The sequence below is a fragment of the Centropristis striata genome, chromosome 21 (genome assembly GCF_030273125.1).
Source record: "Centropristis striata isolate RG_2023a ecotype Rhode Island chromosome 21, C.striata_1.0, whole genome shotgun sequence".
NCBI lineage: Eukaryota > Metazoa > Chordata > Actinopteri > Perciformes > Serranidae > Centropristis > Centropristis striata.
Genome location: NC_081537.1, coordinates 6551655 through 6695833, shown reverse-complemented (window position 1 = coordinate 6695833; position 144179 = coordinate 6551655). Strand labels below are relative to the sequence as shown.

The window sequence follows — 144179 nt, the reverse complement described above, 5'->3', positions numbered from 1 at the left end:
ACGACTGATAAATAAAAAAAAACAAAAACATTCTCTTCAGACTGGACACTTCAAGGGTAATATCGAGACACTTGGCATCTACCACATTTGTCCAAAACCTTGACTTTTGTCCTGTATTAAATGACAAAATCATTTTTGCTTTTCACATACTATCAATGAAACAATCATTGAATCATTTAACAGCCTGGAATCTGGTGTTGCATTATACAATCTATTGCTTAAAACCAGAACCGTATAACAAAACCAATAACTGTAAAGTGAGATGCATTGCACTCTTGACATACATAGGACAACTTTGAACTGTGACATGTGTACAGACAGGAATGCACCATATAGAAAAAAGTGTCATTTAGCTTGTAGGATGTCAAGAGGCCATCTATGGACCACATTCCTCTCAGTAAATCTTGTCTACAGTGTCTACGCTTTGCAGTGCAACAGACTTGTTTGTGAGATATTCAATTAACCCATTTAAGCCATTTCTACCATTCAAACCGGGGGCGCTCTTGGATTATTCTACCATTAAAGCCGGGAAAAAGGGATACGTCATTTTGTAGTTTTTTCCACCTGTTTTCGGTCTCTTGGCCAATGAAATGCATCAGAATATATGTGTGAAAGCCGCAATGCAACATGGGACTTTTTTGAATTTCATTTCTAGGCTGAAAAATCTATTATTTAGTAGGAAGCGTTGACACTTCTGTTGAATTTCCTGAAAAACTTCAGGTTTTAGGGGGTTATTTTAAAATCGCCCAGAGGTTTTACAGGCATTTTTTCCAGGCGTTTTAGGCCTAAATGGGTTAATACCATTCTCCACATAAATGTGGAACCAGCAAGCACAGGATGATGAAGAAAAATGTCAAAGTACTGTAATTACAGCAACGTTCTTCAGACCGCAAACACCGAGACATACAACTGGTAACCTTTTTACTTCAAACGTATCCACTTGTATCTGCTATCCCCCTAAAGAGAACATCATTTATGTTGATATAAGTATTTATTTTAAAAATGAAAAAAGAAAATAGAAGCAGTGCTCCTGGAAAAAAGTCTCTGCATGATGTTGGAGTAAGGAGAGACGGTGAGAGAGAAGTGTGAGAGACGCATCACATCTTCCTCCTCCAATCCAGTACGTTGGAGTGAGCCGAATGTCATGCTGCAGCTTTTGCTTCTCAGTTTTTCTCCACGTCTCTCCTTGCGATCGACCCCCGCTGTATCGCTGGCAGCAGGTCTCAGGTTCATGTTGGTCCTTCCTGTGTCTCATATCTTGCCGGGTGCAGGAGGCATCATGCCCGGCATCCCGCCAGACATTCCAGTGTTGGGTCCCAACAGGATCTAAAAGGGAAAGAGTCATTAATCGATGTTTACATCACATATCGTCACCCCGTTAAAATAATCGCCTAACTCGTTTTTTCCAAGTTTTGCAGGAAACACAAAAAACTTCACCAAAAGTGTAACATATGACATTTATTGATCATTACACTCAAAAAGGATGTAACAAAGGATGGCTATTGGCATAGTAATAACACTGTGTGTACATTATGTAACTTAAGAGAAATGAATGACTTCGGCAATTTTTTGAACACTTTATTTTGAAGGTTTCTACACTGAAAAAAAAAATGTTTTGGCCCTGTAATTATTATTTCAATCATCTATATAAATTCTACAACAAAATACGAATTCAGTGCTTTTACTTTAAAATAGTGGTTTTACATGTAGTGCATTACTTAGTGATAGTTTGTTATTATGTGTCCTCAGTTTTGTATGTAAATTGAATCATTCGTTCCAAGCTATTGGCATAGTAATAACACTGTGTGTAAATTATGTAACTTAAGAGAAATAAATGACTTAGGCAATTTTTTCAACATGCCTTTGTGACTTAAGCAAAATATGGTAACGCTTTATTTTGAAGGTGTCTACATAAGAGTCACACAAGCCTGTCAGAAACATGACATGACAAGTATCATGAGCACTAATGTTACTTCAAAGTGTCATTAATGTTCATGACACATCCCATGTCATGTTTATGACACGCTCATGTCATTCTTATGTAGACACCTTCAAAATAAAGTGTTGCCATATCTTGCTTAAGTCACAAAGGCATGTTCAAAAAATTGCCTAAGTCACATTTTATTTTGACTTAGGCATAATAAATCCGCTTGAGTAAAATGTGACAGAAGCAAAAACCGCCCAGAAATGGCTACTAGTGCAACCCAGAACCTCTCAGCTGTCAGTAACAGTACATGCACACTAACACTCACTTGTCTCTGCTGTTGTAGCTGCTGCTGCTCCAACTGTAGTCTTTCTGTCTCAAACACAACAGGCAGCACAAGGATCATGAAGGAGGTAGTACCAACCCAGAGTGCTGCACGGGAAAAACTGAAAAAAGTGGAAAAACCTGATTAGCGTCAGCTTTTTAAAACATGCCAGTTCAACATATGCACCAATGACTTATATTCAAAATAGCTTCCATTGACTTAAAATGTGTAATCATTCGGAAAAGAAGATGTGAGTTTAGCTCAAGAAAACAAAGCTGGGATCAGACCATCGAATTAACAGTTAATCTCTTGATCGACTGGGCCAACATGGCGCACTGTATACATTCCTGCAATGTTACGGTGAGACACGTGACATACCTGTAGAACTTCTTTGCCAGTGAGACGGAGCAGTATGCAGACACCTCAGCAGCTGTGCGAACTGTGTCAGGGAACATCTCCGTCAGGCCCCACAACCTCTCCATCAGTGTCTCATCCAGCTGGAGGAGACAAACACAAACACAAGACTTAACCCTTTGGGGCAAAAACACTCTTTTTTTTAAACAATAAAGCAGCATCTTATAATAATGGGATGGAAAGCAAAATAAATAAATCCACATTCATTTACATTTAGTCATTTAGCAGACGCTTTTATCCAAAGCGACTTACAGGAAGAAAAAAGCAAACAATCAAGGTCTAGTGCAATAAGAGCCATTAGTGCATCAATAAGTGCTAGTGAGGATTCTTTAAGGAGTAGAATTATTGTGTGGTGCTAGGAGAGAAGATGCTCTCTGAAGAGCTGGGTCTTCAGGAGGTTTTTAAAAGTAGGTAGGAACTGGTAGTGTGTTCAACCAACGGGGAACAAGCACATGCAAAAAGTTTGGATTGCCTTGGGCAAACAGGTGGCAGAGCCAGGCGCCGTTCATTGGAAGAGCACAACGGTCGTGAGGTAGTGTTTGTCTGAATCAGGGCGTTCAGGTAGCTGGGTGCAGTACCAGAGACAACTTTGTAGGCCAGCATTAGAGATTTGAATTTGATGCGGGCTGCAACAGGTAGCCAGTGGCGCTGGATGAGCAGCGGTGTGACATGTGACCTTTTTGGCTGGTTGTAGACCAGGAGCACTGCCGTGTTCTGGATTATCTGAAGCGGTTTCATTGTGCAGGCTGGCAGGCCTGTCAGGAGGCGTTACAGTAGTCAAGTTTTGAGATGACGACAGCTTGTGTCAAGAGTTGAGTGGCATGTTGAGTTAGATAAGGTCTGATTTTTCTGATGTTGTAAAGTGCAAACAGCATGACCGGGCAACAGAGGTGACATGACTGGAAAAGGTGAGTTGGTCATCAATCATCACCCCTAAGTGTCTCACCACCCTAGTGGGGGCAAGACACAGGGAGTCAGTTTAATGTTAATATCTTTGTGTGTTGTAGGTTTAGTAGAGAGGACCAGCAGTTCAGTTTTTGAAAGGTTCAGCTGGAGGTGATGTGCCTTCATCCATGAGTTGATGTGTGAGAAGCAGTCATTTATTAACTTGGTAAATAGTCTGTCCATCCTGATGTTTGCACAGTGATACATTATTTAACCAATGTCACAACATTCAAGATAGCATGATAGTTAAATGGACTGATTGTCAGACGAAACTACTGAACAGTTTTGTGTTTTTGCGACAGAACACAGACTCTAACAGGACTTGTCACAGCCAGACCACAGCTAGCTAGCTAGCTAACATTGGTACAGCCATGCTAGCTAGCCATGCTTAGCAAAGAAATGCCGAGCTGAAAAACGAACCAGTGCGACTCTATGTGTATTTTTTTGTTCTGATTTACATTTACGAAGCACCCCCTTAATGACGAGCCACTTACATCTTCATCTTCATCGTCGTCAATCTCGTCCTCGGGGGGCCGGGTAGACACCGGGCCCGCTGCGGGGGAAAGCTCCTCGATTCCGGCCATGTCTCCTGCTGTCGCCCGCTCCGTGTCTGGTGGCTTGGATCGGCTGTGTGCACGGCGAACAAGTCGCTAAGAAACTCGGTGCAACCGACAGTGTGTTTAGTGTGTGAAGTTAATTTATTATAAAGCTAATGCTAGGAGGCGTGCATCTGTTCAACGACAGTCTGAGGTCACGGTGGGAAACGTGAAGCTCGTCAGGGACGGAAGTGACGACAGCAGGTCAGGGGTCAGTTTGGAGTTCATCCATTAATAAACTGCGCCCCCTGGTGGAGCGGAAGTCTAGTAGCAGCCTGATGACAAAAAATATATTAACTCTATGGAGTCTGGGGCTATTTTGTTGGTTTTTGACTCTTTTTCATTCTGCCTGTATATGCAACTTAAATAATGATCACCATGCCATGCTGCTATCATCTTTATCAGCACAACCTCACCTGATTATTATTGTGTCATTTTGACTTACTGGTTTAACATTTTGAAACACAAAAAAACACACACACATACAAAATACAAAACACACACACATACAAAATACAAAACACACACACACAAAATACAAAAAAACACACATAAAAACAACAAAAACACAAATAAACACACAAAAAGCACAATTTTGTTTTAAAAAAACCCCACAAGAAACACACATAAAACCCACAAACAATTACAAAAAACACAGGAAAAACACAAAAAAATAACAAAAACATACACAAAAAAAATACTAAAAACCCACAAAAAATACCCCAAAATCACACAAAACCACACAAATAAAAAAAAGTAAATGCAAAAGATTGCATTAAAAATGTTGAAACAGACACTGCAAAATTTGAAAAATCGAAGTAAAAGTAAAATCACTACTTTTGCTTTTGCTGAAAAAGATTTGACACACTAAATGAGAAATGGAAACTTCTGGAAAAGCCAAAACTTTAGAGTTCAGCTGACAGCAGGGCTCCATGCTGCTTCGTTTTTACGTCGTGACGTCATGAAGAAGTCATGGACTCCAGAAAACCCACAAACCACACAAACATGCACACACATACTTTACAGTAAAAGTGCTGAAAAGAACATTTATTGCAGAATACATTTTACTGCTACACCAACGACACCACGTAGATAGAGATTGCCCTATTAAAGTTATCTACTTTAATTAGAAGTTATATTTACAGCAATATATTTGCTTTTCCTGGAACCTTATGTAACTGTTTTGTTTAACATTGGCATTAGGAGTTAAAGTTTCACTTTAAATAGTACTAGGGCTGCAACTAACAATAATCTTCATTATCGATTAATCTGACAATTATTTAAACGATTAATCGATTAGTTGTTTGGTCAATAAAATGTTGAAAAATATCAATCAGTGTTTCCCAAACCACAAGATGACGTCCTGAAATCTCTTGTTTGTCCACAAACCAAAGAGATATTCAGTTTATTGTCATAAAGGAACAAAGAAACCAGAAATATTCACATTGAAGAAGCTGAAATTAGAGAATTTGGACTTATTGTCTTTAAAAAACTGCTCAAACCAATTATTAGATTATCAACATAGTTGACGATTAATTTAATAATACCATACATATTTTTAAAAAATTACATTATATGGTTTGAGATTGGCTGACATTTGAGTTTACATTGACCCATAAAGAAAAATGTGAATATTTTGGTAGTGTTTAATAGCTCCACTAAATGGCAAAACAGTGGAAAATGTTGTCATGCTAAGCATAAATTAAACAATATTACAAGACAGCCAATGTGATTCCCCCTTCTCTATGTTGTTGTGCTCCAATACTGCTTTAATAATGTATATGTGTTTCAACACTACCTTAATGTTGTTACAATTCTCTTTTTTTATTTATTTACCTATTGTTAATAAGTGTTATAACTATTTATCAGTGCTTTAACAATGTTAATTCAGCGTCCAAATAATAAACAATTGTTTTACCAATGCTTAATGTGTAATATTAGAAGTCACAGTTTTCAGAGTATACAGTTCCATATGTAATTTAAATAGGACATTCATCTGTTCGTTTGTTTATAATTAGATAAAAATCTGAAAATATGTATCACAATGCCAATTATCATAACGGTGACGACTGTTGTAATGTGCTATTGAAATGTGATTCTAAATAAAGACAAAAAGAAAAAAAAAGAAAAACAAACGTCATAGGTGGCAAATTCTAATAACTCTGGTTGATTAAATTAACTGTGTGAACAACTTATGCTGATATGCGAAAATAAAACTTTTGCCTATTCTGCAAAAAAAAAAGTAAAAAAAAAAAAAAAGGCTGTTTACATTACAGACATTTATGTTTTATATTTTAATAACTACTTAAAAAAAAAAGTAGTTATTATTAGAGCTCTGGATTCCACGAAAGCGCCGGAGCACGACTTCTTCATGACGTCACGACGTAAAAATGAAGCAGCATGGAGCCCTGCTGTCAGCTTCCCTCTAAAGTTTTGGCTTTTCCACAAGTTTCCATTTGTCATTTAGTGCGTCAACTCTTTTTCAGCAAAAGTAAAGGTCACCACGACCAAGTGTAACTGATTTTACTTTTACTTTTACTTAGGTTTTTCAAATTTTGCAGTGTGCTTTTCAACATTTTTAATGCAATATTTTGTGTTTACTGTTTTTTATTATTTGTGTGTCTTGTCTGATTTGGGGGTATTTTTTGTGTGTTTGTAGTATTTGTGTGTGTGTTTTTTTCGGTTTTTCCTGTGTTTTTTGTATTTTTTGTGGCTTTTATGTGTGTTCTGTGTGTTTTTATGTGTTTTTTGTCATTTTGTAATAACGGTGACGACTGTTGTAACGTGATTCTAAATAAAGACAAAATAAAAAAAATAAAAACAAACGTCATTGGTGGCAAATTCTTATAACTCTGGTTGATTAATATAACTGTGTGAACAACTTGTGCTGATATGCGAAAACGAAGAGCCTGAAAAAACTTTTGCCTATTCTGCAAAAAAAAAAAGTAAAAAAAAAAAAAAGGCTGTTCAAATCAAATCTAGCACCAGACATTTATGTTTTATATTTTAATTACTACTTTTTTTTAATGGTTTAATAGTGTCAGTAAATAGTGACTCTAAATTCTTTCCCAATCTTTTAATCTTTCTAGAGAAGTTGTTGTTGCTGGGAATAGCTGAGGGGGGCTGGTCATGGAAAGTTCTGGGATGCAGGGATTCCTTGTTTACATCCTCCCGGAGTACGCCGCGGGGGCGGGGTTAGCTCCGCCCCCATTCTTTAGACCTGACGTCATTGTCGCTTGTGTTTTTTGTGAATGAAAGAATCCAGCCTCAGAGAGCAGCGGAGTAATTCCGGGAAAAGGCGGACTGACATTTTGTCGCCAGAGTAGTCTCTTCGTTCGACCCAGCAGGTAAAATATCATTTTTACTACATATCTAACGCTCAAAAACAGTTAGCTGGTAACCGTTGGCAACAGCGGGACACTAGGGAAGTTGTATCCGCCGCCGACCAACCAAGGACAGTCAGCAGGCAGCTGTTGGCTTTAATCTCCTTTACGTTAGCTCCTTGATGCTAGCTGCTAGCATTACAAGCATGTTTAAGATGATACAGTAATCTGGCCCCGCTCTTCATATTTATGCCTCCATACCCGTGTTATTTGACAGCCAGGTGAGGTTAGCACTTCCTCCTTTGATTGTATGCTTTGAAACAATTTAAAAGGATTATTTAAAGTCTTACTAAAATGGATGTCGAGGGCACTCGTGATGGCTGTTTACTACAGCAGCAGCAGCTACTCTCCCTAGAAGGATTTTTGTGTCTTTATTGGTGATTTTGTGTCTGTTGATGTGTCTTTTTTTGTTATTTTGTGTCTTTTTTTTGTCATGTGTGTCTTTTTGGTCATTTTGTGTCTGTTGTTGTGTCTTTTTTTTTGTCATTTTGTGTCTTTTTTGGTCAGATCCTCTCCCTAGAAGGATTTTTGTGTCTTTTTTGGCAATTTTGTGTCTGTTGATGTGTCTTTTTTTTAGTTATTTTGCGTCTTTTTGGTCATTTGTGTCTTTTTTGTGTCTTTTTGGTCATTTTGTGTCTGTTGTTGTGCCTTTTCAGGGTGGATCAGGGTGGATTGTGGATATAGCTAGGTGATTAAATACAATCTACAGGGGTGGTCTTGTGTTCGCTATTTGTTATGTAGTCATTTATTATGAAACATAATGCATATTAGCTTGTCAAACTTGATGAAACCCGCTAACTAGCGTGAGTTGTAGCTTGCTTTTGGCGCTGCTGCGTTCACTTGTTGCCTTTCGCTTCGGTAGAAACAGTACTAGGTCCTCTAAAGTGATAATATTCATAGCGAAGCACAAACGTGGAGGTCCTGTGCTGTTTGGACGCAGAGAGTCGTGGTCACAGCTGCTTCTCTCTGGCTCTGGACTGACTGACTGGCAGTCTTGGCGGAGATGATGAAACGCTTTATTGCTGAATCACCATGACTTTACGAAACGGCGGTCTGGTAGATTTACAGCCGGAGTCCACCGGCTGGTTGGACAACCACTATTGCTGCAACCTCCACTTCCCACGCATGTCGGGAAATGCAGTTTATTATCAGCAAACTACAGACCACGAAAAAGCTCTTCTATTTATTTTAAACACCTACTATACAGTCTCCCGTCTAACTCATTTTTTTTCAAGTTTTGCAGGAAACACAAAAAACTTCACCAAAAGTGTAACATATGACATTTATTGATCATTTCACTCAAAAAGGATGTAACAAAGGATGGCTATCGGCATAGTAATAACATTGTGTGTAAATTATGCAACTTAAGAGAAATAAATGACTTAGGCAATTTTTTTTAACATGTCTTTGTGACTTAAGCAAGATATTTTAACACTTTATTTTGAAGGTGTCTACATAAGAGTCACACAAGCCTGTCAGAAACATGACATGACAAGTATCATGAGAATTAATGTTACTTCAAAGTGTCATTAATGTTCACGACACATCCCATGTCATGCAACCTTCAAAATAAAGTGTTACCATATCTTGCTTAAGTCACAAAGGCATGTTCAAAAAATTGCCTAAGTCACATTTTATTTTGACTTAGGCATAATAAACCCGCTTAAGTCACACACTTGACATAGGCCATTATCTTAAAGGGGTAAAATCACATGATCTGATCAACTGAGGATGTAGGTGATTTTACCACAGGTAAAAAAGTGTTACCACATATGATAACACTTTATTTTGAAGGTGTCTACATAAGAGTCACACAAGCCTGTCAGAAACATGACATGACAAGTATCATGATAATTAATGTTACTTTAAAGTGTCATTAATGTTCATAACACATCCTATGTCATGTTAATGACACGCTCATGTCACTCTTATGTCATATTTTATTGTGACTTAGGCATAATAAATCCGCTTAAGTCACACACTTGACATAGGCAATCATCTTAAAGGGGTAAAATCACATGATCTGATCAACTGAGGATGTAGGTGATTTTACCATAGGTGGCAATGAGGAGATGATTTAGGCAAAAAAACAAACAATTTTGACAAAAAATGACAGGCGATTATTTTAACAGTGTGACGATACATAAGTTGTAGGTCTTATGTACAATTGATGCCCATTTTACTCCTATGGAGTCAAGTTTCTATGAAATTTGATGTTGATTTTGTAGCTGAACTCAATGGCCTGCAATATGAAACTGATGACACGTGACTTTGTAACTTTTTTTTTGGTAAATTTTATTTATGCAAAGTTTTGGCACATACAATACAAGAAAGATAGAAGGAACCCAACAGAAAAAAACAAAATAAAAGTAAACAAACATAAAACAAAACCGAAACGACAGACAGCCAGCCACCACTTAATCATTAACATAAAAAGAAAATGTACACAAAAACAAAGCAAAGTCTCATAACCTGGATACATATCAAGAAAAACAGCATAAAAAACAACTTTTTAAATGGCTCCCTTTACTTGTGTTGACCTTCCTGCCTGGCAGCGTGGTTAACTTGTTGGGAGTCCGGTTTGTTTGTTTGTTTTTGACAGGTTGCTGGACAGCAGCACAAATCAAGTATTCTCCTCACACCCGCTAGTTATGGAGGATACTCTTTCTACACAAATGTTTACACATGTTAGATGACCCCACCGTTTGGCAGGCGTATTAGCAGCAGCAGTAGCACTGGTGGACTCAGGATCCACTGCCTCCCTTGGTGGACTCATTTTAGGAGGAAAAAAACTATGCAGAGCCATAGTCTGACCAACATGCTACAGAATAGAATAGAGACTTTATTGTCATTGCACTGTAGTATAAAAAATACGTTAGCACAACGAAATTGAGGCACAGCTCTCCCGTCAGTGCAAAAAACATAAATATTAAATAAATAACCAAGCAAGGCATGCACCCATCAAACAAACAAACAAAAAAAGGACACATTGTAAAGGAAAAACCTATTGCACATGTCACACAGAGAAAAATCTTATTGCACATGTTCTACAGTAAAATTTAAGCCTATTGCACATGTCATACAGTACAGGCCAAAAGTTTGGACACACACCTTCTCATTCAATGCGTTTTTCTTTATTTTCATGACTATTTACATTGTAGATTCTCACTGAAGGCATCAAAACTATGAATGAACACATATGGAATTATGTACTTGACAAAAAAAATGTCTTGTATTTTAGATTCCTCAAAGTAACCACCCTTTGCTTACTAGAATATAAGACATGTTTTCAGTTATTTCACACTTTTTTGTTAAGTACATAATTCCACATGTGTTCATTAATAGTTTTGATGAATCTACAATGTTAATAGTCATGAAAATAAAGGAAACGCATTGAATGAGAAGGTGTGTCCAAACTTTTGGCCTGTACTGTACATGAATGTACATGAATGTTAAACAGTGTGGCTAAAACGACACACACAAATCAAAACTTTCTGTGCTGATGCCCTTTTTATTTATTTTCTCCACCTCTACCCCTCAAACAGCCTGAGTCTGCCACTGAGGAGTAGCAGTCAAAATGAAAATGAAACTTATTTAAGAGTGTAATAGGTCAGTGTTCTACATGCAAAGGCAAGCAGAAAAATGACTTTGCATACCCTCTGAACAGCCACCTCCCTGCTGGTGGGTAGAGCAAAAATACAGTAGTTTGCTTTTTTTGCCATATGCTGAACAGGCACATTATCAGAAACAAGATGTTACGTCTCACATGAAGCCTCCCACATGCATTCTGGCTTTACAGTTCCTGTTATAAGCTTCGACTCGTAAAATGTTTTGTGGTCTAAACCTAGCAGGGCAGACAGGCTTTAAGAGGTCAAGTTGAAATTATCTTCAATAATTCACACTTAAGCGTGTAAAGTTTGCACAGCAACAGATTTCCCCAAAGTTTCTGCCGCTGATAGATTTAGAAGAGGAAAGAGGGGTTTTCTTTTATTTTTGTAAGGTGTCAAAAATCATATGACACCAGGGACTAGATAAAAGATCCTGACTTTGAAGATTTGCTATCTGTTATATTCTTGGTTTTATTTTTGGTGTTTTCTTTTTTCTTTTGTTTCTTTTTTCTTCACTATTCCCATTGTTAATTTTTTTTTTTTTTTGTCATTTACTTTTTTATTGGTTTTTGAAATGAACAAACAAACAATCAGCATGAAGACCTATAGACAAATACAGAAAATATCAAGGAAAAAAGTAGAAAGCGTACAAAAGGGGATTGGAAAACACCCCAAAAATAAATGAATATTAAAATAAAAAGGGGAAAAGGGGAAAGGTACAAAGAAATGAAAGTATTCTGATCGTCCAGTCTGAGATGACCTGCTTGAAATTATCTTCAATAATTCACACTTAAGCGTGTAAAGTTTGCACAGCAACAGATTCCCCCAAAGTTTGTGCCGCTGATAGATTTAGAAGAGGAAAGAGGGTTTTTCTTTTATTTTTAGAAGGTGTCAAAAATCATATGACACCCTCTTTTCTACACGTTCGGGCTACAAAGGGACTAGATGACAGCCCACTCACTCTTAAAAGAAAATCCAATGTTGCATTAACTATGAAAGTTCACACTTTCACTCTCCAAAAGCTATGTGGGAAAACCCCCCTGTGGTTTGCTGATGTCAAACTAGAACTTGTTGTTAATTGAATATGAATGTCAAAAGATATTTTTGTCATACAGTCAAGTCAGTGTAGCATCTCTCCGGCGCGCCATGTGACTGTAGCGAGCCTGATGACTCAGCCAAATCAAACCAAGAGAGGTGGCGAAGGGGGGAAAGCAGTTCAAGTCGGCCCAGTAAGATGTTGGACTTTAATCCCACACAATAATACTTGAGCTGACCTTAAGAGGAGTGCAGGAAGTCCCCACGCAGTCTGTGTGAAGTGCTCAGCAAGAAGAATGAGAGAAAACTTCCAAATACAGTCGCGTAAAGGCGGCGCAGACTTAAACAAACACTCCTACTGCTGTTATTACAAGTTGTTAGTGAACGCAGCAATTTAAGTGTGTGCAAACATACCCCAGTGTTGTTTTCTTAAAGGCTAAAATGATAGCATTGAAACTGTTAAACTGTCTAAAAGGAATGTGAAACGATGAGAAATATGTCCCACAATAGTTTCCTGTCATTTCTTAGAATAAAGCGTAGAGCCGTTGGTGTTGTGTTGACAAGAGGAAGTGTTGAGGGAATTGGTTAGGACACCTGCTTTGAGCAACCAAAGGGCAGACACATGATAACTTCCTCCTCACTATTCCAGCTAACAGAGAAAGGCTTGTCGCTTTCAAAACCTCCTCTTCCTTTCATATCAGACCGCAGAGTTTAATGAGAGAGAGCGCGTTTTGGAGAAGCATGAAAGATCTGTGGCTGCTTCTTCTTTTTTTTTTTTTTTTTATTGTGCATGACTGGCTGTCTTGTGAGCGGATGGTAAATGTCAGGCCAGATCTGAACCAAAAGCAGCATGATGTCCAGAGTCACATGTGGTAAAAACACCTTTTTTGTGTCCCGTTTCATTCCAGATTGTGTGTATCTGTGTTGACTGGCGCTCGGGGGAAGAACACCAGAAGACAGTTGGATCATGAACTCGGAAATAAACAACAAAGCCCTGAAGGTAACACGCAGCCTGAAATAAAACTCAGCATTGTTATCACAAAAAGAATGAGTCATGTTTATAGCCTCTGACTATTTTTACAGCAGGGAAAACGTCAATGTTGAAAAGGAAGTCTTTGAATGTAGCTATAGTGCGTTAAATTAATGAAGTGTAAAGAATGTATAAAAGATCCTGACTTTGAAGATTTGCTGGTTGGTTTTATTTTTGGTGTTTTCTTTTCTTTTGTTTCTTTTTTCTTCACTATTCCCATTGTTAATTTTTTTTTTTGTCATTTACTTTTTATTGGTTTTTGAAATGAACAAACAAACAATCAACATGAAGACCTATAGACAAATACAGAAAATATCAAGGAAAAAAGTAAAAGCGTACAAAAGGGGATTGGAAAACACCCAAAAATAAATGAATAAATAAAATAAAAAGGGGAAAAGGTACAAAGAAATGAAAGTATTCTGATTGTCCAGTCTGAGATGACCTGAAATCTGGTTTTATGGTAGAGACATATGTAATCCATTTTTGCCAATTTTCAATAAATACCTCTTTTTGTGTTCTTAAATTGAAAGTAATTCTTTCCATTACAAACCCATTGTTAATTATTTAAATTTGTTTTTTAATTTTAAGTTGTATGTACTGGATATTATATGTCAGACCACAGGAAGAATAGAAACAAATAAATAAAAATTTAATAAAACAATAAACAAGTCTTCTTCTCCTCTCTAATTAGCTGTTGTTTAATATTCTTTTCCTGTGTTTCTTCCTCTCCAGGTGAAGCTGGAATGTGGCGAGAACGTGCCCTTCCTGTCGGACAGCGAGCTCATGTCCCTCACGGTCCGAGAGTTGAACCTCCACCTGCGCGGCATGGCCCGCGACGAGGTCCAGAAGCTGAAGCAGCGGCGCCGCACCTTGAAGAACCGAGGCTACGCCGCCAGCTGCCGAGTCAAACGGGTGTCCCAGCGCGAAGCCCTGGAGCAGCAGAAGACGGAGCTCCAGAGGGAGGTGGAGCGGCTCGGGGCGGAGAACGCCGGCATGAGGAAAGAGCTGGAGGGCCTAGGAGCACGCCTTGCGGCGCTCCAGAGGTTCGCCAGGGGTCTAGAAGCCGGCGGAGGAAACCTGCTAGCCACAGCCCCACGTCTTAACACCGCCTCAGTCATCACCATCGTCAAGAGTCCACCACAGCCTCAGCCACAGAGAGATCAGGAGTCTTCCTAGAAGGAGCTGGACTGAGAGGGGGGGGGCGCTCAATCTGCAATGCAAACACACACACATACTATACACATACACACACACACACACACACGCCGGAGAACAGGAAGACACTTTGAGTAGGAAAATACTAAGCACTTGTTTGCGCTACGCCTTGTTCACATTCTCAAACAGTGTAGGATTAAATATGCAGGAGTCATTCCTCCCCGTGTGACACAGTGTTGACGCAGTGGCATGTGATGTCACCCAGAGGACAGCTGCTGTGTTTAGTTTTCCAAAGAACCGGAGCAGGAACAGCTGGAAAACCCTCCAGGACCGGCGGACACGTCCTCCACGGAACGACGTGTCACACCACCGCAGCTTAGTCGACTGAAACGTTACGTTCAGAGCAGCAGGTTTAAAGGGACAGTACACCCCAGAATCCAGAATCCAATCAGTCTAGATTGTTTTGGCGCGTCTGCCTTCTTTCAAGTTTAATAGAACTAGATGAGCCTCAGCTTGTGGCGCTCAAAGCGCAAAAAGAAACACTTTTGAAAGACTCTACAGCAGTGTCTCTTTCCAGTTAGTCTAAGTAATCCACAGACTTTCTTATAAAAAAAATTTCATGTGGGAATTATTTGCTTTCTACTGAACTAACACAGGACATTAAAAAAAAGATGCTCGCCTTATTTAGAAATAGTGGGGCTTAAAGTCACTGTAAAATCTAGCTTGTGCAAAGAAAAGGAAAAAAAACATCTTTCTCCATTCTGCATCTTGGTTAGAACATAAATAAGGGGTAATATACTATATCTGCTTAGCCTGGGTAAACCCATGCTGCCTTGCATGCTCGATTTCGTTTCGAACTTTTGGTATCCAATCACAGAACAGGGAGGGACGGCGAGACGATGAGGCGTACTTTTGGACAGAGGAAAGCTTGGAGTTTTCTTAAAGATCCAACATGGCTGCAGTAGACGCAAAGCTCTCTTTGGATCTAGCTCTAGACAGTGTTCTCGATAGTTTAGAGCAAAAGTTTATTGTAAAAGAAGAACGTTTGGCTTTACACTCCTTTATCGCCACCAAAAAGGATGTTTTAGCCTTGCTGAGAAACAGGATTTGACAAAAGCCTAATCCCCATTAGCTTAGCCTAGTGGCTAATAGCCTAGTGGCTAAGCTAATGGGGTTTAGCAGACCCCGGTCGTTGTGGTCGCCTCGCCGTATCATTGATACGATTGGCTAAGAGCTACGTACAGACTTATGATAGACATTCGTAGCACCCAATAAACAACTCTGGACGATCGTCGATCTCATTTGTGATATCGGCTGATAGATTTGGAATTTCGGTAGACACCATTAATGTTGAAAAAAATGCTTGATTTCCAAGTGTCAGTACAAGCTGATGGCTGTGGGTATAAATTAATGCTGTAGGTGATATTTTGTGCAGTTAGTAACAGTTTAGATGTGATGACAAAAAGTCTTCAAGAGTTAAGAAATATTTGGTACCATAAAAGTGCTTGAATTTTACTTTTTAGAACGCTTTCTTGCGTATCCAGGTCATGATTTCTCTAAAGAGATATTGCTGTTGAGTTTGTCAAATATATTTTTGCAGCTTTGAACAACACAAGGAACATCCCCTCTAGTTCTATTATATTCCAGACTGCCAGCTCAAAGGAAAAAGATGTATTTTTTGATTTTGCGGTGGACTGTCCCTTTAATGTGAACGAGGTGTTGGGCACTGATGCACTCACAGCCATCACACACACACACACACACACACACACACACACACTGACACACAGACGCGCACAAAACCCACACACTCAGTCCCTGATCCACACGGGGCGCAGACATTGACTTAAGTGGACTCTTGACTGAATCCAGACCAACCCACCCAGAGTTACTGTACATGTTCAATGTTCAACAACTCCAGCCGTGACGCTGGTGCTCTGTGATCGTGCTCCACCGCGAGGCCCGGGCTCCTCTCTGCTTCGGGGTCATGGCGCCTGACCAACAGCATAATGCCAGGGCGGAGCGGACGCTTGTGCAGCTTCCTGCAGCTCGACGGCGTCTGCATTCCTGGTGCAGTTGTAGTGCGAAGCTGCTTCTCATAGCGGCCCGGGCCCGTGTGTGTGTGTGTGTCTCTGCTACTGTGTTAGAAAAAAGTGTCCCAAAGTATGATTCATTCACTTTTGTTAGTCATGAATGCAGAGTTTCTCAACCTTGGCATCACTTGATATGCAGGCGGTGTCACGGGAGCGATAACTGCTTTTGGTCATGAGGATTTTTGGGGAGAAAAAAATGGCCACACGGTGCAGAAAAAAGGTCGAGAAACGCTGCATTTTAAAAAAAAATTAATCCGTCAGTGACATTTCTTAGTTTTGGGATTCACCCGCCACCACCTTCTACCTGTTCTACTCCTCCATGTGAGGGGGAAGTAGTTTTGTACTGCTTGTGTACACATTTCTCACATTATTGCAGTGCCTTCAGTGTATTTAGGGGTTAAAAAGAATGCAAACCTAAGAGGGGAAAGGGTAAAAACAGACTGTAATCGCTCATTGTTGACTGTTCATGACCGCACACTTCTGGAGTTCTCTGGATTCTTCTATTTTCTGAGCTGTAGTCCCCACATTGCTCATTTAAAAAAAAAAATCCCTACTGTGCAGTAACTTTGCTACACTCTGCTGCGGCTTCCTTTTTTCTTTTTTTTTTCTTTTTTTTTCATAGACTCCCAACAACAGATGTTGGTCATTTTTGCTACAAACGTGTAAAAGCGGAGTCGCATCTGGTAGGAATTTACAAGTCGATGCAAATCCTCCTGCATCCATTCCCGTTTTTTGTGTTTCTTATTTGTAATTGTTTGTACGTGCCGTTGAGAGACGAAAATGTTGAGTGACATTTATCAGAGATATATTCTATATTTTATTTGTATTTAAAGGTAGATGTTATGAAAAGACAAGCTAACGAGTGCTGTGATGTACCATGTGTTTTCAGAAGTACTTACTTATGACTAGTCCGGGGATATTCTCATGTCTAATTATTGTGTTGTGTGGCAACGATGATTACTTTACAAAAATGTTAATTATTAGCTAAGTAGAAATATGCTCAAAGCCAATGGCCATATTGCTGTATGATGATTTTTGTGTGTGTGTTTTTTGCCATGTTTGTACTGGCTTGTCATAGTGGATTCTTGGAGGGATATTATTTTTCTATGATGATTTGTATGTTATTTGTGTGAGAAATTAAGGTTGCTTCTGTGTTGGCTGGGTGGGGCAGCTCCACAGCATGGTAAAGGAAAACGTGGAGGGAAAGATGGAGACGAGGAGGAGACAAGAAGGTTGAGGAGTTTGTTGAAAGATGGAGAAAGAAAGTTGGCAAGGCGGACTGGGAAAGAAGCAGGAAAGCGGCTTTATTCACTTGAAAACCTCCATCAGTCGCGGGCATGTTTCACCTCAAACAGGCCGGCGTTTTAATGGAGTCTAGGCCACTGAATAGTGCTAGCAATATCATTTATAAGCAGGCATTGTAAATAACTCCTTAAGATATGAGGCATATATTTAGCTATATGAATATCAGTGTGGCAAAGCATTTATTCTCAATATTTTAACGTCTCACATCTGTCGAACTGTGCTGGATGTTTTGTAATACTTGCAAAACAAAAAATGTTTTTTGTATTTATTACTTGTATTTTTTCTATTGTGAAAATTTAAGTACATTGTCTATTTTATATATTAATTATAATAAATGTTGTACATATTGTACATAAAATGGTGTGTTTGTGGTTGTGGGCTCGATTGGTCAGTAGAATTAAATTTTCAAATCAAATTACAGTAAAAACAGGTTGTTTTTTAATGTGAGAAGCATTTTTCTTACAAATGTACAAATATCTCTGCAGTCACACAGTAACAGCTGGATGTTGTGGTTTCAATAAGGATAAAAGTATCCAACTACAACTAAGACAAATGCAGTGGCATGTATAACAACTTATTAGACACAATAATCAGGATATTATAGATATATGATACCCTTAAATTCCAATAATTATAAATGGAGGGAAGCAAATGGCTACATCTATATTTCTCTCTTTCTACACTATCAAAGCAATCGTAACAGTCATTACACAGGATTCTTAGATTAATCAACACTGTTAAGTCACTACTAACACTTCCTGTTTATCGTGACAAATTAGCTGGATGCTTTTATTGTGAAATCCTACCAGATGCTATGTTTAGTTAACGAGTTAGCAAAGAATCCATAGAAGTACAGGTATTCTGAAAGAATAACAACTTTGTATTTTAAATAAACCACAAAGCTTATTACAACACCTAACATGCATCCCATACAGTTTGTTTGTTATTGGGTTTTTTTAAAACTCGTTTTTATTTTTATTTCAGTTAACGAAAATGTTTTTTCAATTCTAGTTTTCGTCATTTCGTTAGTTTTTGTTAACTATAATAACCTTACGCTACTTAACTCTCTGAAGTCTCCAAAAGCTCCAAAGCATCTTCAGCTTCTTCATCACATCCAGATGTAAAAAAAAAAGCAGAACAGAAAAAGACACAAAATGACTTAAAAAAAAAAGACACAAAATGAGAGGACAGAATAACCAACAAAAAACCCCCACAGAAGACACAAAATGACCAAAAAAAGACACAAAGTGACCAAAAAAAAACCCCTTAAAATAACTAAAAAAGACACAAAATGACCAAAAAAGACACAAAATGAACGAAATGCGTGAAAAGACACGAAAAGGATTAAAAATGGACAAAATAGCCCTATAAGACTTCATAGAGTTAAGAACTGAAACCTTACTTTCTCAGTTGCCAGTAACAGCCTGTGAACTGATTTCTGTGTAATTGACTTTGGACTTTTTGCAAAAATCCAAAGGATGTGATCTTAATGTGTGCCTTGCCTTTCTACAGCACCAACCGTGTGCAACACAAGCTAACTAGATTAGCAGAGGAATCTAGTGACATCAATAAAGACACTTTGTGACACAGTCTAACTCAAACTCATTGTAAGCCCAGAAAAAAGTTTTTTCTAGCAGAAATGGGAATGTGAGCCACATCAGGGGAAAACTAAGGTCAACATCAGCAGGAGATTTGACTACTGGAAGGTATGTTTGTTCAGTATTGGGAATCAAAACCAACCCCAAACTGGTTTTCTTCCAAATGATAAAAGCTTAATTTAACTTTTTTTCCTTAGCTTTCTCCAGGGGCGCAGATGGGATTTTTGAACTGGGGGGACGAAGCTGTCAGCAAATGATTTCAACTATATTTCCACTCCATGCCTTAACCAAAATATGTTTTATTTAAAAAAAAATTAAATGAACTGTAGTGTAAACAACAACCAACATATTTACATAAATAAAAAGAAGTTTGTACATGAAATTCCCAGTGCAGCCAAACAAATTTACTGACTTGAAGCTGACTCAATGAAGGACCCAAAAACATCTCTCCTCCTTTATTACCCTGAACATACTGCTGGGTGATTTCTTGTCTGTCAGGATTTTCTGAGACTATGATTGGGGGACCCAAACAAAGTAGGGGGGTCCAGGGGCATGCTCCCCAGAGAACATTTTTGCCCTAAAAGCCTAAATTTGGTGCCTCTTGCACATTCTAATGCCACTATTCCATCTTAATCATTGCATATTTTTTTTATGAATTATTGTAAAGGAGAATAAGGGTTCTGTTTGGGGCGTCATAGTTTGACAGTCTTCTTACAAATTCTGTGGTGGACTCTGCCAACACATCCATGTGCTCTTATTTTGAAAGCTACATGTGTTTGATTTATTTTGAAGGCAGGTCTAACACATTCTTACCATAACGCTTTATGGTGTGTTTAATTTACACTCAGAATTTGGAGTTCGGAACAATGTCGATAATTCTGACATTTGTGTACCTTGAACGCACCATTAGCCGCCAGACTCTCTATGTGCTGCAATGTAAATAGTCTAACTATCGGGACATTAATCCTGTTTTACCGGTGATGTTTGTGGCTGAAAGAGGGGGGACAGATCCGGATCACTATGAATCTGGGGGGGACATATCCCCCCGTCCCTAGTGAAATCGCATTGCTTGCTCACATCACCGCCAGATAAATATTACTTAGTGAAGATGTTAGTTGGCTAGCTTCCCAAATGACTATCAAAAGATTTCAGCCAACAACAAATGATGTTACATACAAAGCCAAGGTGTATAACTAATAAATGCTTTCTATCAGCTGAAAGTGCTGCAAGCAAGAGATAGCTCACTAGCTAACTGTAGCATAGGCTAAGCTAAGGTTAGCCAGCTAGCTGTAACTTGGCCCAGCAGCATGGATCTAGTGTTTATTGCTTCATAACTTTAGCTGGTAGAGTTAATGTAAAGTAAACAGGATTTTCTGAAAATTCTACATAGTACCTTTAACTCTATGGAGTCTTGGGCTATTTTGTCCATTTCTGAATCATTTATCTTTGTAAGTCATGTCGTGTCTTTTTTGGTAATTCTGTGTCTGTTGTCTTTTTTTTTTTAGTAATTTTGTGTCTTTTTTTGGTAATTTTGTGTCTTTTTTTGGTAATTTTGTGTCTTTTTTTAGTTATTTTGTGTCTTTCCTTGTCATTTTGTGTCTTTTTTTGGTAATTTGTGTCTTTTTTGTGTCTGTTGTTGTCTTTTTTTGTTATTTTGTGTATTTTTTTTTGTCATTTTGTGTCTTTTTTTGGTCTGCTTTGTTTTTACGTCTGGATGTGATGAAGAAGCCATGCTTTGGCGCTTTTGGAGACTCCAGAGGGTTAAACAATTTAAATACTGTGCCTTCCTTAAATCACCAAAACAAACAAGCATTTAACTTACATACCAGCCTAAATATCTTTTATTATATCTTCAGATATTTATCAGTTTTACATGAAATAATAATAGCATCATGAGCAGCTTTATCATATACAAATAACTAGAAAACAGTCATTGAAATAATAATAAAAAAAGACAGTAATGAAGTAAAAATACAAAACTAGGGTCTTTTTCTTTACAGCATAAATGACTATTTCAACATACATCACTCACTGTATTTACAACATTAGTCTGCAGCATTTCCTCAGCTAGATTCATACACACCAGGACATCAAACAAATCAGCAAATAATGAAGACGTACAAAAAAAAAAAAAAAAAAAAGCATGAAGCTTGAAAGTGAATTATGGCATTCAAAGTGCAGTACGACTTAACATATGGGTTCTGGTTCATCATCATAATTTCCATACTTAAAACTATTTTTTCCAGTTTCTAGCATGAAAATGTCTGAATTTAAAGAAGCACACCAACAAAAACATCTCCGACCTAAGAACATCGGCACTGTCATTCAGTGCGTAAGCATGAAAATGCATTTATAAAGACAACACTGCAAACTGTAATTGCAACACAATGAACTGGCCCTGTTAGAAAAGGGGGTAACGCTTTATAATAAGGTCCTTAATAACCATTAATTAACAAGTAATAAGGCATTGTTCTGGCTTTAGATCCGGTAGTTGCAAAAAGCATAGTTAACTTATAATAGATGAGCAATAAAGTATATTTTAATATCAATAAGCAAACAAAATAAGATTAATAAAGGCATGGCAAAGACATAATGGGTGGGTTATGGGTGTTTGTAATGCTATTATGCACAATTATAAGATACTCATGAGGCTTTTATTAATGTTCTTAAGCATTTGCAAACTCTTAAGTTTTTTATTAGTGCTTATAAATCTCTTATAGCCTACTATTAGCTGTATTCTAATGTCATTATTAACACTTATATAAGCTTATAAACACACAATAATGTTAATAAGCATCTTGTAAGGACTTACAAGGGCCTTATTACTTGTTAATTAATGGATCCAGTAGTTGCAAATAGCATAGTTAACTTATAGTTAACTTATAATAGATGAGCAATAAAGTATATTTTAATATCAATAAGCAAACAAAATAAGATTAATAAAAGCATGGCAACGACATAATGGGTGGGTCATAGGTGTTTGTAATGCTATTATGAACAATTATAAGATACTCATGAGGCTTTTATTAATGTTCTTAAGCATTTGCAAACAAGTTTTTCTTTTATTAGTGCTTATAAATCTCTTATAGCCTGCTATTAGCTGTATTATAATGCCATTAGGTAACACTTTACAATAACCAACTAAGTAATGTTTATAGATGGTTTATAAACCAATTATTAACCATTTACAAAGTGCTATATGTATTTAATCTTTAAATGTTTTCAACCAATTTCTTAAAGGTATATGAATCATTTCAAAATCATTAACATACCTAATATGGTGTTAAAAATGTTATAATGAGTGCAACTAAAACTATTAATAAACTATTAATTATAATTGAATTGTTTGTTAATGGTAAAGTAACTATAAACTTACATTAATATACCATCTATTAGCCATTTTTAAATGATTTGGTTAGTTAAACATTAATAAAATTATGTATTTACCATTCTAAATGGTCTATAAACGGTTTATAAATGATGATTAAACATTAATAAACTATCTGTTTACCATTTATAAATGATGGTTATTGTAAAGTGTTACCTGCCATTATTAACACTTAAATAAGCTTATAAACACACAATAATGTTAATAAGCATCTCGTAAGGACTTACAAGGGCCTTATTACTTGTTAATTAATGGTTATTACAAGGACCTTAATATAAAGCGTTACCGAAAAGGGACGCAGGGCCATTTGTAGCTGGATGAAGCTCAGTCATGGTCAAAATAATCCACTTTGTATCCATGTCAAAAATGTAGCAACCCTATTACCCAGTTCAACATTCAGCAGCGTCTAAAAATACAGTCGGACACTGGTCCCGTGCACAGACGTGGCTTCTGTCCTATTTAAAACCAACATTATGTTAGACAGAAGCAGAGATAAACAAGAGCACTGTCTGAGGACGGCGGCCGGCTTTGTGATGACAGGACAAAAAAAAAAAGTGGCAGACAGAACGGTTACATGTGTAGCAAGCTTTAAGAGTGTGATAAGAGTCTGTCTGCTGGTTGATAAGAGTGGAAGTGTTCATGTCTCGTCCACACGGCCCCCTGGTGCTCACACAGAGCTACAGCAGGGAGCAGTGACAGTAGTTACAGTAAACACTCACTATGACTCATTCACATGACTCAAGAACTTCAATTATGTGTGTAAAAAAAAATAAAAAAAGTAACCAGCTTTGGCTGCGGTGAAGTGAAACGGGACAAAAAAAGACTGCCTGGAAGAACGGAAGAGCATCCAAGTAAAAAAAAACAATGCAACAATGTGAAAGTTGAGAGAGAAAATTGGCTGAACATGGGAAAATCCGGTGCACAAACACTACAGGGAAAAAGTTTGGAGAGTCACTTATTAGAACATATTTTTACTACAATTATCAGGTTTTTGGGTTTTTATTGCTTAGACTTTGTGTATCCTTCTTTCCTTAATGTATAAATCTGAACTCTTGTTTCTTGCTTCAGTTTTATCCATTTCTGTGGTAGTTTGTCAGAGATATGAACACAGTTGAGATTTATTGGGATTTTTGTATCCAAACTCTCAAAAGCCAAAGAGCTATAGTGAATAATGCAAACTGTGATTTGTTTTTTTTACTTTTGCACTGAAGTTGTGACTCTTCCAAATCTTCTCAACCCTAAAATTAAGCCATTTTATTAAACAATGGTCTAGTAACTTGGTAAATTGAGGAAAATGGTTCAATTCAATAAAGGTAAAGTATGATCATGCAGTAAACACATCTCAAAAATCCAAAGAATCCATACTGGTTTTTAAGAAAGCCATTGTGAACAGAAAATTTAAGTTGCTTCCAAACTTTTGGCCTGTACTATACCATATTTTCCCATATAACTAATTTTTTTAGTTTTCAAATATACCAGAGCTCAGGATAGGAACTGTAATATGTGCAAATGTAGTTAAGCTGCAAACAAGCAAAAAAACAAAAAGTACAATACTGTAAGCTGGCTGAAGTCTATGAATAAATCTCTACAGTGGGTGTGTCTGAGAAAGAACTGAAAACGACTATCTATAGATGGATTTTAGCCTTTTTAACTTGGAGCCAATCAGGTAATCTGAAATGTCTCCATGTCTGCTGCATAGGGAGACAGCCAACATTTGGGCGTGTGCTTTTCCTGCAAATTCGTCAGAAAATGGGTTGCTTCTCTTTTGAAACAGCTCAATTGTTTCCTAACCGAAACGCAAGTGTGGGAAAGAATTACAGTCCGTTTTAAATATCTGCCTTTAACGGTAAGAGGAAGGGTTTGGTTCCTGTGATGGAGCTCTTCTTTAACCCTTTATCAGGCGAATAACTATATTTGGTAACTTCAGTGGATCTCAAAATGGGGTGGAGAAAAAAGTTGCAAATTTACTAGATTAAAGTGGCAAATCTGTGTGAAAAAAGTCGCAGATTTAAGAGATTTAAAGTGGTGAATCTGCGAGAAAAGTTGCTTTTTCCCCACCTCTTTCTCATGAATCTGGCTTTTTTCCACGCAGATTTGCTACTTTAAATCTCTTAAATCTGCGACTTTTTTTCTTGAAGATCTGCCACTTTAATCTAGTAAATTTGCAACTTTTTTTCTCAAAATATTTTTATTTTTTATTTTGGATATCCGCTGAAGTTACCAAATATGGTTTTTCCTCCATCCAGTTAACCTACATTGTGCCCTGCTGCAGTCTACTCCCAGCTCCAGCTTTAATCCCGGCCATTCAAATAACGCCCCGATTACACCAGTGTAATCCTGATCTGCTGCTGCTGCTGCTGTACTGTATAATCTGTCGTCTGCTCTCATCTGTTCCACTAATATCAATAACAACATTGATTCATGCTGCCCTAAAAAATCTAACTGCAGTAACTACGCAAAGGGTAAAACTGAGAAAAACTGCTTTAAAGTTTTTTTAAACGTTTTTTAATGTTGTTTAACGTTGATGTATTGATGATGTCATTCTTATGCTCAAAAATCATGATTTATACCCCAACTGAGTCGATTTGATGCATCCAATTTTCATTTATTTTATTATGTTGTTTTTTTGTTTTTTTTTAATGAGCACACTCGGCATCCTGTGTTTATTTATGTATTGCTATTGTTAGTATAATTGTTAATGTCTCTGTTTCTCTGCTCTTTTGCCTCCCTTTATATTATATTATTATAATACTATGTTTTTTATTGTATTGTATTTATTTCTCTTTTTGTTTTGGGGGTTGTCTTTTTTTGTGGTTCTTTGTTCTAATGTACCCTTTAAAAAACAAAAATGTGGAATAGCTTATGTCTTTTATTGATGCTTATGAATGCTAATTTCCAAGAAAAAATATTTTTCTTAAACTCCTGATTTATTTAACATTTGACCCCAAAAATGACTGCACTTTGGTTTTGCATTGCTGTAAAAGGTTCACTGCAAAAAAAAGGTGTGTCTAAAAACAAGATAAAAACACAAAATCTGAGGGAAATTATCTTGGATAATAATAATAATTTCACTTGACAAGTGAATTAAGATTGTTAAATCTAGAAATAAGCATGTTGAACACTTCAAATAAGAAATAAACTCTTAAAACAAGATAAATGATCTAACAGTTCTAAATATAAGGTTTTTTAATTTTGGTAATAAACAAATAATTTGCAGTGTTCTAATAGTAATGTGTTAACAGAGTGCAGTAACCACAGTGTTGTTTTAAATTTGTGTAACAACTCTAATCAAAGATTTGTGTATTTTAGACTTAATATTATCAAGTAATGTTATATTTTAGTCTAAATATAATTTTATTTCACTTTCAGACTCACAAGCAGACTGTGGTAAGTGCTTGGTTTTGAGTTGGATTTTGTGTTTTTTATATCATTATTTATCTGAAATAAAGCAAAATTGAAATCTAAAACTTTGTCACAACATAAAACAGACATCAAGGAGTTATTTTTTTTTAGTTATAACTCAATTTCGACCAAAAAAGTAGTTACTGCAGTTAGACATTGTAGGGCAGCATACAGCAGACATTAACGCACATTTTTAACTTGGTTTCCCTTTAAATCCCATCACTGAAGTGAAGGATTTCCCTTAAAATCCCCACAATACACCAGGGTCTCTCCAGCTGACTTAAAAATTATATACACACTTTTTTTTTTATAACTTTGTACCACATTTTTAAAGTATTTGCAGATCTTATTTGTTAAATTGTTGCAAATGAATATCTAAATATTAGTTCACAAAATTAAAAGTACAACACTTTTTTTTTTAATTTTAAATGATATTTCTATTTCCAATCATGGAAAAAAAAAATATTAAAATTGAGCTTTTTAAGGATTTTCATGGTTTGATGAACAGAGCCAATGAATCAGGTGGTTCCAAATGCAAACCAGAATAAAAAATAAAAAAAAAACATCCATTAGGACGATTACTTTGCCACATGACTGAGCTGAAATGTGAAATTAAGCTTCAATACAAGCCAGAAAACTCCAAAAGTCAAGTATGATTCAGTGTGTAACTGAGTGTGACTCACAAACTTTCCAAAAGCTAACACAACCCCTTTTTGTTTTCTTGCCGAATCAGCTAAAAGTGTTCCGCTGGGGGAAATGAGGGCGCAGAAATGTTACTGCAGGAAGTTTCCTTTCTCGCATTTGTGAGGATTTCTGATCGTTCACACGTTGGAGAGCTGCACAGGAGGACTGAGTACCATTAAAACAGTCTGAATGACATTCAGCTGGACCTCCCGCTCTAGAACTCGTCGTCGGAGCTCAGCAGGAGCGTCTTCTCTGTGTCTCCGCGGCCGCTGATGGTGCTGTGGGAGCGGGAGACGGGTGGCGGCGCCCCCTGCTCCAGCGTGGACTGCTGCGTGTACTGCTGGTAGGCTGGCGAGAAGTTGTGGATGGCGTCCTGGACCATGTCCCCCGGGTTCATGGTCTCCTTCAGGCTGCTGGAGATGCTCTTCATCGGGGCGCATCGGCCTGCGGGAGGTGGACGAGACGAGAGAGTTAGAGGTCCGGAGGAGACGAGAAAGAGAGTTAACCCTTTGATGCACAACATGGGTCTAAAGTGACCCGACAGAGTTTTTATGTTCTATATCTTTGCAATAAATGATTTTCATCATTCAGTATTCCAGGTTTTCCTCAGTTAGTTTGTTTTTGATCATCATACATCCTAATTTTATGTTTTCCTTTATTCATTTTTTAATAAAATCCCTTTTTGTGTCACTTCTCTCAAAAATGATGAATTTTTAGCTAAGTAGCTTGCTAAGCTAACTACTTAGCAACCTTCTTGGCTAAGTATTTAGCTAAGTAGCTTGCTAAGCTCAGTACTTAGCTAACTTCTTGGCTAAGTAGTCATCATACATCCTAATTTTATGTTTTCCTTTATTCATTTTTTAATAAAATCCCTTTTTGTGTCACTACTCTCAAAAATGACCCATATCCATTTTTTAGCTAAGTAGCTTGCTAAGTTAACTACTTAGCTACCTTCTTGGCTAAGTATTTAGCTAAGTAGCTTGCTAAGCTAAGTACTTAGCCAACTTCTTGACTAAGTAGCTTGCTAAGCTAAGTACTTAGCTAACTTCTTGGCTAAGTAGTAAGCTAATTCGCTTGCTAAGCTAACTACTTAGCTAACTTCTTGGCTAAGTAGTTAGCTTAGCAAGCTACTTAGCCAAGTAGTTAGCTATGTTATAAAACAAAAACTGTTTTTCTTCATAAAGTATGAGAGGCAAAATGGAAATAATGATCTGCTGTTATCAAAAACAAGATATTTAAAGAATACTTGGAATATTCAATCATAAAATAAGTTGATATCAAAAGATAGAGCACAGAAACACACAACAAGCATTAATAACATGGGAATGAATGAGGGTCATTTTTGACCCATGTTGTGCATCAAAGGGTTAATGGAGGAAAGGGGAAAAGGATAGTGGGGGAGTAAATAAAGGGTGCAGAAAGGCATCGGAGTGATTTAGAGGAGAGAGAAGTAAGGAGAGGAAGGAAAAGAAAATATAAAAGGGGGGAAGCATTAAGGGAGGGTGGATTTATGGTGATTTAGGCAGGGATCTGGAAGCAAATCAAATGAAAAGAGAAGGGAAGGAGAAGAGGAGAGATTAAAGTGGGAAGAGGGGTGATTTAGTGGAAGGAGAAAAGGGTGGGAGAGAAAAAGAGTGGACAAAAAATAGGGAGGGGAGCGGAGCGAGGCATCGGTGATTTAGAGGGTGTTAAACAGAGAGACAAAAGGAGGGAATGGGTGAAAGAAATTAGGAAAAAAAAGGAGGAATTGTAAAGGGACAGTGGATGTGATTTAGAGAGGGGGAAGAGAAAGGGGAAAGGGTTCATTTCACAGTGATGGAGAGTATCGCAAGACAGGAAGGAACAGTAAAATAAAAGTAAAGTAAAGGAGGATGGGAACGATTGGGAGAAGAAAGAGACAGTTACAGGTAGACTGAACCAAATCACATCAAAACCTCATATACAAAAAAAATACCTTAACCCTTGTGCATCACTTTAAAAAAGTTGCTCAAAAAAATGCCATAAAATAAATATTATTTTCCACTTCCACACTCACTTTAGCCAACTTCAGTCCTGATCACAACTATACCAAATATACAAGGATTTTCGTTTTTTTATATTATGTCATCATCATATTATTATTATTATTATTATTATTATTATTGGGGATGAATAAAGTTACAGAAGTAGAAATCAGGAAAAAGCATGCATTTGTCACATACAGCAAACATGGTAAAATGGTTTCAATCTAATAGAAATAATAAAAATAGTAAAAATTAAAGTTATGAAGGAAGAGCCTGATGTAATGGAATGCATGACTTTATGCTGTAATGGCTGTGAGATGAAAAATTGTGGCCTTAATGGAGACGTCTCTGTCCTAAAAATATGTTCTAATAAGTGACTCTTTATATAATAATCACGTTTATTTTGTTGCAAAGTATAGCAATGAAACTATGATCTTTATTTGTGCAAATTTGATCTTTCTTCCAAACTTTTGGCCTGTAGTGTATGAGCTGAGGTTAAACTTCAGAAAAATAAGAAAAACAAATAACTCATATGTATGCTATATGCACTAAAACAGCCAAAATAATAAATAAAATAATAATAAAAATAATAAAATAATAATAATAAAAAAACAAAAATGGTTGTAGTGAGGCACAAGGGTTAATACATCTCAGGAGGACACAACTAGCTAAAACAGTAGCAACATAAAAGAAAAAGGGGGGATTGTGGAGGAAACATCATCAGTGTTTAACCTACCAAACTCTCCATAGGTAGGAACAGGTCCTTTATGGCACAGCAGAGAAGAAAGAGACAAATAAAGATGGATGTGTAGAAAGAAAAAGTAATGAGCATAGGAAAAAAGTAAAAGGTGAAAAAATTAAAATTAAAGTAGTGGGTGAAGTTTGGTTGAAAGAAGAGTGATGAAAGAGAAAATATGCATCGGAACAAATGATAATGGATGGAAATAAAATGGAGACAAAAAGCTATTTTAGAATATTTTAGATGTTTCCTTTTGTAAGACATGCAGTAAACGCTGGTGTGTAAGGGTGCACTGATTGCATTTTTCTGGCCGATCACCGATTTTTAAAAAACCTGACCTGCCGATTCCGATTTTTTTTATAACTCACAGCGTACACCTTCAAGGTTTGAATCTTATTTTATTGGAAAACAATAACACAGCAGTATTTTTCTCTAACAAATAAAGGAAATCACAATGTCTGAGGGAGTTAATAAAATATTGAACTTAAAATAAATAGCAACAATTTACAGGACAAACTAACAAAAGAACTGCAACCATAAATAAATAAAGTGTCCTGAGTTTTTGGTTTTGTTATATTACAACAAGAACAAATGCTCAAATGCAGCAGCTTTGTGGCTATTCAAATGTTAAAATAAATAGCAACAATTTACAGGACAAACTCACAAAAACTGCAACCATAAATAAAGTGTAAAGAGTTTTTGGTGCACGCTCAGTCATGCAGAAGTACACGTACGTGCAGACGCACTTTCTGACCTTTGTGGAGGTAGAAAAGATCGCTAGATAAGATCGGTTTGACGTAAAAGAATCGGCCGATCCTGCAAAATTAATCGATCGGTGCACCCCTAGTGGTGTGTGTTAGAGTTCACAGTGTATGTGTGTGTCTTCTGTCTCTACTCACCTTGTGAATCAAGACTTTTGTCCATGTACACGTTGTATGTGAAGGCGTGGCGCAGAGCCAGGGCTGCGAAAAACATCTCTATGCAGACGATGAAGTTCTGATAACCAGCAGCGACCGTGCCCTCGCCCACGGACACGCCCACAGAGTTAATCTGAGGGATGGCCCCACACTTCTCCAGGATGGCCAGCAGCATGCCTGACCACAAATGAGAAGACGATACATAATGCTGAGATCTTTACATACATTTATGGATAAAAACCAGGGGGCCGGATTCACAAAAATGTTAAGATAAAACTTAAGAAAATTGTTAAGAAAAAAGTTCTTAAATGCTTTTCTCCATTTTATTCTTAAGAATTGTTGTATGTCTTAGGAACTTCTTAGTTTTCTCACTTAGGACGTTCTTAGATTTTTAACTATCTGCTACGGAGGCTGAAAAATCGATTATTTAGTAGGAAGCGTTGACACTTCTGCTGAATTTCCAGGAAAACTTCAGGTTTTAGGGGGTTATTTTAAAATTGGCCAGAGGTTTTACAGGCATTTTTTCCAGCCGTTTTAGGCCTAAATGGGTTAAAAAGACACAAAATTAACCAAAAACAGGCACAAAATTATTTTAAAAAGACAAAGAATTACCAAAAAAGACACAAAATTTTTTTTTTTTAAAAAGACAAAAAATGACCAAAAAAAAGACACAAAATTACCACAAAAAAAGACACAAAATTACCAAAATAAAGACACAGAATTACCAAAAAAAAAAAGACTAAATTAAATTTCTAAAAAAAAACTTCCGGTTCTAGGGGGTTATTTTAAAATCGCCCAAAGGTTTACAGGCATTTCCCCCAGCCGTTTTAGGCCTAAATGGGATAAAGTTGTGAAGAAATTTGAGAAGAAATCTAAGAACTTTGTTTTTCAAGAATCTCATTTGTTCTCAAGTTCTATCTTAGAGAAAAAAAACTTAAGAAGAAAGTTAAGAAAACAGCTAAAGAAAAGATCAGAATTTCTTCATGAATGACTTCTTAAATGTTATCTTAAGAGCAACGTTAAGAAAAAAGTGGCACTTTTGAAGTATTTCCTTCTTAAGACTGTTTTGTGAATCTGGCCCCATGTTGTGTTGTGCGGGTTGCCCTACCCTGCCAGAAGGAGAGGAAGATGACAGACTTGACCATGAGGAACTTGAGCATGGGGCTGTAGGGGCTGAGCAGCTCCCTGGTGGAGAAGTAGAAGAGGAAGAGGGCGTAGAGAGACAGGCTCACAGAGATGTTGTAGATAATGGTTACGTACAAGTAACCCCCGGCAACACTGTCAGGAGAGAAGAAGTCAGACATAATGGTGTTAGCTGTTGGTTTAGTTGTGATTGTTATTGTTGTCTAAATCTCCCATTAGAGATTAACGCCCCTAAAATGAAACAATTAATGGAGGTGATGATCTGTCTGGGACATTCAATTCATATACAAATTAAAACGAGTAATCCACATGTTCCTGTTCTTTGCTTAATTTGGTGGCAGTTTTTTTTCTGTACTGCATTTCATGTTTTTGCAAAGCAACTGCAGTAACTACATTTTTGGTCAAAATTGAGTTATAACTAAAAATGAAGTCCTTGATGTCTGTTTTATCTTGTGACAAAGTTTTAGATTTCAATTTTGCTTTGATTCATTGAAATTATGATATAAAAATTGCAATAACTATAAAATCCAACTCAAAACCAAAGCAGACCACAGTGAGTTCACTCTGACTGTGATACAGTGCAGCCTTGAGTTTCTTCATTGTGTTGAATAGTGAAGACAAGAATAGCTAGATTGCTAGTTTTAATTTTAGTTTTGTTTTTATTAGTTTTAGTTTTTTTGTAATGGGGTATTTGTTGGGTGACAGATTTAAAAAAAAGTCACAATAAATGTTTCCTTTATTTCCTTTGTCTGATCCATCTCAGCCCCAATAAGTTTATTAAGTCATAAAACCAGATAGATGAAATAGATTTCATATCAACCAAAAAGGTTTACGTATGAAAAAAGTTGACAAAGACGAAAACGAAGGACATTTTCACTATAATTTTAGTAAGTTAGTTATCGTTTTTTAAAAACTCTCGTTTTTATTTTTATTTCAGTTAACGAAAATGTTTTTCCAACTCTAGTTTCCGTTATTTCATTAACTATAATAACCTTGATGCATAAACTAACTTTTTTTTTTTTTAACTTTGTTTATTACGTTTTTTCACAATAGAAAACAGACAAACAGAACAGAATCCCCACCCAAAAATGTAAAAATAAATAAATATAAAAATAATAATAATAATAATAATAAATAGATTAATAAATCTAAGAAAATATAAGTTAAGCATGTTGTAAAAGAGGACATATATAAACATAAAAAGGAGAGAATTTTACAGAAAACAAAAAAACAAACAAGCAAAAAACATTAGAGAAGTACAGTACATACTGAATAGTATAGAATTTAAGCAGGTTTAATTAACTAACTAACTTAATTAATTTCATTGCAGCTTCACCAATCAAAATCCATATGTATGAACCGGAGAGTTAACCCAGGATCAGTTGATTAGCAGCACTTACTTGAAGTCTCCGTCCTTGTATTTGCCGTAGGCCTGCAGGATGACGGTGATGATGGCCATGAGCGGTTTGACAACGCAGAACTGCAGAGTGGCCTGTTTACAGAAGCGCAGGAAGCCGATAGAGTAGGCCTTCCCCCTCAGACAGCAGGTACCGTACATACAGCTGGACCTGATGGGACCAAACACATTGGTTACTTACTGCTGAATCACATATGTGTGGAGAATTACATGTACAGTACACCATTCTCCAAACAACAGAAAAACTATTGTTAAACGATGCTCTCTAGTGGCTCAGCAATTCATTTTAATGTAAAAATAAATTGCATGATTGACAATCACTGTCTGACGTATCATCTGCTGTTTCACATGTTTTCCCAGAAACTAGAGATACGACGCCAATGATAGGCGACCAAATGCATCGCTGAATAAAATGATAAATTTCTCTGGATCTGATCCATTGTTGGAAACATTTGGGATAATAGCCGTGTTTCCTTTAGGGGGAAGAGTGGCCACTGGGAAAGTCCCAGGCCACGCCCTCTCAAATGTCCGCTCACTCTGCGTGTCTCCATTACAAAAAAGGCCCCAGAGAGATTTAGAGACTGGAGGTGACGTATGGTTTTTTAATCTTCGCATAATCGATTAGCAACAGTTTCGACCGTGATCCGTGATCACATAAGTGATGGATTAAACACGGAGACGCAACTGTGGCTGCCGTCGTTAACTGTGCACATCATCTGCCACTGATCATAAACAAAGCAGCATGGCTAATTATGCACAGCGTCTCCGCTGATCATAAACATCGTCATCGTGAATTAACCAGCATCACTAACTGTGCACACAGTGTCTGGTGCTTGTTGTAAACAAACAGAGATCGCTAAGTGAACACCTCCTGCAGCAGCAGCACATACACACTGTACTGCTACAGAGCTAACTGTTAGCCTGTTTGCTATTTGCAGACTGGACGCTAAGGGGTTAACATCCCCTCCGGCTCTGTGACTGCAGCTGGGAGAGACTGCTGCAGGAGGACTGGGCCGCTTCAACTCGTTCTTACTCTTCTTAACGAGCCGCGGGGGCCGGAGTCTCTAAAATTCTCCAATAACACCAGATAGATTTGCTGGATTTGTTGCTAGTCGCTTTTTTGAAAAATAGTAGCTAGGGGGGTCTGAAAAGTCGCTAAATATAGTGACAACACTGCTTCGCCGGATTTTACAAATGGCGTGTGTTGTTGTGGCGTACAGTACTATAGTATTATGCTTAGCGTTCTATCCAATCAGCAACCAGGCTTTTTTCAGGGGAGAAAAACGAACAAAGTCCGGTCAAAAGACCGTTCAGGACGGCTCATATTCAAATTCAGGGCGTTTCGGCGAGTGAAACCCGCCTCATTCCAGGTATTAGGCTGTAGTGGAAACACCCCTAATATGAGTATACAAATCTACATGATATGTAACATGGGTCTAATGGATTTTAGACAATTTAGTGGGGAAAAGTTAGATATTATACCTTTAACAGCTGTAACAGAAAAACTTGCAGAATACAGCAGCAAAAAGGAAGATATGCACAATCCTAGCTTTGACTTGAAAACACACATGCTAATCAAACAGCCTTGTTTCATGCTGGTTTAACAGCCTTTTAGAATCTAATCCTTCATCAGGGAAAATCTGAGACTTACTCAATGGGTTTCCCTCTGATCTCAGCCATGATGGCGCTCTCTCCTCCAAGGTATTCATAGCACAGACTCAGGAAGTTGTAAATCACAAATGCTGGAGAGAAACAAGAAGAGAAAGGGTTGGTTGTTATTATCTCCATTCAGACACAATTTCATTTTCATAATCATGGGAGCTCTTCACAGCCACATGTTTCAGAGGGCACTGTTTAAAGATTGAATATGCATGGGAAAATATTTCTAAAGAAAGGCTTTTCAACAGCTGGTTCAGCAAATTTCCATTTTATTTTCCATTTTTCCATTAAAAAACAACTTGCACTGAAGGAAAACATTTTGCAGCTTGTTGTGCTATAACATATGAGTAAAAGGCCTTTTTTTGGACTGACATTTTGACTCGTCACTGTAGGAAAATGTTACTAAAAACATCCACGACAGCTCTGTTTTAATCATGTGGCCCCACAGCGTGACAGTGAGACAGCATGTTCAGTTCCACAACCCTGAAACCCACACAGATCATTTACACTTGTGCTTTTCCTACTGTGACATGTCAAAATATGTTCCTTTTGTTGCATTTTTAGAGTATAATATTCACATTGTTATGTGAAATAATATTGTTACAAATGCATTTTTACTAAATGTAGCGGGTGTAAAAGCAGCATCGATCAAACAGCATTTTTATAACATATAAAATATTCAGCTGCACTTCGACACTTTGCACAACAGCAACTTCAAAAGGGAACTGCAAGAAAACTGTTTAAACTGTAACACCTCGATTTACAAAAAAAAAATAGGGCAGAGTGAATCACTCAGTTACCCACAGACCCCCGAAGCAACACACACCACTTCCTGTCAAACACACCACAGAATCATGTGATATTCATGTGTAATGTTCTAACAGATTGTGCTGATTGTCACTGATAACACAAAACAGATGTTTAGTTTTAAACTATTTATTTCAGGACAGGCATGTTAGACATGATAAATTTGACTTCAGCAGTTTCAAGTATGAAAGTACGACCTCAAAGTGTAAAATAGATTTACAAGAAGCAACGTAACATTATTTGTCAGCAAGGGAGGAAATGGGATGGAAATTTCCATTCTTGTGATCATTCATTTGTTACAGACCCTTCACTGATCATGCATTGTCTGTATTCTGATGCAATGACAACGCACATATCGTCACCCTGTTCAAATGATCGCCTGACTCATTTTTTCAAGTTTTACAGGAAACACAAAAAACTTCACCAAAAGTGTAACATATGATATTTATTTATAAAAATACTACCCCTAAATGTCAAAGATCTGTGATGTGACATAAACTATTACTATTATTATAAATTATTTTAAAAATAAATAAACTCAACACATTTTCTGTTTACAGAAACACAAATTTGAATTTTGCATCTTTGAATCTCCACAAAATATATAAAAATTGTTACATTAATAGTGCTGTTTAACAGCAAATTATTTTTCAGATTTGTTTTTAAGTAACAAATTAATAATAAATACAAAAAAATAACCATTTGCCTTTTTGTTTGCATCTCCATAACATATATGAAAATTGTGACAGGAAATATGGTCAGAACAAGTTAAATGCAATACAGGACACCCTATTAATGGGTTAGAATTGTTAAATGGGTTTAATCTTAGATTCTAGAAGATTTTAAGTGTTTTTTACAAGGGTGTCACCATGGGTTCTTATGGGCTAAAGTAATGCTGTAAATGTTTGACAGGTACGAATTGCCAAAAAAGCAACAACTTTATTTCCCAAGCAGCCATTCCAGCTGTTTATATGTTATTTTTGTAGTGTATTTATTCATGTTTTATTTATCTAGGGTACTTTAAATTTCTTTTCCACATTTCAATTCCAATGTTTAATATTCTACAGATTTAAAAATTAATTCCTGTGGAAAAAGATGTTCTTATTATAGGTCTAATTTTGTTATAAAACTAAAAGACATTGATACAACGATACTATTGTTTATCGTGATAGTTTCTGGGGAAATAAATCGTCCTAAAAAATGTGTTATTGTGACAGGCCTAGGAATAAGGCCTGCCACAGTAACACATTAGGTATCACAGGGAGATGAACTACGACGTGCTGAGCTTCGGTGCAGAGACTCAGCCAGCAGACTGTGCTGAATTGTGGAAAAGGAAGAGACTATTATTTCCACAGACAGCAGAACAGCCAGCAGCACTGGAGATTTAAGACTCCAGATCAGTTTGCTTACGATAGGGTTTCTACACTTTTTCGGGTTGATCCCATTTGTTACAGACATTTTGTGCTGAATTTGGCAATTTTCTAAATATCAAGAATGGATAAAAATGGTCAAAAAACCCTCCAGAATATAACATCAACACACCAAGACTTTTAGAACAACATAGAAAAACCCATGCTGTGATTTGGTTTCAAAAATGTTGGTCATTTTAGACATTTCTATATTTTCAGCGATTGGGTGACAAGCAGTTCTGTTCTCTAAACTGGTGAGAAACATCCTTATTGTCAATATACCAAGGCCATCCATCCTCTAAACCAGGGGTCTCAAACTCAAATTACCTGGGGGCCGCTGGAGGCAGTATCAACATGACCAAAAAAATGACAAAAAAAAGGCACAAAATGACAAAAAAAAGACACAAAATGACCAAAAAAAGGACACAAAATGACTGAAAAAACACTAAATAACTTTAAAAAAGTCACAAAATGACCAAAAAAGAACACAAAATTACCCAAAAAATACACAAAATTACTAAAAAGACACAAAATTACAAAAAAAAGACACTAAATTACATTACATAACATTTCCACTTCTTCCGGTAACAACAACACGGCAGATAATAAACGGTCCGGTAGCAGCTGCCTTTCTTTTTGTTAACGTCGTCATAGAAACAAGTGAAACAAAGCTACAGCTTGCGCAATAAAAGGGACCTTCCACACACAACACGGTAAAGTGCCATTCATATAAAACTCACATTAAACTTTCATATCAAGTTGAGGGCCACAAAATACCGTTACAAGGGCTGCAATTGGCCCGCGGGCAACAAGTTTGAGACCCCTGCTCTAAATACTAGTACAATGTCTCTAGTTGGTGGCTGTGAAGTTTCATGAGGCTGTGATTATCCTCAAGCAGCTCATTTTATACACCGAGGTCAAACTTCAAGAAATGCTCCTATCGCAATGAAGTGACAGTATAATATGTTGTGGGTCTGTAGCAGTTCATGTTGTCATTTTCAACAGTCACAGTCTGGTGCACACAGCCGCACGCAACATACACAGAATGTAGATACTGATGCACATAGTGTGAAACCAATGCTCCACACCGTTAGCAACAGCAATGGTGTGGACCGACTCAGCAAGGTGCTGAGGTTAGCATAAGTAGTCAGTCATGCTATGGTGAGTGCAAACAAAACACCACGCCTGTGGTTTGGTGGTCAGTTACAACAGCAACAGAGAGAGAGCGAGATAGAGATAGAGAGAGAGAGAGAGAGAGAGAGAGAGAGAGAGAGAGAGAGAGAGAGAGAGAGATAGTTGTGTTTAACCCATTTAAGCCGGGAAAGCATTACCACATTTCTACCATTAAAGCCGGGAAAGCGCATATGTCGTTTTGTAGTATTTGTAGTTTTTTCCACCTATTTTTGGTCTCTTGGCCAATGAAATGCATCAGAATACATGTGGGAGTGTCGCAATGCAACATGGGACTTTTCCAGAACTTTGAAATCATGGCAGAAAACGACTATAGCTCTCAAATACTTTTTGAATTTCATTTCTATCTGCTACAGAGGCTGAAAAATTGATTATTTAGTAGGAAGCGTTGACACTTCTGTTGAATTTCCAGAAAAACTTCAGGTTTTAGGGGGTTATTTTAAAATCGCCCAGAGGTTTTACAGGCATTTTTTTACAGGCATTTTAGACCTAAATGGGTTTTTAAAAAGACAAACAATTACCAAAAAAAAAGACACAGAATTACCAAAAAAAGACACAAAATTATTAAAAATGACAAAAAAAAGGACACAAAATTACCAAAAAAAGACACAGAATTACCAAAAAAAGACATAAAATTACTAAAAGAAAACTTCAGGTTTTAGGGGGTTATTTTAAAATCTCCCAGAGGTTTTACAGGCATTTTTTCCAGGCGTTTTAGGCCTAAATGGGTTAATAATATCTGAGTAATATTTGAATACAAAGTACAGATGGATCTTTGTGTTTCCATCCCTTCAATCTTCCGTTTACTATAAACACTTAATCATGGGAGGAGTTTGCTGCCGCCTGCAAGCTGCAGACACATCTTCATGTTGTGGGAGAGAATCTCAAAGCTGATCTCACCGGGAACGAACATCAAAACACACACACACACACACACACACACACACACACACACACACACACACACACACACACACACACACACACACAGACAAACACACACACACACACACACACACACACACACACACACACACAGACACACCTCCCTGTGTGTCTGATCCCCACCTGTCTGTCTCTTGTGACCAGTGGATTATCTCTCCTCTGTGCTGCTTCAGAGAGAAGGTGATGACGACCAAAGGGCTCATAAAAACACAGACGGGCTAATCCTGCTAACACACACACACACTCTCTTGGGGGGGTGATGTGTTTGTGCATATGAGGTAAAATCAGGTGAGGGCGTAGAGGGGTTTATACCAGTTAACTGTAAATAGTGTGGAAATGTGATATTTCCTCTGTGTGTGCGTATGTGGGAGGTTCACCAGGATGTCTGTGTGTCACAACACTGATCTGAAAGCAGCTGTACTCCTGGCACAGATTCTGGTTACGTCAGTTGTCTGCTGCCGTGTTATTATACTCTCCCTTTCTCACTCTGACTTTTGCTCTTCTCCACCCACACACACACACACACAAGTACTTATCGCACAAGAAATCCGTCACTGCCTTTATGTGGTCTACTTCTGCGTCAGACACCTGTCAGACAATGCTGAGGTGATAGAATACCACAAATGCCGGTTCACACACAGTCCTGGCTTCAACACAAACGCCTCAGAGTGACGGGAACGGGTGGAGCTGCGTAGCGGTCTCTGTGTCTCAGCTGTTTACCATTATGCTCCTTCACTTCTCTCCAAGGACCCCCGTCAGCAGCGCTAGTTGCCACGGAGATACAGTAAGCCAGCATACAATGAAGAAGGAGAACTTTGCAGCAAGTTTGGCTGAGAGAAACTCATTATCTGATGCAGCCATTCTGGTTGATGAGGAGGATTTGCGAGCACAGTTGCCATGCAACAGGTCAGCAATCCGTGGTGAGGAAAAGATGTGGGCAGCAGCAGCAGCATTGTGGGAAGCAAAGCGGAGGAAGGTTGGAGGAAAAGGAGCGGACAATGATAAGAGGAGGAGAAGGTGGAAAGGTAGTGAAAAGATAACACGGAAAGAGAGGAGGAGAGCATCTGCCCGAGGGATCGCTATGACGACCACGCGACTGACGCCGCTTCCTGCCAAAAGCACAATCAAACATGGAGCGACTTCGCTGCCCACTCGATTGTTGTATGTGACATCATCGATTCACGGACACAGGAAGTGACGCCTGTGCCAATTGTCGTTCACAGCGAGTGGACTATTTCCATCCTAAACGTCACAGCTGACTCTGGAGAACCAGGAGCTAAATTAAAAAATGATTTGAGGCATCGGGCAGCGTTTGTTTTGTTTGCGTCACCCATTCGCTTAATAAAACCTTGCCAGCTCACCAGCAACTTTTCTCAGCTGACACAAATAAACACAGTCCATATTTTACAGTGAACTCGAAGCTATTGACTTCACTTCCACTAGATTCAAGTAGAAATACCTAAATGAATATCAAAAGACAAATTTTGGAGATGTAAACTAAAAACAACTTGGGATGGATAGTAGCTGCTGTTAAAATACACATGGACACTTTAGACCAGGGGTCTCAAACTCAAATTGGCGCTGGAAGCAGTATCAAAATGACAAAAAAAAAGACACAAAATGACAGAAAAAAGCAAAATTACTTAAAAAAGACACAAAATGAGAGAAAAAAAACTGAATTATTTAAAGACACAAAATTACCAAAAAAGACACAAAATTACTAAAACAAAAAGACACAATATGACAGAAAAAAACTAAATTACTTAAAAAAAGACAAAAATTACCAAAATAAAGACACAAAATGACCCAAAAAATACACAAAATTACTAAAAAAGACACAGGATTATTAGAAAAAGACACAAAATTACCAAAAAAGGACACAAAATGACATTACATAAAAGTTCCACTTCTTCCGGTAACAACAACACGGCAGATAATAAACGGTCCAGTAGCAGCTGCCTTTCTTTTTGTTAACGTCGTCATAGAAACAAGTGAAACAAAACTCCAGCTGGAGCAATAAAGGGACCTTCTACACACAACACGGTAAAGTGCCATTCATATAAAACTCACATTAAACTTTCATATCAAGGTGGGGGCCACAAAATATCGTCATAAGGGCCTCAATTGGCCCGCGACCACAAGTTTGGGACCCATGCTTTAGACTGAGTGCACGTTAAAAAAAACCTCTGAACAAGCAGGACAAGAATCAGATTAATCAATTAATGGATGTAAATCCTTTTATTCTTCTGTGTGGAGAGTCATAAATTCATTCTAGTGTTGCCAAATGTGTTAAAAAAAAGTTTGTCTGTTAGAAGACAATTTTAAATGTAGTTCAAGTTTAGTATAGGAGAGAAAAGGCAGGAATCTAATTAGGGTGAGAGGGTACTTTGCTAAATAAACATTCACTGTGTGGGTGGAATAATCTGTTGAGGACGGACAGACAGCCTGATTTAATCACAATGTGTTTCAACAACTCAAGTGGAAAAGGCCGCCACAAAGAGGTGGAGAGGATTTTAATCATTATTTTATGTCAATCTATGGTACCAAAAATGAAAAAGCCATTAAAAGTTATTCAAGACGATGTAGTAAGAGCTCTTGGGTGATTCTCATGAAGCCAGTCTAAGTTCTGTCTGTGAAGATTATAAGGATATACTCTATTGAACTAAATATATTTCACTTTTATGTGAATGAACAATAAAGCCATAATGAGGCACAATACATTGTTTTGTGTTAAAATAATATTTTCTATATTTTTAAAACTTATTTTTGATTCACAAATTCATTACCATAATGCGTCCAGATAAAAATGTCATGGTTTCCCTACACTTATATACAATAAATATTTAATAAACTTTATAAAAATAAATACACATTTGTTTAAAAATGTATAATTTAACAGAATATTATCAAATATAATGGTTTTTAACAATGTATAAAGAACAAAATCTGAATGAAAATTGATGAGAAAAAATGGTTAAATGTTACGGTAATGATAGAATTGTTGCATTAAAATATGTGTTTATTTTAATAAAATATATTTTGGTGATACCAGCTACCCTTGAGCATATTTAAGCTGTTTGGCAAAGAAAAAAAAAACCTTTCGTTGCTTTTTTTTTTATATAAAAATGTGTTACGGTAATGAATTTTGTTGTTCAGTGTCTCTAAAAATGTCAGAAAATACCTTGGTAACGCTTTATAATAAGGTCCTTAATAACCATTAATTAACAAGTAATAAGGCATTGTTCTCGCTTTAGATCCGGTAGTTGCAAAAAGCATAGTTAACTTATAGTTAACTTATAATAGATGAGTAATAAAGTATATTTTAATATCAATAAGCAAACAAAATAAGATTAATAAAGGCATGGCAAAGGCATAATGGGTGGGTCATGGGTGTTTGTAATGCCATTATGAACAATTATAAGATACTCATGAGGCTTTTATTAATGTAAAGCATTTGCAAACTGTTAACAAGTTTCTTATTAGTGCTTATAAATCTATTATAGCCTGCTATTAGCTGTATTATAATGCCATTATTAACCCTTATATAAGCTTATAAACACATAATAATGTTAATAAGCATCTTGTAAGGACTTACAAGGACCTTATTACCTGTTAATTAATGGTTATTACAAGGACCTTAATATAAAGTGTTACCAATACGTTAAATTGTTTCAAACAAATTATAAATTCATATGAAACAGTGACTTTAGATTGTATATGTTATAAAGGGTCAAAGAAAATATGTATTTAATGCTCTTGGATTAGTGCATTGAGCTGCACCATGTTCATGAGAATCACCCTCTTAGTTTTAGCCTATATGGACCCTGGGCGGTCAGAATAACTAAACAAGCCAATGTTATCGCGTGATGTGGAGTTAGCTTTGGACATGTTTGGTGCAACCATAATGACTCTCATAACAACACTGTAACAGATCAGCTGGAGGCTAGAACTGTTCTTGTGTCCTGTACTGTCAAAGCATCGATTCTGTGTCCTGGTTGTCTACTGATTCAGTGAATCATTAACAAAACTGCATCATCACGTGTAAGCATGGAACAGACTGAGCAGCGCAGGATGAACCAAACGTGTCCTTACCCTCATAGCAGTCCCTGACCGTGTCAAAGTACACGTAGTACTGGTCGTTGGTGAAGAAGAGCAGGCTGAGCCAGGAGTCGAAGGCGTAGATAGGAACGATGAAGAGGATCCGCACGATGTGGCGCTGCTCCCTCGGCCTGCTGTAGAAACGTAGGTGCATGTAGATCTGGGACAGACAGAAGAGACACTTTCAATACTGGTGATGACACGTCTAATGCTGCACTTACACCAAAAGATTTCCACAGTCCCAGACTAACAAGTGAAAGTCTTATTATTACTATAAATTGGATGAAGAGAGACCCCCCCCATGATCACTCGGTGGTTACAGAAAGTAAAACATGTCTACATGATGGAATATATGACTGCCCAATTACAGCTAAAAGTACCTGTTTTTATGAGAAGGTGGGCCCCAGTTACAGACTATATTGATATTATATACTATATTGATTAATATTTAATTTTTTTTGGAATACAGAACCAGATAAAATATGCATAATACCCTTTACAGTGCCATTTGGGTGACAGATGAGACCCAATCTCAAGATGTTTTGATTTGTTTTCCTTTGTGGTGTTAATTGTCTGTAAATGTGCATAAAGGCAATAAAGTTAAAAAAAAAATTAAAAAAAGTGAAAGTCTTTAGTAAATCTAGGAGTTTTACTGGAGTCACGGCGCTCCCGTCATCTCCATGGTTACGTTTAAGGTAGTAATCTGCTCTGTTTCATATCAGTCTTTTCTAGTCTTGGTTTGGATCATATTAAACGTGTTTGATCTGATCTATAGTCTCAGTGACGTAACACAATCACCAACCAATAGATGAGCGGGGGAAAGGTCCCCAGTTCAGACCGGCCAGTAAAACCAGTAAAACCAGTAAAACCACTTCAACAGGAAAAAGGAGCATCACAATAATGCTAGTAAGCTCAGTCCTCAATAAAAATATAGTGACGTCATATATTTAGATGTTTCTTAGTAAGGAGAACAGTGAGGAGACCCAGTTAAAATGTATAAATGTATACATAAATAAGTAATAAATAATTAATGATTAATGTATGATTAACTAAATGAAAGTTGATAGAGCTGATAAATATAATTATTCAATTAAACACATTATAATTAAATAGTATCTAAATATATATCTATTTTTACTGTCAAATAGTCAACTTTTCATCACCAGAAAAACAGAAACCCCTTTTCAGCTTTGTGAGGAGCATTTCGTGGCGTCTTCTCTTCTTTTTGTAGTTATTTTTTCAACACAAACCACGTCACACACTAGAGCAGCTGGAGCCAAAAGCTGCTTCTCCTGCATTTTGTAAGTTTTTCACTAAGAGCATGATGGGAAAAAATGCTAAAAGAATCTAGTTGTAGTCTTGTAAATAGTTACCCTGCAAGATTCAGTCTGACTAAAATCTCAGTGTGAGATTAAAAACTCTCAACACTTGTCTTTAGATGTGAGCAGGTGTGACACGATAGTTTTCCTTTTTCAAAGTCTTCTGATGTAAAGGTAGCATTAGGGAAGCACTAAAAAACAGTACCAGCACAAACTACCCTTCATTTGATTGTTTTTATTTCATTTTCTACAAATAGGATCAAAGGCATCCTTTGACTGGGTTATTTCGGTCGATAACAAAAGTATCAAGTACCAATACGTAGTGTTGGGACAACGAAGCTTCGTGAAGCATTTGCTTTATTTTTTGACCCCACTAGATGGCGGTCTTGGCTTAAAAAAAAAGGCTCCAGTAATGATAATTGAGTGTGTTTTCAGCCCTTTGTTGAACAAAGAGCGCCATCTAGTGGGCTCAGTGAGGAAAGCAAATGTTTCACGAAGCTTCGATGTCCCAACACTACCAATACGCATTCGCATACTTTTTACTTTTTATACATTTACTCTATGGAGTCTGAGGCTATTTTGTCCATTTTTGAATCCTTTTCATGTCATTTTGTGTCTTTTTAGTGTATTTTTTAGTTATTGTGTATCTTTTTTTTTGTCATTTGTGTCTTCTTTGTGTCTTTTTTGGTCATTTTGTGTGTGTTGTGTCTTTTTAAGTTATTTTGTGTCTTTTGTTGGTCATTTTGTGTCTTTTTTTGTCATTGTGTGTCTTCCTTGGGTTTTTTTTTGGTTATTCTGTCCTCTCATTTTGTGTCTTTTTTTGGTCTGGATGTGATGAAGAAGCCATGCTTTGGCGCTTTTGGAGACTCCAGAGGGTTAAGTATAAGTCTATAAACTGTGGAAAATGTACATTTAAATGCAAGGCTACAGAATTATTTAAACCTAATACAGTCCATAGCTTTGTGTTGTAAGCAGTGGTGGAATAAAAATAAGTACATTTACTCAAGTACTGTACTTAAGTACAATTTTGAGGTAAGTGTACTTTACTTGAGTATTTACATTTTATGTGACTTCATACTTCTACTCCACTACATTTAGCTGACAACTTAAGTTACTTTTCAGATATAAATCTGACATAAAAACCAATTTAAACTATTAGACAATTTTTTAATTAAACCTCATAACAGTCTATTAAGTTGTTAAAATGAGTCATATCTTTAGAAAATTAAGACACTGCTTACATAAATGCTTCAATAATAATAATCCAACAATAGATTTAGAATATATAAAACAACCTGAGTGGGTCTTTTCTGAAAAAGGAGTACTTTTTATACTTTAAGTACATTTTAATGCTGATACTTTTGTACTTTTACTTCAGTAAGTTTTGAATCCAGGACTTTTACTTGTAGTGGAGTAATTTCAGTGTGGTATTAGTACTTCAGGGTTCGTACACATTATCAGTGGTCAAATTCAAGCATTTTTCAAAGACTTTCAAGGTAAATTTTCAAGCTTTTCCAGTATCTTACACCTGTTGTAAATTGCATGTTTTAGATGAGTACTTACATACTAAAAGGGGGAGATTTCACTGAACCGTACCAACAGTGATGGTATTACACTTTTAGAAGTACTAAACTATCACTAAAAAAGACAGAAAAAGACCCCAAAAAATCTAAATTACTTAAAAAAGACAGAAAATTACAAAAAAGACGCAAAATTACTAAAAAAAGACACAAAATGACCAAAAAAACCCAACAAAATGACAGAAAAAAACTACTTAAAAAAGAAACAAAATTACCAAAAAAAGACACCAAAATATCTTTAAAAAGACGCAAAATGACCCACAAAATGACAAAAAATGACCAAAAAAGAAAAAAGATGAGTACTTACATACTAAAAGGGGGAGATTTCACTGAACCATACCAACAGAGATGGTATTACACTTTTAGGAGGAACGGTCTTCATTTCTGATAGGCTACTCATTATTTTTTACATTGAACATGTGATTATCTATAGTCTATAGATGGATATAGTCAGATTGCAAGAGAAATACAGTAAGAATTTCAAGAATTTACAAGCACTTTATCCAAAATGAAAATTTTGGATAAAGTGAAAATACAACATTTAAATTCAAGCATTTTCAAGGATTTCCCGTATGAACCCTGTACTTTTACTTGTTTTTCACCACTGGCCAAAAGTAAGAAAAGCTTCTTCCCTCTTCTTACTGAGGCTGTAGACTGGTAAGCTTGTATCAAAGGGCTTAAACACTTGAGTAGAGAGATGAGACAGCAGGAACAGAGCTTTCTGCAGCTTATCAATACTTTCTCTTTGCTGTCTTGTCAGTGTGTTAATGTCACTGACCTAAATTACATCATCAGACAGGAATGTGTGACAACTCTTTGACTCTATTCAGCTTTTTTTCTTTTCTTTTTTTCATTCTTCTTCTTCTTTTCATTCACCTGGATCAAGTTTCACCTGTGTGTGTTTGTGCATGTGCAGGTGTTTGTGCACATTCATGCTCCCTCTGCTGAGGGATGTTGCCAGGCAACCCCTGCCCTTCTCTGGGCCTGGGCGGATGTGTGTTTGCAGGATCACATCATTTGTGCATTAAAAACAACACATACACACACACAGACACACACCTGCTTGCCAAACCTAGTTTACATCTTTGTGAGCACCAACTTCACAAAAGCCCGTCTGCTCAGTCAGATCTCACCATCTGCATCTCCAGCTGAGTAAATAAAAAACTATGGGTAACACTTTCTATGAAGACTACATCTATAGTGCATTATGAGCGCATTCATAGTGAATTATAATGCTCATTATAATCAATCATAATGCATTATGACTGCACTCATAAACACATATAAAGCTTCATGATGCACTATATCAACAGTTATAAATATAGCTTATAATGACTTATAAATCCAAGTGTCTTATGAGTGCTCTTGACTGGTTATAAACTACAGGCTGACTGATGAGGCTTATAATACATTACAACTACTCATACCCCTCTATACACACACCTCAACAATCAATTGTTATAAGGACTCATAGGATGCCATAAGTATAAATAAATGATCAATGTATGCTTTAAGTAAAGTGAGGTTCATATAGATGCATCTATAATGCAGTATAGCTAATCATGATGAATCATGAAACATCATGATTAGCTATACTGCATTATAGATGCATAGACTTGGATTTATAAGTCATTATAAGCTATATTTATAACTGTTGATATAGTGCATCATGAAGCTTTATATGTTTATGAGTGCAGTCATAATGCATTATGATTGATTATAATGAGCATTATAATTCACTATGAATGCGCTCATAATGCACTATAGATGTAGTCTTCATAGAAAGTGTTACCAAACTATGAAGTAAAATTAAACACCTGGTGATTTAACCCCCCCTTCCTCTCTCCTGCTGCTGTTTGGGAGCCGTTACCTGGTGACAGGTGAGGATGAGCGCGGTCCACACGAAGAAGCCAGACACAGCCTGTGCGGCGGGGGTCATGAGGAAGATGGGCTGGTCTGGAGTCAGCAGCGGGGCCTCAGGGAGCCATGAGATGTTCGGGCCCGTCGGGGCCGCCGTCGGCGGGGGGCCGGGCGCCGCGGCCAGAGGAGAGTCCTCCCCCAGCCTCTCGGAGAGCGGCACGTCTCGCCTCCACAGCTTCAGCATCTGGGAGAGTCACAGATAAGGAGTGTGTACATAAGGAAACCACTGAAACTATGTTCAAACAGTGACACAATTCATGAAGTATGATGAACGTTAATTTCCACTACTAATCATCAACCTGGACTATAGATCACTCTCTGTTATCTACTGTATGTAATGTGTAATCTGAGATAGGAAGACACATAGAGGATAAACACAGATACACTGCAGGGCAACAAGTCACCATGAGTCAAGGACGTGTGTGTTATTGTACAATGGTACACAGCAAAATGAGAAGAGTTGAATTCTTGGTGTTAAACTAGACATCGATAGTAGAGTTAATTACACTCTGGATAGAGTTAATCCATTATAATTAACTCTCAGTCGATAAATAGTTGCTGTCAAAACCGAATGTAAAAAGGATGCGTCACTAAATCAAACCTGTAAGTGTAAATGTTTAAATATTAACTCTGAACTTCTTACTCTAAACTCTGATCCTGAATTTCACACCTCAAGTGTTAACGTCATATTTCTAAGTGGTTTATCTTAGCATCTGTGGTGGACTGTAGGGGTGGGCGATATGGCCCTAAAAGATTATCACGATATTTCCAGGTATTTTTGTGATAACGATATTCTTTAGGATATTAGATATTACAAAATACTGAAAAATATAAAAAACAATTTGGTCTGTACAAATAAATTAAACTCTTGACTCTTGAGTATTAGCAAATAATTTAAAAAAAAACATCTAAGGGGTCCGAGGGAATGCCCAACCAGGAGAAAAATTTGTACATTTTCTACAATGCATCAATCTCGTCCACTTTGAGATCTACATGTGAGCAAACACCTCACATCATATTTTTCACAGTCAACAGGGCTTTCTACTAGGACATGAAGCACCAAGACAGTGGTGAAAAACATCTGGCTAGGGGGGTCCGGGGGCATTTCACCTTGGATAATATTTTTTCATAAAAGCTCTAATTTGGTGCCTCTCACACATTCTAATGCCACTAATTCCATCATATACACTGATCTAATCATTGCATATTTTAATGAAATATTGTAAAGGTCAATAAGGGCTCTTGTATGTTTTATTTAAGGCATCTTATTTTGACAGTCTTGTGGTAAATTCTGTGGTGGATTTAACACACTGTGCTCTTATTTTGAAAGCTGCATGTGTTTAGCGACAGGGAGTAATAGTAACTTTTTGTGATTAAAACAACTTTAATTGTTAGCTAATGTTAGCTTGCGGCTATTGAACGGCATAATGCAGCAGTGTGTTTGGACCTCTGACGTCCCAGACAGGCTGATAGTCAACGATACGATATGGCACACCCCTACTGGACTGTATCGAAGAAAAAAAATACATTTTTGTTGGCTGCTACACCTCCCAGAATGCCATTTGAGTGCAGACAGATAACATGCCCAAACATCTGCTATTCAGCTGTGATAGCACTGTGAGTTCCAAGTTGCTACAGAGAGCAGCATTGCATATAACGGCAAAGCATTCTGGTATTTTAAGGCGTTGTTAATTCCTCCTTAGGGGTTGGGCAAAATGGTGGTTTCCTTGTAATTCAATAATTAATAAATAGTCCATCTAAAATAACCACACGGTAAAAGCCTATTTTGGTACACTCCTGTGTGAATTACATAAATGACAAATTAAAAGGGAGATTTTTTTCCCAATTTCATTGAGAATTGAAGCTGAACAAAACTGTTTCAGGTAAAACATATTTTTCTGAGAATGTGAGTGAGTTTGTGTTTGTTATTAACAATTTGAATGATGTAATTATGTTTCACGATAGCTTTATATATCTCATTTCATCATGATGAGATTCCATTGAAAGATGATAAATTATAATTTTGACTTATCCCCAAACTCTACTTGTATGACAGTTAAACATTAAAACAATGTGCAATTAAACTCTATTGCATATGTGCTCTAAAAAAAGACTCAAATAACAGATTGGACCTAAAAATGATTTCCCTCCTCTAACATTCATTCCATATCAGACTTGTGAGTCAAACAAGCATCAACGGCCTACAGCTTGACCAAATGTAGCTGTAGCTCGACAAAACATGTCATACATGCTGTCGAATCCACTTCCAGCTCCTGAACATGATTGGACTTAAAGTGGCCAGAAGACACGTTACGCAAGTAGCAGCCAGTCATCGTCTCCAAGGTGAGACTGTCATGTTCTCAGGGGGCGTTTGTTCTTGTTTACTAACAGACAGCTTTCATATTCTCGGACTGGGCTTGGGGGGAGACGGAGACCTTGACGTTGGGGAGGTGGAATGGGGGCTGACGTAATTACACCCACTAATCATTTCAGATAGAAACAGAGATAACATAATGAACGAATGATCATAAAAATGGCCACTGAATAGGAAGAGGGACCGTAAAAGAGGGTACTACTTCAGTCTGACCCATCATGTCTCGGCTGCCATAAGTCACACAGCAAACTGAACAAATGGAAACGGACAATGACAGGCTCACATAATGCTATTCCACACACACACACACACACACACACACACACACACACACACACACTACCTCTTTACAACACTTATTACATTTAAACCAAGTGATTTAATTTGATGGTTCGGTGAAATGAATTAGACTGCTTTTACGTGTGAGTTATGGTTTCGCTGTTTGTGTGTTAGTATGTGTGTGTAAATGCGTGTGTGTGTGTGTGAGAGAGAGAGACAGCAGGTCATTTGTATTGGTTTGCCAGTGATCAGCAGATCCACGTGTCAACAAGGAGAACTGAAGGCATCAGCAGCCACACACACACACACACACACACACACACACACACAATGCCCGTGACAGTGAAATGATGCTGCACTGAAGCAAAGGGACATCTGTGGGTTTCATTTGAAAGGCAAAAAAGGTCAGTCTGCGGAGTATATATCTCTCTCTCTCTCTCTTTCTCACACACACACACACACACACACAGAGGAATAATATATGAGAGAGGCAGGGGGTCAGTAATAAAAGCAAAGCAACAGATGGAAAGGGGTGATGGGGGGCAGACGGGTGTGTGTATAATTCATAATAAGTAATGATATGGGTGACAGCCAGACTGGATTATCATACTGGCTGCAACATCATCAACAACAACAACAACAACAAGAGTAACACTGGGATTAATTTAGCAAAAAGCCAACACATTTAGCCACTTTTGTCTTTTTTTTTTACTTCCATACGGCTGATTTTGTTGTACTGTTCATACTGCTTCTGTTAAATGTGAGTAAACAAGTTTGATTAATAAGGAAATGAACCACAGCTAGACTTACCTTAGCTGTTAGCCAAAACAATGCACAGACCTGAATTTATAACCTGGAATTGAGAAAGAGACACTTTATTAGTCGGGTTTAAAAAGTGTTTACACTTTACAAGCAGAGTATTTCTTACCTGTTTTAGAGGCTTTGCTCACCTGGTTAAATAGGCTGCTGCTTCAAAATCCTCCTCAGCTCCGTCACTCCAACTCTCGACCAGAAATAACCCAGAAACGGCCTTAATTCCTCCTCAGAGCCGCACCGTTGCTCCCCGGACATCCATGTTGAGCCCTCGGCGGAGTGCCCCGTCAACTCTGCGTCCCCAAAAAACTCACCTCTAAAGTTCGTCAGTCATATTGCACAACTTCTATTTTATTCTCTTTGAACGCCTGTCTGAGTGTCAACACCGTCTAAAGTCCGTGTTTCTGGAGTTAAATCAGTAAACTCCGTCATTCCTCTCCGTTGCTCCTCTTTCTCCTCTCCGTTTACTTCAATCCCTGTCGGATTAACTGCAGTTTAGAGGAGCTCCGCCCACTCCGGGAGCAGCCAATCACAGGCAGGCTAACATTAAGGGGGCGGGGTTTGGACGTTGGACACTGAGCATGCGCGAATCTATTCTGGGTTCAGCAGCAGAGCAATGTGGGAGATGTACAAAAGAAGGTGAAGAGCTCCCACACACTCAGTGATGAGTTCCTGTTTATGACTTCCTGTCCTACATCTATGGTCCTAACTGTGTAGTCAGAGTTTGTGGGCAACAATTACTCATCATAATCATAATTAGGACTTTTGTTATGTTTTATTGTCCTTTTTAAGTATTGCAAGTAACTTCAAGTAAAGTTGGGCTTTTTTCTTCGCCATTTCCTTTCCAAGGACATATAAGTAGTGGTGGAAGTAGTACCCATATATTTTACTTCATTTCAGAATAATGTATATTATGTTATATAACTGCTTCATAGAGTACTGAAATGAGCTGAGCCTGTGTTTGTTTCTTTGTTTCTTTGTTTTCCCTTTAATTGTATTTACTTATTTACATGTTTTTTACTACAAATTATTATTAATATTATTTTATTAAATATATTATTATTATTACTATTTTTATTTGCCAAGTAAGGTATTTGTTATTTTTTATTGATCTGTTTTATCTATTTATTTGTTTATTCATATACTTATTTTATTATTGTTATTTATTTTATCATTTTATCTATTCTTTTATCAGTTTATTTACTAGTTTATTCATTCATCCTTTTTCTCTCTGCCTTTATTAACCCATCTTTTTTGTTATTTCTCTTGTTTGTTTATCTTTACTTTTCAACTATATGTGCCATTTCCTGGGTTAGGTGCCTGTGGAAGGGGGGTGGGGTATCTGTTCTGTAGTATGTTGTATTTACATGCAATTACTGGTGTATGGAACAGTATTGTTTGTTTGTTTTAGTAAAATGTAAAATCCAATGCATTATTATGTTGATCACTTTAATGCAGTGGTTCCCAAAGTCGTCATTCAAATATGCTGAAATAATTAATTATGTAGTTTTTGAAACTTTCTGAGATGATTTTCAAGTAAATATGGTAATTATATCAAATAAATATGTGGAAATCATGACGATCACAACTAATTTCATTTTTAACAAAATTACAAATGCTGGTATACTGATATTTTTACCATTGTAAGATAATGTGGTTTGTAATTTATTTTTTTTAAATGTGTTTTACAATTACTAGATGGATACAAAAAGGGGTTAAAGGGTTAAGGCCTACTATTCAGGAAAATTTATGGATTTACATTAAACAAAAAATACGACTAGATATCAAAACTGAAACAGTAAGCTTGTTTTGGTGCTTGGGTGAAGCTCCAAAAACACATTCCCCAGAATGCAACCATTAGCATTTTTTGTTAGACGCCGCCTGCCTAATAAATGTGAAAGCCTTTCAAACTTAACTTGTGAAGGATTTGTTGGTGGTTAGTGAAGCATTTCTCACTGGGTGGGGTTCTCAGTTTCAGTTTCTCTTAAATCCTGAGAATCGACTTTCAAACAGTTACACAGGTTTGCTTACCGTCCCCGGAGTCAAAAATCAATAATAAAACAGAGAGAAGCAGCATTCAGTTTTTATGCAAGACATCTGGAACAAAATCCCAGGAAATTTAAGATTCTACCGTTTTAAGATCCCATATTGTAAGAAGTAAGATTTCCATGTCTTTTTTTACTGAACATAACTATAAAATGTACATGCATTTCTTATTCAATTTTTAATTGAATGTGTAAAATGAAATTTCATGGGGTTAACCCTTTATCAGGCAAAGAACTATATTTGGTAACTTCAGGAGAAAAAAGTTGCAAATTTACTTGATTAAAGTGGCAAATCTACAAGAAAAAAAGTCGCAGATTTACAAGAAAAAAGTGAAAAAAACAACTTTTTTATCACAGATTCACCACTTTAAATCTCATAAATCTGCACATTTTTTTCTCGTAGATTTGCCACTTTGATCTAGTAAACTTTTTTCTCAAAATATTATTTTCAGATGTTTTTTTTTTACACATTCTGGCTGTATGTAATATCCTCCAATATTCTCTAGGGTTGAAATTTGGAATTTGCAAGTATTTCAATGAGTGCCCTATTAAGGGTTAAGGGATGGATGCCATTCTAAAATGTACACAGTAAATATTTACCAAAAAAAAAAATACTGTATCAAATAATAATATGAATGGACAATTATTTTGCAATCAATTGAAGCATATTAGAGGTCTGTGTACGCTGTGTATATTTTTATTGATTCAGAAAATATACACAAATATCATAGTAATAAAGTTGAAGCATGGTAAAGAAATGTACAGGACATCAGCTTGTTCCCATCCTGTCGAGCCCGGGTCGAAACACTCTTTTAAATATTAACATGAACCTTTCTGTCATTGCCTGCCACGGTGGAAACCCAAACACACACTCCTGGCGGACTCTAAAGGTTAGCGGTGCAAATGTCTGTTTCACATTTTTCCCCAGGGCTGTCAGGAAGTACAGCGTACTCTTTCTCTCCAGCCTCATCTTTTTAAACAATCTGTCACATTCTGGCAAAAGGTATCTACACATTTTACAATTATTATAAAATAAAAACAGCAAAAATAAAGAACAAAAAAATACAATACCAGACTTGTTCACCACCAAGATCTTATACCTTTCTCAAGTCTTTTCATACCTGGAGTTACAAGCTGGACTAAGGCTTTATCATATCATATCATATCATATCATATCATACAATCCTCATGGCTCTTCCTCAAAGCATTCTTCCTCCTCCTCTTATTCCTCTTTTCACATTCAATGAGCATGTTTTACTTGTCAGTGTCTCATCACTGAGACAGTAACAAGTGTGCTGAAGAAGAGGAAATTTTAAGTTTTTTAAGTAAGAGAATAATCTGTTATAATTCACGGGTAGTTCATCCACAGTCACCTCTCCCTCCTCCATCGCTCAGGCTCTCTAAAGCAAATCTAAAAGCATAAACGAACACTTAGGACAATAACACAGACAGACACTGACACTAATTGACGAAAAGCAGCCTCACTCCCGTCCACATGTTCACTACAGACTCTCACATTCATCCCCCAACCTCTGATCCTGTAATTAATGCATTTATACAATCATTTTCCTGTCTCATCTATCATAGGCCTGAATCCACTTCTGATTTGTGTTCGTCTCCATAGTTGTTTACATATTTATTTATAATCAAGAACACCAAAAGCAGCAGATGTAGCTCTCAAATATTAGCAGGTTTATATTTGATTTGTAATTTTTTTTTGTATCACAGGTGTAGACCACAGAATAACTGAAATTTTGTCCATTTTGTGCACTTTGTTGTTTTTTTTTGCAAGTTGAGCCTCTGAGTTGATGGACAGGTGAATATGAGTGAAGAAGGGGCGGGATTTCCCCTCTCCGGACACATCCCAACAAGCCAACCAGTTCCAGCTAAGAGTTTGTTTGTTCCACTGGTTTCTATCATCTCAGAGTCACTTCTGGTTCTTCTCAGTCCCTACTGTTCAGACAGCATACTGACAGACACACGGATGGCCTCGACCCCCCTTTAAGGGCCCCCAACGCCTCCTCTTGCTCCTCTTGTCATCCTCCACTCATTCATGTTTTCATTCATCCAGTTGAAAAGTAAGGGGTATTTGATACCCTGCAGCTGCTGAACCACAAGACACAAAACAATGCAGAGAAATGTCACTTTTTGGGGTTAATGTTTAAATGTTAATGCATGAGATAATCAAAATCAATGATGCAAAACAAGTGTGCCTCTCGATACTTTCTAATAGCTGGTAGCGTTTTTAGTTTTTATCTGTCAAACAGATCATTCTCTGTCATGCTTGGTGATGCTTTCTCCTCTTGTGCTCCTCTCTCCTGTGGGATGCCCCAGGGGTCTATATTGGGTCCCCTCCCATTCACTGTTTACATGCTTCACCTGGGGCAAATCATACGCAATCACTGTCTGTGAGTGGGTGTGTGTCTCTCTGTGAGTGTGTGTGTGTGTGTGTGTGTGTGTGTGTGTATGTGTGTGTGTCTGTGTGTGCGTGTGTGTGTATGTCTGTGTGTTTGTGTGTGTGTGTGTGTGTGTGTGTGTGTGTCTGTGTGTCTGTGTGCATGTGTGTGTCAGTGTGTGTGTGTGTCTGTGTCTGTCTGTCTGTGTGTGCGTGTGTCTGTCTGTGTGTTTGTGTGTGTGTGTGTGTGTGTCTGTGTATGTGTGTGTCTGTCTGTGTGTGCATGTGCCTGTGTGTGTGTCTGCGTCTTTGTCTGTGTGTATGCGCGTGTTTGTGTGTGCGTATGTGTGTGTGTGTGCGTGTGTCTGTGAGTGTGTGTGTCTGTGTGTGTGTGTGTCTGCGTCTTTGTCTGTGTGTATGCGCATGTGTGTGTCTGCGTATGTGTGTGTGTGTGTGTATGTGTGTGACGTGTCCATACCTGCCTCTGACCTGCAGGCCAGCCAGGAGGACCTCACTTTGCCAGATGTTCAAACGGCACACTGACCTGAGAGAGGAAGGAAAGATGAGAAGCTTGAAGCGGATCAAAGGGAGAACACAGAAACCTGAAGAACACGCTGCATTTAAAACCTGAGCTCCTACAGATGATGGACAGACCTACAGACAAACACAAGCACACTGCAAAAAGGTGTGTCTAAAAACAACAAGAAAAAAAACAAGATAAATTATCTAACACTTCTAAATCTAAGTTGTTTTTTTTTCATCTTGGTAAGAACCAAATAATTTGCAGTGCAAACAAACTGACCAAAGGTTTGTGACCAAGTCAGAACAGTCATCTAATTCACAGTGGATGGCAACTGAACTGAACTATAGATCAAAGAGTAATATGCAAATGTGTTGTATGTCTTGTTAATTTATGCAAATCCAGATTGCACAGTATAAATTAAGATTGTATCTATTTCTTTTTGGGACATCCCACTCAACCAATTTGTTATGTCGTGCATGCAGGATTATTTGAGTAGTGATGTAAAGGCGGTCTGGCTGCTGACATAATGCAGGATGCAGACATGATCCCTAACAAATGAAGAAGCATTGGAGAGAGGCCAATTACAAATTGTAAAAGAGGCTTTGGGACACAAGGAGCCTGCCTTGGTGGATTAGTCTATTCTACATTTGTATCATATTGGACTTAAACTGCACAGTAACAACACCCTTCACATCAATATGCTGGTGGTAATTATGAGTAGATGATGTTTGAATATTTTTCCAGCTTCAATATTTGCAATTTGGCATCATGAATTATGAATTGGTAACATGAGTGGCAAGCATAAAAAGGGACTCCAGCAATGAGAGCAGTCCAAGTAATGAAAATCCTTCTGATCTGTTTTATTCCCCAAAAAGTAATTAATGCCACATAAGCAAAGAGAGTTTATTGATGTTGAGGGGTGCTGTGAGGTAAATGCTAATGTTAGCCTACCAACATGCTAACGATGGCTGCATACATGCTGATGCTAAGCAAGTACACTGCAAAAAAGCCAACTTGTATTTTTTGGCCTAAAACAGTGATTTAATTTGGTAAAACTTGGAAATATAAATTATTGATATTTAGGGCAATAATGTAAGTTAGCACAACAAAGGAAGCCAGTTGTCTGCTCAAAAACAAGTTGGTGAGTTGTTGTTACTTATATCTTTAAGTTGGGGTTCACAACAAGGGACAATAGTTCTGCTAACTCTTATTTCTTTGTTGTGAAATGCAGTAAAGCGGTGAAATTCGGTCATTAGCAAAAGCTAGCGGCTAACTGATGCTAGCGGCTAACTGATGCAAGCAGCGCTGCTTGTTACAGCTACAAGAGTAGCCATTCGCGTATCAATGCTAACTCAAAATTGTGGTAGCAACATTAGCTGACATTTAATAGCGGCGTTACAATCGTGCCACTTCAGCACATTGCAGAAGTTAGAAGAAGTAAGGATTAAAAGTTATTACAATGTAAAATTATAAGTACAATTTACAGTTGAGTTGACAAAAATCTGAATTCAGAGTTGAGCAAACTCAAAAACAAAACTTAAAATATTTAGTTTAATTGTCCAACTTAAAATTTTATTGAAGTTTGTTGCCTTGAAATTTTGAGTTCACCCAACTTTTCTTTTTTTGCAGTGTATAATGTTTATCATGTTAACTGTCAAATTAAAAGAAAGAAGAACACAAATGTGAACCTCATGGTGACGCTGCAGCAGATATAATGTCCAGGGATCACGGATGTCTGTACATAACTTTGTGCCAATCCATCAAGCGTAGATATAGTAGGTAATATATTTCACATATCGTCACCCTGTTAAAATAATCGCCTAACTCATTTTTTCCAAGTTTTCCAAAATTTTTTGAACATGCCTTTGTGACTTAAGCAAGATATGGTAACACTTTATTTTGAAGGTGTCTACATAAGAGTCACACAAGCCTGTCAGAAACATGACATGACAAGTATCATGAGCATTAATGTTACTTCAAAGTGTCATTAGTGTTCAGGACACATCATGTTTATGACACGCTCATGTCACTCTTATGTAGATACCTTCAAAATAAAGTGTTACCATATCTTGCTTAAGTCACAAAGGCATGTTCAAAAAATTGCCTAAGTTACATTTTATTTTGACTTAGGCATAATAAATCCGCTTAAGTCACACACTTGACATAGGCCATTATCTTAAAAGGGTAAAATCACATGATCTGATCAACTGAGGATGTAGGAGATTTTACCATAGGTGGCAATGAGGGGATGATTTAGGCAAAAACAACAACAATTTTGACAAAAAATTGTGAGTGTGACGATATGACTGAAGGCTTTGACATGCTAATGGCGCAAAAAGAAAAGTAAAATGATAACACTTGTCAGTAGGATTCATCCTCTGGGGAACATGAATATTGGGATAAAGCAATCAGCCCAATGGTAACTTCAAAATCTGCATTTAGAGGTGGGTTTCTCAATCAAAACAATAACAAAAGACAGAATTCTGAGAAGTCGTAACGTAGCGTGGGATCATAGGAGTTGTTAGTTTTTTTAAAAACATTGTCAGGTTTTTAAAGAATTATAAAATGTCTTCAGATTATGTTTATTTAGTCTATTTTAACACTAAAAAACACTACATTTTTTCCCCTAACTGGCATCATAATTTGTACCATAGAGGGTAAAGTAAAGGATCTGAATGCTGATTACACCACTGGTTGCTTGCATGGGTAGAAAATACTTTAGGACACTTTAATCTTATTGTCGTCATGACAACAAAGTCATTGCTGAACGTTTTAATCAACAGTCTTCCTACCTGCGAAGCAGTGATGCGTGATTGGTCGAGGCGTGCAGTGAGGTCAGAGGAGGAAACATTGGCGGGGGCCCCACGATGAAGCCTCATGGCCACCTTCCTCTCTCGCTCCGCTCGCTCTGCTCTCCCTGCCTGAGGAGAGCGGTTACCTGCACACACACACACACACACACACACACACACACACACACACACACAGAGACAAACGTGTGAACTGAAAGCCTTCAGTCTGTTCAGGGAGGACGAAGCTGTCAGCAAATGATTTCAACTAAATGAGTTATTTTTCCACTCCATGCCTTAACCCAAATATGTTTTATTTTAACATTGTTAAATGAACTGTAGTGTAAACAACAACCAACATATTCACAAAAATAAAAAGAAGTTTGTACATGAAATTCCCAGTGCAGCCAAACAAATTTACTGACTTGAAGCTGACTCAATGAAGGACCCAAAAACATCTCTCCACCTTTCATTACCCTGAACATATTGCTGGGTAATTTCTTATCCGTCCAGTCTGTCAAGTCTTTAGAACCAGTGTTTCCCACAGGATTTTCTGAGACTAAAAGTCTAAATTTGGTGCCTCTCGCACATTCTAATGCCACTATTCCATCTTAATCATTGCATATTTTAATGAATCATTGTAAAGGAGAATAATGGTTCTGTTTTATTTAAGGCATCATATTTTGACAGTCTTCTTGTAAATTCTGTGGTGGATTCTGCTAACACATCCATGTGCTCTTATATTGAAAGCTACATGTGTTTGCTTTTAATTTTGAAGGCTGGTCTTCTTACCGTAACGCCTTACGGAAACTTCGAGCTCGGGACAGTGTTGAAGATTCCGACATTTGTGTAGACCTTAAACGCACTATTAGCTGTACCACACAAACGCCGGACTCTCTGTGTGCTGCAATGTAAATTAGTCTAACTATCGGAACATTAATCCTCTGTCTGCTCTCTCTAAAGGGGGCCAAACTTTGGAACTCTCTACCCACTGAGTTACAATTAGAGACCAATAGTAAAGGTTTTAACAAAGGACTCAAACAGTGGCTAAAATCTAATCAACAGTGCACACATGAATAGTTCTTAACTGGTTTACTGCCTGATCATATTGCCTTTGCTCTGTTGACTTTTTCTTTGCTCTTCTGACTTCTTTTTCCCATTGTTCTGTTGCTGTTTTTTTTCTTATCTTTGTCTGGTCTTTCCTTTTTCCATTCTTGTTATTTTAATTGCCCTGTCTTTTCAAAAACTATTTTGTTTTGCCTATGGACAAGTGTTGAGAATTAGAACTTGTGCTAAAACACTTCAACAATGCATCTGGTCTGTCCAATGTAGGGGGGGCATAGTACCCTCAGCGCGCATGAGTCTGTCACAGTTTTATCCCCAAAAGCACCAACAACATCCTGACCTGACTGCTGGACCACACGTGTGGCCGGGTTCGAGGGAGCAGCGTCCGCCTCGTTCCTGACTCTGTTGGCTGCTGAAGGGTTGGGACCAGGAGGCAGAGCGCGACCTCCAGCTCCTCTTTGGCCTCCTCCTGCTCGCTCCTCCCCCTCTTTCCCCTCCCTCCTCTCCCTCTCTCCATCCTCGGCGGTCCTGCTGGCCCCCTGAAACACAGAGCAACAGTCCAGTACAATAACAGATAATAGTCTGGTTCATTACATACAGTCGCTATGCACTTTATTTTTTATGCTCACTGTTCATTGCACCTTATTTGTTTCACGGCACCAACATTTTTGTACTGCATATTCATATTTATTCTGCACTGGAATTCTACTCCTTAATACATACTCCTTCTTTAGACACTTTATTTTTTATTGTATTTTATGTTTTATTGCTTGAAGTATGCCTAGGTTGTTCTTTTTAGTTAATTGTGTTGTTATTGTCTCTTTGTGTAATGCTGCTGCTACACTGTAATATATATATATATACACACACACACACACACACACATATATATATATACTGTATATACAAACACACACACACACACACACACACACACACACACATATATACATATTTATATATATATTATGTTATGTATGTGCACACCCTGCAGAGGCTAAATATATGACACATTGCTATGTTGTAATTATTATTATTATATATTATATCATATTATTATTATTATTGGGGATGAATAAAGTAATCTATCTATCTATCTATCTATCTATCTATCTATCTATCTATCTATATATATATATATATCTATATATATCTATATATATATATCTATATATATATCTATCTATCTATCTATCTATCTATTTACGCTGGAGAGGAAAAAAAAGGATAAAAACAGAAAACTTTTGAACCTTCAAACTGAAACTAGTTTGTAAAAGCATGACGCTGTGTCACAGTGTTCTGCAGACTACAACTGTCACTCACAAACTTCAGCATGTTCCAGTCAAAGACGTAGTCGTAGGAGAAGCCCTGTCTGTGGAAAAGGTTCCTGAAGAGCTGCCTCAGGTACGAGTAGTCTGGCTTGTCGTCAAACCGCAGGGAGCGACACAAATTCAGGTAGGTGGAGAACTCAGCTAAAAAACACAAGAGAGAAATCAGATTCAGTTTTATTAGTCAAGCATGTGTGCACACACTCAAAGTGGAGACAAAAGAAGTGGATTTTAAGTTAAAGTTTCTCAAAATAATGATTTATAATCTCAGAATAATGACTTAGTTTAGTTAGCAAAACTAATGAGAAACTTTCTTATAATACTGACTTACTTATCTTGAAATAATGACTTAGTGTCTCAAAAAAATTTGAACATTTCTCAAAAATAATTACGTACTTTGTGATGTGAGTCTTAATAATGAGAAAGATTTGTATTATTTTGATAAACTCATTATAAGTCATTATTTTGAGAGGTTATCATTATATTGTGGCACAAAGTCATTATATTGAGAAAGTTTGACATTATCTTTAGATACTAAGTGATTGTTTAATAAAGTTTCTCTTTATTTTGAGATACTAAGTCATCTGTTAGAGGTACAATGTCATTATTTTTGAGTAGGTTTGTCATAATTTTGAGATACTAAGTAATTATTTTGAGAAGGTTTTTCATTATTTTGAGATAATAAGTAATTATTTTGAGAAAGTTTCTTATTATTTTGATATACTTTGTCATTTTGTTGAGAAAGCTTCTCGTTCTTTTTAAATACTATGTCATTATGCTGAGAAAGTTTCTTATTATTTTGACATATTATGTCATTTTTTTGAGAAAGTTTCTTATTATTTTGAAGTACTATGTCATTATTTTGAGAAAGTTTCTTATTATTTTGAAGTACTATGTCGATACTTTGAGAAAGTTTCTTATTATTTTGAAGTACTATGTCATTATTTTGAGAAAGTTTCTTATTATTTTGAAGTACTATGTCATTATTTTGAGAAAGTTTCTTATTATTTTGAAATACTATGTCATTATTTTGAAGAACTATGTCATTATTTTGAGAACGTTTGTTATTATTTTGAAGTACTATGTCATTATTTTGAGAAAGTTTCTTCTTATTTTGAAATACTATGTCATTATTTTGAAGTACTATGTCATTATTTTGAGAAAGTTTCTTATTCTTTTGAAATACTATGTCATTATTTTGAGAAACTAAGTCATTACTCTGAGAAAGTCATTACTTTGAAATACTAAGCCATTATTTTTGAAACACTAAGTTATTATTTTGAGAATAAAATCTCATTATAATGACTTATAGGTTCTTTTCTTCTTCTTTTACTGGTGGAAATGAGCTTCCATCGTCAAGCCTTCACAATAAAAATGTGGCAAAAATATTGCAAAAGTGTTTAAATGTTTAAATTGGCCTTCTTGTGTTTCTGTTCCTCTCCACTTACAGGGGTATCCCTTGCAGAGCACCTCGATGGGGGTGGACATTTTCTTCTCACTGATGCGTTCGTACTTCTGCCTCTTGGTGGCAGCCTTGAGCCCCTGCCAGGGCAGAGAGCCCAGGTTGAAGTACATGAGAACGTAGCCCAAAGACTCCAGGTCGTCTCGTCTGGACTGCTCTGTGGAGGAAAAGAGAGAGAGAGAGAGAGAGAGAGAGAGAGAGAGAGAGAGAGAGAGAGAGAGAGAGGAGTGCATAAAATGATATTCAACTCAATGAGTAATTTCAGAGTAATTCCACTCCATGCCTGAACCAAAATATGTTGTATTTAAACATTTTAAATTAACTGTATTGTAAAGAACAACCAACATATTTACATAAATAAAATAAGTTTGCACATGAAATTCCCAGTGCAGCCAAACAAATTTACTGACTTGAAGCTGACTCAATGAAGGACCCAAAAACATCTCTCCTCCTTTCATCACCCTGAACATACTGCTGGACAATTTCTTATCTGTCCAGTCTGCCAAGCCTTTAGAACCAGTGTTTCCCACAGGATTTTCTGAGACTGTGATGGGGGGACCCAAACAAAGTAGGGGGGTCCGGGGGCATGCTCAAACGGAGAAATTTTTGCCCTAAAAGCCTAAATTTGGTGCCTCTCGCACATTCTAATGCTACTATTCCATCTTAATCATTGCATATTTTTAATGAATTATTGTAAAGGAGAATAAGGGTTCTGTTTTATTTAAGGCGTCATATTTTGACAGTCTTTTTGTAAATTCTGTGGTGGACTCTGCTAACACATCCATCTGCTCTAATTCGGAAAGCTACATGTGTTTGCTTTTATTTTGAAGGCGGGTCTAACACGTTCTTCCCGTAACGCCTTATGGGGTGTTTAATTTCCACTGAAAATTGGAACTTGAAAGTCTGAACTTGGAGCTCGGAACAACGTCGAAAAATTCTGACATTCGTGTAGACCTTGAACGCACCATTAGCTGTACCACAAACGCCGGACTCTCTATGTGCTGCAATGTAAATTAGTCTAACTAACGGAAGACAAAAAGGAGTAGGCAATGATAAAGGCTACAGTCTAAGAATACAGTCTTGATCAATAAACATGCATATTACAACATATTCTACTGACATTCTGTTGTGCACACACACATAAACCACGGTGGGGTTAGCAGAACACACACAGATATCTAGGCCAACCTCTGCTTGTATACTGTCTTACCGATGCCCAGATGGGTGTTGATGGAGGCGTAGCGGGCGGTGCCGGTGAGGTTCTTATTCTCACGGTAGGGGATGTGCTGGTGCGTTCGAGCGTCGCGGTATTTCTTGGCCAGGCCAAAGTCGATGATGTAGACCAAGTTGCCCTTTTTGCCGAGCCCCATCAGGAAGTTGTCGGGCTTCACGTCTCTGTGGATGAAGTTCTTGGAGTGGATGTATTCAATCCTACTGATCTGGAATAGAGAGATGTGGAGCAGGATTTAGTGAGGATTAAAAGAGAGTATTAGTGGTCTTGCAAGTTGTAGCCTATTAAGAAAAGTGCATTAGAGTATGTTATGAATTTTAGGTTGAGACCTTCCAGTGATCATTCCAAGAGTCATTTCATTTCAAATTAAATTTCTACTACAGTTAACTTAAAGAGATTTGAATCTGGCTTGAGTGAAATTTGTCATAAAGGACATTCTATCTTTGCTTTAAAGGGATAGCTCAACAATTTAGCACTGCACTTTAGTGGAGTTGGAGGAGTCACAATATACATCATTTTTAAAGAAATGGTCGAAATTGAAGCAGCAGAGGGAAAGAGAATTTGACTTTTAGTGCTGAGTATGAGTTAAACTCCAAAAACATTGTAAACTACAGCTCCCATAATGCAACACAATAAGGACCTTTGTTAGATAAAGGTCTGCACTCAGAACTTAGAAACACACACAACACACAAAGACAATTATGCAACTGTTTTCAAAGGATGAGTCGTACTCCTTTTGACAAGTACAATGGTCTTTATGTGTCACATCCAAGATTTGAGCACTAGCTACCAAAAGGAAATGCATCATATTCATGAACTATACACTCAACGGCCACTTAATTATTTACACCTGTTGAACTGCTTGTTGACGCACATATCTAATCAGCCAATCACGTGGCAGCAACTCAATGCATTTAGGCCTAAAGAGGACCTGCCCTAAAAGCCTAACTTTGGGGCCTCTCACACATTCTAATGCCACTATTTCATACTTCTTAATTATTGCATATTTTTAATGAATTATTGTAAAGGAGAATAAGGGTTCTGTTTTATTTAAGGCGTCTCTTTATATTCCAAAGTTACAAAGTGTATGGTCTAAAAGTTAAAGTGAACTTCAAAGGCCACTCGTCTCATTGCCCAGTGAAATAATAGTTAAGTCACTGGAGTTGAACAATAACCCTGCCAGCCTTTCTGCAGATATATAGAGGTAATTTTAACTTATGGGACAGTTAAATTCTTAGTTATTGGCTATTTAAAGGAGAGGAGAGGAGAGGAGAGGAGAGGAGAGAGCGATTAGGAAAAGAGGCCAAAGTTGCCTGAGAAAATGGAACCAAAAGAACAATTGTGCCAGTTGTAGGTGAAAGAATGACATACGAGGGCTTAAAGAGGCTCATAAAAGACACCACAGGCTGACCTCTGTGTGTCGAGGAATAGGCCGCCTTGTGGACGTTCTGTGTCCTAGATCAGAATTGACTTTTATGGAGAAGATGAATGGTTGACGATAGTGAGCGGATAAGCTTTGTCTCCAGCCAGGAAACAAGCGTCAGACGTTTGGAAGAGAATTATTCTCCGATTTCAAATGATCCATTTAGTTCCAGTCTAAAAATAGCCACATCCTCTTATTGAATCTCTGTAACTTCCTAGTCCTAAGGTTGACTCCAGTGCAAGGTGCAGGTTTAGACAACTGTAGTCTTTTTAAATAGGCTTGCCTAATTTTTAATATGAACCTTTCCAGAACTATCACTGTTTATATATTGTTTTTCCTTGTGTACCTTAAGGGACCTCCTTATAAAGGTTCAATGAACCCTCCATGAAACATAACAGTCAGTACGCTTACATGACACCAAGATAATGCGACTGGAATACGATTTTGCCGGCATGTATGACAAGACATCACATGTGCGCATGCTCCACATGCTCCAACCCCCCACCCCCCGCGCTGTCGTATGAACCCGGAACAAAACATTCAAGAAAGCCGGTCACATTAGCCGGTCGCATTCTGGTCACATTAGCCGGTCGCATTAGCTGGTCACAGTAGCCGGTCGCATTAGCTGGTCGCAGTAGCCAGTCGCAGTAGCCGGCCGCATTAGCCGGTTGTAGTAGCTGATTGCAGTAGCCAGTCACATTAGCTGGTCGCATTAGCCGGTCACATTAGCCAGTCGCATTAGCCAGTCGCATTAGCCAGTCACATTAGACGGTCACATTAGCCAGTCACATTAGACGGTCACATTAGCCGGTCACATTAGCCAGTCGCATTACCCAGTCACATTAGCCTGTCGAATTAGCAGGTCACATTAGCCGGTTGTAGTAGCTGAATGCAGTAGTCAGTCGCATTAGCCGGTCACATTAGCCAGTCGCATTAGCTGGTCACAGTAGCCAATGGTATTAGCCGATAGCAGTAGCCGATGGCATTAGCAGGTCACATTAGCCAATAGCAGTAGCCGGTAGCATTAGCCAATCGCATTAGCCGGTCACATTAGCCGATAGCAGTAGCTGGTCGCATTAGCCGGTTGCATTAGCCAGTCGCATTAGCCGATTGCATTAGCCAGTCGCATTAGCCGGTCGCATTAGCTGGTCGCAGTGGCCGGTCGCAGTAGCCGGTCACATTAGCCGGTTGTAGTAGCTGATTGCATTAGCCGGTCACATTAGTCAGTCACATTAGCTGGTCGCAATAGGCAGTCACAATAGCAGGTCGCATTAGTGGGTTGTAATAGCCAATTGCAGTAGCCGGTCACATTAGCCGGTTGTAGTAGGTGATCGCAGTAGCCGGAAAGGGCGCCATATTAACCCACTGAAACGACACATCGCCACCCAGTGTTGAGGAGGAGGACACGTTCCCGTCAGTTATTCAATTTTCTCAGTTACGTGTAAACTGGGACAAGGACAGAAGTCCGATTAGACGCCAAAATCAATTTTTAAGCTCAGCTCGATTAAACTGCATGTAAGCGCACTGAGTGTTCTTCAGTGAGCTCTTAAAGTAATTAGTTACTACGGAGGGACTGTGAATGGCAGGGAAAGCCCTGATGAACGATTATGTTTTACAGTGTGGCTGCAGTCAGTCAGGCTGTCTCACCATCTGGTCGGCCAGCAGCAGGACCGTTTTCAGACTGAACTTGCGGGAGCAGAAGTTGAACAGGTCCTCCAGACTGGGGCCCAGCAGCTCCATCACCATAACGTTGTAGTCACCTTCCGCTCCGCACCACTTAATAGACGGGATTCCCACTGAGGAGACGATGGGAGGGGAAATAACAGGGTTTATCATTTAATTCAAGCTATTTAAAAAAAGGATCCATTACTTTAAACTGACTGTTTAAACCAAACATGTATCAATTACTCTGCTTGAGCTTCAAACTACTTTGACAATTTATCCATTTTCCACTATTTCTCCGCACTAGTCAAGTGCAGAGGTGTAATAACTGACTCAATATGCTGAATGTTTTTTCCAAATTAAATAGAAATTTTATATTTAAAGTGTCTTAAACTCCTGTACAATCTTTCCACGAACCTCCTGGCAATGACAGAAGTACCCAAGTAACTCTGGAAGGAAATCACTGCCAGATTATTTGGCTTTAATGTTGCACATTATAACAAGCAAATTACAAAGAAAATGCCTTTACCTTATCCTGATTATATATTACTATTTTCCTTTTCAGCTAATATCCTTATCTTATAATAGAATGCATATGTCCTTCCTTTTCAAACAATAAATATATAGTAAATGCACAATAATATTAAACACACACACACACACACACACACACACACACACACACACACAAGCGCACACACACATATATAAATATATTCATATATATGCAATGTATTTATTGTTGATAAATGTATGCAGTATTCTACCTGTTTTTTTAGATCCACATGTCTATATCCAACCTGTTTTTGTTTAGTTTGTTGTTGTTTTGTTAATTTATATATATATATATAGATAAATAATTTTTTTATTTTTTTATTTTTTACTTTTTTTATTCCGTTTTTTTTTTTTTCAGTTCTTTTTGGAAGCAGTTACGCTGCGTATATGGAAATGGTAAATGAAAAATATATATTTATTTTAAAAATGTGTATATATATTAAAAAATATATAGAAAATATTACATTTATTTATATGACTTATATCACCAAATAATGATGCTAGCACTACTATATTTTTATTATTTTATTTTTTTCATACATTTCACAATAGTATATACATTCTTAATAGTGTGCATGTTACATATAGTGCACATACTATTATTATATATAACAATATACAATTTAATACATAATGAATATTGTATTTATCCTTCATACTTGAACAGATACTTCTGGATTCCCTTGGCTCAAATACTGTAAGTGTACATTTTTTATATAATCATATTACATATAATATTATGTAAACTGAACATTGTTTTGTACAGCATATATTGTATATAAGGGTTTACCTTAATCTAGCTAATTCTTCCTGTTTTATTACTTTAAATCTTATTTATTTCATTCATTTTTTTGTTGTTGTTTTTTCTTCTCTTGTCTCTGTGCAGCTGTGACATGTGAATTCCCTTATATTATATTTATTAATTAAATCATTAACATTCAAGCCTTCAAACCCTCTCAACTGCCACAACTACACCACAATGCTATACTGAATGACCATTAATGTCTCTAAACAACCCTTAACTGACCTAAATGCTCCTTATTTCCAGTTCATGATACTTTTAGTGATCCCAAGTGACCCTGAATGCATCTCAAATGCCCTAAAATGCCTTTTAAGGTCCCTAAATGCATCCTAAACAACTGTAATCATTGTTCATTCCCTCACCGGCTCTAAATACTCCTTAGTGCCCCTTAAACTCTTCACAGCCTCTCAGTGCCCCCTAGTAAAGCTTTCAAAAACCCCAAAACATCTCATGTGCGTCTTACCTCCGCCCTGCATCATCTTGTAAAATTTGCTCTCGATGTGGAGCTGTGGGTGTTTGGTTTTCACACATTCCAGTTTGATGGCTACTTCCTCTCCCGTAGCAATGTTAGAACCTGAAAAAACAGAGATTTAGTTACAACTCATCAGTCATTTCCATCATATAAAAGGCAAGGCAAGGCAAGTTTATTTGTATAGCACAATTCAACACTAGGTAATTCAAAGTGCTTTACATACACATTAAAACAGCAAGACACAATTGAAAACAGTAAAAACAGTCAATTAAAACAGGGAAATAGAAATAAAAATACTGATAAGATAAAATAAGATACAGCAGGATAAGAAAATAGATAAAATAAAAAAAAGCACAAATCAAACATTGCGTAGTTAAATAGAAATAAAGATACAAATAAGATAAAATAAGATACAGCAGGATAAGAAAATAGATCAAATTGGGGCCTCAGATCTACAGGTAGTTTATAAAAGGTCTTCTGACCTGTTAAGAATTAAACAGTGAGACTGAAAACTGAGAAAAACTGCTTTAAAGTTTTTTAACATGTATAAACTGGCCAGCCAAATGGGTAACAGGTAGGTAAGTGATAAGACACTTATTTCTACATGTATTGATGATGTCGTTTTTATGCTAAAAAAATCATGATGATTTATTTGACCTTTGACCCCAAAAACATAGTTACTGCATTGCTGTAAACGGTTCTAATAGTAATGCAAAATCAGAGTACAGTTACTACAGTGTTGTTGTTATCAGTGTATTTGAAAGTGTTTAACAACTCTATTCAAATATTTGTGCATTTTAGATGTAATATTACAAATAATTTTAGTTTAGTTCAAATAAACTTATAATTTGTATTATTTTTATGTTTTAATTATTATATATCTCCAAAGCAGACTGTGGTAAGTGCAATTACTGCTTGGTTTTGAGTTGGATTTTGTGGTTTTTATATCATTATTTCTCTGAAATAAAGCAAAATTTAAATCTTGATGATGATTTATTTGACCTTTGACCCCAAATATTAATGCACAACCAGAGTGCAGTAACTACAATGGTGTTGTCTTCTTTTAGCTTTTATATTTTAATTTCAGTGAATAAACATTTTCAAATTGGTTTTGTTATAAATTGATTTAAAAGTATCTAACAGCTCTATTCAAAGATTTGTGTATTTTAGACTTAATATTATAAAGTAATGTTATATTTTAGTCTTAATATAATTTTATCTCACTTTTTTACTTAATCACTATCTAGATAATAATTTCCCTATCAAATAAACTTATGATTTATATTATTCTTGTCTTCACTATTCAACACAATGAAGAAATACAAGGCTACAATGTCTCAGTCAAAGCAAACTGCAGTTACTGCAATTTTTATGATTATTTCTCTGAAATAAGGCAAAATTTAAATCTTAAACTTTGTCACAAGATAAAACAGACACCAAGGAGTTCATTTTTGGTTAGGTACTCAATTTCGACCAAAAATGTACACTGAAAAAAAAGATTTTTTGGCCTTGTAATTATTATTTCAATCATCTATATAAACTCTACAAAGAAATACAAATTCAGTGCTTTTACTTTAAAACAGCAGTTTTTCATGTAGTGCATTACTTAGTGATTGTTTGTTATTATGTGTCCTCAGTTTTGTCTGTAAATTGAATCATTCGTTCCAAGTAATATTCACTAAACCAGTTCATTGGCTTAATTAGTTGATATTTCCAAGTAAAATGTAATTGAGGGACATCAGTGAATCTGCAATTTACTTGTGTATTTTCATTAAAAAAATAAGTGGTTCTATCAAATAAATATTACTTAGAAACAGCCTGAGTGAAGATTACAAACACTTTCTGTGTGGAAAAACTTACCTGGCTTTTTTCTTTTTTAAGTAAATGTTTTTTCAGTGTAGTTACTGCAGTAAGGCTTGGTAGGTCAGTATACAACACAGTTCACAGAAACGGAAATACTTTTAATATCTGCAAGTTATAAAGTTAGGAACAGGTTAATGCAAAAAGTCCAGATTCTCACCGAGGTAAATATCTCCAAAGGATCCGCTCCCTATCTTCCTCCCGAGGCGGTACTTGTTACCCACCCTCAACTCCATGGCTCCTGAGTTTTTCAACTCCCTGAAGGGGTAAACACACACACACACACACACGCAGATACAAACACACACAAAGCGGTCATCAATCAGTGGTGATCAATAGAGTAACAGGATAGTGGTGCAAAGCTGCAGACTTCAAACTGAAAGCTACGAGCTGTGGGGCGTCTGGATCATGAAAGGAAAATGAAAGTGGGAGCTTGGGAAAAGAAGAAGAAGAAGAAGAAGAAGAAGAAGATTATTTTATTAATCCCACAATGGGGAAATTCAACCTCTGCATTTAACCCATCCTTTTTTTGAACCTGGTCTCACAGAAATCCGTGAAATAGCCACGGATTTCGCTTAACTCAAAATCCGTGGAATAGCCACGGAATCGCTCAAATTTCCGTGAAACTGACACGGATTTCGCTACTATGCAAGTTAAAGACAGTCATATCCCGTGGCCATCCCATTGATATTTTTTCCTATTGGTTTGTTCCAAGTCACGTGACTTTCAAGGTTCCGGCGGTCAGAACAAAAAACATGGCGGACAGTTCTCTCATTTTTAGTGAAAAAATTAATATTTTGACTTAGTTTCTGCATAAAAATGGATTTTGATCACATTTCTAGCGAGAAATATATGTTTTATTTTCTAAAAAGTCACTCAGTGAATGTACATAATCACTTTGTATGTTGGAATAGCCACGGGATATGACTGTCATTAACTTGCATTGTAGCGAAATCCGTGTCAGTTTCACGGATTTCTGTGAGACCATTTTGCTTTTTTTACACACAAGTGAACACACCATGCAAGGAGCAATGGGCAGCACATTATTGCGCCCGGGGAGCTGTGCAGGGGGTTAGGTGCCTTGCTCAAGGGCACTTCATTAATAGACCTGTCCGTACCGGGATTCGAACCGGCGACTCAGTTACAAGCCTGATTCCTAACATCCAGGTCACGGACTGCCCAACAACCAAAACTCAACAGCAGACAAGAAAAAGAAAGAAAAGTGAAAATGACTGAGGCAAAGCAGTGACGTATAGTTGAATCACTGGAACTAGAAAGGAAAATGTTGCTCACAAGTGACTTTATGTGGCTTGAACCACTGTGGAAAAACACATTTTTTAACACACACAATCTAATTGAAGCACCCTGCTCCTGTCAGCCATGTTTAGTTGAGTTAGAGACATTCCACCTTCAGAGGAACAACTATGTAGGCCAATGAAGTGTTTATAAAGTGCATTGGAGGGGGGAAAAGGTGCAAGCAAAGAAAAAAAGAGAGCGTGTAGTTGTATAACGTGATTTATTCAGAGCTGCAGGAGGGGAAGCTGGATCAGCATCTCACACACTCTTTCCCAAAGCACTTCAAGGGAGTCTGCTTCTGTGTACAAGCGATTTGCATAAACTCCCAATTTCTGACTGGAGTCCCCTGACAAAATACCAATGAGTCATGTTTTCCTCACGCAAGCCCTATCTGTGTGAACAGCCATGAAATAAATAAAGGACTTAAAAGTGGGGAATGACTGAGGGCTTTTTGTGACAGACATTAGGCTTTTGAAGCCAGCTCTAAACGCTGACTAAGTTCATTTTTTTTAAATAAAAAAAGAAGAAGTCTTGGCTGCATTGTAGACCTACATACACCCCATCCCATCCACATACACTGTGCGGGGAAAATAAGGCACTGCTGCACATTACCTCAGGTCTCTCCAGCTCATCTCACCTCTCAGAGCTGCTTCACTGTCAGTGTTACAAAACTGAGAGCCACTACTGCTGCAAAAAGACTGCAAAAACAAGCGCGAGGCTACATTTTTTACAGAGAATACTTCATGCGGTTGCCCCAGATACCACAGGAGAAGGAGAGGCAACGGGGAAGGTGCTGAATGCAAAAAAAAAAAAAAAAAAAAAACACCCAGTGAGCATCAAATCTGGGGATAATTCCCATAACCGCACCCTCCACACACAGGTACGATCCCCTCCCGCCCCACCACCACTCTATTTGGACTCTATTTGTGCAGCTACACACACACACACAAGCCTCCAGACACCTTGACTAGCCAACATACACCTCCTCCTCCTCCTCCTGCTCCTCCTCACCGGGTTATGTCAGGTTTCCGTGCTCGCCCCGCTGGCTCTGTCTCACTCAGGACCCTGGACAGCGACGCACCGACGCGGCTTCGGACGGCTCATAACCTCGGAGATCTGTGACCCGAACGCCCACTCCTGGAAAAAACACGCACAGCAAAAAAAAAATATCCGAGAGCCGACTCTGGAAGATTTTCACTGTCACGATTTTTTTTTTGGGGGGGGGAGGAAAAACGAAACCAGACACTGAGATCCTTCTCTCTCTCTTCTTCTGGCTTCTCTCTCTCTCTCTCTCTCTCTCCCTCACACACCCCCACCCAGCCCTCTCTCTCTCTCAGTTTACACCATTGACAATATCAATGATGTCATCCACAGACTTGAAGAGATGCCCGGATTGTCTTAAAGCCGCCGCTGCTGCTGCTGCTGCTGCTGATTTCTGCAGGAGGCATGAATGAAGCGCAGAAAGCAAAACACCCACACCCTTTATTAACAACTGCCTGCTAAATGTATTTACACCAACGCACCAGTACAGAATTAAATCTTAAAATATAATCATAAACAATAAATTAGATCATCAGAGCATGGACAGGTCAGTGCTGTGCAAATTGTTGTGTCTGGGAGAAATGTCAACTCCCTCTAGTGGTAAACATTCCTCATTTAACTCTGTGGAGTTTTGGTGCTGTTTTGTCCATTTTTTAAATCCTTTTCATCCTGCCAGTATACACCACTTAAAAATGTTTAAATGCCATGTTGGTTTATTTTTTTTCAGCACAACCTCACCTATATGACCTAATAATAATTTATGTTTTTATTCTGATTTACTGGATTAAAACATTTTGAACCAAAAAGAAACAAAGAAAAGCCAACATAAATGTGATCTTGTGATTGTTTGTGATCCTGTCATCAACTCTGGTTTTTATTCTAGTGGGACTCTATTTTATTTGTGTCTTGTGTGTTTAGCGTAACAATTTTGGTTATGTTGTGTTTTTTAGTCATTTTGTGTCATTGTAAGTCGTTTTGTGTCTTTTATGGTCATTGTGTGTCTTTTGTTGTGTCTTTTTTATTTATTTTGTGTTTTTTTGGTCATTTTGTTTCTTTTTTTTAGTCATTTTGAACTAAAATACACAAATCTCTGAATAGAGTTGTTAAACACTTTTAAATACACAAAATTAATTTGAAAATGTTTATTCACTGAAAACAAAATATAAAGCTGAAAGAAGACAACAACATTGTCGTTACTCCACTCTGTTTTTACTCTCCTTTTACAGCAATGCAGTAACTACGTTTTTGGGGTCAAAGGTCAAATAAATCATCATGATTTTTGAACATAAAAATGACATCATCAATACATGTAGAAATAAGTGTCATATCACTTACCTTACTATAACACATTTGGCTGGCCAGTTAAAACACGTTAAAAAACTTAAAAGCAGTTTTTCTCAGTTTTACCCTTTTTGCGTAGTTACTGCAGTTAGACCTTAGACTCAGTGTGCCAACAATGTGTGGAAGCTGCAATAAGGTAAGTTCAAGGTTGGGAAGTAAACTGATTATATTTTCAAAAAATCTGACACAACTCTGGCGACTTTATGACCTACCTTCAATTGATTGTTGATGGATAACCATTAGCTAAAAAGCACAAAAGTAGGCGAATCCATTTCACTGAGTAAAAAGTAGTGTTCAGACAATTTTGCCAGCATGTAAGTTTTTTGCAAAGCTATAGACATTTGAAAAGTCATCTATCTATAAAAGCAGGAAGCATCTGTGTGTGTGTGTGTTTGTGTCTAGTTCATATCCGTTAGACTGACCTCAGATTTTGTATGTGTCTTGCTCATGGTATGAAGGTGTGCATTCTCGATTTTGAATTAATTTTTCTAAATATCATTATTTACGTAGGACGTGTTGCAGCATTGCACTGTTTCCGATCGGACGCCTTTTAGGGGAGCTCCGCCCCCTTTTAGGGGAGCTCCGCCCCATTGTGTGATAGGCCTACACCTGGTCAGTAACACAATTCACTCTGGATTTCCACCCTGACTCATCTCATCTGTAAGTCTATTTAGCCTACCTATCTTTAGGAGTTTTAAAGTGGCTACAAGGTTCGATTTTCCAATAATATTCTAATATTTTCCAGCGAATATCAATGTTCAATGTGTATGTGCTGGATGGTGTGGTACCTTATGAAAAGTAAGTGTTTTGTGGAGTTGCAGACGTTGTAGTGATCTGCATAGCAACAATATATGAAACACAATAGTTATCAATCAATCTACACATTCCACAACACAGCTAATAACCCTTACTCACATTATTCACATCCATCTGTTTGTGCTGCATGTAAACTTATTCCCTCCTATATCTGTGTCTGTATATACACTACCGGTCAAAAGTTTTAGAACACCCCATTTTTCAATTTTTTATTGAAATTCAAGCAGTTCAAGTCAAATGAACAGCTTGAAAGGGTACAAAGGTAAGTGGTGAACTGCCAGAAGTAAATAAAAAAAAGGTAAGGTTAACCAAAACTGAAATATAATGTACATTTCAGAATAATGCAAGTAGGCCTTTTTCAGGGAACAAGAAATAGGTTAACAACTTACCTCTATGGAGTCTTGGGCTATTTTGTCCATTTTTGAATTCTTTTCATGTCTTTGTAAGTCATTTTGTGTCTTTTTTTAGTCCTTTAGTTCAACATAAAATGTGATTTTGAATCTTTTATTTTCAAAACACTATCATGCTAAATAAAGAATTTTGTTGTTGCAAATGTGCGTTAATTTCAGAGTACACTGAGACATTAAACTGCATAATTTTCAATTAAATTCTGGAAAAGTTGGTGTGTTCTAAAACTTTTGACCAGTGGTGTATGTCTAACCATGTTGAATGATTGAGTTTCTTTTTCTTAAAATAACTATTTCTGTGTCTCTTTATATCTCAATGTACATTCATGTATTACCCAATATACACTTTGTATATTAACACTACACAAGAGTATTACACCTCATTGTACAACACACTTTCACACACAACCTCATTTGGCCAGAATTGAAAAATCTACTTAATCTCCCACTATATGAATACATACTTCCTACGGGCACTGCACTAGTAAGTTAAAACTGAATAAACATGACTTGGATGGCATTCACCACAAGATGAACTTTTCTTGCCCTGCTAAAAAGTAAACAGGAGATTTTGAATCTATTTTTGGGATGCAATAAATACTCTATTGTCAACCAAGTCACTGCTCCAGTCGCTGTGTGTGGAACAATGATGCATTGGCAGAAAGTCCTATTGACTTCACAGTCCCGCGGCACAAGAATAATGTGAATTCATGAGATGGTTGGCATTTAAACAGCACGGGACAATGTGCTCTGAATACCTGACATCCTTTAGGTCAACTGTTAACGACTCGGCCGCACGGATCAAACAACAAACCACTACAGACTTCAATTCAACCTTTATTATCTTGTTCTTTTCTGCTTTAAATTAATTTCCTCTCCTTTTTGTAACATCTGAAATAAACGAAAACATCCCGAACAGGAGTGATAATAAAGACTGACTTAATTTAAATTGATACATAATAACAAAAAAACAAACAGTAAAACATAACAGGTAATGTCTTTAACGTGTCTGTAAAACACTGTTCCAGCTCAGCTTGGTATGGTAGGATTTGGCATCTTAATAGAAATGCCTTCAGTTGGTTGCTTCGTCTTAAAAACAAAATATTCTCTTATTGCATTTGGCAGAAAAAAAAAAAATACAAACAGGAACAAAATGCTGCTAAAAAAAACACAACTTAAGAGACATATGCAATAGTGCCAATGTTTTTGAACTTTTTAGCTATTACAATATCCAGACAGTCACACATGTACACACACACACACTTTCTCTCAAATGTAAGCTGTCAGATTAACATCTATTCACTTCCCTGACTGGAGCAGATAAGTGTTCAAAAGCAAGCACACACACGCACACACACACACACACACACACACACACACACACACACACACACTCACACACACACACACACACAAGTATGCAACCACACTCAAATTTCTCATGAATCTCTCATGGACAAGAAAGAAAAAAACATTCAACATTGTAGCAATAACACAGACACTCCCGATATCATCATCATCATCATCATCTTCATCACATCCTCCTCCATTCGGTCATACTGTCATCACTCCTTTCATGCACACACAGGCAGGCAGGAGGGCACCTTGTACAGCGAGTAAATAAGTGATCATAGTCATCATTAACATCATGACAATATAGAATAACCAACTTGATTTTCTCGAGTAAGAAAAAATACAATAGCGAGGTCAGTGTTTGAAGGGCAAAAACAAAAAGGGAAAAAAAAAAAAAAAAAAAAAAGGACATCTCTGAATTTCCACAAAGTTTCACACGTTTCTCTTTTTTTCTTTTTAAAACAGAAAAAGAAAAAATTATAAACAGCCGACGTACATCAACAAGGAGATACAATTTTGCTTGTCAAATAGAAGAGCAGTGTGGAACTGATGAGAAGGTGTGAAAGGCTGCTGACATGGCGGGCGGGTTGGCGGCCGCTGGTTGTTAGCCAAGGCCACTGCTGTTGTAACATTTAGTCGTCCTGTAAGGTCTGTGTAGTTGTTGTGTTTGTAGCTCTCTTTCAAAAAAACAAAAAAAAAAATACATGGAGGGATTTGTGGAGGATGTGTCAACAACAAACCCAGAGGCATATAGTGCAAGTTTGGCTAATGTTGTTTCTGTTTTGATTTTCTTTTTTTTTTTTTTACCCTGGGTCCCATGTTGATGGCATACTTCCACCAAGGTAGAGGTGTCGGTACCTACTAAAAAACGCTCTCCTTTTCCACATCTCAAAGGGTTGCTGATAGTCCATTTGACTCAGTAGTGTGGCGCCGTCCCAAATTTTTCTACAAATTCCAGATCCTTCCCCACTCTCGAGCTTTTCCGAACATGAGAACTTAGAAGTACGCCAGCCAGGTCTACGAGGGCTCAGTCTGCAAGTCTGAATGTTTGAGATTCGACCATTAAATAGTAATACAAAAGAAAAGAAATTGTGGCACACTAAAAACAGCAATAGCTAAACTTGTCGACGTGTACGACTCTGGCTGAGCCTGTCTACAGTGCATGCCTGAGTGATCGGGTCTCTGAATGCAGATGGTGGGATTTGGAGTAAAAAGACAAAGAGCTATATCCAGTTGAGTCCTAAAGATTTTAATGGATTTCACCTTTTTCCCCCGGTTCAAGTTTTACTGTTGTCTTCATTTAAAGTTAAGCGGTTAATGTGTGTGTGAGATAATGTACTGCATGTAGCCTGTAAGAATGTGTCGGCGTGACCAGTGTAGCTTTAATTCATGTCACCTCTACGTATAAATAAATACAGAGTGTGACATATGTATTACAACTTGGGTGTAAAATGTGTCAGTCGGCCCCTCAGATGGAGTCAGCCCCCCCGCCCAGCAGGTCAGGTGGCAGCAGTGAGGCGGGGCTGCCCATCTGGTGGCGATCCTCAAGTGCCGGAGAACCCCAGAGGCTACTGCTGGGGTACCCCGCCCCGCTCATCCCGCTCATCCCTCCCCACAGACCCTGCCTTCCGGCCTCCACGCCCCCGGCCCCGCCCACCCCGGTCCCGTTGTTGCTCCACTGGGCGAAGATGCCCAGCCCGGGCCCCTGGGTGGCAGACTGGTCCGATGAGCTGCCTGTGCTGTCCAGACTCTGCCACCCAGAGCTGGAGGGCCCGGCTCCTGCGTTTCCTGCTCCTCCTCCGGCTCCAGAGCCTCCTTCCACTCCTCCTCCTCCTCCACCTCCTCCTCCGCTGCCGCTGCCTCCTGCTCCACCTCTCTCGCAGCTCCCTCCGTTACTGTTGGCGCCCACTGCGGAGGATGCTGTAGGCCCGGAGCCTGCAGAGCCGGCTGTGGTTCCTCCGCTCCCTGCTCCTCCTGCCTGGGAATGTGCAATGTAGCGAGCCACATCCTCCTCGCTCACAAACTCCGCCAAGATGGTGGTGTTACCCAGAACACACCTGGACACACAAACAGTCAGTCAAACACTCTTAAAACTAAAATTAGGATTCTTTTTCAGAAACAAATCTTGTTTCTCCTATCAGTCAAAGAAATATTTGATTTCTGCAACTTTTATTGCCTCTACTGGACTACAATGATCTACTTTTTACAAGGTTCGTACACTTTTTGAGTGGTCAAATTCAAGCACTTTTCAAGGTCCATTTTCATGGTTTTCCAGGACCTTACAACGGTTGTAAGTTGCACGTTTTAGATGAGTACTTACATGCTAAAAGGGGTCAATTCACTCAACAAGCAATTTACACTGAGTTTTACAATAATTTATACAAGTAAAACACGTTATTTGATGCAAATTCTTGTTTTAATTAAATTCTATTTTCACTAAATAGAAGGTACAGTGTTACTATATATAAATAAATTCCAGATCAGGATGACTCGAGATACTTCTGAAGTTATTAACCAAAGACTTCAGAATGTCAGTTGTCAGGGCATAAAAAAAAACAATGATCTGGGGGAACAACAAGCACATTTAAGTCTCAATAATAGAAATGTTATATCGCTTTTGATTGTTCAGATTTTGTTTACAGATTAAACTAATGAGACATGCTTCTGGTTTCAGTTACACGTCAACGATGCAGACATGATATTATTAGGAAGTGATCACACAACAGACCACATGACTTACATGTGGAGTGCGCTCTGGGCCTTGGCTGCCTCCTGTTTGGAGCCGTAGCGAATCAGAGCGCTGCCCTGGGTCAGGCCAAGGTGAAAGGTCAGCAGAGGGCCGTGCTGCATGCAGATGGTCCTCAGAGTGGAGCCATCGATCTGCAGGGAAACACGAGACAGAAGAAGGTGAACTTCAAGGAAAAGTGTCAAAGTTGGGAGTGAAATTCGGGAGTGTTTCCATGTGGAATTTATATTTTGTAACCGTTTATGTGAGTGCATGTGTGGAGTGAGATTAAACAAGCCTGCCTGGCACTATTATTTTAATGTATCCTTTATTTATTTTCTCGAGGAATCATTGAGGGTAACCCCTGATTTGCAATGGTGTCAAGAGTACAGAGAAAACACGAAACAGCACAGACAAAACACATGCAAAAACATTAAAAACAGTTACAGTGGAAGGCAGTTATTGGTTATCATAGTTTTAAACTGGCCCATAGTTATAATTGTGTTGAGTTTGAGTAAATGTTGTATTATTATATAATAGTTACAGCTGTAGATTCATAGAAAAACATTAATTACCTGTGGTGTGAGGTTACTTAGCACCAACCAGCAGCTTTCCCGAGAGCTGCCGTCACTCCAGGTCGAGGCTGTGGAGAAAAAGCAAACAGAAAAAACGAGTGAGAGTTTTCCACACTCCCTGTAAACACAATCCCACTCTGTTTTTCCCCTCGGCTTCTCAGACGTAATAAATGATGAATAACTCTCCCTGCTGCTTCCACTAACGCTCGGCTGCTCTTCCAGATCAAATATAAATGGGCTCTTAAGTTCAAAAGAGCACTGTGTTGTATCCAGCAATCAGAGCCAGTTGTTTTATCTCCTGTGTACATTTAAATCAGATGAATATTTCAACGAGCGCCGTGCTGTGCTTGGCTGAGGAAAAAAAGGGGACAAGCTTGTAACCAAAACAACAAGGAAAACACATCGGGGCATTACCAGTGGTGCTCGAGCCACCGCCCCAGCCCCGGCCGGCCAATCGCGGGGCTCCTCCAGACCAAGGGGAAGGCGATGGCTGCTTTTGACTGGCTAGTCCTGGAGGTGGGCGGGACAGCTGGTTCTGGTTACTGCCACGGTTAGCTTTCCAGGACTTGTGTCCAATGGGCTCTGGGGGCCAGCTGGTCTTGTAGTCTGTGTACTTTGCTGCAGGATTACAGAAAAGTGAATGAGGGTCTGTATACTGGGAAATACAACTCCATGGTAACAATGGTAACAATACCAGCATTGTATTCAAAAGAACTTCCAACGGTTGGGACAAAGATGAAACTGAGACACAAGAGTTGTTCTGCCCTTAAGGCATTTAAGTTAATTTTCATGCTTTTAATTTGGTATACTTTCAGTTTCATGCAGACTCTTGTTTTGACGTTTGTTTACTAAGCTAAAACAGGAAGTCAGACGCCATCTTGAATTCCTCACGTTAGAATTACATTAGAGTTACAATTACGATCGGATATCTTTAAGAGGAGGTGGCTACCTATTGCAAGGTATTTCTCTGGCTGAAGGGATCTCACACTGTGCTGTACTGTCCTGACTGTCCATTATTCTTTCATTTATTCATTAATTAATTATATTGTACTCATTGTTATTATTCAGCTTGCTGTAACCCAGTGTGTCTTCTGTCTTTGTTTAGTTTTTTCGCACTGCCATGTGTACTCTGTGCTGTTGTCAAGGAATGTTTTGTACCGTGTTCTTTCTTGTTAAATAAAAAAAAATAAAAAAGAATTACATTAGAAACGGCAGACTTGTTAAGGACACAGATGTCAGTGTGCCAGTGAAAATTCATCCTGCCTGTTGATTCCCCAGCAGAAGCATCACTTGTATGTATTTGATCTTTGTTCTGAGTGAGTTAACTTTTAAGCATATTGATTTCATGCCGTAAAAGTAATGTTCGTGAAAGCTAGATGGCTTATCTAATTTCAAGTAAGTTTAAGTTTGTTTCCTAGTTTCACTCTCTCGTCGCATCTGTATGGATTCAGTACAATGTGAAGAAAATAAATCTGCAAACAAAGAACTCAGGATTTCTTCATGTTCATGAATAGAGAGAGTTTAGTTGGAGTTGCTACACCTCAATGAGAACAGTACAAGAGTAAAAGATAAAAGGTTGAGAAGACTGCACAAAGTTTGCAATTACTAAGATGTAACTCAAAATGAAGATAAAGCAACACACCAGCCCAGAAATGAGATTGTGTGTGTGTGTTTACCTGAGTTGTGTGCGTTGTTGAGGGGACTGTCTGAGGCACTGTAGGGCCAGGCACCAGGTGAAGGCAGCAAGGTGTTGAGGGGAGGGGTGGAATCTGGAAACAAACGGCCATCTGCGTTAGTCATTCATTCATTCATGAATGACAAATATTATCTATATTATCTATAACTAAGAATAGAATGCTTTTTTTTTTTTTTTTAACACTTTTATTTGTCTTTTTTATCTCTAACTCTGTTTTGGATTGAGTTTATTACTATTTTATTTTATTGTTTTTACTGTTTTTACTGTTTTATTGTTTTTATTTATACCTATTTGTGTATGATTTATTCTATTTTAATAACTGTACAGCACTTTGGTCAACTGAGGTTGTTTTTAAATGTGCTCTATAAAGAAACTTTGACTTGACTTGACTTATTGTCACTATACACATATACAATGAGATTTAAGAGCTGACTCCAGAAAGCAGTGCGACAATAAATAAAATACATAAAAGATATACAATATAAACATAAACATACACCTACTTAGGCAAGTAAATGTAAAGAAAAAAAAAAGATATAATGTAAAACATATTCAAGAAAGGGGGGTAAGGTGCACAATCTTCAATTCGCCATGATGCTATTTAGTGTTCTTAAATATATTGCACATTGAAGGACAATTTATTGCACAAATTATTGCACATTGCCGAAGAAATATTGCACAGTAATAAAGTCCATATGGAAAGTCAGTGCATATGAGTGTTCAGGGTTGTTATTGCTTTTGGGAAGAAACTCTTCTTGAATCTGTTTGTTTTGGACCTGATGCACCTGTAACGCCTCCCAACATAATCAACATACATTTATAGAGACTTGTTTATTTAAGAAATATTTAATTTTTATCTGTATGCAACTTGAATATGAGCAAAATTATGAAAACTAACAAACTAACATACAAATGTGATGAAATTTAGAAAAAGATCTTTCCCTTGAGCAAAACGATGAGAACTGGTACAAGAAGACAAAGCAGAAAATAAATAAACTAACTGTTGGATATGGTGTTACCACACACATTAAGGTGGGGATAATGAGGCAGTGGAGCCGTTAAATGCTCACCTGTATTGTCTTGTAACAACTGGTGCTCAGTATCGTTGAGGTTGGGGGACACTGCGTTTCCCATCATGCTCCCTGGGGTCATGTAAGGGTCAGAATCGGGGTCGACACGGTCGATTCCCTTCCAGGGCACGCCAGGCTGGAACTCTAAAGAACACACACACACACACACACACACACAGTCTGTTTAAGAACAATTTCCTTCTCCTGGATGTCTTTTTTTCTTAGGCTACATTTACATGACGACGGTCTGAACAGAAGACGCAAAAGTGGCGTCGCGTCACTTTTTATTCCGCATTTAGACAAGCGTTTTCAGGAGGAAATCTTTGTGCATATGGTGACGCTAAAGTGTGTGAATTGGATTGTATGCATGCCAGGCGGCATCACTTAAAGCAATAAGAGCATCTTTGGGCATGTTGAAGTTTTCACGCCACGCATTTTCATCAGCTACTCCTTCCACAAAGTTCTCCACCATCACTAGATCTTCCAGGTCTCGTCCAAAGCCGCCTGGCTCGCCTCCAACCAATTGGTGCATCCAAAATATGATAGAGGTAATTACAGATCCTTCTCTGTTCACTAATACTATCTGTACATATCCTGTACATTTGGTGGAAAGACACATGGAAATAATCCCACATGTTTATTTCCCTGTACTGGCACATGTACAGTAGTGTAAAAAATAATAGCAGTCCAATGTGACTAACCAGATTAATCCAGGTTTTAAGTATATTTTTTATTGCTACATGGCAAACAAGGTACCAGTAGGTGCAGTAGATTCTCAGAAAACCAACAAGACCCAGCATTCATGATATGCAGCTCTTAAGGCTGTGCAACTGGGCAATTAGTTGAAAGGGGGGTGTTCAAAAAAATAGCATTGTCTGCCGTTCACTTTACAAACTCAAAACTATTTTGTACAAACTTTTTTGTTTTGAGGATTTAGCAATCCTGTGAATCACTAAACTAATATTTAGTTGTGCAAGTGTATGTGACGTAAAGGTGTACGCGACATGAGCAGATCTGAGCAGAGTTTTGTGTCTTGGCAGTGTAGACGGACACGCTACGGCGGAGCGTATTCAACTTTTACACTCTGGAGGGTGGTTCCAGATTTTTGCGGTTTTAAGCCCCAAAAACGCCGTCACCGTCTAAACGAAAGGCACTTCTGATAAAATATTTTGTCGTTTTTACTCGCAAGCGTCCTCATGTAAATGGGGCCTCATTTCAAACCATTGAGTTTTATCAGGTTATCATTCTATATATGTAGAACTTGTCACCAACCAGGGGGCCAGCTGGGCGTGGGGGTGGGCTTGGGACCCATCTTGTTGCCAGGTGTGCGATGCCAGTTGTCTCCGAGCCCGTCTCCAACCATTATGTCATACTGAGAATAGGGCGAGCCCCCTGGCATCTTCATGGGGGTGACAGGACCTGGAAGGTGATCATAATGTATGTTACATCACAGAGCAGCAGATGGCTTCACTAATCACATAATAATAATCCCATTAACACTGTCTGCCTCAACAGCCTTTCATCCCACAGCTCATCCAACAACATTAGTATGAATCGAAGGAAATCTTACCGTTTTTGTGGAATGCGTTCTCAGGTGAGGTGGTGTCTGGAGAGGAGTGTCCTTCCATCATCCATTTGAAGCGGGACTGCTGAATCCCGAGGTCCTTCATGCCCCCAGGGCCGCCCACCACAGAGCCGCCCAGGTCCAGACCGGGGAGGTTCACCCCAGAACTAAACCCTGCTCACAGGAGGAGACACACAACAGATGGAAACATGTAGAGGGTTATTATAATCATGAACACTCATCTATTAAAGGAAACTTAAGTTATAAAAAAATCAAAGTTAAGCATTATCTGAACTATCAAGATCGTACCCAGTGGGCTTGTTTTTAATAAAACTGGTCTGGGAACAAGCTCTCACTAAGGTAATAATAGTTTTGGATTTTTCATTAGTTTTAGTTTCATTGTGAATTTTTGTTTTCAAATTCAGTTAGTTTCAATTAGTTTTAAGAGTGAGTTTGCTAGTTTTAGTTTATTTTTTGAAAATGCTAAGTTTTTATTAGTTTTAGTGTTAGTTTTAGTTTTTTGTAATGGGCTTTGTTTTGGGTGCGAGATTCAAAGAGGTCATAATAAATTTTGCCTTATTTCCTTTGGTTTATCCATATTAGCCCCAATAAGGTTATTACTCTTACATTTCGGTGTGTTTTGAATTTTGGTTCGAGTGTAGACATCCATAATAACTAAACGGTTTATGCTATCTGAAAAATTCCAATGTTTTCTGAAAGCTGAGAAGTTGCTCTTTACAGCCAACATGGTGTCATTACGGTAATTTTACTTGCGCTTCTCCCAGAAGCCCACAAAGCAGGAATACACACACTCCGCGGTGGAGAAATAGAAACTCTGGATTATGTATGAAAAAAGTTGACAACGACGAAAACGAAGGACATTTTCACTATAATTTTAGTTAGTTTTGTAACCACAGTTATCGTTGTTGTTTTTTTAAACTCTCGTTTCTATTTTCATTTCTGGTAACGAAAATGTTTTTTCAATTCTAGTTTTCGTTATTTCGTTAGTTTTCGTTAACTATAATAAACCTTGGCGCTCACCAGAATATGGTCCGAGATTTTTCTGGTGGAGGTCAGCCACAGATGCCCCCAGGCCTGAATGGGGCAGAGGGTCAGGCAGTTTGGGACCCCCTACGCCACCTCCTCCATGGTGGGAGGGGGAGAGTTTGGAGCTGCCGCCTAAACCCCCGACCTGCTGCTGCTGCCTCTGCTGCTGGAGCACGGCCATGATCCTGGCCAGCTGAGGAGACACAACACACTAAAATCAGCTGCTGGGAGGAGGAAGTAAAAAAAAAAAAAGAAAAACAAAGAGAGAGCAATATCTTGTGTGTGTGTGTGTGTGTGTGTGTGTGTGTACCTGCTGAGGGTCAGCCTGCTGCCGCACGTTCGGTGTGAACTTCCTCTGGTTTTGCAGAAGCTGCTGCTGCTGCTGTTGCGGCTGCTGCTGCTGGAGGAGGAGCTGACAAGCCTGAACAAACACAGACAGAACGGAACAGAAAAAGAAACAAAGCAGGTGTGAGATGGCAACACAGACAAGAATGCACTCTGCAGAGCAATTCTCAAGCTCCGCACTAACAAACCCACATGTCAGCTATGTGTCATTTTTTGACTCCACTTGGAGGAAAGAATCAGATCTAAATATCTGAGTCAGAGCTGTAGTTGCAATGGTGACATCATTTCATGGATTCTGTGGGTGTTAGTGCATCACTGCATACAATGAAAGTGATCCAACATGTCAGAAAATGTTATGTACAGAGAAAAATCTCTCTTTTTTCTTTCTCTCTTTTTTTTAACATATACTGTATGTGTATATAAGCACAAAATGTACAATCATACATGAACAGCATGTCCAATTTTTTTTTAAATGATCACATCTTGTCTTCTTATATATCCTGACTCAGCAGACGTGTGATGTAGTCTGCAGTGACGCTCAGAGATGTACAGTGCTGCTTCTCACCAGCTGAAACTGGATGTGAGGCGGGTAGATACTGCTGAGCATGGCGATATGCTGGGGGGACAGCTGTGGAGGGAACACACCTCCCCCGACTCCTGCCACTCCTCCCACGCCGCCAACACCCCCCACGCTCCCGCTGGGAGGGGGCATCTGCTTCAGCACGGAGCCTGGCACCTGGAGACGAGACACAACGGCAGGCAGGCACACCTGTTACCACAGAAACGCTTTGGTGCTGTAACCACTAGCAACCACATTAGCTTACTGCTTCTGCCCGATTAACATTGATTCTCTTTCATGTTCTCATTAACTGTTGTTAACAAACGCTCCGGCCCGAGTGAGTGAACGAAATTGATTCAATCCCTGGAAAAGACATGCGTTTCACTTTGTATTCTTGAGAAGTAAACAAGATCAATGTTGTCCTAAAGAGAGATTATGCACTCTAGGGACCACGCTGACTAATAGATACACCACGTTGTGTAAGCTCATACATATACAAGGTTCATACGGTTTTGAGTGGTCAAATTCAAGCATTTTCAAGCTTTTCCAGTATCTTACAACGGTTGTAAGTTGCATGTTTTAGATGAGTACTTACATGCTAAAAGGGGTAATTTCACTCAACCATACCAACAGCGATGGTTTTACACTTTTAACAACCAAAAGTACAGTTTGCTAATCTCAATATTCAATTTATTATCTATTTCATTGAAAGTGATTATCTTTCGTCAGATTGCAAGAGAAATACAGTAAGAATTTCAAGCATTTTCAAGCACTTTATCCAAAATCCAAGCACTTTTCAAACCTTGAAAATACATTTAAATTCAAGCATTTTCAAGGATTTCAAGCACCCGTACGAACGCTGGATATAAGAATCACACAAGTACACTGTGAGAAAGTTCACAGCACAAAACACAAGTCTGTGAAGAACACAATCGGCCCTTTGCATGAATATGATGGATATACTGTGTTGATCCTGTATTAGAGCCAACTTATGAATAATGGTTTCTCCACCCTGGCTTCACTGCAAGTTTTCCCCTTACAATCAATATATAAAATGCATGATGCTGCTGGTGATGTCATGAAGCTGGAATTTCTTTTCTGGTAAATTTGTTATGTTAGCATCTTTACTTCTCTTTACATCTTTGCATTCTACTTGCATATGGGCTTGCTTGTATCCTTTAGCCATCACTGCATATTTGTCTTAAATTCAACACTGCTGCCGTTTTATTTGACAGCCAAAACGAGTTGCAGAAGCTCTTTAATAACCTAACACCACAACAAAACCCACAAATTATATTTAACAGGCACAAATGACACGAGTGACGACACCGACAGCACTGTGAGTGAATGAGAGGTGGTAGGGCTATGTGGGCGCTGAAGCGTTGTGTGTGTGTGTGTGTGTGTGTGTGTGTGTGTGTGTGTGTGTGTGTGTGTGTGTGTGAACTTGCTGAGAGAGCAGAAAGTGCAGCTGTTGTTGGTGTATCAATAGTGCAGACAATTAGTATAGAAATCTTTCAAATACTGAAATATGATTCTAAAAATCTCTATAAAAAAATAGAAAAAACACACTAGGAGCTACAAATGTCATCAAAACAAATGTCAACAATGTATTTTCCTCTCAAAATAGGAGTTACTACCTGAACATGTAAATAGGACAAAAAAAACTGTCCTTACAAGCATAAATGTAGATGTGGGCATTGAAACAAGTTTAACCGAAGTTTAAGTGATTCTGCTTTTTATTGCTTAGTTATAACAGCAAAAAAAGAACTGTAAAGCTGACTCGCCAACACTGTTTAACACACTCAACCCACACACTTCCTGTGTCAGTGTTGGTGTGAAACATGTAGACAGCCAGGAAAAATACTGATCACAGAACAAAAAGCGACAGTATTACCTGAGGTGACAGGAACTGATGAGGCACTTGCGCTCGTATCCCTGGGGACTGGTTCATGGGTGGGACACTTGGCTGGTGTCTTGACTGAGCCATCCCTCCGCTACTGCCAAAGATACTGTGACCGCCCTGCGTTTGAAGATGGAAAATTAACCCTCAGAGGACACATACCAGTGGAGACATGAAAAACAAACACAGAACATTACACAGGACATGACAGACTGGAGGAGGACAATTTGGGGGTATAATCGTAAGATAATCTTTTGAAAACGGAAAAAACTACAAGAAGCTAAGGTTTAAAAAAAATATGGTAGGACGGAAACAAGAGGCACGGTTATCTTACTTGTCTAAAGGGAATAGTGTGGTTGAAGAGGGAATGGGGCTTGTAGACAGTGGGTGGTGAGTACAGAGAGCAAGGACCCTCCTCCCCAAGGCACCAATCCTGATTGGTCAAAGGCAAGGTCTGTCACAGTGACAGCCAATGGAAGACCAATTTGAGTGGTGGTGAAGGAGAGGTAGGGGAAGATTGAGACAGGGAGGAAATGGGGCAGACCAGGAAGAATCACAAGAGGAAATAAAGAATAGTAAGAAAGGACAAAATGTTATCTAGACATGAGAAAGACATAGAAGACAAAGACTGCTGAAGCAGCAGAGAGACATTACCTTGTCGTAGTAGGACCCAGCGTCCCCAGGTGCTGCCTCTTTGGGACCAGGTGGACGATAAGCAATGCCACCTCCTCCTCTTCCTCCCTTTCTCATGTCTCCATTATAATCATTCATCCCCATGCCCATCGCCATGCCCATGCTTCTTTTCTCTGCATCCATCTTCTTCTCCTGGAGAGAGCCCGGAGCCAGGTCAATGTTTGGCCCACTGGGATCATCATTCTGTTTAGCAGAAAAGGCCACCATTATCATCATGACCAGCACCACTACCACCATCACCATCATCAAAGAAATAAACCACCTGCTAAAGACCTGCGGACAAGTGTGCGAGTACAAAACAAAGAATCTGGAAAAGACGAAAGCTTTGACGTGCCAATTCCCGGCAGTAATAATAATAAAAAAAGTACTCTCTCCTAAATAACTCTCTCAAAAACACACTAACTCGTTAATTTGAGAAAGTTTCTAGGCTTGTTTACATTAGGTACTTTTCCCTCTAGTGAGCTGCTATGGGTGTGGCTTGGGAGAGAGGATCCGCCAGAGATCCGCCCAACTTCACCGGTTAGCGGCTCAGGTGGAAGCTCAGAAAGTACCTGCCTCGGGTCGGTACTTTCTGAGCGGCAATTTCGCGCATGCGTGTTTCATTTGCAGACTGGTGCAAACTGGACTCTGAGGGGACAGGGAAGTTCCTGCTCTGCTGACTGCAGCAGGGAGAGACTGCTGCGGGAGGACTGGGCCGCTTATGAGTGCTTTGGGACGGTGCCTGCTACTCGTTAAGAAGAGTAACGATTCTCTAAAAGTCTCCAATAACACCAGAAAAAGTCGCTAGATTTGTCGCTAGTCGCTTTTTAAAAAAAGAGTCACTAGAGGGTTCTGAATAGTAAGTCGCTAAGTTGGCAACACTGCTTGCCGCGTCGGTCCGTTGTCACATTCCAACTCCGTTGGTTAGCCGCTACAGAAGTACCTGTATGGGAACAGAGGCCGAGGGGAACTAACTAGTGGGCGGAGCCAAAACACTCAGCTGCTTTCCAAAAAGTACTCAAAGTACTCAGTCAAAACAGGCCTTCTCATTATTTTAAGATATGTCCAAATGCAAATTTTTGCCTAGCTTGAGTTACATCGTGGGATAATTTGTGTGTATCTGCATTGCTTGATGTGGAAACCAGAATTCTTCCTTTCAGCAATGTATTAAACTATGACTGAAATAATATATAATGCTGCTTTGCCCTACAGCTGCGCTTTACTGGTTTCACAACATCCAGAGGTGCACACAGCTCTATAGCTCACTGGAAAATTGCTGCTACAGTGGTAAGAAGCTATATTAAAATTACTTTGCTTTGATTTAATTGCAATAAAAAGTCTGACTTTTTAAGTGACTTTTAATGCTAGTTTTCTGAATGGATTTTAAATCAGTCAGGGCTATGCTATGCAGGCGACTCTTAATGCTGATGGGCTTTTTGCAAATTTGCTTCTTTGCATTGACTTTGTATAAAATTGTGCCATGTTAAAAGCTGGCTTTGCATTTGGTGTGAACAAACTGCAAGTTATTAATTTGAGATACTTAAGGGAATGTTTCTCATTATAATGACTTATATGACCTTTCTTGAAAATATAATTTTTGCAGAAATGGGCTTCCATACTACGGTGATTAGTCTTAGGTTTAGTCTTACCAGCAGCCCCATGTTGGAGAACTGTCTGTTGATGGGGCCAATCCATGAGTCTCCTCCGCCAGGCTTCAGTGGACCCTGAGAAATAAATACGAAGAGAAATGATTTTTAAATTAATGCAACAATATAACAAAAATACAAAACCAGTAGAAACCATTTTCCCCACAGTGGGACAAATTAATTAAGCTAACTATTTCCAACTTGTCTTCATTTCATCTTAGCCACTATACAACATTAACATAATTTAGGCAGGACCCAAATGTCATGTCATTAAATTCTGAAAAAAAAACTTTTTTTTAAATTCTGCTTTTCCTTTATCAAGATTTATTTTCTCAACCCACCTTGTTGCTGGGCTTCTTCCCAGTGTGACTCTGTCCCCAGCCTCCATTGCTTCCCTGTCCCCAAGAGGAGCTGCTTCCCTGGGAGCCAGCGCTGTTCCACATGCCGCCTCCCTCCTCCTCATCCTCCCAGCTCGAGTGACGCGAGGCAGCCACAGAGCCCTCTTTGTCCCCCCAGCCATCTTGCATAGACTTTGAACCTGCAGGGGGGGGGGGGGGTCATCCAAAATGCCACTATCAGACTGTGAAAAAGTAACTAAAAGATCTGAAATGGATATCCATTTCTATGTTTTCTACTACCAACGGCTGTGATTGCATTAAAATTCATTTTTCAAATGATTTCACCACAAATGCATTAGTTTTATCTGATTTTCTAACCAGGTTTGATGGGGTTGGGAGTAGGGTTTCCCCAGCCTGTTGTCTTCCCTCCAGCATCATCAGGTTCTCCCCAGCCAGATGGGGCTTCAGTAGTAGTCTTTCCCCAAGCTGCCGTGCCATTGTCTACTGTAGGACTAGCTGGAGATGGAGAAGTACCACCCCAGCCTGAAGGACCTGCAGAAACACATGGGAAACACAGGTTAAGATGGAGCAACCTGGTGGAGACCCTTAGGGTAGCGCACAATGGTTTCGGTCTTGACTTTGCACATGAGCCCACACAAATTTTCTTTATCTAGTTTGATTTCACCTGAGCATTTGTGCATGGTAACATGAGTTAACAATGGCGAAAGGGGTTTAAAAGTGATTACCAAAGGGCTAAAGAAACGCTTTTCCTTACGTGTACTTAATTTATTGGCTTGACACATTGATCAAAGCATTTTATCTGCAGCCAAAGACAGTTTTATGCAGAGAATATTCACAGATTGACAATGTTTTTACCTCAGCTGTACTTAGATGCAGCACTGACTAAAGCTCCAGTATAGTAACTAACTACTGTTAATATGGTTTGAGATTAAACTGCAAAGATACTAAGCAGGTGGCTGGTTGAGTTGTCATTTTGATATGCTGAACTTGCTAACCTTTAAAAAGTGGATCAAACTTTCCCATAAAGGAAACAGTTGTAGTAATTGTTAGCCTCTCTGTGATTTTCATGCCAGCTCAGTTGATAAGAAACATTTGTCAATTCTGCAATATCTGTATGCCACAGCTGTTTCAGAAACAGACTTCAATTTACACATGACCTTTAACTGGACAACTGCTGATACAAATTACAGGAAAGGTTGCATGTGTGAATGCACATAGTTTGTAAAAAAAAAAAAACCCCAACACTTATCTGTGTGCTACTGTCACAAGACTTCACTGACCAATGGGATTGTTTTCTTAATTTATGAATCTGATGAAGTCATCAATGATTTTTAGTCTTTGTGATTTATTTCCCTGGTGTTCGTTTTAAGTATATTATAATACGAGACTATGGTTTTAATTAATATTTCAATTTTTTTGAAAGACTGTCAAAAAAGGTCAAATGGGTTTGCTAATTACATTACCTTTCCCCAATTATCTTTATGAAGGATTAAAAAACCCCCACTCAATTCAAGTAAGTCTAAAATCACTAAACTATGGTAAAATTCAGTTTGTAGTGTCAATCTCGAAACCCACTGACTGAATGTATTACAACAAGGCAGTCTCAAGAATCTGAATGACAAGTCAGCCTCTTTTTTGGGTTCCAGCCAGCAGAAATATGGATAACAGATATTAAGGCCAGGACTCCCTCTTCAGTGTGCCAGCCATTGTTGACAGCCCAACTAGCAATTTGAAATGTAAGAATTACTGCAGATTCATTTTTTAAAAAAAGAAGCAAAAAGCTAAATTTTCATCTGACAATTTTGGCCAATGTATCCCACCCATTTACCTGCATGCAACCAAAGCTCCCTCAAAGATATTTGATCAATACTACTCTAGTCTGACTCCGATACTAGGTGTAGATGGTTGCTACAAGCCTGCCACTAGTTTCACCTCTCATGGGCCATTTTTCTCCCCTTTGCTATCTCTGCTATAAATTTTGCAGGGGATGGGGATTGATGGCTGCATCCATAGGTTAGATGCCGAAGACGACTGTGATTGGTTTAAAGAAATACAAACAAACCTCAACGTTTTTTCCACCATTAGTAGTACAATATTGGGACCTTTCTCCAGTACTGACACAGCTCTGTGGATGAAGGTCAGGCTATGCAAGACTAATATTACACAAACTGCAAACTAACTACAAATGGAACGCCTCAGAAAACAGAATCTTGCCCTGTTGCCTACAAAATTTTTTTTTTTTTTTTTTTTAAATACTATCAATTCTGCCTTCATATGCAAATATCTGTTTATAGAGATAAATAGTGTCTTACCAATAGCTGAAGTTTTTCCAGGTCCATGGCCAGTGTTGAAATCTCTGTTACCTCCAAGCCCTGCAGGCTGCCTGCTAGGCTGCTGCTGTACTGGAGGTGCCTGCTGTTGCGGAGCCTGGACGTGTGGCTGCTGGTCGTGCTGCTGCTGCTGCCCAGCAGGGGCGCTATTCTTATCCCACAGGTTGACCGGCTTGTAGTTGTAATGTGTTGGGTCTCCCCATGCTGATGTTCCATCATCTATCTCATTCTTCCTGCTTATTGACTGCGGTGAGGGTTCCTCCCAGCCGCTTGGTTCAGATCCACTTCCACCTCCTCCTCCTCCTACTCCTCCGGAGCCACCAGGAATGGGCCCCGAGGTCCAGCCTGAGCTTTGGTTCTGATTCTGGGCTTGAGAGATGGGTTTCCTCCCCCCGCCCCCTTGCATAGCCCCTTGGTCCAACGCTTGCTGTCGCTGTGGATGCTGATTGCGGGGCTGTGATTGTTGCTGTTGCAGTTGTGCCGGCGGGCCTGTGATAGAGCCCTGCTGGCTGTTTGGCATCTGGTGCATTTTGTTTCCTCCACCCCAATTTTGATGGGGTTTAGACCCCATGCCCCCGACAACACCCATTCCCCCTCCTCCACTCCCTCCTCCACCTGTGCCCCCTGCTCCCCAGGTTCTCCGAGGAGCTCCTTCATCCCAGCTCCCCCAACTACCCACACCTGAATCCCCACCTGAGTTTCCTCCTCCATTCTTCCTCTCATCCTCCCATCCACCTCCTCCATTATTTGATTTGGACTGTTGCTCTCCCCAGTCCCTACCTGCTCCAACCTTCTGTCCCGAACCCCACCCACTCCCTCCTGTGTTCCCTCCCATTTCTTTCCACCCGGCTGACCCTTTCTCCTCATTTCCTCCCCAGCCTCCACTTGTCTGGTCACCCTGTTGCCCATGATCACCCCATCCTCCTCCATTTCCTCCTCTACTACTGTCTCTCCATTCCTCATTCCCCCATCCTTTGGCCTGCTGGCCATCCCCAGCCCCCATCCCTCCTCCACCCCAGCCTGTAGCCTTCCCCTGCTGGCTATGACCCGGCATAACCCCTGACCCCATACCAGGTCCCTGTGCGGTCACTGGCCCAGATTGTGAGACGCCAAGATTCCTCATGTTGGGGCCTGAAGGTGGTGGAGCTCTCCCAGACAGAGAGGCCCCACTACTGCTACTGTTGCTGCTGCTCTCCCAGCCCTCTCCAGAGGACCCAGCAGAGGGAACCAGGGAAGGATTGACCCCTGGGCCCATAGAATCACTGATTAGAGTCCTGGGTCCACCAGAATACTGAGAAGAACCTCCGAGAGATGATGCGTGTTTTGATGTAGCTGATGATGATCCACCTTTGTTCTGTCCTCCACGTTCTTCAAAGTCCCAGGACGTGTTTTGTCGGATCTGTGTTTGCCCCCAGCCTGTGTTGGACAGGACCCGAGGGTCCAGATCAGACCGGCTGAGCAGGTTCTGTAAGGCAGCTTCAGCATTAGGTGCAGGGCGGGGAGGACGACTGTGACTACGGTTATGCCCGCTCTCGCTTCTGGAATTTCCACCACTGGATGAAGATCCTCCCTGTGCTCCCTGTCCATCTTCTCCCCCACCCCATTCCCCTGTTTCACTCTCTCCCTTCTGATTGTCCCAAGCTCTGGTCATAGTGGTGGCTGCTGAGGAAGAGGAGGAGGTGGCAGGGGGGTTGCCAGCTGTGCTGCCCCCACTACTGCTGCTGTTACTGCTGCAGGCTCCACCGATTCCCTCACCTCCTGGATTAGCTGCACCAACACCAGTGGAGCTCCCACCCCAATCACCACCTGAAACCCCTCTCTCCCCTCCTGCTCCTGATGACCCCCACCCTCCCTGAGATACCCCGGTGGTTTGACTACTGTTTCCCCCAGTTCCAGCACTGCCCCAAGCACTACCCCCACTAGTGGAACTCGGATACCCCCAACTCGAGGTCCCATTATCCCCTTCAGCAGCTCCGAATCCACCTGTGCCGCCTCCTCCACTCTCCCATCCATCAGTCCTTGAGGCACCCGTTTTGGAGTTAGCTGCAGGGTAAGAAGACTGGCCTCTCCATGAGGAGGCGAGGCTGTGGTCTCCCACGTTCATCTCGCCTCCTCCGACACCACGGTCCATTCCTCCCCCAATGCCTTCCCCCCCTGCGATTTTTGGTCCCGCTGATTCGCTGTCCCACTTCCCCCCTCCCATCTCTCTGTCTCTGGATTGCATTTGGTGAAGTTGCCGCTGATGGGTGCTTGATTGATTCACAGATAAAGGTGGGTGACCCCCCAGCACCCCGACTGCCCCGGCTCCCAGGCCCAGGGAAGCTGAGTTGTTGGCAGACATAGACCCTCCAGGGCCCTGGTGATGGAAGGAAGATGGACCTCCTTCCCCTGCAGCAGCGGGCCCATCCTGCTGCACCAGGGCAGGCCAGGCCGAAGGGTTGGCATTTGGATTGAAGTTGGCACCTGGAATCCCACTGCTGCCATCAACGGGGCCACTGGCATCATGGCTCCCTGGCACAGCGGAGGCTTTGGAAAGTGAGGAGGGCTGTTGTAGCATAGGCCCAGCTGCAGCTACTGCATTCCCTCCTCCAAGATGACCCTGGGAGGCAGCCATCCCCCACGCCACACCGTTGGACGACTGCATACATTCATTGGGCAAAGAGAACGAGGAAGTGGGTGAGGATTGGTTGCCAGAGGCACTGATGCTGTTCACAGGCATTCCGTTGTTGCTGCTGCCCCCTCCAGCCCCGGTGAAAGAAGCTCCTCCCCCATCATTGCCAGCGATGCTAGGCCATTCCTCCAGGTCGTTACCATCGACGATCACCTTCTCCCTGCCCTGAGAGGAGGCCTGGCTGCCTGAGCTCGCCCCCCACATGGAATTTGCATAATTAGAAGTAGTAGTTGAAGCAGCAACTGATGATGAGGTGAGGGACAATGAGGAGGCAGCTGCACCAGAATCTGAAAAGGCAAATCCCACAAGAGAGAAACTTTAAGGGTCAAAAGAAAGAAATGTTCAAAGAAATGTTCCAAATGATCTTAACACAGAATGGATCATTCCCAATGACATCATTGCTTACACTTACCTGAGACAGCAGCCATGTTTGCATTGGGGCCATCCCCTCCTCCTCCTCCCCCTCCCAGCAGCATGGAGGACAGTGGCGGCTGACCCCTCTTCAGTAGCACTTTATGGTCCTGCTGGCAGCGGAATCGCGGCGGCACTTCTCTCGGCATGTAGCGCGGTTGCTGCTGAGGCGCCTGGGCTCCGCCTCCGCTACTTGTACTGCCGTTTCCAGCAGCACTGGGGCCGCCAGCGGTGGAGGAAGAAATGGTGGTGGAGGTGGGTTGTCCGTTGGCCACCGCCAGGCGCTTGGCATTGTTGCCGCCCTGTGACGGGGTGGCAGCACTGCCAGGGCCCAAGGTGGCTGGGGATGGGGAGGCAGAGGGGGTGGGTCCAGGGCTGGGGGAAGCAGAGCTGCTCTGAGTGGCAGGAGACTGGGCAGACGCCGGCTTGGTCAAGTCTGGCACTGCAGCAAGGGCACGGCAGAGAGAGAAATGGAGGCATTAGCTATATTTAACCAAGTACATCTTGCCAAATTTATCAGAAGACTGCACAATTAATTTTCGGTGAATGTAATCACTTCCATATTTTGGTATGAAGCAGATAAGGAAAGAGAAAAATGCTGCATTTAGCCCCCTCTTTGATTTTCAAAACTGAAACATGGAAATGTTGCAAAAGACAATTAAGAACTGAAATGAAAGATCAAATGCCTGAAGAAAGATAGGAGAATTTTGGTGTCAAACACCTGACATTAATATTTAAACATACACACATACATCATTGTGCTCCTTACCTTTGTTTTTTTGTTCTGTGACCTAAAATGATGGAAGAAAAAAAACATTAGTTACTAAATCATTGTTTAAAAAGTATCAAAGTGAAGACACCATGAAGAAGAAACATTTCATTCATTAAAATGTCAAACTTTTACTCTTACGTACAACAACATGTGCAGAGACAACATTGGTTTCACAAGAATGAAAACTGGGATTGAGGTTAGATAGAGAAAACATTTCCTCTGAATCTGGGAGTGTCACGATAATAAACACATAACTCCCATTCAAGATCCCGTGTTGTTGAGACTTGTCATGTCTTAAATAGTATTCTCCGAACACTGACAGACATAATCCAAACATTAATAATGCATGTCTTAATTTGGTTCTTCTTCCCGTTAGTTACATTTCATATTTATAAAACAGTGAAGCATAAAGCTCCTCCTGGGCCAATGAAATCCTTCAGAAATGTGCCAAATGCAAACGTTTGTGTTCAAAGAAAAATGATTTTGTTATCTGTAAAGTCCTTTAAAAGAATGACAAAACAAATATTTGACATTGTGTTAAATACGACCACATGCAATTGGCATCAATTTGATAGCATCTCATGCCACGTAACAATGATGAGTACATATCATCATATGTTCTCATATAGTTAAACCAACAATTGATAGGATATAGGTGTGAATTAAATCTATACAACTGGTAAAAGACAATAGTTGCTTTTCCATCTACAAATTTTGATGCACATTTTGAAGATTTGCATGAGCAAAGCTTGATGGAAACACTAAAAGTGGTGATTTTTTTTTTTAATGTCTGAAAATAGTTAATGTGCTTAACGAGATGGAAAACGCTTTTTTCGAATAAGTTCTGACGTATGACTGATCAGCTGTTTTGCTCTGCTGGTCAAGACGAGCTGACATGAAAGAACAATTATTAGATGCACAATTGAATGTTAGACCTGAATGTTAGACTGAAGACCTGCAACCTCTTTTTTATAATCTTTTATCTCTTGTGCAATCTCTTCTTCTTCTGTTCAATGACGGCAATACATTACACTGCCATCTTCTGACCAAAGTACGTTTATGCAGCTTTGTTTATTTGCTCTTTACCAGTTGATGGAAACATCCCTAATTCACATTTTCTATAATGCGACATTTCAATATTCCATTTGCCTTTTTGGAAATACCACTACTGGCACACTTAAATCTATTCAGTGCCACCAAATATTCGGCTACCGAGTTAAATTAAAGAATGCCAATATTATCCCAACTCATCCCAAAAATTACACAACCCCAAATAAGCAGAAATAGCACTCATATAAACAAGATGAAAGGATTTTCTCAAAGTTCATCAAGCTGCTGTTAAACATGGAGGTGCCACATGTTCATTCAATAATGTGCAGCCCACATGGAGCAGCTTGCAAGTCATTTTGAACATGCTCACCTTCTGAGAGGCTTCCCTTTTCCTTTTGTCGTCTTTTTTCCTTTTCTTGTCTTCCATGAACTACTGCTCCTGTCCTGATACTCCTTTCTTCTAGAGGAAAAATAAGGGTATTCCAAAACTGTAGTTACACCGTCACCATTTTAAAAATCACAGAGTATTTTTTGTATAGGCAGTGGCTTTTGTCTGTTAAGTATAAAAACAGCTCTAAAAATACACTAACCAATAGGTAATGATGACTGCAGCAAGAATCAAGGAAAAAATAAAACGCAACAGTTGCACAGAGGCTCAGGGCCACGTGAGCCTCTATACATGTGTGTAAGTGACAATGGACTGCATGCTTGATTGGATGAATCAGCCATCAGGTGCTAGAGCTAAGAATACTCACGGACATGTGGGCAACAAACAGTAATTATCCCTATCATAGGCATGCAGAATACTGTAAGATGATCAATTTAGATGTGTACAAGAGGCTTGATTTAGTCAGTTAAATCATCTTGTCAGCAGACTGACTGAGTCTGCGTGTGGCTATGGAAACCATAACAAGTAACCAACTGAAGCTTTCAGACCCATGCTTGTGCTTTAACTATTTCTAAGATGGGGTGTGAGCAAATCTTGTGGATTAGGCTATTTAACAGATGTGAGACAAGAAACGCATGCAATACAAGAACACCAAATAATGCAACGTCACTAGAATCCCCAATATAAGAGCACAGAGCAGGCTGACAAAGACAAATTCAACAATAAATACACATTTATTACATACCACACTGTGGCTGAATATTGATAAACTGTAGTGCTATTTTAGGGTTTGATTTTGATGCTGCATATTTATATGCAGAATTATTTTAAAGAAAAACGAACAGGGAAAGGCATTCACTGTTCATTTAACTTAGCTTTAATAATATAAAAGGCTTAGAAATATTGTCACTCTGCTGTAATGCAACAAATGCACACATTAAATACACTTAAATAATAGCTGAAGCAGGATATCTAAACTAACATTACCCTGTTTAAAATCGCAAGCTTATTAACTTAGAAGAGAGCAGCTGTAAATGCAAAACCTATTAAAGTGCTACGCCCTGTAAAGGTCTGTCTTTAGTTGGTTTCATTTTCACACAGTGCCATAACACTTCCAGCAGACAGGATCCCTTGATTCACAGACAACGAACCTGACATCCTCCACTTCCTAAGTGCTTGAAGTGGCCCTCAGTACAACTACATGCATTTGAGCATGAAATCTTAAAAGTGCAGTGTAAAAATGCACAAAATTACTTCTTACAATTAATGTTGGTCTGCTGTTCTTGCACTGATAAAAAAAAGGAATCACAGTAAGTGGTTATTTTTTATTTGCTTCAAACCTTTTGTATTCCTATTTATACTGTTATATATGCATTTGAGCATGAAATATATTAACCCTATAAAGCCTGAACAGTGAAATAATTGCCAGAAAATTCTAAATTTTCAAAACTGGAGTGTTTGTTGAACCGGCTAACATTTTTTTTTAATTCAATATCAATTTTCATATATGAATTTAATTTGGATCATATTTGATACATCAGGTCTTTTTGTGCAATTTGTTGCTCACAATTTGCTTTTCTTGAACTCACATAATCATATAAAACCTAATCTTTTTAACCAAATAAAACTTTGACTTTCCTTTTAACATTTTCCTCAAACATACAAAATATTTTGATATGAAGTTTTCACGCAGCAATGACAGATCTACCAGCGGAACCAGCAAATCATTTTTGTTACATCTGGTATTTTTGTTGCTCGGTTTTTTTTAATCATCAATTCATGTATTCATCAGGTTTTTCAGGGAAAAAAATCACACTGATGATGTAGAGGTCTCAAAAACTTATGTATCAAATATGATACACTTGGCTTTATAGGGTTAAGTTACTGCACTATAAACATATTTAAAATTGCAGTTTCATCATATCTGGTGAAGTGCACGGTCCTATATGTGGCCCTGTGGTAGTGTTGATGAAAAATTGTGGCCCCATTCTGCATTTAAGTTGCCCATCCCTGATCCAGAGGTTAAAGTCGCTTGAACTGAACGGTGCATAAGCAGTACAACTACATGCATTTGAGCATGAAATCTTAAAAGTGCAGTGTAAAAATGCACAAAATTACTTCTTGCAATTAATGTTGGTCTGCTGTTCTTGCACTGATAAAAAAAAAAGGAATCACAGTAAGTGGTTATTTTTTATTTGCTTCAAACCTTTTGTATTCCTATTTATACTGTTATACATGCATTTGAGCATGAAATATATTAAGTTACTGCACTATAAACATATTTAAAATTGCAGTTTCATCATATCTGGTGAAGTACACTGTCCTATATGTGGCCCTGTGGTAGTGTGCATGAAAAATTGTGGCCCCATTCTGCATTTAAGTTGCCCATCCCTGATCCAGAGGTTAAAGTCGCTTAAACTGAACGGTGCATAAGCAGGTTAGCATTAGGGTTAGTATAAATATATGGTCGACGGCTAACATTAAGGAGTGGTTTCTGCTAATACTTAAAATACGCAGACACACAACAGCACCAACACCACCAAGTCAACATTAACGACATCAACCAGCTGTCAACTAACGCACCTTAAGTAAGTAATCTGTTCTGTGTACACAAATGGTGCTTAACAGCAAATACACCGAGCCACATATATCTCCATCTGCTGCAGACACTAATGCTACATCAGAGCTAATGCTAAGTTACCTACTGACAGAAGCTACAAGTAGCCAGGCTAACGCCGTTAGCTTAGCTGTAGCAAGCCCAGTAGAAAAGGCATTTCATTAGCAAATGTGTTGCATTGCATTGTCATTTTTTGCATGCATACAAATGATGAAAACGCTCAGAGATAAAAGGCAGGTTACTCACCTCTGGAATCACATATGAAGAGAAGCTAGCGTGCTAGCTTAGCTTAGCTAAAGTGCTTCAGTGCGATTTTTTTTTTAGCTTTTTGAGGCATTCGTCGAGGCTACAAGAACAGCGACGCCTGAGCGGACAGTCAAGTAAGTAAGTGGCGGAGGATGAAAATACACAAGGAACAAGCTACTGGTTTGTAAATAAGTACTAACGTTGTAATAGTGTAAACCCTAATGTGCAGAAGAATTTAAATTTCAAAGCGCTGTGGAGTCAGTCGGTTGACGGGCGGCCATTTTGTTGCTCAGCATGAAGCGTCTCCAGTGGCAGCTGCTGCGTGAAGCCGCGTGAAGCCCTCTGACTGGCTGCTGCTGCTGCTGCCGGAGGGATGCAGAAAAGACGCATTTTGACCTTCATAAAGTTTTGACAGTCAAACTTTGCACCACTGTTGATGCCTCGTATCACGGAGGTAATTTTTTTGGGGGGGGACACAGGGTACATGTCCCCTGCTCTTTTTTCAAACGGCCGTTTTTGACCCCTGCAGTTTTTACCGTCTAAAAGAGAACCGTCGGGCACTAGGACCAGGCGGAAAACGGTGTCGTGCCAAAAAGTGATTGCCTGCCAGAATCTGATTTCTGGCCGCGGGAGCGCGCACGGCAGCCCGTTGAGCGGTCAGATCTTTACATTATGAAGTTCATGAATGAGATCGAGTCATATTTAGGCAGAAATAACCTTTGAGTAACTGTATCTGGCCTTCAATCAATTTTTGGCAGGTGAAAATGCCTATTTTGTGTTGTAATGGTGCTTTAAAGGGATTCCAAGCTGTCCTGTGAGCTCTAGTGTTTACATTATGAAGCTCATGAATGAGATCGAGTCATATTTAGGCTGAAATAACCTCTCAGTAACTATACTATGCCTTCAATCAGTTTTTGCGAGGTGAAAACTGAAATAGACGTGTCTATCACGTAGTTGCCATGTCTGATTTCGCTACAAACTATACACTTCTTTTGGCCACAGTTGTAATAATTACGCAACAACAAATGTTAAACTTTCGAAGCCACGTGCCTTTGCTATAATTACATTATAATACAGTTGTGTGTATCTGCATATTAAGACCGTTTAATCCAGAGAAAAGCAGACGTGTTTACGCTACCGCTCAACGGGCTGCCGTGCGCGCTCCCGCGGCCAGAAATCAGATTCTGGCAGGCTATCACTTTTTGGCACGACAACGGCCGCTCAAGCTGAAACCTCGGGTTACAAATGTGATTTTATACATCCATACTATTTATACAGTCTATGATCCATACTCATGATAATTGTGAAACTTAAGTTTTTTCCTCTACAACCGTATCATAAAAATTGATGATTGTCACACTGTTCGGATTACCGCATGGGCAAAGTGGTTGTGTGCCCAGGGCCCTAGAGCCAATAAGGGCCTTTGGCCTTCAGATTTTTATTTATTTATTTATTTTTGGTACAATTTAAAAATATATTGGAATGAATGTGGCTTTGAAAATGTAGTATGTTAATAAAGTCAATTAAATGCTTTAGAAATTATAAGATTAAATCAGTAATGTGTGATGACACAATATGCTGGTCGCTGGGGTCAAAGTTGAAAAAAAAAGTGCGTTTTTAAAATGGAGACTTGGGCGCTCAGTGGATCAGCTAAACGAAAACAGAGGGAAGAAAAAGCTGAAACCACACTATGTAACTGGCCGTAGAGGCCAAACTGGTCTGACAGTTGGACTGTGATTACTTTATCAAGGACTTTTCCTCGAAGAAGGCCAGGAAAAAGCCGGTGGTTTAGGTGAGCAGTTTCTAGGAATGTAGCCGGTATCTGAGTACTCGGCACCCGAGTGCGGGGTTCGACCCCCGGTCGGACGGTCGGTCTGAACACATTAGCGCGATTTAGTGCATTTGTTTATTACCATGACAACATGACTCCTCCATGGCACGTGCCTGAATTTGTGTGTGTAAGTGAGTCTGTGTGCGCCGGAAGCGCTGGTTGATAGTTTCGTTTTTAAAAATAGGTGGTTACTTATATTTTAATGAATACTGCAAGGGCTGGCTGTTTGAGATTTCTGTCTAGCCCATAATATATATATAGCCTATATATTGTTCTGTACGTGGCAGGTGGCAAACAAAACAGACCTAAACTGACAATAATGTTGTGTGGTTGTGTGTGCCGGTGTTGTTATGTACGTAATGGAAAGAGCGCCGTTGCACGCGCACATAATGCGTGTGTAGACCATAGACAGGGGCTCGTGGTCATGATAATCCGTCTATGTATGCAACAATATATTTTTGTCAGGTGACGGATAGTAGAGATGCAGAAGGAGATACAGGAGGAGGAGATGGAAGATGGAGGAGGAGAAGCTGGAGGCTAGATGCTTTACAAAAGGTCAAACCAAAAAGGGAACAGTAAACTTAAAAGTAACAATAGAAAACTATAACAACTACTAGAAAACACAGTGAACTGAAAGAGTTTGAGTTTTATTAAAGATACCTGTGTTCTCCCACCTCTGAAATCAAAATTTCATCTGTGCCTTGTATGCTATAAACTCATCCAAATGCATACTTAAATCTGCCACTATTGCCATACAAGTTGTTGCTTTAAGCGCTGTTTATATCTTTCAGTTGACAGCATGGGTCCGAAAAAAAGAGGAGCAAGAAAAAGAAAACCTGAGGAGGAATTGGGAGGAGAAGAGGAGAGAGAGGACACGGAGGAGAAGGAGGCTGAGGAGAGAGGAGACAGGAGGAGGAAGAACCGTGGGAATAAGAAATACATTGGAGCTCATGTTGGCATTCAAGGTAAGACATTCTTCTTAAAAAATATTAAATGGAACATATTATGCTTATTTTCAGGTTTATATATATATATATCAGTAATAGTATTAATAATAATATAATAAGCAGAGGAGAAGGGTAGGAATTTATAAGTGTACACTTCTTCCTACTCCCTTTTGAACATGTATGATTTAATTTAATCTGTTAAGAGAAATTAACAGCTGAGCTGTTGCACGTACAGGTTTGACCTGTTCTCCTTTTCTTTTTCTTTTTTTCTCTTGTTTTCTCTCATTGTATATTTCTTTTCATTTCACCTTCATTTTATCTCATTTTTAGTGTTTTTGTTTGGTATATTCTAATGAGCCTGAATAGCTGGTTGAGTCATGTTTTCTGATCCAGGCAGCCCAAATAAAATAATAATAATAATAATAATAATAATACATTTTATTTATAGAGCGCTTTCCAGGGTACACAAAGACGCTTTACAGTTAAAACAGTTAAAATGCAGTTAAAGATAAAACAAACAATTAAAATCAACAACAAAGTTCACACATTAAAAGCAGTTCTGAACAGGTGAGTTTTGACTGAGTTGTCTTATTTAACAGTTTTTGTGTTGGTAGGCACATAACCACATATCTACACAAGCGTGGAAAAAAGTTTTTTTGTTTTTTTTAATATGTCCCCTTTAAAACACACCCACACACTCTTACAGTTCTTGTGCTCCCTTTTGTCTCCAGGTGGGATCTGGAAAGCGGTGGCATCCTGCACAGAAATGGGTGGCAGCAGCTTCGCCCTGTTCCTGGGCTCCCAGCGCTCATGGAAGAGGCCCGCACTAGACCAGACGGCTGCAGCAAAGTTTCGGGAGCAATGTTCCACTCAGGGCTTTGACCCAGCTCACATCCTGCCCCATGGGTCCTACCTGATGAACTGCGGCTCTCCTAAAGAGGGTTGGTCTGTCCTTTGCCTCCTCACCCTGCCCCCATATTGCATTAGTTATTTTGTCTTTTCGACCGTGTCTCCTCTTCTCTTCTGACGACCTCCTCTGTTTTGTGTCCCATGTTGCTCCCAGATGTGTTTGAGAAGAGCCAGGCGTTGCTGCTGGATGAGCTCAGCCGCTGCAGCCTCCTGGGTCTCAACCTCTACAACTTCCACCCTGGTTCCTCCCTGGGCTCCATCACTACTGAGCAGTGTGTCGAGAAGATAGCAGGAGCCATTAACCACGCTCACCAGCAAACACCTGCTGTGGTTACAGGTACAGGAGATGGACAAGATTACAAAAAATGACCTGAAGCCATGCATGCAGATGGCACTAGGGACGGGGGGGATATGTCCCCCCCAGATTCATAGTGATCCCGATCCGCCCCCCCACTTTCAGTGGTAAAACAGAGGATTAATGTTCTGTTAGTTAGGTTATTTACATTGCAGCACATAGAGAGTCTGGCGGCTAATGGTGCGTTCAAGGTCTACACAAATGTCAGAAATGTCAACATTGTTCCAAGCTCCAAGTTCTGACTTTCAGTCCATAAGGTGTTACGGTAAGAACTTGTTAGACCCGCCTTCAAAATAAAAGCAAACACATGTAGCTTGTAGCTTTCAAAATAAGAGCACATGGATGTGTTAGCAGAGTCCACCACAGTTTGCAAAATTTGCAAAAAGACTGTCAAAATATGACGCCTTAAATAAAACATATAAGAACCCTTATTCTCCATTAAAATATGCAATGATTAAGATGGAATTTAACACTAAATTTAGGCTTTTATGCTCCCGGACACTCAGACTTTGTTTGGGTCCCCCATCATAGTCTCAGAAAATCTGTCAAAATATGACACCTTAAATAAAACAGAACCCTTATTCTCCTTTACAATAATTCATTAAAAATGCAAAGATTAAAATGGAATAGTGACATTAGAATGTGCGAGAGGCACCAAATTTAGGCTTCTAGGGCAAATATTTCTAAAAAAAAAGTCCTGTGGGTAACACTGGTTCTAAAGGCTTGGCAGACTGGGCAGATAAGAAATCACCCAGCAGTATGTTCAGGGTAATGAAAGGAGGAGAGATGTTTTTGGGTCCTTCATTGAGTCAGCTTCAAGTCAGTAAATTTGTTTGGCTGCACTGGGAATTTCATGCACAAACTTCTTTTATTTATGTAAATATGTTGGTTGTTGTTGTTTACACTTCAGTTCATTAAAATGTTTAAATAAAACACATTTTGGTTAAAGCATCTGAACTTATCAGTCGCAGCCAAACCAAGTGCCTAAAAGTGGATTAAGAGGATTATTATTTTATTATTTTACTACCACAAGTCAATTTTCCAAATAATTAGCAGAGCTGAGTTGAACTGATAGCGTCTTTTTTTTCTTCTATGCCTCTGATGTGGTCAGTGCTGGAGAACATGAGCGGTCAGGGCAGCACGGTGGGCGGAAAGTTCTCAGAGCTGAAGAGCATCATAGACAGAGTGAGAGACCAGAGCAGAGTGGGAGTGTGTCTGGATACCTGCCATGCCTTCGCTGCAGGTGAGTAAACCTCCAGGTTAATCAACAGCTAGTCAAACATCTCTTTCATTGTTTATGCAAACTCTAAATAAAATTGCCATTACAGCTGCTGTTTGTGTTTGTGTTCGTGTTGTTCCTTGTCTCTGTAGGATACGACGTGGCTGCAGAAGGAGGAGTGAAGGCCACACTAGATGAGTTTGACCAGGAGGTGGGGCTCCACTACCTCAGAGCCATCCACCTCAACGACTCCAAAGGTACAGTCAGGACTTGTGTTGCAAATGGTCAGACAGTTAATCTACTTTTAATTTTACTTGTACTATTTCTTTTAAATTGATGTTTGGCAAATTAATTAATTATGTCTGCTTATGATTTGGTAAAATGTCTGTTTCTGTCTGCATATAACATAGTAAATACAGCCTGAGCAGATAAAACCTATTCTCACTCTCTTTCTCATGGAAAGTTTCTACCTTGAGTGGTCAATAAGAGAGAGAGAGACAGACAGAGACATTTCTTTTAAAATGAATAATAGAATTATAATAATTTATTGTAAATATTGCTTTCCTTACTGTTATCTTTTTTTCTGATGCTTGCTTTGGCAATATATACAGTGTTACGTCATGCCAATAAAGCCAATTGAATTGAATTGACAGAGAGTACTTGATTCATCCCCGAAGGGAAATTCAGTTGTCACAGCAGTCCGGTATTTAAGTACAATGAAATACAATAGAATAAAATACTGAGGTAGACTAGACAGTATAGTATATAATATAATAATAATAATAATATGATAAAATATAAAATAATAATAATAAGGCCAGTATAATAATAATAGTAGTATATCACACTATATAGTAATAATAGTAATGGCAGCAACAGTGTATATATATATATATATATATATATAATATTGATAATAATAATAACATAGCAATGTGTCATATATTTAGCCTGTGCCGTGTCTTACATAAATGGAGTGCAAAATGTGTGACTTTCATTAATTCAGCTCTGCTTTGTTCCTTCTCTTCCTCTTTTCTCTCTCTCTCGCAGGTAAACTTGGCTGCCACCTTGATCGCCATGAAGATATCGGTAAAGGTCACATTGGACTCTCTGCTTTCCGAGACATCGTCAATGAGCCCAGACTGGACAACATCCCGCTGATACTGGAGACGCCTGGACGGTGAGATACCTGCAGAAACCAGAGCTCTGTTAGTGTACAATGGATAGATGTGCTCCTTACATTGGACAACACACCTTTATTAATTTACACAATGGGAATCTAATGGAGGAGAGTGCTAATTTTAACCATAGACCAGGGATGGGCAACTTAAATGCTGGAGAGGACCACAACTTTTCATGGACACTACCACAGGGCCACATATAGGACCGTGCACTTAACCAGATATGATGAAACTGCAATTTTAAATATGTTTACAGTGCAGTAACTTAACATATTTCATGCTCAAATGCATGTATAACAGTATAAACAGGAATACAAAAGATTTGAAGCAAATAACAAATAACCACTTACTGTCATTTATTTTATTTTTCAGTGCAAGAACAGCAGGCCAACATTAATGCAAGAAGTAATTTTGTGCATTTTTACACTGCACTTTTAAGATTTGATGCTCAAATGCATGTAGTTGTACTGAGGGCCACTTCAAGTGAGGGTGCGGGCCGTATGTGGCCCCCGGACCTCCAGTTGCCCATCCGGTCAGCGAGATATGCCCTAGACCAGGGGTCTGCAACCTTTACAAACAAAAGAGACATTGTTGGCCAAAAAAGAGAAAAAATGTCGAAATGGAGCCGAAAACCTTATTTTGAGCCTTACAATGAAGATAAAATAACCTACTCAGTCTAAATTAGCCTATCAACATTACTAATAGGACATAATGAGAATCATCAATATGATCATATCAATTATGATTTCATAACAAATATCTCAGGAGATTTGGAATTTTAAGCTCGCCTAGCTAGAAAAACTCAAAACTAGACTTGAAATTGACAAAATATAGATGTTAAGGTGCTGGACCCTAGACTTTCATAAGTGTTGAAAGCTCTGACACACACACACACACACACACACACATAGACACTTCTTGCTTTTATAGATAGATGGCTTAAGGCACTTGGGGTTTGCTTCCCTGCTCAGACCAGGAGGTTGCCGCCAGATTATAACACCACTGTTTTTTCCCCACAGGCCAGGATTTGAGTATGCTGAGCAGATTGACCTTCTCTACTCCCTCTGTGAGAAAAAATAGTGAGCACTGATGAAACTGATGTATTGACACTGTTAAACTGAGCCCTGTTTAACCACTGCTCGCACATCTGTGAAGAGAACTGAAGTGTTTCGATGGTGGAGCCTGTTGTTCTTATACACACTTAAAACTTGTTTTGTTGTTTATTAACGTGTGAACTGTTCCAAACATGAGTTGAATAAATGTCTTTTTGAAAGTTTTATTGGACTTGTGAGGAGTCGTCTTATTCACAGTGAGCCACTAGTGGGCAGCAAGAACACACAAATGCAGCACAAACTGTATTTCATGATGCAGATGAATAAAATGCATAAAAATCTAACTTACAGTCACAATTTTAATGGTGCAGTTTCAGTCTATAGGACCTAATCTGGTTGTTTGTAACTTTAGTTTGCTTCTCAGACGACTCTCCCTTTAAGGCTTAAGGATGGACATCTTTAACGTAGATTTATAGCAAACATCAAACACTCTCAAGATAATTTGATTTATCTGGAGTTGCGGTCCCTAACAACAGTAAAAACATAAACATTTCTCTGAATGAAATCACATCCGTTTGCCAAGGAAGTCTAACTGTTGAAGGAAACTGGTGATTGATTGTTCCCACAAGGAACATTTACAGAGGGAGAAAGACAAAAGGGAACATGCATGAGGGCATAATTTATCACTAGTATATAAAATCATAAAACTATCAGAACAAACTCTGTTTGTAACATAAAATAATACATTCAGTAATGTGTAATTTGTTAAACAGTGTTAAGAAAAGAGGAAAGTGACACTTTAATCAACATCTCACAGCGCTGGAATGTAACAAAGTACATTTACTCAAGTTAAGTATCATTTAGAGGTACTTGTAGTTCACTTCAGCACTTTTATTCTACTTTATAGTGTAATCCTTAGAAGTCTAAGCATTCACATGACTTAACCCTTTGGAGTTTGGGGCTCTTGTCGGTTTTGGACTCCTTTTCATTCTGCCTGTATAAACCACTTAAAAATCTTTACCATGACGTGTTGGTGTCATTGTTTTAAAGACAACCTCACCTATATGACCACAAAAAAAATAGAAAAAAACACACATAAAACACCAAAAACACACACAAAAACACACTCAAAACACACCAAAAACATCATAAAACCACAAAAAACACAAAAATTACAAAAAACATAAAAACACAAAGAAAACAGTAAACACAAAAGAGTGCATTCCAAATGCTAAATGCACAAAGCTAAATTAGAATAAACTAAAGTAAAATCATATTAATACACTTGGTCAAGGTTTTTTTTTTTTTTACCTTTGCTAAAAAAGGGTTAATGCATTAAATTGGACAATTGGGCTCCATGCTGCTTCGTTTTTGTGATGTCATGAAGTCGTGCTCCGGTTACATCAACATTGCTCCGGTTACATCAATATTGAACACATTAATGTATCAATAATTATAATAAAGCCTCCTTCCCTCATTAAAATAACATCATACATGTACATATTATTTAACATTTAATATTTTTTCAATATTTTAAAATATTTTGGGGTTTCTATTCTTCATATTTTCTGCTTTTTGTTTACTAAAATACTTGCCTAAATCTACATCTATATTTCTCAACTTTGTCTGTTCTTATGCACCACAGCAAATTCATTATTATTCATATGTGAAAACTTGAAAGACTTGGCAATAAAACAAACACATTTCACATACATCAAAAGTCCCACATTCCTTCTCTGAATGGTCCAGCTGTTAAATACCAACACTTTGGTGCAGCTGTTGACCCTCAGGAGGACACCAATGATTGTCACACCTATTCTGACACCCCACGGTGCACAAAAACATGCATGTACACACACACACACACACACAAGAAAACATTCCCTGATATAAGCTTTCTACCCGTGAATTCAGCTGAGGAAAAAAACCCACGAGAAAACAAATGCCTAGGTGTGGAGTCACTCATTTGTTGACAAAATCAAAAAAGACTTTCAACTTGACTTGGACTTGACCCCTTTGACTTGAAAGACTTGAAACTTTCCTCAAGTCCAAAGATTAAAAAGTATGTTATTTAAAATGTGTGCCACAGATTAATTCACTTTTTTGAAAAAAAAAAAAAAAAATCCTACCAATAGGTGAGTAAACCTTCAATTTTGATAGTTTCATACACTTAGACCAGGGGTCTCAAACTCGGGGACCGGGGGCCAATTGCGGCCCTCGTGATGATATTTTGTGGCCCCCACCTTGATATGAAAGTTTAATGTGAGTTTCATATGAATGGCACTTTACCGTGTTGTGTGTGGAAGGTCCCTTTATTACTTTTTTTGATAATTTTGTGTCTTTTTTGAATAATTTTGTGTCTTTTTTTAATAATTGTGTGTCTTTTTTAATAATTTTGTGTCTTTTTTGTAATAATTTTATGTCTTTTTTTGGTAATTTTGTGTCTTTCTAAAATAATTTTGTCTTTTTTTTAGTAATTTTGTGTCTTTTTTGGTAATTTTGTGTCTTTTTTTGGTAATTTTGTGTCTTTTTTGGTAATTTTGTGTCTTTTTTGGTAATTTTGTTTGTTTTTAAAATAATTTTGTGTCTTTTTTGGTAATTTTGTGTCTTTTTTGGTAATTTTGTGTCTTTCTAAAATAATTTTGTCTTTTTTTTAGTAATTTTGTGTCTTTTTTTAATAATTTTGTGTCTTTTTTGGTAATTTTGTGTCTTTTTTGGTAATTTTGTGACTTTTGAAAATAATTTAGTTATTTTCGGTCATTTTGTGTCCAGCGGCCCCCAGGTAATTTGAGTTTGAGACCCCCGACTTAGACTGTTCAAGACATTAATTTCAATGGGTCGTTCGTTCAATGGTACAATGTTGCCTACAGGCAACAAACCCCAAAAACTTCCCAAAAAAAATATATTATAAAATTTCTTCAGATTATTATTATTTAGTCTATTTTATGACAAAAAACACTCCAAACATATTTTCCTAACTGGCATCATAATGCCATAGAGGGCTAAAATAGAATTAAATCACAGGATTGTTTTGTTCCCTCCATTATCTGAGACTTTGACCTTGCACTTATTACTCCTGTTTACATGCAACATTAGTAATCTTGGAATTTTAACTTAATCTCCTGCTGCAGGATAAGAGAGTCAAGTAATAAAGTAAGAGCAGGTCCAGACAGTACGTCTTTCAGTGTGGTGTTAACGGAGACAGGAAGTGGAGGTGCCTGGCCCAAGAATGTCTCTGCTCTCAGGTCCCACCCACAGGAAATGCCTGTCCAGCCTGTTTGAGTCTGTGCCGACGAAAAAAAGTCGTCTCCTGTTAGCGGAGTTTGGCTTCTGACAGAGGAAAGGATGGATGGAGTAATGAGGAGGCTGCTCCTGGTACTCTGGAGTTTAGATAAGCAGATGTCTGATGGTTTTCAGAGGTGTTCTGGTGATCTGGTCGGGTCAGGGGTTACAACCCAGGGAAGCTGAAGACTAAACAGTGAAATACACATTCCCACACTCTAAATTTATCATTTGTTGGAGGAGTAATCAAATATATTTAGTATAAAATGATAGAACTGGATGTAACCCTCTTATATGTTATATTTGCAACCTTTGTTCACATTTGCAACATTTAAAATTCTTTATTGAGCATGATAGTGTTTTGAAAGTAAAAAAAGATTCAAAATCACATTTTATGTTGGACTAAAGGACTAAAAGACATAATGATGACAAAAAGACACACAAGGACACAAAATGACCAAAAAAAAGGCACAAAAATACAAAAAAAAGACACAAAAAGACAAAAAAAAACCCACAGAAGACACAACATGACAAAAAAGACACAAAATAAGTAAAAAAGACACAATAACAGACACAAAATGACCAAAAAAAGACACAAAATGACAAAAAAAAGACACAAAATGACAAAAAAAAGACACAGGATGACTAAAAAAAGACACAAAATGATCAAAAAAGACACAAAAAGAATTAAAAAAAAACACAGAAGACACAAAATGGCAAAAAAAAACACACGAAATAACTAAAAAAGACACAACAACAGACACAAAATGACCAAAAAACACACAAAAAGACAAAGAATGTCCATCAAAAATGGGCAAAATAGCCCAAGACTCCATAGAGTTAAAGAATCACCATTTATGTTTAAAGTCATTCATCAAAAAGTTCCACAAAGTATTCAGGGGTTGTTTCAGGTGTCAAGTTTGTTGGAGGAGGCATGTGGAGGAAAACACCAATGGGAATTAAAAAAGCCCTTTCCATTCTCTAATTATCTAAAGATGTGTGGTATTAGCTGGTTTGTCCTTGTTTTGCGAGCGCTCGTCCAGCCATTTCTTCTCCTCTTTCTCTGTCATTACATTATGCTGTGAATATTTTTCCACTGCAGCCCTAAAGCCACTGATCTAATTATACAACTTTGTAAATACTTCCAGATATCTTCGGTTAGTTTTCAGTGTTTCATAAGGCTTGTGAATAGCCAACTGATGATCTCTCACTGGACTCAGTTTCCATCAGACTGATAGCTGCTGTGGGAAATGGATATAAAGCTGTAACGGGCTGCCAAACTGAAGCTGGAAAGAAATTTCAAATAGTTAAGATGACGAGGTTGTTTCTGTGTTTGTCTTCAGTGGCTCAAAGGGAGGAAACATTTCTAAATTACACTAGCATGCATGCATTTCAGTTAACATTTGTTTTCCAAATGTCTTGCAATTCTTGCAATTTGTTGCAAGTACTTGCACTGCAAAAAGAGATGTGTTAAAAATGACACATTGTTGTGCAGAATTTGAACACATGTAGTGAGTTTGCTCAGGGACAACACATGTTGTGTCAAATTTAACATAATAAATGTGTGAGCCATCTTAACACACAAATTGTGTCATTTTAACACATTACATGTTGATAATGTGTAAATGAAAATTACCAAAAACTACTACTTAATGTGTTAACCACGTCCGAAACCATTGGATGAAAAAACGGGAGCTAAACTTTTAAACTTGAAAAATTATCTCCTTTTTATGTTTATATATGTCCTCTTTTACAACATACTTAACTTATATTATCTTAGATTTAGTCATCTATTGATCATTATTATTATTATTATTATAATTATTATTTATCTATCTATATATTTATTTATTTTTACTTTTTGGAGTGGGGATTCTGTTCTGAGTGTTCTTGTATGTCTGTGTTTTATTGTGAAAAAACTTAATAAACAAAGTTTAAAAAAAAAACAAAAAAAACTTTTAAACTTGATATATTCACAGGCATATATATTAATTTAATATATATAAATATTATTTATTTTTTTATTTCATGTACTATCATATACATCTTTTACATTTTTATCAAGTTTTTTTTTTATTAAACACAAACTATCCCCCCCCCCCACAACCATGTGTGTTGTTGTTTTGACACATCTCTTTTTTTTGTGTACTTGCACTGCAAAAAGCCACCTCTCAAAAGCAAGAATTTTTTGCTTAAAAATAGCAAAATGATCTGCCAACGGAACAAGAAAATTTGGCTTGTCAAGACTTTCCAAAACAAGTAAAAAATGTCTTATCTTAATGAACCAACAAATACCTTAGAATTTGTGTATTCTCACTAATAATTAGTGCATTTTTCTTGATTCTAATTAAATCAACATATACATTGTATTGCTCTTTTATACTCCTCTACTTGACCTATTGTGTCGAGGTATGGGGAAGCACTTACAAAACAAACATGGAGCCTATTGTGCAGAAAAGAGCTATTAGAATAGTTTTTAACGCTGACTACAGGCAGCCAGCAAACCAACTCTTTATCAGATTGGAAACGCTCAAATTTAGAGACTTAGTTGATTTTAAAGTATCACCATTTATGTTTAAAGTAATTCATCCACAAAGTATTCAGGGGTTGTTTCAGGTCAGGCCTAGAGAAGTATTTTTTTCTTCAGCCTTCTCCTTTTTTTTCCGGACCAAAGTGATATAAGGAAATGCGTATTAAATATTAAGTCAACTGGTTCTTATATTTATCTTATTACTTAGATGCAGATGCATGTATATGTATAGGGTGTATGTATGTATGTATGTATGTATGTATACTGTATGTGTGTAAATGTCTATATGTTTATATGTACATCTGTATGATGGTACCTATGTAAGTATGTGTAGGTATATATGCATCTAGCCTACGTTGTTGTTGTTTATGTTGTTGTTTATTTTTCGGTTCAAAAAGAAGAATTAATACAAATTTAAATAAAAAAAATAAATAAATAATAAACCTGACCTATTTTCTCAATGTGTTGAAAATATTCTTGAATTAAGTAAATGCTAGAGCCATTCTATTATATTCTATTCTCTTCTTTTCTGTTCTGTTCTATTCTATTCTATTCTATTCTATGAGTGATTTAATTTTTAAATCAACTTTATCAGTGTAACATCATCTGGATTCATAGTTTGTTTAGTGACAACGAGGCTGAATGTCCTTTAAGAACTGTTTATTACATACCTCTAATCTGTATATACAGTACTGGAGGGTATCTGACGGTTAGTGTGTGTGTGTGTGTGTGTGTGTGTGTGTGTGTGTGTGTGTGTGTGTGTGTGCATTCCATGCCCGTGTGTGTCAAACAGCACGTCTGTATTTGGTCTGTCTTGCCTCCAGCTGCCACCTATGCCCACACTTCTGGGGCATGAAGGGCTGGCACCGCCGCTCCGCCTCCACCGCAGCTCCAACAGTCTCCCCTTCAACACCGCCAGCAGCCGACTTCTTCTGCCTTCAGCTCATTCACTGGGTGCCATTCTCTTTGGATATTTGTTTACCAAATTTCCTGGCTTTTTGGCTCAGGTGGCCAAGGAAGTTGCCATCCAGTCTCCAGTCCGAATCAACAAGCTCTTTTTCTTACAGAAAACTACATTTTTTTACTGGTTTACAACATTTCTCACTAAAATATTCCACATGACAACTGCATGCAACACCTCAGAAACAAACAAACAAACAACAAAACAAATACCAATGTGTTTGTCCTGTCCTAAGGTCATATTCTATATTTCCCCTATTGTCAACAAATCCCTATAACCCTTTGATGCACAATGTGTGCATCATTTCCCATGTTATTTAATTCGTGCTGTGTGTTTCTGTGCTCTATCTTTTGATATCAACTTATTTTATGATTGAATAGTCCAAGTATTCTTTAAATATCTTGTTTTTGATAACAACAGACCATTATTTCCTTTTTGCTTCTCATACTTTATGAAGAAAAAAAGTTTTTGTATTATTACATAGCTAACTACTTGGCTAAGTAGCTTGCTAAGCTAACTACTTAGCCAATAAGTTAGCTCAGTAGTTAGTTTAGCAAGCTACTTAGCTGAATACTTAGCCAAGAAGTTAGCTCAGTAGTTAGCTTAGCAAGCTACTTAGCTGAATACTTAGCCAAGAAGTTAGCTAGGTAGTTAGCTTAGCAAGCTACTTCGCTAAATACTTAGCCAAGAAGTTAGCTCAGAAGTTAGCTTAGCAAACTACTTAGCTAAATACTTAGCCAAGAAGTTAGCTCAGTGGTTAGCTTAGCAAGCTACTTAGCTAAATAATTAGCCAAGAAGTTAGCCTAGCAAGCTACAGAAAGATTTCTGTCCATTAATTTCAATTCAAAATGAGAAAACTTCTCACTTGATTTATTATCTCAGAACTTTTTTTAAGGACAACACTTTGATCTCAGTCGCTAGTAAAAAAATATTCTTCAAGACAATTTGATGACGTTAAAGTAATCTAAAATTACAACTTTTTTCATTTACTTCTTTTATTTTTAGATACATAACAGATAGATAAAGACAATGTTTTCCTTTCTTGTGTTTTTGGCTTTGGTTCAATGATTGACTCAATCTAATCTTCTAAATGTTTGGATGCCTGATTCATAACGTTAAGCCGTGCTTCTAAGGTTGCTTTGGTAATAGGTCTATATTTAAAGTGTTTATGTAGTAAATGGTGCACAGTGGTGTATGTTTCCATTATGTCATGATGACTCTTGTTGAAATATGCCTGTTATTAGTCATGCTTTTTGAATGCTGTTATCATAGTCGATATGTTATCTGCATATGTCAGCAATTCATCCTGCAACCCCTTTTAACTCTATGGAGTCTTGTGCTATTTTGTCCATTTTTGAATAATTTTCATGTCTTTTTTGGTCATTTGTGTCTTTTTTGTGTCTTTTTGCTAATTTTGTGACTGTTGTTGTGTCTTTTTTAGTTATTTTCTGTCTTTTTTGGTCATTTTGTGTCTTTTTTTTGTCATTTGTGTCTTTTTTTGTCATTTCGTGTCTATTGTTGTGTCTTTTTTAGTTATTTTGTGTCTTTTTTGGTCATTTTGTGTCTGTTGTTGTGTCTTTTTTAGTTATTTTGTGTCTTTTTTTGGTCATTTTGTGTCTGTTGTTGTGTCTTTTTTAGTTATTTTATGTCTTTTTTTGGTCATTTTGTGTCTTTTTTGGTCATTTTGTGTCTTTTTTTGGTCATTTTGTGTCTTTTTTGTCATTTTGTGTCTTTTTTTGGTAATTTGTGTCTTCTTTGGTCATTTTATGTCTTTTTTTAGTTATTTTGTGTCTTTTTTTAGTAATTTTGTGTCTCTTTTTTGGTCTGCTTTGTTTTTATGTCTGGATGTGATGAAGAAGCCATTCTTTGGCGCTTTTGGAGACTCCAGAGGGTATTACAAGTAAAAACTGTGTTTTGTACAATTATATCCATCACTAAGTCTCCTGGAGATTCCTTCTCCAGTCCTCTTCTTTCTTTATAAACCACTTTGTGACTCGTGTGTTTGAAGAACTGTTTGACATGTCTTGACTTAACACTCCAGCAGATTTATTCTTAATTCATTCTCTGTTTCGGCCTGTTGGTTGTCTTGATTTCTCAGCCGCTCACGTCTTTGTTGCTGAGAGTGTGAGAAGCAAAATATTATTCCTGTCAATCTGCCGAAACTGTCGTTTGGCTTTCTTTATAGAGCCCACTTTCCCAAGCATCTCATCTCTCTTCTGCCTCCCTTTTATTTCTTTTTCACAATCTCAGATCCTCCTGCCCATCTCTCTGTTCCTGTCCCCCCCACCTCTTCTCTCTCCCAGACTTTCCTTGCATCCCTCTTCTCTCTCCCCTTCACTCCATCCCAAGATAAACAACCTCTGTTCTGAGGCATGTCAGCTATTTGTTCAAAAAAGCTCACAAGTTTTTGGATGCCGTTCAGAGCTCGGTCTCCGAAGGGAGGCAAGATTACAAATGTAGTGCTTTTTCACAATCTCCCCCTCTGTTTTTCATTTTTCTTGGTCTACACTGCTCTTTTTTTTCCTTCAAACTCTCTCACGACTTGTTCATGTCTCACTTGAAACTTGGTGATTCCCAGATTTGTGCATTTCGACGCCCTCTCCCCTTTGTGTTTGACCTTACGTCCATGCTATTCCAACCAGTTTGACCATATACAGTCTTCACATTCCCTTCTTGTTTGTTAAACACTGATTTATTTTCCGTTGGGAACTTTCATCACTCTTCTCTGATTAACACACGAGGGGAGAACCGAACACCTCAGAGCAGCCTGAGTCCCTTTGAGAGTCCCATGCAACACACACTGCAGTGACTCTGTGGCAAAACACTCCCAATTTGGCGTTTGCTTATCGCTGGGTCGTTTGGAAAAGCTTTTTTTAGTGCGAAGACTTGATGAGGACATTTTTCTGAAGACATGGATGCATGTGTGTGTGTGTGTGTGTATGTGTGTGTTCTTGTCCTTCCTACATAGTGAGGACCACAACATGTTTTTAACCAACAGAGTGAGGACATTTTTGCAAAGTGAGGACATTTCGGCCGGTCCTCACTTCTTTAAAGGCTTTTTTTTTTTTGATTTCAGACTTTGTTTTAAGGGTTAAAGGTTACATGATAATGATAGTTAACTGAAACTGTATTGTGAGGTTACAAAACTAACTAAAATTAGAGTGAAAATGTCCTTCGCTTTCGTCTTTGTCAATTTTTTCCCTACAAAATGAAGATGGATATGACAAAGGAAAAAAAGGCAAAATTTCCTCTTTTAATCTCTCACCCAACAAATGCCCCATTACAGAAAAATAAAACTAATAAAAACTAAACCAAAACTAGCAAACTCACTCAAAAAACGAATTAAAACTAACAAAACTAACAAAAAAAATTCACAATGAAATTAAAACTGAAACTAAAGAAAAATTCAAAACTATTATAACCTGACAAGGGAATTCACTGTTCCAATGAGGGTCCTCACAAAGATAGAAGTACAAGAATGTGTGTGTGTGTGTTTGTGTGTGTGTGTGTGTGTGTGTGTGTGTGTAGGGGGAGTCCAGAATGTTTTGTTCTGTGATGAGATAAAACCAAGAACATCCAAAGTTCTCTTCTGATTTTTGGTTTACACGCTTTTCCTGTACTGTGTGGTCTGCACACACATGTTTGTGTGCCAGCAAAATGATCCTAAATTCAATATTTTTTTCACCACGGATTAAATCTTTTTTCGTCGACCTTTTGTTCTCAGAGTTTGGTTTATTTTCTCAAATCACTCCCTCCTTTTTCAAGGTTTTGTGTGTGTTTTGAAGTGGTGGAAGCACGTTTTCCCAACATGTTCAGTGATGTCAGACGCTTTAGTACTTTTGCATCACATACAATGACCAATGCTTTGTACTGACAATAGACTGTAACAAATATGTCACCCATTGGTTGGTGGACTAACATTTTAACCCTCTGGAGGGTTTTTCATTAGTTTCCATGTCCAATTTAGTGCATCAACCCTTTTTCAGCAAAGGTAAAAAAAGAGGTTTTGTATAGGTTTTTCAAATTTTGCAGTTTGCATTCAGCATTTTTAATGCAATATTTTGTCTTTAATGTTTTTTGTGTGATTTTTGTCGATTTTTGTGTGTGTTTTAAGTGTGTTTTATGTGTGTTTTTGTTTAAAAAAAACAACAAAAAATTTTTGTGTTGAAAATGTTGATCCAGTAAGTCAAAATGAAAATAATAATAATAATCAGGTCATATAGGTGAGGTTGTGCTGGAAACAATACCAACATGGCATGGTGATCATGGCATGAAGTCATTTATACAGGCAGAATGAAAAATCGTCAAAAACCGACAAAATAGCCCTAAACTCCAAAGGGTTAAAGAAATAACCATTGTTGGACAAGAGGGCGGGGCTAAGTTTTCAGCTAGGGCTAGTGCTAGCATAAAATGTTGTTGTTTTTTTAGCACGAACGAACACTGAAAAAGACATTTAAACTTACTTTCATGAACTTAAACAAACTATGAAAGGATCAAAGATCCAAGACAGAAACACAAAACCTGCTTTTATTGTATATTTTACTTTAAATGGGACCATCATTTACAAAATAAATATAATTCTGTTTTTAAAGAGGACTTGAAACTAGTGATTGAGACAATAAACCCATTAGGAAAATGTTTACTGAGAAAATAAATCAAGTGAGAGGAAGGGTAATTTTCTCATAGACTTCTATACAATCTGACTTTCTTTTGAAACCAGATGAGTCGCCTCCTGCAGATTTAAGGCACTTCCTTGCTGAATTTGCGTTTCAGCCCCAGAGGTTATTGCCGCTTGGCAGAGCCGGCCCAAGGCATTAGCGAACTAAGCGACTGCTTAGGGCCTTTTGGCCACTAGGGGGCCCCCAAGAGCAATTACCAAAAATAATATATTTTTATTTTTTGCATGTATTAGTGATGATTTTTGTATGATTTTACTTTTAAATGTGATCTGCAATGGCTTTTTTAAAGATTTACTAGGATTTAACTTGAGTGAAAACAATTTATATTATTTATTTTAATTGTGGGGTTTTTTTGTTCATTAAAACCATATTTTATGGTTTATATATATATATATATATATATATATATATACAACCCCGGGTAGCTCTTGTAGCTGAATGTGCTACATTTTGAGATTAAAAACCATATGTGACACCCTGGACATCATTCATTTATTGGTATTATTTGTATTAGTATTATTGCATTGGTATTATTTAATGTTATTAACTTGTTATTAACAATCAATATTATTGGCAGAAATAAAGGGCCCAAAATCAAATTCTGCTTGGGGCCCCATGGAGGCTGGAGCTGGCTCTGCCACTTGGTACTGAAACATGAACTAAAATAATTTTATTGTATGAAAAAAAAAGGGCAAGCTTCTTTTTATATCACAGTGCACAACATGCCAATACACAACAATACAGCCGCTGTGTTTAGACTAGGCCACCATTCCTATATGGAGATACCAATCACTGTTTTGCTTCCCCGAGCATGATGATGGGGTAATTATATCTAACCAGGAACACAACAGAGAGAGGGGAGGAGAGAGAGAGAGTGATGTGAATGAAGAGACCCACAGCCTGTTTTAGTGTGAAATCGGTGGTTTTACCATGATGGTGAAAAATACGATCATATGTTTGTGTCTGACTGAAAAAAAACCCCTGAGCCTGTTTCCTACTCACAAGTAAGTGTGTGACGACAAGTCTGACGTGCTTGTTAACCCCTCACTGTGATTTACTTTGTGTCTGAACGTGTCGAAGCCTCTCTGGCCTCAAACAATTTGTCTGTGGCTTGTTGCCTCGTGAGTCCTTCCAAGTGGAAGACAGAAGATTCAACCGTGATCTTTGTCAGCTGGAGAGTTCATTTAATGCTGTGTGACACATCTGCTGACATGAATCACAGTATTTTGCTCAGGAACAAGGAGGGTTTTCTTTCTTTTAACACTACAATGAAAGAAGAATAATCTGTCGCAAATCAAATGTTATTGTTGAGAATTTGCACAACAACAGTTGTGCAAATGTTAATAGTGATGTGAGAAATGCACCAAAGCGACTGAGAAAAACTGTAAATTAGTAATGTAGATTTGTCAAGAAATCTGCATCTCTCAATACGTTGTATTTGTTTTCCAGCAGATGTTGAACCAGTGCGGATGCACAGACATGTTGAATCTCATATCTATGGTTGATCACAAGGACTCAGTTTGCCACTCATGTAAATCTTCAGCGTTAAGTTTTCCAGGTCTACATGCGCTTAAACAAACTGCTTACAGCTTGCAAATGTGCAGGAAAGTGGCATTACAAAAACCTTATTTTCAGCATACTTGGTAGAGGAAGCTGCTATATCATAAACAATGCGATGAATTGACATGGTAAATGGTAAATGGACTGCACTTATATCGAGCTTTTATCTAAAGCGTTTTACACTACAGACTGCTCGGCCCTAAAAATGAAAGATCTAAGATCAGCGCTCACCTTGGCTCTATGTCATTGACAGCTACAAATCAAGCCAGAAATCTTGGTGTAATTATTGACTCAGACCTGAACTTCAACAGCCATCTAAAGCTTATCACTAAATCTGCCTATTACCACCTGAAAAACATAGCTAGAATTAAGGGTCTTCTGTCCAAACAAGACATGGAAAAACTTGTCCATGCATTTATTTTTAGCAGGTTGGATTACTGCAATGGCATCTTCACAGGTCTTAACAAAAAATCAATCAGGCAGCTGCAGCTGATCCAGAACGCTGCCGCCAGAGTCCTCACAAACACCAGGAAACTGGACCATATTACACCGGTCCTTAAATCACTACACTGGCTTCCTGTGAGTCAGAGGATAGATTTTAAAATCTTACTGCTGGTCTACAAAGCTCTGAATGGTCTCGGACCAAATTACATGCTTGATCTGCTCCCTCTCTACGAAGCATCCAGACCCCTTAGGTCCTCTGGAACTGGCTTGTTGCGTGTCCCAAAAACAAGAACTAAGCGGGGTGAGGCAGCTTTCAGTTATTATGCTCCTCACCTGTGGAACAAACTACCTGTAGATCTGAGGTCTGCCCAAACGCTCAGCTCCTTTAAATCAGGACTAAAAACACTATTGTTTACTGAAGCGTACTCTTAACTTTAACACTTATCTGCTCTACTCTACTGCCCTTACTATTTAACTACACAATGTTTGACTTGTGCTTTTTATTATTTTATCTCTTTTTTATCCTGCTGTATCTTCCCTGTTTTAATTGACTGTTTTTACTGTTTTCAACTGTGTCTTGCTGTTTTTAATGTGTATGTAAAGCACTTTGAATTACCTTGTGTTGAATTGTGCTATACAAATAAACTTGCCTTGCCTTGCTCTCATTCGCCCATTCACACACATTCATACTGGTGGCTGAGGCCACCTGCCACCATTGGGAATTCATTAATTCACCGATGAACGCAGCATCGGTGAGCCTTTTGGGGTTCAGTATCTTGCCCGAGGATACTTCAACATGTAGGCTGCCATGGACAGGGATCAATGAGCGGCCACTCTACCAACTGAGCACATCCGCCCCACAGTCGCCATATTCCACGCAAATAGATATTTATGCACATCTTTACAGCCCTAAAAACCATTACAGTGCTGTTGTTTTTACATGGGTCATCAACTGATGAGAATGCTGATTTTTTTTGCGGTAAATATGGAGCTTTAGCCTCAGTCTTGTAACCCAAAATACAGCTTTCAAGTGGGTAGTTAAGATGTGTTACACGATTCAAGTTAAAAAACAAATCACCTGGAACCAACTCATAGACCTAATCTTAGCTTAATTTGATAGCTAGCTACAGGTAATAAAATTTGCTAGCAGCTTCATTTCAGTCAAAAAAAACCACCCCAAAACAATAAAGAGCAATTGTAAAAAAAATTATCAAGAATTATGAGTGGGTAATGCAATTGTAAACTGCGTGAGGGAAAATAAAGCTAGACAGGAGTTGGAAAAGTAACTAGCTAGCAAGCAAGAAATCTTAGCTAGCAAGAAAGAAAGAAAGAAAGAAAGAAAGAAAGAAAGATAGATAGATAGATAGATAGATAGATAGATAGATAGATAGATAGATAGATAGATAGATAGGAGTTGGAAAAGTAACTAGCTAGCTAGCAAGAAATCTTAGCTAGCAAGACAGACAGACGGATGGATGGATGGATGGATAGATAGATAGATAGATGGATGGATGGATGGATGGATGGATGGATGGATAGATGGATGGATGGATGGATAGATAGATAGATAGATAGATAGATAGATAGATAGATAGATAGATAGATAGATAGATAGATAGATAGATAGATAGATAGATAGATAGATAGATAGATAGATAGATAGGAGTTGGAAAAGTAACTAGCTAGCTAGCAAGAGATCTTAGCTAGCAAGACAGACAGACGGATGGATGGATGGATGGATAGATAGATAGATAGATAGATAGATGGATGGATGGATGGATGGATGGATGGATGGATGGATGGATGGATGGATGGATGGATGGATGGATGGATGGATGGATAGATGGATGGATGGATGGATGGATGGATGGATAGATAGATAGATAGATAGATAGATAGATAGATAGATAGATAGATAGATGGATAGATTTAGTTACCAAGGGGTCTCTGCTAACAGTACATTTAAAGCATCTCATGTCAAGTGGGATGTAAAAAGCTGACAAAGGGATGGAGGAGGAAAAGGGAGGAAGAAGAGGAAGTCAGTCAGAGGACGGGGGAGGAGAGGATGAAAGTGTGAAGGGAGTGAGTTGGTGTGCTGAAACACATTTCACAGACAGAAAGTGGGGATGTCTTTCCAGGAAATGACTATCACACATTGCCAACTGGTGCCAGATATGCTGAAACCATTTCCAGCAGCACATGCCCAAGAAATCCAACCAATTACTGAGTCATTTTCAAAGAAAATCACTGCCGAGCCAGCCGTGAACTGTAATGTATTTTCATTTGAGACCAGAGACATTTGCAGGTAATGAACAACAGCCCTCTCAAATTGTAAGTAATGGTTTGGAAATAGTCTCCCTCCCAAATTGTGCAGCAACATTACTGAGTTATGTGCTAACATTATGTGTGTACTTCCAGGAATAGCTGTGTTTTGGGTGTTTTATTATGTTGCCACTACTTGGTCCTAAAAGCATGCATGTATTATGCTTAAACAGGCTGAACTCACCATTTAGCATACCGTGAAAAATGTGTGCTGAGACATTGAAAACAGTGGCGGTTCTAAACCAGTTTTACTGTGGGGGCCAAGGAGGGGCCAGTGTTTAATCAGAGGGGCACATTAGCACATGAAAAAATGGCAAAGATGATATTTAAGCATTCAAAATCTTTGAATGTCTTGAAAAAGACACAAAACGACCAAAAAAGACATAAAAATGACAAAAAAAGACACAAAATGACCAAAAAAGACACAAAATGAGAAGACAGAATAACCAAAAAAAACCCTACAGAAGACATAAAAATGACAAAAAAAAGACACAAAATGACCAAAAAAAGACACAAAATAACTTAAACAGACACAAAAAAGACACATAAATGACACCAATGACAAATAAGACACAAAATAACTAAAAAAGACACAACAACAGACACAAAATTACCAAAAAAGACACAAAAAGACACAAATGACCAAAAAAGACACAAAATGACTTACAAAGACATGAAAAGTATTCAAAAATGGACAAAATAGCCCTATAAGACTCTAGAGTTAAACTATTATACAATGTTCACATTCTGGGTTCCTTTTGTGTACAATAAGATATTGTTTGAACAAAAAAAAAGGTTACAATTGTTCCATTGTTCATTGTTATAAATTGATCATTTTATTATTAATTTGACACAGGGGCCACAGCAGGGGCCAAAGGCTTTTTCACAGGGGCAGTGGCCCCTGTAGGCCCCTGTGTAGAACCGCCACTGATTGAAAAGCCATGACTTCTTCTCACTGGTAGGAAAAGAGTGAAATCCCCCAGAAGTCCTACTATACTTTTAAGTGGCCCAGTGTCCTTTGTGTGAGTTTTGGACACAGACGCAGACATTCTTCCTGCCAACAGACTGTTTTATAAAGCACAAATTCTCACTTTCAAACTAAACCAAACTTAATTAAATTCAAATTCTCAGTCTAAGTAATATCCTTTTTTTTATCGCAGTGGTGTGCATTAAAACAGTGATTGAGTACCAGTTAGTAAATCCTGTTTCTGCAGCATGGTGTGCTCCCCAGCGGCCAGACTGGTTTAAATTAGGCCTCTCCAACCTTCAGCGGCCCGTCCGCTAATTTGACTCCTAGAATAACAGCAGCTACTGTGTTTTTCAGGAGTCTGGAACCGAACGTCTGTCTGGGGAGTCTGCAGTGGACACAGGTGCTCGCTCTCTTTCTCTTTATCCTCCAGGATTTGGGTTAAATTATGTGTTCAAGAGGGACTGTTTTACTATTTGACTGAGAAAAAAAAAATCCCAAATGTCTTGTTTTCATCAAGTGTGTTTCCTGATCGGATCTTTACTCTCCAGTGCGTCTGTGGATTTTTTGGAGCACGTGTGTGTGTTTGTCAGTGTGTGCTCATGTGGGCGTTAGTATCATGTGAACTGCATGGATGAGTGCATGTCTGCCAGTTAATCTGTTTCAGATTACAGATTACCGTCTTTCAATTGTAACCAACTATTTTGGTCTCTTTTGGAGTGTTTTTTGTCTTAAAATAGACTAAATAAACATAATCTGAAGACAACATTAAAAAACAAAAACATTTTCGGGAAGTTTTTGGGGTTTGTTGTCCGTAGCCAACATTGTACCATAACGGTGCACAAGTGAAAAAGAAAGTTTTTAGAATTAATTTTAACATAATTTATTTAATAAATGTGTAAAAGATTCAGTAGCTTCAACAGGGTGCAATACAAAACATTTTCAATTTAAAAACATTATAAAAGGAACTTTTTTAACCGGTTTCTTGTCTGAATGTTGCCTGTAGGAAACATTGAACCATTGAATCAACGACCCATTGAAATGAATGTATTGAACAGTCTAAGTGTATGAAACTATCAAAAACGAAGGTTTACTCACCTATTAGTAGGAATATATTTTTTCTACATGGAAAAAGGCCAGGAAATGACGTTTTGAGTGATTTTTTGTGGCGCAAAATGGCAAAGCTGTTTCCTTTGGAAAAGTCTGCAAAATAGTGTTTCAATATGGCCTCCTGGAGGTCATGTGACAAATGAAAGCATTGCTATTGGTTCCCTATACTCTTCCCTCTTTTTAAAAGTATCAGTAGCATCACTCAAAAACATGCATTGTAGGAATTTGACAGGCCGAAAATGGGAATGTTGCCTGAGGGAAACACCGTACCATAGAGGGTTAAAAAATAATGTTCAGTTCCATACAGAAAATGTAAAAAAAAAAAAAAAAAAAAAGTTTATATAAGCAGTTTAAATAAATCTTTGTTGAAATGTCTAGCTAACTGCCTAAACTGATGACAGACACATAAAAAGGAAATTTAAATACCCCCATTTGAATGAATAACAATATGCTAGAGCATCAAATTTCTTAAATTAAACATTATATAAATAATTCATAATTACATCCCATAACAAAATATATAACAATCAGTTTTAACTACCTAACTTTAACTATCAGTTTTATAAAAGAAATGTAAAACATTATTCACCTCAGGACGCTATGTCATTTCAATAGTATATATAATACAGTATATATATACCAGAAGTGATGTCATAACCACAGAATCTATATATTTTTATCTCATACTTGCTTATGATGAGCTCAGTGATTTTTAGTAGTGGAAGTATATACATGTAAAGATAAAAATGATGAAGCTAAACTGTCCCACTTTACCAGTATTCACCCTACATCACTGTGCCTTACAGTACATTCATCTGTTCATTCATAGGAAACTACTACAAATACGCTTTGAATAGAAGCGTCCTAACACAGACCCAGAGGGCCGTGGTCTGAAGTCCATATGTCCACTGAACACACGGTCGATGAGCAAAGCTAATCAAAGCAAAGATAATAATAGTCTTCAAAAGCCCTGTGCTCGGCTCCAACCATGCAAGCATTATTGACACAATATATTGACACGTACACACACACACACAGAATACCGAAACAGTTTCTATAGTGATTTTCTGAAATATCTGTGAATAAAAAAAAGATGTTGACTTTTTCTTTCTTTCAATGGTCTTTTTATTGATGACAAAGCATGTATAAGACAGTCACTGTAGAGGAAGAACATTTTTGATTTGTTTGTACAACATCCACCCATGATACAACACAAACAACTGCACAAACATCCGAACGTAGACATACATATACAGCCACTGATATAAAATTGTAAATGGACAGAGTAAAAAAATAAAATAAAATAAAATAATATATATATATACACTACCGGTCAAAAGTTTTAGAACACCCCAATTTTTCCAGTTTTTTATTGAAATTCAAGCAGTTCAAGTCAAATGAACAGCTTGAAAGGGTACAAAGGTAAGTGGTGAACTGCCAGAGGTAAATAAAAAAAGGTAAGCTTAACCAAAACTGAAAAATAATGTACATTTCAGAATTATACAAGTAGGCCTTTTTCAGGGAACAAGAAGTGGGTTAACAATTTAACTCTATGGAGTCTATTTTTTAATTATTTTCATGTCTTTGTAAGTCATTTTGTGTCTTTTTTTTTGTCATTTTGTGTCTTTTTTTGGTCATTTTGTGTCTTTTTTTTAGTCCTTTAGTCCAACATAAAATGTGATTTTGAATCTTTTTTTTAATGTTGCAAATGTGCATTAATTTCAGACTACACTGAGACATTAAACTGCATCATTTTCAATTCAATTCTGGAAAAGTTGGTGTGTTGTAAAACTTTTGACCTGTAGTGTATATATGTATATATATATATATATATATGTATATATATACACACATACACATACACATATACATCTACACATATATAAATAAAAATACATTTTAAAAAAGGATTGAGATGTTGACTTTTTAAACCCAGGTTGCTGTAAAAGAGAGTGGTCATGTTTCAACCATCTGTGGCCAAACCTAATTATGTGAAAAGTCCACTTTCCCACTAAATAAAACCAACTCACTGTAGGTGCAATCACCCTCTATTGGACACGCTATAAACCATAAAGGCCTCTGTTGGAAATCCCCCCCATTCCTGGTTTTGCTTTTCAAACCCCAACCCTCCTGTCCTCCTCCACCCTCCACCTCCTCGCCACCTCCTGCTACATCACTCCACATTCTCCTGCGTCCCAGTGAACGCATGCATACTGTACCGTAGATGTGGCTGTCTTGCATTTGTCAAACTGGGATGCAACACTGATTAGCTTCCTGGCAGGAACGCTACCACCCAACCCCGGAGTCGGAGCCGGGTTCCTCCTGCAGGGCCCGACAGTGGGTGGAGAGCTGTAGCCGCCGCTGTTTGTTTGCACTATGTCCTTATTTCCGTGAATTCTGACCTGACAGGAAGCGTGGAGGGGAGATGGGACAATGGGCTATTGTAAGACCGCACTTTATGTCCGCGCGAGGCTAAAACAGGAAAACACGCTAAGACGAGCACAAGCAGACACACATTTTAACCTGCACGAACACCGCCAGTCACACAAGACCGTCTTGTTCCATGTGCTATTTCTAAATAATGCACTCACACTCTGATGAGGATGTTTCATTGACTGAACAATTTAACATCCTGATGTTGCCTTTTTGTGCAGCACACATTGTTGTTTATCAGTTGTATCGGCAACTCTTTGGAAACCACATTTAACCCTCTATGGTACGGTGTTGCCCCATTTTTGTCCTATCAAATTTCTACAATGCATGTTCTTGAGTGATGTGATACTTTTAAAAAAAGGGAAGAGTATAGGGAACCAATAGCAATGCTTTAATTTGTCACATGATCTCCAGGAGGCCATATTGAAACCCTATTTGCAGATTTTTCCAGAGGAAACAGCTTTGCCATTTGGCGCCAAAAACAACAACCTCAAAACGTAATTTCCTGGCCCTTTTCCATCTGGAAAAAATAAATTCCTACTAATAGGTGAATAAACCTTCATTTTTGATAGTTTCATACACTTAGACTGTTCAAGACATTAATTTCAATGGGTCGTTGGTTCAATGGTACAATGTTTCCTACAGGCAACATTCAGACAAGAAACCAGTTTAAAAAAGTTCCTTTTATAATGTTTTTTTTTTTTTTTTTCCACAATATTTTTATTTTATTTTCAGTTTATAACACTTTGACATACAGCTTTTACATTCATTTATCGTCATTCAACTTCCATATTTTCAAATAGCTGCATTTACATAGACAGAAAAATAAAAAACAAACAAAACATAACACTTCGAACAGGTATGCTCCTCCTGTTAAAGAAAATGGTAATCTATATACAATTGAGTATCGTTTGTAATTAGTGTGAATTAAAATACATATATAGAAAAGCAATATGAATCTGACAAGACCGGAATCTGCATTGTCCACGAAGACTAGTTATCCACTTCTTCATCCGTTAAATCTAAGTCTTTAATGTAGTTAATGAAAGGGCTCCATATGTCCTCAAATACATGCCGTTTAGCCTTTAATATGTAAGTTATTCTCTCTAAAGGAAGGCTTGCTAACATCTGTCTTATCCATTGAGTTGTACTTGGTTTATAAATCTTTATCCACAATAATGCAACACATTTCTTAGCATAAAGCAAGCTGAGGTCTATAAATGTCCGCTCACTCCTACTGTAGTTATGTTTCTCTGGGTATAAGCCAAACAAAAAAAGTTTAGGGTCCAGTAGAATTTGTTTTGAAATAATCTTCTCGACTATAGCTCTTACCTCTTCCCAGAATATTTTAATCTTTCTGCATTGCCAAATGCAGTGAAACAAAGTTACTCTGGATTCCATACATTTCGTGCATACATCTGGTATATTTTTATTATATCTATTTAAATCCATCGGTGTCACATATGTCCGCATTAACCATTTGTACTGTATAAGTTTAAGATGTGTACTTATGGACATAGTGTGAGCCTTAGCACAGGCTGCTTCCCAATCCCCATCCGAAACTTCTAACTGCAAGTCTTCCTTCCATGCATTCAATTTATACTGTGCGTTTTCTGATGAATAAGATGTCAGCAACCTGTAAATTTCTGATATGATACCCTTTTTTAAACTGTTCTTTATCATAATTTTCTCCAAGGATGAATGTGGGGGTCTAGTAAGTGAATTATTTTGATTTACTTTAACAAAGCTTCTAAGCTGAAGGTATTTGAAAAAATGTTTCCTGTTGAGGCCAAATTTAAAGCACAACTCCTCGAATGACATCATATTATCTGAGTCTGTCAAGTAAAGATCTTGGACCATTTTAAGTCCCTTAGAGTGCCACAATTTAAACGCTGCATCCGCTCTCCCTGGTACAAAAGAACGATTACCCCATACTGGACTATATTGAGATAATGTATGCTGTTCCTTTAAGTATTTTTGAACATCATACCATATCTTTAACATATGCTTTACAATTGGGTTTTTAGTTTGTTTCTTTAATCTTTTTACTGTGTCTGAGTACATGTATGAGGGAAGAGGCAATGCTAGACCGTGAGACTCCATTTCAGTCCAATGTGGAGGCTCATTTGTTGAAAAATAGAACATAACAGACCTCAGCTGCGCAGCCCAGTAATACCACAATAGGTTTGGACACTTTAAGCCCCCTCTGTCATACGGCAAATATAACAAAGACAAACGAAGTCTTGCCCTCCTATTCTTCCATATAAATCTCACGAACATATTTTTAGTTTTTAAGAAAAAATCTGGAGGAGGTGGCAGAGGAATATTTTGAAATAAATAGAGTAGCTTTGGCAGTATATTCATTTTTAGAATATGAATTCTCCCAATCATAGATACTGGTAGTGACATCCATCTATCGATTGATTCATTAATTTCCATCATCAAAGGTTCGTAATTGGCTTCAACCATGTTTTCCAATCTTGGCAAAATCTGTACTCCCAGATACTTAAACTGATCTACAACATTAAATTGAATTACGCTTGGAATTGGATTCTTTCTTTCATTTGAGTTGAGTAGTAATATAGAAGATTTTGTGTTATTCACCTTATATCCCGAAACATCTCCAAACGATTTAATTAGCTGTAACACTGCTGGTATCGATTGATTTAGATTTGATATGAATAAAATAACATCATCAGCATATAAGGATATTCTATGTTCTGTCGGCCCCACTGTTATACCACAAAATTGCTGATGTGAACGCACTCCGATTGCGAGAGGTTCAATTGCTAGTATGAACAATAAAGGAGATAATGGGCAACCTTGCCGGCACCCTTTACTTATTTTTATTGGTTTTGAAATATTTCTATTTGTCAAGATTTCTGCAGTAGAATTTTTATATAACACCCTAACCCATTTTATGAAATTACTTCCAATTCCAAACCTTTCTAAAACATTGAAAAGATAAGGCCATTCGACCCTATCGAAGGCCTTTTCCGCATCTAATGATAAGAGTGCTGCATCCGACATTTCTTTGTTTGTATGAATAATGTTCAATACTCTTCTTACATTATGAAAACCCTGCCTTCCTGTTATAAAACCATTTTGATCTCTATTAATAATATTTGGCAGTAACTTTTGTAAGCGTGTTGCCAACAGTTTACATAATATCTTAAGGTCAGAATTTAACAAACTTATTGGTCTCATGTTTTCACACTTGTTAGAAGGTTTACCTGGTTTTGGCAATAAAGTAATCAAAGCACTATTCATAGAGGGTGGAAAACTGCCTTTCTGAAATGCCTCCAGAAACATTTCGAAAAGAGGTATTAGCAACTTCTCTTTGAATTTTTTATATAGATCAATTGGGAGACCATCTGGTCCTGCACTTTTTCCTGACTTCATATTATCGATGGCACGCCCTATTTCCTCTTTAGTAATTTCCCTTTCCAGATCTTCTTTATCTTCGTTAGGTAAATTAGGTATAGATAGTTCATCCAAAAAACTATTCAGATTTTGCACATTAATCTCGTTTTTAGTATCATATAATTCTTTATAGTAACCTCTAAAGGCATCATTTATTTCTATAGGGTCCACTATATCTTCCCCATTAGATATAATGGTTGTAATTGATGTTTTGGTTTCCAGTTGTCTAATCTGCCATGCCAATAGTTTACCCGATTTGTCACCGTGTTCAAAGAAGGATTGCTTTAGTCTTAGAAGACTAGAGGCAGCTCTGGAAGCAGACAGCTTATCATATTCAGCCCTCAAAATCAGTAATTGGCTTTCCATTTGTGGGTCACTTTTCTCATAAACTTTTTCCTGGAGAGTCTTTATTTTATATTCCAATTGTACTCTCTCCTCACGTGCCTTTTTTGATTTTGAACCTGTATAACTGATAATATGTCCTCTTAGGAAAGCTTTAAAAGCTTCCCACTTTATACTAGCAGAAGTTTGTGTAGTTTTATGTTCAAAAAACTCTTCTATCTGTTTTCCTATATATTTCACAAATTCTTCATCTTGCAACCGTTTGTGATGAAAGTGCCATCTGGCTGGGTCTTTTGTCAATTTTTTATCAACATATACTATACAACATGGGGCGTGATCTGAGATCACAATATTATCATAGAAGCTGTCATGAATTTTGGACCCGCAATTGTGAAGAAACTAAAAAATAATCAATACAGGAATATGATTTAAATGTGTTTGAGTAACAAGAGTACGTTTTGGCATGTGGTCTAAGTTCTCTCCAAATATCTAACAGGCTATATTCTTTAATAAAGCGATGAATTACTGCTCTACACCTATTGTGAGATGGATCTAGTCCTGTAGATCTGTCCATACTAGGATTCAAAGTACAGTTAAAATCACCTGCTATTACATAATGTCCTTCAAATGTTGAGAGAGTAAGGAACAGATTTACAAAATAACTAGGATCGTCAGTATTAGGGCCATATACATTTACCAAGTTTAAGTTTTCTGACAGTAGAGAGCCCTGGATAATTAAATGTCTTCCAAATGTATCCTTAATAACATTTTTAACTTGAAATGGGACAGTCTTATGGATGAGGGTCATAACTCCTCTGGCCTGAGATGAGAATGATGCTGTATATACACTACCCTGCCATCTCCTCCGTATCCTAATAGTATCCTTTTCTAAGAGATGCGTTTCTTGTAGAAACACTATTTTGGAGTCCATTTCCTTTATTTTATTTATGACTTGTTTAACTTTTCTAAATTGTTGTAGACCTCTGCAGTTCCAAGAGACAAAATTAAGGTTTACTCCTTGAGACATCTTTAATAAGAGACAATGATAGATTACCTTGCAATATAAAAGAAAACTTACGGAGGAGCATAACAAACATGGATTCTTGAACACGAATCCCACACACTGAACATGTATTAATTCCCCTTTCCCACTTTCGTGAGAGCCCCCCTGAAAGCATCTTGACTCCCGATATCGCTGTCGTCTGTTCCACACTTAATGAGGATCAGTCAAACCACTCAATTATCCTTAGAAAAATAACAAACTAGAAAAAACAACAACTCTGCCGCTATATTATAACAGTAATTAACACTCGCCTGCAACATAAGTGGCGTGTTTATTTTTAATCTACAACCAACCGTTTTTTATTTATTAAGCATGCCCCATAAATCAAATGTATTTTACGTTTAATATGCATGTTCAAAAGCCCAACGTATCTTAGTATGTGCGTTTTTTTTTTCATGTGCCCACCTGAGTCATTATACAGCCTCATCATAAAGTGGAAACGTATGCATATATAAAAAATATATATTGTTAACTGAAATTACCTTCAGAATACTAATACGCCTTCAGAACACACGTTAAGCCAAATTTGTGATAGTGATTTTCAGCACCATAATTCAGGTATTATATTACCGTATCCAAGCGATCAACCATTTGTTTTTAACTCCCGCCGGTGTCCTCCTGGATCTTCCTGACAAACTCCCGAGCTTCTGCTGGCGTTTGAAAAGTATAAGTCCGGTCTTTATGTGTTATCCGCAGCCTGGCGGGGTGAATCACTCCATGTCGGATCCCCAAGTTGCGCAGCTCCTGGCGGATAGGGTCGAAGTTCTTCCTTAGCTGGTGTATCCCCGTAGCCAAGTCAGAGTAAAACCGTACTTGATGTTCCTTGTAGCGGATCTCCTTCTTAGCCCTTACAGCTTCCATAACTGCCCGCTTGTCCTTGAAGTTGAGAAACTTCATTATAAGTGTTCTCGGTGGCGCCTTTGGGTCCCTCGCTGGTCCGATTCGGTGTGCCCGTTCAATAGTAGCCGCAGCATCCATTACCTCCGGTATCCAATTCTCCAAAAAAGAGCATGGGTCTCGTCCCTCAGCACCCTCCGGCAGGCCCACCAGTCTCAAGTTATTTAAGCGGGATCTGGTTTCCAAGTCCAGAAGCTTGTCCTCCAAAGTCTTATTTTTTGACTCCAGTGCGTGGACTTTGGTCTGCAAACCAGCTACGTCGTCCTCGGCGGTTGATATCCGCAGCTCGGCCTGCGTCACTCGCTCTATGCATTCATTTATCTCCTTCCTCATATTTTCTATCGCCGCCATAACTCCATCAAATCTTGAAGTGAACTCCGTTTTCATGGAGCTTATAGCAGCCAGCACCGCATCCGCCGTCGCACCTCCCAGTGTCTCCCCTCCGCTGACCTCGTCCTCCGCCATGTCCTCGTTAGCTTTCTGTATGTCACTGCTAACACGGTAGTCCGGTAACTTCGGCTGCTTTGACGGTTTGCCTTTTCCTTTACTTGCACTAGCAGCCTTCGGCATTACAAATTCCACGCTCACCCTATATTACCAAATAATGTTATAATTGCGAGTATTTTTAGTAGAAATGTTAGTGGCTAAGGCAGAGCAGCGCGAAGCACGTCTCCCTAGGTGGCCGCCATAACCGGAAGTCCTTTTATAATGTTTTTAAATTTAAAATGTTTTGTATTGTACCCTGTTGAAGCTACTGAATCTTTTACACATGTAAAAGGAACTTTTTTAATCGGATTCTTGTCTGAATGTTGCCTCTAGGCTTGAACAGTCTAAGTTCAGTTGCATTTTAACAAGTTTCCATTATTTAATTAGAAAATAAATTGCATTAAACTATCAAAAATGAGGGTTTACTCACCTATCAGTAAGAATATATTTTTTTCCAGATGGAAAGGGCCAGGAAATGACGTTTTGAGTGATTTTTTTGTGGCGCAAAATGGCAAAGCTGTTTCCTTTGGAAAAGTCTGTAAAATAGTGTTTCAATATGGCCGCCTGGAGGTCATGTGACAAAATAAAGCATTGCTATTGGTTCCCTATACTCTTCCCTCTTTTCGCATCACTCAAGAACATGCATTGTAGAAATCTGACAGGCCAATAATGGGACAACACCGTTCCATAGAGGGTTAATATAAGCCACATCAGTTATACAAGACACACACACACACACACACAACCACAGTCCGCCATGTCTCTGCCCGTGACCTCGGCCATGCCACCTTCAGGTCAGCTGGGAGAGATGAGCTCCAAGTCAGAATGATCTATGGATTTACACAGGCTGTCAAAAGAGTCAAAGGAAGGGAAAATGTAGAGGAAGGGAGGCTATTTACAGACTGGAGGTATGTGGCGGAGCTATGTTGTTTTCCGTGCTGTGTGTGTGTGTGTGTGTGTGTGTGTGTGTGTGTGTGTGAATGACAGTATGGATTCTCTGGTCAAAGCCTGTGAATCTGGAGGTGTGATTACAGAGACTCTTATATAAACTGCACTATGTGTTTACTTAGTTCATCCAAGGCCCTGATAGAAGGACAGGAGAGTGTGTATGTACGTGTGTGTGTGTGTGTGTGTGTGTGTGCGTTGGTGCTGTGAGGAATGTCAATGTCTGACCTTTGTGCTCTTTGCATATGGATGACTGACCTGGAAGACAGACCTGTGTGTGCTGGCTTCACTCACTCACACACACACACACACACACACACACACATACATGCTCCAGGCATGTCTCTCCTCTGTGAGAACAAAAAACCCAACCATGCTCACCAAAACCATGTCATACATGAGTATTTGGACATTCTTGTCAACAAGTGGATGCTGATCTAAGCCAGTCTGCGCCGAGTGGCGGTGTCACTGTGATTTCACTCACCTCACTGTAATTAGTTCCCAGTGTTTGGCTCAGTGGCATCTAAATGACAGTGTGACTGTCGTCTGTAAGTGTGAAAATAGCAGTGTGTGTGTGTGTGTGTGTGTGGAGAGATGAAGTTTCTATTTCAGTATGGTGAGGACAAACAGGTTTAACTGCAGGGTTTTTCTGTGAATGAGAATCACAGCTATATTTTGTCACACTCTGGGTGTTTGGTATTGCTTGTGATGGTATTTCTGTTTCAGAAAAGTGCTGGTAATTCGTGTTTTCAAACTAAAACTTTAGAAAAGACTGTCCTGATGATACAGTGATGACATTTTTTTTTGTATCCAGAAGGCACTGTGAAGGGCAAAATGACAATTAAAAAGCTAATGTTTCAACAGCAATAAAATCATAATTTCTATAAGATAAAGGTCAATACATTCTCATTAGGTTTTTACAGATGGCACTAACTTTGTGATTTAATTTCCCTATAGGCAATAAAAAAAAGTCTTCTGAATGTGAGAGTCGAAGCCTCTCAGATCACCTAATATACAGTTATGGAAATTATTGGACCACTTTTTTCTGGACAAACAAAATTCAAAGGGATTAAACCTGCAGTGTCTTGATCCTGTATTCTTTCTAATTGCCAGCAACTCTGGCTGCAATATGAATTACGACTGAATAGAAGTCTATGAGAAAATTACACTTCTTCTCACTTGATTTATTCAATTCAATTCAACTTTATTTATAGAGCGCATTTCATGCACAAGGCAGACTCAATGTGCTTCACAATGGATATACATAATTACAGTTAAAAAACAAAACAAAACAACAGAAAAACAAACAAAAACAAACAATTAGAAAAAATCAATTACAAATTAATTGAAGAGTGCAGGTAGACAAGCTATGCCATATTCACCACATACACACTTACTTACTTACTCACACATGTGCACCCACTCCCACAACCACACATGCACACAGTTCAACCGAATGCTGTTGAAAAAAAGATTTTTAGGTTTTTAATCTGTTTTTAAAAATGGCTACTGATGTGGCATGTTTAACTGTGTCAGGCAGGGTGTTCCACTTTCGCGGGGCATAAACACTAAAAGCTGCTTCTCCTTCTTTGGATCTGGTGTGAGGGATGAGTAAGTTGCCACTGCCTGTTGACCGAAGTGTTCTTGCTGGGGTGTAGGTGATGAGCATATCTGTGATGTACTGAGGTGCAAGGCCGTGTCGTGCTTTATAAACCAGGAGCAGTATTTTGAAATCGATTCTTGTTCTAACGGGTAACCAGTGCAAAGATGAAATATATTCACTCCACTATTAGTGCTGAGCAGGTATCGTTTAAACGGTTTATGGAGCTTCTTCACCGAGAACCGCTGTCTTTTACTACTGGAAATGGGGTTGATGAAAGTTGTAAAGTTGTGGTGATAATTCTCTCATTGTCAGTTACTGCCTTAACCCTCTGGAGTCTCCAAAAGCACCAATGCATGACTTCTTCTTCAGGGTACTCTGTTGTTGGCAACAGTGTTGCTAACCTCCAACTAAGCCTGTAACCTTTTCTAGATGCAAGCAGCAGCACACATCTAACTGCTTTTGTGGTTCATGGACACGAAGAACAGGGTAAAAAAAGCACCAACATGCAGCGACTAAAGTGGGTAAGAAGAGGTACAATCATGACTTCAGCAGCAAAGGTCAATATTCTCTCATGTCAACTTTCTTCTTTTTCGTTCTTCTTCTTTAATGTGCATTAATTTCAGAGTACACTGAGACATTAAACTGCATCATTTTCAATTAAATTCTGGAAAAGTTGGTGTGTTGTAAAACTTTTGACCTGTAGTGTATATATATATTATGTATATATATACACACATACACATACACACACACACACACACACACACACACACACATATATATATATATATATATATATATATATATACATACACATATACATCTACACATACATAAATAAAAATACATTTTAAAAAAAGGATTGAGAGGTTGACTTTTTAAACCCAGGATTTGCTGTAAAAGAGAGTGGTCATGTAAAGTTGTGGTGATCATTCTCTCATTGTCAGTTACTGCCTTAACCCTCTGGAGTCTCCAAAAGCACCAAATCATGACTTCTTCTTCAGGGTACTCTGTTGTTGGCAACAGTGTTGCTAACCTCCAACTAAGTCTGTAACCTTTTCTAGATGCAAGCAGCAGCACAGATCTAACTCTAACTGCTTTTGTGGTTCATGGACACGAAGAACAGGGTAAAAAAAAGCACCAACATGCAGCGACTAAAGTGGGTAAGAAGAGGTACAATCATGACTTCAGCAGCAAAGGTCAATACTCTCTCATGTCAACTTTCTTCTTTTTTCGTTCTTCTTCTTTAGCCTCATTCTTTGCGTCCTTTCTCTTTTTCTCCTCATCTTTTTCCTGCTCTGCTGCTGCTGCTGCTGCTGTGATTGCCTGTCTCCTCGTGGCCCGATGCCCAGCCACCACTGGGTAGCATTCCTCACCCCGAGCCAACGGGAAGAGAGGGATCGAAAGAGGGGAGGAGGGGGGGGGGAGAAGAGGAGAAGGACAAATGGAAGGAATGAGAGAAAGAACCACAGCGGGTCTCCTTATATAGAGTGTGATGTTATATATCTGTGACCTCGCTGAGGAGGCCAGGAGCAATTTCTTCTCCAAAGTGTTTGTCCCATCCAGTTTTTTTTTTTTTTGCTGGTCATAAACCTTCCTTTTCTGTTTATAGTCACATCCACTCACTTTTAAACAGCCGCTCACTCGTTACAACACTCTCACTGCTGCCACAAGATAGCCACACTGTTTGACCACGCAGGGGTCTACTAAAATACACACGGCCTCGCTTCCTTTTTCTTCACAGCGGGAAGTGAAATGCCATATCTTAAAGGTAAGTTATGATGCCTGCGCTGCTGCTGCTGAGGTGCAAAAATAAAAGATTTGCTGAGAAAGCGAAATGGACTCCACCCTGCCCTTCAGCTCTTATTTCTTCTGAGCGCTTCAGTTCATGTGTGTGTGAGAGAATTTTTTGTGGCAATACAGAGGTTTTTTTGTATGTGTGTATGTGTGTGTGTGTGTGAGTGTGTTTGTGTGTGGCATCTCCTCTTGGAAGTGCTGGCAGATGTAGCAGTCAGACTGTGGGTACGGAGGGACGGATAAAGTTTGGCTCATGCTGCAACTCAAGCCGCGCTGGAACAGAAGAGCCACGCACACAGTCCTTTCTCTTTCATTCTGTTTTTATTTTCATTTTTTGTATTGTCACTCTCTTTTCTCTCTGCAGCTGCAGTCTTTACTGGTTCAACTAAACATGTATCTTCATCTATCTTGGTTCTCCAGAGCCAACACATTCCAATCAGATGTTTTAATTACATGAAAGCTGATTTTGTTAATTAAATCTCTTTTTGAAAGGTCATTTACAGATTAGAAATGGGGAGTAAGGGTATAAAACGGTGGCCCTGAGAGCTCACAGCGCTGCAACTTAAGGAAACACATGCAAATACACAAAACATTCATCAATTTGACAACACAAGCGCTGCATTTAGAAGACGCGCTGCAAAGACCACAACATAATAAGAAAATGTGCTGCATATAGACCACAACACAACAGAAGTGTTTCCAGAAGACACTTAAAATTGATGCAAACGTCTGGACACGCTTGATATTATCACGTTATCTCAAGATACAACGTTATGAGGTGAAATTATCACATTATTTCATGATAATGATTTTTTCCTGTTATAACATGATATATAGCGTTAGCCTGCTAGCGTTAGCCCGCTAGCCTGTATCAATTACATTGAAGTTAAACAAATCAAATAAATGAATGATACATGTTTTAGTTAGGCACCGATTTGGTCTTGGTCTTAGTAGCCCGCTAACATGAGCACGCTATCGATCGCCGGCTAACGTTAGCATGCTATGATTGCCGGCTAGACGTGTGCATCACTTTTAAGTGTCCTCTGGAACCACTTCTGTTGTGTTGTGGTCTATTTGCAGCTCTTTTTCTTATTGAGTTGTGTTGTGGTCTTTGCAGCGTGTTCTCTTAATGCTGCACTTAATAATATAATAATATATTATATATATACATATATATACCGTACTATTATTATATACTGTATAGTCACAACAACATTATTACCATCATATCATCAGCACAATTACCATCATCTTGCCACTGTACCTTACCTACCAACTTATCTTCTTTTTAACTTCTATCTATCTATCTATCTATCTATCTATCTATCTATCTATCTATCTATCTATCTATCTGTCTGTCTGTCTGTCTGTCTATCTGTGTATATTAATTAATGCTCTAACCCAATCAGGAAGAAGTATATCGGATATATTTTGAAACTTTCTGCCAATTTTTAAATATTTACAAATACTTATTATTACTTATTAAAGCATTCAAACAAAGTAATTCTTTTTTAATCTGGAGTAAACAGAGACCAACTGAAGTGTTGTGAGATGAGGAAGGGTGTTGTCTGAAACAGTGAAAGATGGCAGCTTTCCAGATTGTGAAGTGATTGTGCTTACTTCCGCCAGCCTACGTGTGAGCTCATAAGTGTTGTGTGTGTGTGTGTGTGTGTGTGTGTGTGTGTGGTACCAGGGGTGTGGGGAGCTGCAGTAGCACTAAGAGATGGCATGTGGTCGCGGAGTCATAAGTTGTGGTGTGTGCTGGCAGACTTACAGGCCACCTCGGAGCTTTAATGACAGACAGACCTGTTAGAAGTCTTTGAGGGCGGCTCGAGGATGCTTCTGTTCCTGTTGATAAGACACTGTTTCCTGTTGGACAGGTCAACGGGGGACCACTGACATGTGCACTTTATGGGGCTACAACTCTGAAGGCTGTTGTTGACAAAACCTAACAGCAGGCAGTCATGAAGCAGTTCATTTAACTGAAGTTTAAAGCTGAACCTGCTGAGTTTTTTAGTAAAACACCACTGAGTGCATCAGCGTAAACCTGACAGGGGGTCTGTAATAGAGAAGAATCTACGTATCCCTGTGATAGAAGTGCTATACTGTAGATTTACTGTGTTTGCTTCGACAAAATGTATGTATCATTAACAGCAGTTAGTGAGCCATTTGTCCAGTGACTCACTGGAGTCAACTCTAGTTTCCTTTAGTTGAATCATCACAAACATGAGCCAGCTGATGTCATTTTCTTGAGAACAGGTTTTCAAGGGATTTTTCCAAATACTTAGTAGTAATATCACTTACAATGAAAAGCTGCCTCTAGTGCAGTTTTCAGTGGCTATTGTGAGCAAAAGTGTTTTAACACATAGCCGAGTATATAACAGTCATAATAGCACATATTCAGAAACTGTGCCTTTAAACCATAGACTGTATATAAATAATGGACATAGTGAACGTGACGTCACCCGTTGGTTTGTGGCGCGTTGGAAGCATCGAGTTCAGCATTACACTCGTCGACATCTTGTTTCCGATACAGGAAGCATGACCATATATGGACTGTGGGGGAGGAGAGGGATCTGATCACTGACTACAGCCTCTCTACACCTCAACCTGACTGAGAGAAGCTGCTGCTAATTCATGTTAGCATTAATGTTAGCATTAACTGGGATGTTAGTTTTGGCTAGCAAAAACAAAAACAAAATGTACGTTACTTACCTCAGAAAACTGAGCAGCGACTCCTTGGAGTGTCTGTTAGTCCAACCAAACACTGAACAAGACATTTTTACTGAACAAAACGTTCAAATAAACTGTCATTAAGTAAAAATACAGTGAAAGGGTCAAAGTTATGAGACCAAACCGCTAAACGTCCTTTTTTATATCTATATAATGTTATATATAACTTTATTGACACGTTGCCGTGGATACGCATTGTTCTGCTTCTCTCCTGATGACGGCTCGCCTTGTTAGTGACCTGTCAATCAAAGGTAGCCCCGCCCCAAATCATACGATTCTTTATCTTCTATTTTCTTCTAAATGGGGCCATTATTTGAACTATTAACATCAAATTGTCTTGAAGATTTTTTACTAGTGATTGAGACCATAGTGTTGTCCTAAAAAAAAAATCTGAAGTAATATATCAATATATTGTAAAATAGGCCGCAGTTTCTGTGAATTTAGGGCATGGAAGTTACGTAAAACATACTTAAAGAGACAGGGGCCTACACAGAGTGTTTCAGACAGAGAGTGACAACAGATATATTCAAACAGACAGTGAGAGAAAAAAGATTTTCTTTCATCATTAAATCATGTTAACAAATTCTAGTAGAAACTCAAAATATAGCATAAAACTGGAAATTAGCATAATAGGTACTCTTTAAAAGTCAAGGTCGATCGGAGCCATGTTGGATTGAGATTTAATAGAGTCACATTAACATGTGGTTTGTTATTGGACATTACTCCGAACTGAGTCATCATGGAGCAATTTCATAATTATGTGTTTCCCTCCAACTAAAAGTCAGCAGATCCTCAGCTGATGAAGTCTGATGATTACCTCTTGACAAAAGTTGGTTGGGACAGTTTTCACTCTTGTAGATTTCCCTATTTTGAACAGAAAGTTGATGTTTGATTATGTACCACTGGATGCAGCCACTTTATTCAAAATACCAACCTGAATAACAACTTCACATTAGAGTGCCCCCTAATTTGGCTGTAAAAGCACGGCTTCAATTCTGTAAATCATGCGACAAGATTCATAGTGATCCCAATCCGCCCCCCCACTTTCCCTACATAAGGCGAAAAACATCGCTAGTAAAACAGAGGATTAATGTTCTGTTA

The 144179-nt window shown here is 38.4% G+C and overlaps 6 protein-coding genes across 11 annotated transcripts in view; 2 read left to right on the top strand and 4 right to left on the bottom strand.

Moving 5' to 3' along the window:
• Window positions 1-4415, bottom strand: part of tomm22 (translocase of outer mitochondrial membrane 22 homolog (yeast)) — a 4540-nt gene extending 125 nt beyond the window's left edge. Inside the window, exons 1-4 of the mRNA XM_059324111.1 lie at window positions 4103-4415; window positions 2628-2746; window positions 2253-2370; window positions 1-1326 (exon numbers count right to left, since the gene is read on the bottom strand). The exon at window positions 1-1326 is cut by the window's left edge and continues 125 nt beyond it. Of these exons, the coding sequence (XP_059180094.1) occupies window positions 1252-1326; window positions 2253-2370; window positions 2628-2746; window positions 4103-4192 (402 nt within the window). The 5' untranslated portion in view covers window positions 4193-4415 and the 3' untranslated portion in view covers window positions 1-1251. The remainder of the gene's footprint in view (window positions 1327-2252; window positions 2371-2627; window positions 2747-4102) is intronic.
• Window positions 4416-7318: 2903 nt separating this feature from the next.
• On the top strand, window positions 7319-15016 carry maff (v-maf avian musculoaponeurotic fibrosarcoma oncogene homolog F). Its single transcript, XM_059324110.1, has 3 exons — window positions 7319-7551; window positions 13139-13230; window positions 13993-15016. Exons 2-3 carry the CDS (start codon window positions 13198-13200, stop codon window positions 14434-14436), a joined length of 477 nt encoding a protein of 158 aa, XP_059180093.1. The 5' UTR covers window positions 7319-7551; window positions 13139-13197; the 3' UTR covers window positions 14437-15016.
• Window positions 15017-25441: 10425 nt separating this feature from the next.
• Window positions 25442-52266, bottom strand: tmem184ba (transmembrane protein 184ba). Of its 2 annotated transcripts, XM_059325383.1 has the most exons (10): window positions 51636-52266; window positions 51496-51538; window positions 47983-48216; window positions 43208-43373; window positions 34756-34846; window positions 33088-33255; window positions 31653-31822; window positions 30527-30721; window positions 29625-29651; window positions 25442-27329 (listed from the first exon to the last, which is right to left on the bottom strand). In XM_059325383.1, exons 3-10 carry the CDS (start codon window positions 48214-48216, stop codon window positions 27100-27102), a joined length of 1281 nt encoding a protein of 426 aa, XP_059181366.1. In that variant the 5' UTR covers window positions 51496-51538; window positions 51636-52266; the 3' UTR covers window positions 25442-27099. The 2 variants fall into 2 exon arrangements, with proteins under 2 accessions (XP_059181366.1, XP_059181367.1); XM_059325384.1 differs by lacking the exon at window positions 29625-29651 and having other exon boundaries at window positions 51636-52261.
• Window positions 52267-54218: 1952 nt separating this feature from the next.
• On the bottom strand, window positions 54219-73861 carry csnk1e (casein kinase 1, epsilon). Of its 2 annotated transcripts, none has more exons than XM_059324289.1 (11): window positions 73418-73861; window positions 71271-71368; window positions 69242-69352; window positions 67407-67555; window positions 64316-64544; window positions 63092-63262; window positions 61639-61787; window positions 60656-60854; window positions 59254-59399; window positions 56417-56482; window positions 54219-55646 (listed from the first exon to the last, which is right to left on the bottom strand). In XM_059324289.1, exons 2-10 carry the CDS (start codon window positions 71344-71346, stop codon window positions 56450-56452), a joined length of 1263 nt encoding a protein of 420 aa, XP_059180272.1. In that variant the 5' UTR covers window positions 71347-71368; window positions 73418-73861; the 3' UTR covers window positions 54219-55646; window positions 56417-56449. The 2 variants fall into 2 exon arrangements, with proteins under 2 accessions (XP_059180272.1, XP_059180271.1); XM_059324288.1 differs by having other exon boundaries at window positions 54219-55649; window positions 73418-73859.
• A 3105-nt stretch (window positions 73862-76966) lies between these two features.
• tnrc6ba (trinucleotide repeat containing adaptor 6Ba) lies at window positions 76967-102523 on the bottom strand. 2 transcript variants are annotated; one of them, XM_059324286.1, is made up of 22 exons: window positions 102008-102523; window positions 99127-99216; window positions 97704-97725; window positions 96936-97376; window positions 93835-96810; window positions 91880-92053; window positions 91505-91701; window positions 91167-91241; window positions 89500-89721; window positions 89180-89299; window positions 88840-88965; window positions 86952-87122; window positions 86352-86462; window positions 86036-86234; window positions 85001-85168; window positions 84703-84849; window positions 83431-83574; window positions 82341-82433; window positions 81079-81282; window positions 80665-80732; window positions 80105-80244; window positions 76967-79421 (listed from the first exon to the last, which is right to left on the bottom strand). In XM_059324286.1, the coding sequence occupies exons 2-22, from the start codon at window positions 99181-99183 to the stop codon at window positions 78833-78835; spliced, it is 6444 nt and encodes a 2147-aa protein (XP_059180269.1). In that variant the 5' UTR covers window positions 99184-99216; window positions 102008-102523; the 3' UTR covers window positions 76967-78832. The 2 variants fall into 2 exon arrangements, with proteins under 2 accessions (XP_059180269.1, XP_059180270.1); XM_059324287.1 differs by lacking the exon at window positions 89180-89299 and having other exon boundaries at window positions 102008-102522.
• Window positions 101283-109706, top strand: si:ch211-141o9.10 (probable endonuclease 4). Of its 3 annotated transcripts, none has more exons than XM_059324290.1 (8): window positions 101283-101732; window positions 104630-104803; window positions 105517-105726; window positions 105849-106031; window positions 107161-107292; window positions 107421-107525; window positions 108319-108448; window positions 109469-109706. In XM_059324290.1, exons 2-8 carry the CDS (start codon window positions 104638-104640, stop codon window positions 109527-109529), a joined length of 987 nt encoding a protein of 328 aa, XP_059180273.1. In that variant the 5' UTR covers window positions 101283-101732; window positions 104630-104637; the 3' UTR covers window positions 109530-109706. The 3 variants fall into 3 exon arrangements, with proteins under 3 accessions (XP_059180273.1, XP_059180274.1, XP_059180275.1); XM_059324291.1 differs by lacking the exon at window positions 101283-101732 and adding an exon at window positions 102387-102461; XM_059324292.1 differs by lacking the exon at window positions 101283-101732 and adding an exon at window positions 103622-103799.
• The last annotated feature ends 34473 nt before the right edge of the window (window positions 109707-144179 follow it).

What these genes read in the sequence shown, in the direction of transcription:
- maff (XM_059324110.1), top strand. Translation starts at nt 13,198, where the DNA reads ATGAACTCGGAAATAAACAACAAAGCCCTGAAG. An exon ending in TAAACAACAAAGCCCTGAAG is followed by an intron (nt 13,231 to 13,992) that starts GTAACACGCAGC and finishes CTTCCTCTCCAG; the next exon opens with GTGAAGCTGGAATGTGGCGA.
- tmem184ba (XM_059325383.1), bottom strand. Translation starts at nt 48,216, where the DNA reads ATGCTGAAGCTGTGGAGGCGAGACGTGCCGCTCTCCGAGAGGCTGGGG. An exon ending in GGTCAGGGACTGCTATGAGG is followed by an intron (nt 34,847 to 43,207) that starts GTAAGGACACGT and finishes GTTTCTCTCCAG; the next exon opens with CATTTGTGATTTACAACTTC. An exon ending in ATCAGAGGGAAACCCATTGA is followed by an intron (nt 33,256 to 34,755) that starts GTAAGTCTCAGA and finishes TGGTCCCATCAG; the next exon opens with GTCCAGCTGTATGTACGGTA.
- csnk1e (XM_059324289.1), bottom strand. Translation starts at nt 71,346, where the DNA reads ATGGAGTTGAGGGTGGGTAACAAGTACCGCCTCGGGAGGAAGATAGGG. An exon ending in TGCTGCTGGCCGACCAGATG is followed by an intron (nt 64,545 to 67,406) that starts GTGAGACAGCCT and finishes TCTCTATTCCAG; the next exon opens with ATCAGTAGGATTGAATACAT. An exon ending in CACGCATCACTGCTTCGCAG is followed by an intron (nt 56,483 to 59,253) that starts GTAGGAAGACTG and finishes TTCCTCTCTCAG; the next exon opens with GTCAGTGTGCCGTTTGAACA.
- tnrc6ba (XM_059324286.1), bottom strand. Translation starts at nt 99,183, where the DNA reads ATGGAAGACAAGAAAAGGAAAAAAGACGACAAAAGGAAAAGGGAAGCC. An exon ending in CACGCCCAGCTGGCCCCCTG is followed by an intron (nt 83,575 to 84,702) that starts GTTGGTGACAAG and finishes TGTGTTCTTTAG; the next exon opens with AGTTCCAGCCTGGCGTGCCC. An exon ending in CGGTGGCTCGAGCACCACTG is followed by an intron (nt 80,733 to 81,078) that starts GTAATGCCCCGA and finishes TTTTCTCCACAG; the next exon opens with CCTCGACCTGGAGTGACGGC.
- si:ch211-141o9.10 (XM_059324290.1), top strand. Translation starts at nt 104,638, where the DNA reads ATGGGTCCGAAAAAAAGAGGAGCAAGAAAAAGAAAACCTGAGGAGGAA. An exon ending in AGCTCATGTTGGCATTCAAG is followed by an intron (nt 104,804 to 105,516) that starts GTAAGACATTCT and finishes TTTTGTCTCCAG; the next exon opens with GTGGGATCTGGAAAGCGGTG. An exon ending in CTGCGGCTCTCCTAAAGAGG is followed by an intron (nt 105,727 to 105,848) that starts GTTGGTCTGTCC and finishes TGTTGCTCCCAG; the next exon opens with ATGTGTTTGAGAAGAGCCAG.